The sequence below is a fragment of the Rhodnius prolixus genome, unplaced genomic scaffold (genome assembly GCF_049639745.1).
Source record: "Rhodnius prolixus isolate KJV_2025 unplaced genomic scaffold, Rpr scaffold_5, whole genome shotgun sequence".
NCBI classification, from domain to species: domain Eukaryota; kingdom Metazoa; phylum Arthropoda; class Insecta; order Hemiptera; family Reduviidae; genus Rhodnius; species Rhodnius prolixus.
Genome location: NW_027411624.1, coordinates 39,662,654 through 39,806,832, shown reverse-complemented (window position 1 = coordinate 39,806,832; position 144,179 = coordinate 39,662,654). Strand labels below are relative to the sequence as shown.

Here is a 144,179-nt window from a genome sequence, read left to right as displayed (position 1 = left end):
TAAAGAAGTTAAGGAAATCTAATTACCACTCTCCCTTAGTAGGACTGTTCTTCAGGTAATCTTATCTTTTATTTTATACGTTGTAATATTACAATATAAACTAAAACCTTTTTTCTGATAATTACTTTCCCTTTGCCTAATTCATTTGCTTTCCCTTTTAATCTGAGTCAGTCATGTTTTAATTTTTGTAAAGTTTGATTGAAATATTGATGAATGCTGTATATTTGATTTATTTTATTTTTTGAATTTTAAGTTAATTTGGTGGTTATGTAAATCCCAGCTGAAAAAAATAGGTATTACTATTCTTCTAAGTACAGCGATAAGAAAATTACACTTGATTAGTGAAGGTTTTTCCATTCGTAGTTTTCCTTTTTCTTCTCCTTACTAGCTTTTTGTAGTAATGCAAATTACATTATGCATGAATGCATATGCATTCATTTTATAATCTTGAAAAAAGTTAATCATCTTAACAAAGAGTACATTATCTTCAAGAAAACTGAATATTCAGTGGTTGTCGCGGTCTGGAACTGCGTGATAAGTGATTTAGTTTAACAGAAAAATGCTCCGATTTTCATAATCTTATCCTAGGTGTGAATTAAATAATAATTATTGATGTAATATAATTTTCCATTATCCAGTGCTTTCATCCATGGGTCTTCCAATGCTGGACCATGTTGAGCACAGTAACACTCATCTTTCATCTGAAATGATTACCTCTATTCATTTCATGCAGCAGCATTTCGATTTTCATCCATCCTATTTCGGAATATAATGAAGTCAAGGATATCTACCTACCATTCTGCCTGTGGAACTGTTCTTCGGGTTTTCCTACCTATCATTTCTTATCTAACTATATTACAAAATATTTATCAGGTAAGTAATTTTTTCACATTGAATCTGAAAAAGATATTTTAATTTTTGTTGGAAGTAGGGTTTAATTTGATTAAATCTAAACTCCACTTCTAACGTGCATGTGAATTCTGGATATTTTTCCAATCAAATCGCCCTATTTTTAACTAATGGAGCTAAACATATTTCAATTCATTTTCATGAAAAAGTTAGAAGATAATAGAATTAGAAATTAGAATGATAATACTAGAAGATTATAAATGTGGCGCTAATTTTTCAATGAAATTAATCTTAATGATCATCGTTTTGCGTATTTTTTGGAAATATGTGTATTTTATTTCCATTGAAACAACAGATTTAGGTTCTTTAAACATTTCTTTTAATGTACTGATCAAAAGCTTTAGTTAAATAGTCAGTCACATTTATTTATAAATAATACTTCATCAATAGTTTGTCATAAACATCTCTGCAGCTTTTATTATTAAAGCCCAAATGATTTTGGACAAAATTGAAACTTTTCTCATGGAAATGAAATTAAAAGTTGTTTATTTTGTTGGTAACTTAACTAGAAATGTAAATTGAAACTTAAAAGCAATTGAGGTTTAAATAATTTACTATCACAATATTCTATAATGCTAACAGTTTATTCTAAAAGTCTGATTCGTTTAAAAGATTTAAACTTATTTTTTATTTCGATTTTTCAAATTTATTCTTTGAATTCCTGTAGGATAAAAATAAATCTTTAGAAACGTTGAGTTTAAATTGTATATCATTGAATAGAACGCTTTTCTATTCAAGATTGGCTCTTATAAACACTATTCCATTAAATAATGATGTTTTACAGATTGAAATCAGCCAGTACTGGGAGAACTTCCTGCGTAACTGTCCATCAAATCAAGATAAAATGAAACTGACGTTGAGAAAACATCCAATGTGAATATACAAACAACTAAAAAATGTATTATTTAGTTGTAATATGTAATGTGCATGCTGTTAATATCACAATCTAAATAATTACTCGAATTTTGTACTGCTGTAAAAATGTATTATTTAGGAGCAGAATAAAGAAAAACCATTAATTAGTTTAAAAAAGTCTTTTTATTGGCATACCTGTTATACATACATTAACATTCTATTATAGGATACATAAATCCATATATTATTTAATAAAATGCAAAAAAAAAGTGCTACAAAATGTTTAAAACAAGGAAAAACAACAAAAATTAAAGAAATTAGGAAGAAAAACGTAAAAATGAAAATTAGTTCCAATAAAATCCGTTAGAGAGCGCCACTTAACAGATAAGTAAAAATCTAGTTTCAAGATTCGTCAATAGATAGCACTGCTGTCTGTATGTAAACAAATTGCAGCTGTCACTTGACAGGTAAACAAAGAATTAGTTCCAAAATTCGCCACCAGGTAGCACTGCTAGTCCTCTATATATACGTAAACATAAACAAATTCTCTTCAGTACGACTTGAGTGATGCAGGGGGGTATATCGCTCGTCGCTCCAAACATATATATCTCGTCTAGTTTTACATCTGTCACTTCGCTCCCAAAAAATCATAATGTAGTGTAATGGTTATGGAGATGTTGTCGCTTCGACGGTCGGAAGGCAAATATTCGCCCCACCCGGCCCGGCCCGCGCAGCGAACTTTCTTATATACCCTCTGGAGGCAAGATGGCGGCGCGTCGTATCTCCATGACAACGACCACAGTACAATGCCACTCCCATATCACTATGACAACGGCAAATGCCACTCCCACTAGATGGCAAACGTTGCTGTTCGTGCACACTCTCATGACTCTGCCGACAATTTTGACTTATTTTTAATCTTCTACTTGCACACTCACATGACTCTGCCGACCATTTTTACTTATTTCTTTCACAAGCACACTCTCATGACTCTGCCGACCATTTTTACTTATTTTTAATCTTTTACTTGCACACTCTCATGACTACTCTGCCGACTATTTTTACTCATTTCTTTCACATGCACACTCTCATGACTCTGCTGACCATGTATACATATTTCATCCACTTGCACACTCTCATGACTCTGCCGACCATTTTTACGGATAATTAATCTTTTACATGCACACTCTCATGACTCTTGCAACATTTTTACTTATTTTTAATCTTTCACACGCACACTCTCATGACTCTGCTGACCATTTTTACTGAATTTTAATCTTTCATATGCACACTCTCATGACTCTCGCGACCATTTTTACTGAGTTTCAATCTTTCACACGCACACTCTCATGACTATGCTGACCATTTTTACTCATTTCTTCTACAAGCACACTCTCACGACTTTGCCGACCATTTTTTACTTGATAGTGCAACAATTATGCATATTACATACAACAAATAAATACTTGTTTTATTAATTGATTCCTATGAATGGTACATTTTCACTGGATAAACGATTGAACGTCTATTTCACTTGGGCTTGCATTGATGAACTGTTTTGTGGCCTGTATTCTAGTATTTGCGGAATTTATTCTGGAAATCAATATTTTTTAATGTAATTAAAATATAATGTTGACTGAGATTTATCTTGAATTTAGAAAATCAAAGAAAAACATCTATAACTGTTTAATGTGACGGCAATTAAACTAAAGTATTATATTAATATGTTAATTTAAATATTTTTTTCAGAACTTAAAACTTTTTATTAATGAAAATAATATATATTTTCAATAATAACACTTATTATTTATCAGTGAGACAATAAACACATAAATTATTAATCTCTTTTAATTACTTTTATGAAAAAGAATTAAAAAATTATTAGCTCGACTAAAAATAGTTTTATGTGATTAGAAAATTATAGAGTATTCATTTGCACGTTTGATGTTAAATTTTTAATACAAATGAAAACCTTCAGTCAATAAAAATATAGAACTTTTCTTTTTCAGATACAAAAGTATAAATTATATTCAAAAAATTTTAGTTTTTTGTTTCATTACTTTGAAAGCATTAAATGTATAAGAATACCTGAAGAACAGTTCCACAAACAGCGTATTGGTAGATTCCTTGGTTTAGTTTACTATCAGAATTAGAATGGATGCGTATCACCTCATATTTACGGTCGTGTTGCTGGAAGTATAGATGGACCCTTAAAAATAATCCTTCCAGATGAAAGCTGAGCTTAACGGGACTGTAAGTTGACAAAAGATCGAAAAAGCCTAAGATCGGAGGCGCTGGATAAAAATAAATAAATAAAAATAAAAAATACTACATCAGTAAAACATCAATAGAACATCAGTAAATAATTCGAATTTAATTCACACTTTTATAATACTAATATGAACGTAGGATTTTTTTGTTCAACTAAACTTTTTTTTCAATAAAAATTAATCATTACACTTTCAACATATGTTGTTTAACTTTTTTGGGGATGATTTTGACAAACTGCCTAGACGCAGCTAAACCACTGCAGATTGAGGGGATCTTAAATTGTTATAGGTATCAATTCCTATCAATTTGGGCATTAAAAAAGCTTTCTTTACGTAGAACAAAACATGAACTTTCACAATAAATACAAGCAATACAGAAACCATAAGAGTAAAAAGATTATATACCCTCGAATTCCAAACCTAATCACATTATTAAATTATGTACACTTCAAGAAAAAACAAGAATTACGTATTGCTAATTTCTGGAGCAACTAGTCTTGCAAATGTATGGTATGCTCGTGGAGGCTTTCAGTTTGAATCTATAGAAATTTCTACAGACTGAATAATCATGGCCAATCTAACATAAAAAAGAGGGTTTTTTTTCACATTTTAATTAAAACCAAAATTGATAATCACTATCAGACTAAAGCATGTACCAATTCTTTTAAATAAAACCTTGACACTATTTTTCCCTAAATGCCTTCTTAAGCCGGGTCTATAAGAACACGAACTTACGCGGAATACGGAACGGAAGATCGTAGTACGGCATAAGCGATTTTGTTACTGGCAGCCTTTATGTTTTTTGGAACGTACGATCGACGCGCTTGCGTTTGATTTACAAACAAACCGACGGTAATCGTATTCGACAGTATTTCAAGCGTCTCGACGATATCGAAACCAACAGAAACTATTCGGACTTTAGGAAACCGCCGTTTTCCCTGAAGACCCAGTTTTAGAGAGACCTCTTAGTTTCATTCTTTTATCTTCAATCACAGACAAGGTTATCCAGACTTATCAGGAGTTATAAAATCATGACTTCTTTTTTGTAAACATATCATTACTGTTAACGCTTCATTCTTAACCCACCTTTGAGAGAAGTCAAAGTTAATCAAAAGATCAAAAGAACCCAGTTTACTTCATTTCTCAAATAGAGTCTACATAAATCCAATTTCTCATTTTTACTCAGCATTGAAGCAAGATGATTAATCTCTCAACATATTTCTCAATAAAGCTCGTAAAACTTATTTAGTATACCACCCACTAACACGTAACAAAAGCACGCGAATATACAATTATCTATATTTTGGTGAAATTACAATAGATTCTATTAAATTCCTGGTTAAATCTATAATTGTTTGGGCATCAGCGCATGATTGAGCTAAAGTAACCGCATATAATTAAATCATTTAAACCTCCTTGAAAAATGAATACACCTTACAGTATTCCGAAAAGAGTTGAATAAAAATAAAATTAAGAAAAGTGACTATAACTTCTCATAGATTCCAGTTATCCGATTATCAGATAATTTTCGGAGAACGCAGACAGCAAAAAAAAAAAAAGCACAGATATTTTCAATTATATTTTGCTCTCACCACCAAACTGGATCAATTAGTTCTGGAATTCGGATTCAAAATCTTCCACTAAATCAACAAATACGATTCCAAATTTAATTTCTTGAGGTCTTGAATCGAATACATAATCTTTTTTCTAAATTCGAAACAACCTGTAATGAGGTGATTCAGGCTCCACGCAAAAAGATAAAATAAAAATGGAATCATATTTTCGAATTAATGGTTTAAAAAGTGTACTGTCTCTGTTAGCCTACTCCCGGGAGTAGTTGCCCGGGGAGCACCTCGAGGAGGTAGAGATCAGTTTTCGCTCCCCAAAGAACGCCTTTCTACCCACATCCGCATTCTACATGGTCTATTAAGCAGACACAGGTTTACATAGAACTCCAAACAATGGAGTTTGGGGAAAATTGGGGCCAAGGGAATAGGGTAAATAAATGATTTAGGGAAATACAGGGAGATCTGTCTGCGTAGACCAAAAACTAGAATGATGTAAACCTAGATTTCTAGGTTATGTGTAGGATAGGGCAATTAGGGAAAAAGGGGGATAATCAGAAAGGCGTTCGGAAAAGAAGGGTTTTATGGCTAGTGGGAAATTGGCCTTACAAAAAGATACAGACTGGAAGAAAAAGAAGTCTGCAAAACAAATAAAGAAAACGAAATTCAAGAAACAACTGGAAGACAAATAACAACAAAAACCACAGCCTGAAATTAAACAAATAAACATAGAAACGACAAATTAAAAAAACCTAATCGAGTAATGTGTAAAATCGGAGCGAGTGTTTTTTTGTCGCGAGGTGTTGTGCAAAATGTGTATATGAAATAAATCTTATACAATATTATATTAGTCTGTATAATTGATTCACAGTTGGTCTTAAAAAGCCGAAGAAAAACATTAATAGTCACCACTAAAATGTTTTAAATAATTATAATTCCAAGTATTCATTTAAGTGATTACAGTACATGCAATTAGTGAAATGATTGAATTTTTTCATGCATCATGCTGTTAATTACACCATATTAATAGAATATTAATTGAATTTTTTCATGCATCATGCTGTTAATTACACCATATTAATAGAATATGAAAATGTAAAATAAGTGGAATTATAATTATTATTGAAACGCAAGATTATGATAGAAGTTTGTAAAAGTAAGTGAATCAATTATTAATAATAAAACCCCAAAAGAGTTCCTACAGACTACGAAGCAAATTATTGCAGAAACAATCAGATTCCCGAGAACTACTTGTTGCTAGGGAAAGCTATGCTCTCTAAAGAATCAGGGCCTGAAGGATAAAAAGAAAATATCCTGTCATTAGAATGGCAGGGGCATACTGTCCAACTAAATACTTAAGGCATCCATTGAGATTCCTAAGATATGGTTTCATCTGATATTTCATAGGCATACTGCACTTCTAATTACTTAAGGCATCCAGTAAAATTCCTATGATATGGTTTCTTCTGCTGTAGCAAGGGCACACTGCCCAACTTATAACTAAGCTAACTTATAACCTAAGTACTTAAATACTAAATACTTTAACCCTAAATACTTAAGCGATCCATTGTGATTCCTAAGACATGGTTTCTTCTTATATAGCGGATGCACTCTGCCAAACTAATTACTTAAAGCATCCATTGAGATTCCAAAGATGTGGTTCGTCTTAATAATTATTATTGTTCTATTTACACGCAAGGTCAATGTTAACACGAAAAGAAAATATTACATTTCTTTATGCATTGTTGTCGACTAACTGTCTGTACAAGTACATGAGCTTCTAAATATTTGATTAGTAATTGATTTGAAATTTACATAAAACAGAAAAAAAAAATACTTTTATCTTATTTCACACGTTTTGAATTTAAAAAAAAGGTTTTATCTATTGAGAGATTAACCCCTATGGATTGTTAATCTACTGCAGCGAAAACAAGTTCATGAACATTAAACTCTCAACAGAAAGAAAATATATCCCAAAATATTAAGTTCAAAAACGTTGAACATAATAAATAAAAGTACAAAGTAAATTTAGAAATTATGTAAAATTTAAATTCATTTCTCATAAAGAATATAAGAACATATAACGTTTCTATTTTGCATTGGAACTTACGACATAAGAAAGCCTATCTGACCAATCATGAATAAAGTGCAAGGTGTACTGCTCAAAAATTACCACGCTATTTCTTATTGTCAACATAAACTGTAAAATATAGCAAGAATTCGAAGCAAGACAAGCAATTTCACTAAATTAGAACTCTTTACTTGCTCTGCGCCCAGTTCTGCTTAGCACATTAATAACAGCTAACTAATTGTTCGGTCATATGTCGTATCTAATTGTTCTAGAGATCACATACTATCGAAAAACACCGGTAACCGATTTAGTTCCGTTTGCCACACCGTATTACTTCCCAAAATTGCTCCGCGCCGAATTTTCTTTTAAGCTCATTAAAATAAAACATTAACTGGGACGGAGGATATTTAATACCGAATTATTTTAACGTTCTCGGATTATAAAAATACACGGATATCTGTTATTATCGTTGACTAAAAGTCCCGCCAATACTAATATCACCAGTACGCCCTCCGTTTTATTCTTCACAGACATTTCTTAAATTATCTAGTTGCCCGGATGTTAGTAGTATGGTACCATACTGTTAAAATATACCGTATTAGTGAACCCTAGAAGAATTAAGTCTCACATATAAGCTAGCAAATATTTTTTTATTAACATGCAAAGAAGCGTAAGGCGCAGATAGTTTTAGAGCAATAAAAGACTAAAATTGCATGTCTGGAAGTTAGCATCGAATTCACTTATCTGAGATATTAATTTGTTATAAGACTATTATAATGTCAATCTCATGACGGAAACCAAATTTAAGACACCCCTTTATTATTTGCATAAGAGAGCTATGCTCTCTAAAGAATAAGGGCCTATCCTGAAGCTTAAAAAGAAAATATCCCGTCATTAGAATAGCAGGGGCATACTGTCCTAACAAATACTTAAGGCATCCAGTAAAATTCCTATGATATAGTTTCTTCTAATGTAACAAGGGCACATAGCCGAACTTAAAACTATGCTAACTTATAAACTAAATACTTAATACTAAATACCTAAATACTAAATACTTGAGGCATCCATTGAGATTCCTAAAATAGGTTTCTTCTGATGTAGCAGGAACAAACCGCCCAACTTAAAACTAAGCTAACTTATAAACTAAATACTTAATACTAAATACTTAAATACTAAATACTGAAGCGATCCATTGAGATTCCTAAGATAAGTTTCTTCTGATGTAGCAGGGGTATACTGCCCAACTTACAACTATGCTACCTTATAAACTAAATACTTACATACCTAATACTAAATACCTAAATGCTAAATACTTAAGGCATCCATTGAGATTCCCAAGATAGCTTTCTTCTGATGTAGCAGCGGCAAACTGCCCAACTTAAAACTAAGCTAACCATTAAACTAAATACTTATATTCTAAATACTTAAATACTAAATGCTGAAGCGATCCATTGAGATTCCTAAGAGATGGTTTCTTCTGATGTAGCGGGGCATACTGCCCAACTTACAACTATGCTAACTTATAAACTAAATACTTACATACCTAATACTAAATACCTAAATGCTAAATACTTAAGGCATCCATTGAGATTCCCAAGATAGCTTTCTTCTGATGTAGCAGCGGCAAACTGCCCAACTTAAAACTAAGCTAACCATTAAACTAAATACTTATATTCTAAATACTTAAATACTAAATGCTGAAGCGATCCATTGAGATTCCTAAGAGATGGTTTCTTCTGATGTAGCGGGGGCATACTGCCAAACTTACAACTATGTTAACGTATAAATTAAATGCTTACACACTTAATACTAAATACCTAAATAATAAATACTAAAGGCATCCATACATAAGTACTAAATACTGAAGCGATCCATTGTGATTCCTAAGATAGGTTTCTTCTGTTGTAGCAGGGGCAAACTGCCCAACTTACAACTATGCTAACTTACAAACTAAATACTTATATACTAAATACTGAAGCGATCCATTGTGATTCCTAAGATAGGTTTCTTATGATGTAGCAGGGGCATACTGCCCAACTTACAACTATGCTAACTTATAAACTAAATACTTATGTACTTAATACTAAATACTTAAATACTAAATACTGAAGCGATCCATTGAGATTCCTAAGATAAGTTTCTTCTGATGTAGCAGGGGCATACTGCCCAACATACAACTATGCTAACTTATAAACTAAATACTTATATACTAAATACTTAAATACTAAATACTGAAACGATCCATTGAGATTCCTAAAACATGGTTTCTTCTTATATCTCAGATGCATCCTGCCGAACTAACTACTTAAGGCATATATTGTGATTCCTATGATATGGTTTCCTTTGATATGACTGGTGTATATTTCCCATCCAAATACTTAAGGCATCCAGTAAGATTCATAAGATAAGTTTCTTCTGATGTTGCAGAGGCATATTGCCCAACTTACAACTATGCTAACTTATAAACTAAATACTTATATACTTAATACTAAATACTTAAATACTAAATACTGAAGCGATCCATTGAGATTCCCAAGATAGGTTTCTTCTGATGTAGCAGGGGCATACAGCCCAACTTACAACTATCCTAAGGTATAAATTAAATACTTACACACATAATACTAAATACCTAAATAATAAATACTAAAGGCATCCATACTTAAATACTAAATACTGAAGCGATCCATTGTGATTCCTAAGATAGGTTTCTTCTGTTGTAGCAGGGGCAAACTGCCCATCTTACAACTACGCTAACTTACAAACTAAATACTTATATACTAAATACTGAAGCGATCCATTGAGATTCCTAAGATAAGTTTCTTTTGATATAGCAGGGGCACACTGCCGAACTTACAACTATGCTAACTTATAAACTAATTACTTACACACTTAATACTAAAAACCTCAATTATAAATAGTAAAGACATCCATACTAAATAATGAAGCGATCCATTGTGATTCCAAAGATAGGTTTCTCCTGATGTAGCAGGGGCAAACTGCCCAACTTACAACTAAGCTAACTTATAAACTAAATACTTATATACTAAATACTGAAGCGAACCATTGAGATTCCTAAGATAAGTTTCTTCTGATATAGCAGGGGCATACTGCCCAACATAAAACTATGCTAACTTATAAACTAAATACTTATGTACTTAATACTAAATACTTAAATACTAAATACTGAAGCGATCCATTGAGATTGCTAAGATAGGCTTCTTCTGATGTAGCAGGGGCAAACTTCCCAACTTAAAACTAAGCTAATTTATAAACTAAATACTTATATACTAAATGCCGACGTAATCCATTGAAATTCCTAAGATTAGATTCGTCTGATGTAGCAGAGGCATACTGTACACCATACAACTATGCTAACTTATAAACTAAATACTTATATACTAAATACTTAAATACTGAATACTGAAGCAATCCATTGAAATTCCTAAGATAAGTTTCTTCTGATGTAGCAGGGGCATACTGCCCAACTTATAACTAAGCTAACTTATAAACTAAATACTTAAATACTTAATACTGATGCGATCCATTGAGATTCCTAAGATAGGTTAGTTCTGATGTAGCAGGGGCAAACTGCCCAACTTAAAACTAAGCTAACTTATAAAGTAAATACTTTTATACTAAATAATTAATTACTAAATACTGAAGAGATCCATTGAGATTCCTAAGATAAGTTTTGTCTGATTTAGTAAAGGCATACTGGCAAACTTGCAACTATGCTACATTATAAACTAAATACTTACATACTTAATACTAAATACCTAAATACTAAATACTTGAGGCATCCATTGAGATTCCTAAGATAGGTTTCTTCTGATGTAGCCGAAGCAAACTGCACAACTTAAAACTAAGCTAACTTATAAACTAAATACTTATACTAAACACTTAAATACTAAATACTGAAGCGATCCATTTAGATTCCAAAGATAAGTTTCTTCTGATGTAGCAGGGGCAAACTGCCCAACTTAAAACTAAGCTAACCACTAAACTAAATACTTATATTCTAAATACTAAAATACTAAATGCTGAAGCGATCCATTTAGATTCCAAAGATAAGTTTCTTCTGATGTAGCAGGGGCAAACTGCCCAACTTAAAACTATGCTAACGTATAAATTAAATGCCTACACACTTAATACTAAATACCTAAATAATAAATACTAAAGGCATCCACACTTAAATACTAAATACTGAAGCGATCCATTGTGATTCCTAAAATAGGTTTCTTCTGATGAAGCAGGGGCATACTGCCCAACTTACAACTATGCTAACTTATAAACTAAATACTTATATACTAAATACTAAATACAGAAGCAATCCATTGAAGTTTCTAAGTTAAGTTTCTTCTGATGTGGCAGGGGCATACTGCCTAACTTACAACTATGCTAACTTATAAACTAAATACTTACATACTAAATACTTAAATACTAAATACTGAAGCGATCCATTGTGATTCCTAAGATAGGTTTCTTCTGTTGTAGCAGGGGCAAACTGCCCAACTTACAACTATGCTAACTTACAAACTAAATACTTATATACTAAATACTGAAGCGATCCATTGTGATTCCTAAGATAGGTTTCTTATGATGTAGCAGGGGCATACTGCCCAACTTACAACTATGCTAACTTATAAACTAAATACTTATGTACTTAATACTAAATACTTAAATACTAAATACTGAAGCGATCCATTGAGATTCCTAAGATAAGTTTCTTCTGATGTAGCAGGGGCATACAGCCCAACTTACAACTATCCTAAGGTATAAATTAAATACTTACACACATAATACTAAATACCTAAATAATAAATACTAAAGGCATCCATACTTAAATACTAAATACTGAAGCGATCCATTGTGATTCCTAAGATAGGTTTCTTCTGTTGTAGCAGGGGCAAACTGCCCATCTTACAACTACGCTAACTTACAAACTAAATACTTATATACTAAATACTGAAGCGATCCATTGAGATTCCTAAGATAAGTTTCTTTTGATATAGCAGGGGCACACTGCCGAACTTACAACTATGCTAACTTATAAACTAATTACTTACACACTTAATACTGAAAACCTCAATTATAAATACTAAACACATCCATACTAAATAATGAAGCGATCCATTGTGATTCCAAAGATAGGTTTCTCCTGATGTAGCAGGGGCAAACTGCCCAACTTACAACTAAGCTAACTTATAAACTAAATACTTATATACTAAATACTGAAGCGAACCATTGAGATTCCTAAGATAAGTTTCTTCTGATATAGCAGGGGCATACTGCCCAACATAAAACTATGCTAACTTATAAACTAAATACTTATGTACTTAATACTAAATACTTAAATACTAAATACTGAAGCGATCCATTGAGATTGCTAAGATAGGTTTCTTCTGATGTAGCAGGGGCAAACTTCCCAACTTAAAACTAAGCTAATTTATAAACTAAATACTTATATACTAAATGCCGACGTAATCCATTGAAATTCCTAAGATTAGATTCGTCTGATGTAGCAGAGGCATACTGTACACCATACAACTATGCTAACTTATAAACTAAATACTTATATACTAAATACTTAAATACTAAATACTGAAGCAATCCATTGAAATTCCTAAGATAAGTTTCTTCTGATGTAGCAGGGGCATACTGCCCAACTTATAACTAAGCTAACTTATAAAGTATATACTTTTATACTAAATAATTAATTACTAAATACTGAAGAGATCCATTGAGATTCCTAAGATAAGTTTTGTCTGATTTAGTAAAGGCATACTGGCAAACTTGCAACTATGCTACATTATAAACTAAATACTTACATACTTAATACTAAATACCTAAATACTAAATACTTGAGGCATCCATTGAGATTCCTAAGATAGGTTTCTTCTGATGTAGCCGAAGCAAACTGCACAACTTAAAACTAAGCTAACTTATAAACTAAATACTTATACTAAACACTTAAATACTAAATACTGAAGCGATCCATTTAGATTCCAAAGATAAGTTTCTTCTGATGTAGCAGGGGCAAACTGCCCAACTTAAAACTAAGCTAACCACTAAACTAAATACTTATATTCTAAATACTAAAATACTAAATGCTGAAGCGATCCATTTAGATTCCAAAGATAAGTTTCTTCTGATGTAGCAGGGGCAAACTGCCCAACTTAAAACTATGCTAACGTATAAATTAAATGCCTACACACTTAATACTAAATACCTAAATAATAAATACTAAAGGCATCCACACTTAAATACTAAATACTGAAGCGATCCATTGTGATTCCTAAAATAGGTTTCTTCTGATGAAGCAGGGGCATACTGCCCAACTTACAACTATGCTAACTTATAAACTAAATACTTATATACTAAATACTAAATACAGAAGCAATCCATTGAAGTTTCAAAGTTAAGTTTCTTCTGATGTGGCAGGGGCATACTGCCTAACTTACAACTATGCTAACTTATAAACTAAATACTTACATACTAAATACTTAAATACTAAATACTGAAGCGATCCATTGTGATTCCTAAGATAGGTTTCTTCTGTTGTAGCAGGGGCAAACTGCCCAACTTACAACTATGCTAACTTACAAACTAAATACTTATATACTAAATACTGAAGCGATCCATTGTGATTCCTAAGATAGGTTTCTTATGATGTAGCAGGGGCATACTGCCCAACTTACAACTATGCTAACTTATAAACTAAATACTTATGTACTTAATACTAAATACTTAAATACTAAATACTGAAGCGATCCATTGAGATTCCTAAGATAAGTTTCTTCTGATGTAGCAGGGGCATACAGCCCAACTTACAACTATCCTAAGGTATAAATTAAATACTTACACACATAATACTAAATACCTAAATAATAAATACTAAAGGCATCCATACTTAAATACTAAATACTGAAGCGATCCATTGTGATTCCTAAGATAGGTTTCTTCTGTTGTAGCAGAGGCAAACTGCCCATCTTACAACTACGCTAACTTACAAACTAAATACTTATATACTAAATACTGAAGCGATCCATTGAGATTCCTAAGATAAGTTTCTTTTGATATAGCAGGGGCACACTGCCGAACTTACAACTATGCTAACTTATAAACTAATTACTTACACACTTAATACTGAAAACCTCAATTATAAATACTAAACACATCCATACTAAATAATGAAGCGATCCATTGTGATTCCAAAGATAGGTTTCTCCTGATGTAGCAGGGGCAAACTGCCCAACTTACAACTAAGCTAACTTATAAACTAAATACTTATATACTAAATACTGAAGCGAACCATTGAGATTCCTAAGATAAGTTTCTTCTGATATAGCAGGGGCATACTGCCCAACATAAAACTATGCTAACTTATAAACTAAATACTTATGTACTTAATACTAAATACTTAAATACTAAATACTGAAGCGATCCATTGAGATTGCTAAGATAGGTTTCTTCTGATGTAGCAGGGGCAAACTTCCCAACTTAAAACTAAGCTAATTTATAAACTAAATACTTATATACTAAATGCCGACGTAATCCATTGAAATTCCTAAGATTAGATTCGTCTGATGTAGCAGAGGCATACTGTACACCATACAACTATGCTAACTTATAAACTAAATACTTATATACTAAATACTTAAATACTAAATACTGAAGCAATCCATTGAAATTCCTAAGATAAGTTTCTTCTGATGTAGCAGGGGCATACTGCCCAACTTATAACTATGCTAACTTATAAACTAAATACTTAAATACTTAATACTGATGCGATCCATTGAGATTCCTAAGATAGGTTAGTTCTGATGTAGCAGGGGCAAACTGCCCAACTTAAAACTAAGCTAACTTATAAAGTAAATACTTTTATACTAAATAATTAATTACTAAATACTGAAGAGATCCATTGAGATTCCTAAGATAAGTTTTGTCTGATTTAGTAAAGGCATACTGGCAAACTTGCAACTATGCTACATTATAAACTAAATACTTACATACTTAATACTAAATACCTAAATACTAAATACTTGAGGCATCCATTGAGATTCATAAGATAGGTTTCTTCTGATGTAGCCGAAGCAAACTGCACAACTTAAAACTAAGCTAACTTATAAACTAAATACTTATACTAAACACTTAAATACTAAATACTGAAGCGATCCATTTAGATTCCAAAGATAAGTTTCTTCTGATGTAGCAGGGGCAACCTGCCCAACTTAAAACTATGCTAACGTATAAATTAAATGCCTACACACTTAATACTAAATACCTAAATAATAAATACTAAAGGCATCCACACTTAAATACTAAATACTGAAGCGATCCATTGTGATTCCTAAAATAGGTTTCTTCTGATGAAGCAGGGGCATACTGCCCAACTTACAACTATGCTAACTTATAAACTAAATACTTATATACTAAATACTAAATACAGAAGCAATCCATTGAAGTTTCTAAGTTAAGTTTCTTCTGATGTGGCAGGGGCATACTGCCCAACTTACAACTATGCTTACTTATAAACTAAATACTTATATACTTAATTTTATATACTTAAATAATAAATACTGAAGCGATCCATTGAGATTCCTAAGATAAGTTTCTTCTGATGTAGCAGGGGCATACTGCCCAACTTACAACTATGCTAACTTATAAACTAAATACTTAAATACTAAATACTGAAGCGATCCATTGAGATTCCTAAGATAGGTTTCTTCTAATGTAGCAGGGGCAAACTGCCCAACTTAAAACTAAGCTAACTTATAAAGTATATACTTTTATACTAAATAATTAAATACTAAATACTGAAGAGATCCATTGAGATTCGTAAGATAAGTTTTGTCTGATTTAGTAAAGGCATACTGCCAAACTTGCAACTATGCTACATTATAAACTAAATACTTACATACTTAATACTAAATACCTAAATACTAAATACTTGAGGCATCCATTGAGATTCCTAAGATAGGTTTCTTCTGATGTAACAGAAACAAACTGCAAAACTTAAAACTAAGCTAACTTATAAACTAAATACTTATACTAAATACTTAAATACTAAATACTGAAGCGATCCATTTAGATTCCAAAGATAAGTTTCTTCTGATGTAGCAGGGGCAAACTGCCCAACTTAAAACTAAGCTAACCACTAAACTAAATACTTATATTCTAAATTCTTAAATACTAAATGCTGAAGCGATCCATTGAGATTCCTAATAGATGGTTTCTTCTGATGTAGCGGGGGCATACAGCCCAACTTACAACTATGCTAACGTATAAATTAAATGCGTACACACTTAATACTAAATACCTAAATAATAAATACTAAAGGCATCCATACTTAAATACTAAATAGTGAAGCGATCCATTGTGATTCCTAAGATAGGTTTCTTCTGATGTAGCAGGGGCATACTGCCCAACTTAGAACAATGCTAACTTATAAACTAAATACTTATATACTAAATACTTAAATACTAAATACTGAAGCGATCCATTGAGATTCCTAAGATAAGTTTCTTCCGATGTAGCAGGGGTATACTGCCCAACCTACAACTATGCTAACTTATAAACTTAATACTTATATACTTAATAATAAATACTTAAAGACTAAATACTGAAGCGATCTATTGAGATTCCTAAGATAAGTTTTTTCTCATGTAGCAGGGGCATACTGCCCAATTTAGAACTATGCTACCTTATAAACTAAATACTTACATACTTAATACTAAATACCTAAATACAAAATACTTAAGGCATCCATTGAGATTCCTAAGATAGGTTTCTTCTGATGTTGCAGGAACAAACTGCCCAACTTAAAACTAAGCTAACTTATAAACTAAATACTTAATTACTAAATGCTGAAGCGATCAATTGTGATTCCTACAACATGGTTTCTTCTTATATGGCGGATGCATTCTGCGAAACTGATTACATAAATCATCCATTGAGATTCCAAAGACGTGGTACTTCTTACTAAATATTAATAGTGTTCTATTTACACGCAAGGCCAATGTTAACACGAAAAAAAAATATTACATTTCTATATGCATTGTTGTCGACTAACTGTTTGCAGTAGTACAAGTGCTTATAATATTTGATTAGTAATTCATATAAATTTTACATAAACTATTAGAAAAGTAATAAAAGAAAATCCTTTTATTCTATTTCAATTTAAAAATAAGGATTTCATCTATTGATAGATTAACCTCTCTGGATTGTTAATCTACTGCAGAGAAAACAAGTCCATGAACATTAAACTTTCAACAGAGAAAATATAACCCAAAACATTAAATTCATTAACGTTGGTGATACCATAATTTTTTTGAATGTAACTGGCTTAAGCCTACTATTTATAATGCAATTATTTATTAAAACTTAATCTCACAACACCTGAGCTTATTCAGTGAATCTAAACTGATATGATGTCGTTAAAATGTGCTTAAAACTATACCTACTTCTACAACTAATTCTAAAAACTATACCTACTTCTAAATTTAATTCATAAAACTACACCTACTTCTATAACTAATTCTTAAAAGTATACCTACTTCTATATCTAATTCTTAAAACTATACCTACTTCTAAATTTAATTTTTAACACTACGCCCATTTCTACAACTAATTCTTAAAACTATACCTACTTCTATATTTAATTCTTAAAACTATACCTACTTCTATAACTAATTCTTAAAAGTATACCTACTTCTATATCTAATTCTTAAAACTATACCTACTTCTAAATTTAATTTTTAACACTACGCCCATTTCTACAACTAATTCTTAAAACTATACCTACTTCTATATTTAATTCTTAAAACTATACCTACTTCTATAACTAATTCTTAAAAGTATACCTACTTCTATATCTAATTCTTAAAACTATACCTACTTCTAAATTTAATTTTTAACACTACGCCCATTTCTACAACTAATTCTTAAAACTATACCTACTTCTATATTTAATTCTTAAAACTATACCTACTTCTATAACTAATTCTTAAAAGTATACCTACTTCTATATCTAATTCTTAAAACTATACCTACTTCTAAATTTAATTCTTAACACTACGCCCATTTCTACAACTAATTCTTAAAACTATACCTACTTCTATAACTAATTCTTAAAAGTATACCTACTTCTATATCTAATTCTTAAAACTACACCTATTTTTTTATATCTACTTCTTAAAACTATGCCTATTTCTACAAGTAACTCTTAAAACTATACATATTTCTATATCTAATTCTTAAAACTATACCTATTTCTACAACTAATTCTTAAAATTTTACGTACTTCTATATCTAATTCTTAAAACTATACCTACTTTTATAATTAATTCTTAAAACTATACCTACTTCTATATCTAATTCTTAAAACTATACCTATGTTGAAACTAATTCTTAAATCTACCTACTATTATAACTAACTCTTAAAAGTATACCTACTTCTATATCTAAGTCTTAAAACAATACCTATGTTGACCACTAATTCTTAAAACTACCTACTTTTAAAACTAATTCCTAAAACTATACTTACTTCTATATCTAATACTCAAAACTATACGTATTTCTACAACTAATTCTTAAAACTATACCTATTTCTACCATACTACTTCTATAACTAATTCTTGAAACTATACGTACTTCTAAATCTAATTCTTAAAACTATACCTACTTATGTAGCAAATTCTTAAAACTATACTTATTAATATATCTAATTCTTAAAACTATACCTACTTCTATAACTAATTCTTAAAATTATACCTACTTCTATATCTAATTCTTAAAACTACACCTATTTTTTTATATCTACTTCTTAAAACTATGCCTATTTCTACAAGTAACTCTTAAAACTATACATATTTCTATATCTAATTCTTAAAACTATACCTATTTCTACAACTAATTCTTAAAATTTTACGTACTTCTATATCTAATTCTTAAAACTATACCTACTTTTATAATTAATTCTTAAAACTATACCTACTTCTATATCTAATTCTTAAAACTATACCTATGTTGAAACTAATTCTTAAATCTACCTACTATTATAACTAACTCTTAAAAGTATACCTACTTCTATATCTAAGTCTTAAAACAATACCTATGTTGACCACTAATTCTTAAAACTACCTACTTTTAAAACTAATTCCTAAAACTATACTTACTTCTATATCTAATACTCAAAACTATACGTATTTCTACAACTAATTCTTAAAACTATACCTATTTCTACCATACTACTTCTATAACTAATTCTTGAAACTATACGTACTTCTAAATCTAATTCTTAAAACTATACCTACTTATGTAGCAAATTCTTAAAACTATACTTATTAATATATCTAATTCTTAAAACTATACCTATTTCTACAACTAATTCTTAAAACTATACATATTTCTAAATCTAATTCTTAACACTACACCTATTTCTACAACTAATTCTTAAAACTATACCTATGTTGACAACTAATTCTTAAAACTACCTACTTTTACAACTAATTCTTAAATCTATAATTACTTCTATATCAAATACTTATAACTATACCTACTTTTATAACTAATTCTTAAAACTATACCTTTTTCTACTATACTACTTGTATAACTAATTCTTAAAACTATACGTACTTCTAAATCTAATTCTTAAAACTATACCTACTTATGTAGCAAATTCTTAAAACTATACTTATTAATATATCTAATTCTTAAAACTATACCTATTTCTACAACTAATTCTTAAAACTATACCTATTTCTAAATCTAATTCTTAACACTACACCTATTTCTACAACTAATTCTTAAAACTATACCTATGTTGACAACTAATTCTTAAAACTACCTACTTTTACAACTAATTCTTAAATCTATAATTACTTCTATATCAAATACTTATAACTATACCTACTTTTATAACTAATTCTTAAAACTATACCTTTTTCTACTATACTACTTCTATAACTAATTCTTAAAACTATACCTAATTCTTAAAACTACCTACTATTATAACTAATTCTTAAAAGTATACCTACTTTTATATCTAATTCTTAAAACTATACCTATTTCTACAACTAATTCTTAAAACTATACCTACTTCTATATCTAATTCTTAAAGCTATACCTACTTCTATATGTAATTCTTAAAACTTTATCTACTTCTGTATCTAATTCTTAAAACTACCTACTATTATAACTAATTCTTAAAAGTATACCTACTTTTATATCTGATTCTTAAAACTATAACTACTTATATAACTAATCCTTAAAACTATACCTATTTCTATATCTAATTTTTAAAATTATTCCTATTTCTACAACTAATTCTTAAAACTATACCTATTTCTATATCTAATTCTTAAAACTATACCCACCTTTATAACTAATTCTTAAAACTATACCTACTTCTATATCTAATACTTAAATCTATAGCTACCTTTATAACTAATTCTTAAAACTATACCTATTGTGACAACTAATAATTCTTTAGCTACTCTAAAAGTAATGCATTACTTAAACTAAACTACAATTAATTCTGTAACTAAAACTAGGGCCATCTATCAGTTTGTATAGCCACTTATGATAGAGTCAATTCTTAAAACTAAGTTGTTTACAAGGATGACAATTAGTTAATTAAAAATATCAGTGTTTAGTTTGTATAGTTTTGATATATATTTCTCAAACGTTCGCGATACTGCACCAGATAACACTTTTATATTCTACAACTTTTAATTAAATTTGGAAAAAAAATTATTTTATTAGGTTGGAAAAGTGTACTGTCTCTGTTAGCCTACTCCCGTGAGTAGTTGCCCAGGGAGCACCTCGAGGAGGTAGAGATCAGATTTCGCTCCCCAAAAACCTCTATCTACTGAATTTCGTAATAACAATAAGTTATAGGAATAACTTTCAATGTACTATCTGAAAACCTCGATATTGTTTTTAAACATTTAATTTAAAGATGGTTGTTTTGTATCAACTTTTGGAAGTAATTAATTTACCGATTTCTCATATAAATCTTATAAATTCACTTAGTGTATTTTAAATCAAAGATATTTTTATCTTTCTTTTCATTCAATGCATAGGTAAATTTTAAATACTTATCAGATAATATCTAACTTTATGTTATGGCTTCATAATTCCGTAAAATTTCGTGTAAAATCTAAATTGAAACTTCCCACACTAAAAAATTCTACAAAAGATTGTAGCCATGTATCACTTGAATTCTTAAATCATTTCATTAATTATTTTAGTTTAAACTAATTGAATTTCTATTAAAACTTTTAACTTGGCAGTTCTTATTCAATAATATAATGAGTATTAATACTTACTTGTTTTTGTCTAAAATTTAGTTCTGGGTGACTCCTTACTCCATAATTTGGACTATTGATAGTTGTTTTAGTAAAGCTGTAAAGAAATGTCCCAAGGTACAAAGCTATTTCAATAATTAAGTTGCAAAAAAAAAAGCTCAAATTAATTCAAAAATATTAATTTAAATGTACTTATTTAAAATGAATTTTAGAAATAACCACAGATTTAAAAAAAAAAAAAAATCAATTAAAAAAATTAATTATAATAATAATAAAAATTAATTTAAAGTTAAAATGTAAAAATTGATAAAGTGAATTATAAAAGTAATAAAAGAAATAAGAATCAATGCTTGGCCAGGCATGCAAGATTCATTGGTCGACCACGTGCTAATTCAATTTTGTTAATTTTTTAGTAAAAAAATATCTAAAACTCTTTAAATTTAATATAGTTGTATCACTAATTTAATTTTCTACTAATTTTAATAAAAATTTCATTGAAATTAATTTAAAAAAGAATAAAATCTTACTTACGTGAACAACATCGATGTTCACTGCTCGGGAGCACAATGGCAACTGACTGCAAAAATCCGTTAGTCGCCATATTTGAACTTGGATTTTTTATAAAATCAAATTTAAGCATAATTACGTTTAAAATGGATTAATAACAAGTTAATTTAGATAAAAAAATGATTTTCCCACAGTAATAATTGTTTTAAAGTCTTTTTTTAAATAATTATTTTGGGACTACTTTATGACGTCACTCGTAAGCACGTGGTGCTGCGGAAGAATACAAAAAGTAGTTCCAATTAAAAATTAATAATACTAATTATTTTCTTTTAAAAAATGAGAGAATATTAAATTATTAAATTGAATTAAATTGTTAAAAATTTATTTTCCACAAGGAATTGTTTTTTAGGGCAAAAATGGGCACCTGTACTTCTGACCTTCTTTTGCTAATTCTTGAAAATCTGCTCGATAGATTTTCTTGAAATTTGGAATTTTAACAAAATAATAGGTAACGTTTAAAAATAAATTAGTGGTAAAACTTAATATTTTATTTAAATGCTAGTTTACGAGTTAGACCTAGGGCTGAAGGTGTACTCCAAAAGTGGTCTCAAAATTAGATTTCAGAATACGGTTTTCAATACAATTTATGTAATATTGCCTTAATAAGAAGTACACAAAGTTTGAACAAAATCTTTGAAGCCGTTTTTAAGAAAATCCGTAATAAGTACTTAACCTATAACCTACCCATATAGCTGGCGAATTTCCACGAACCTACGAAATAATTTCATCTTTTATGTCAATATTTGTATAAAATCTTAATTGCCTGTAATTCTACATTAGTGGTAAGATCTTAATCTTGCACTGAAATTGTTTCATATGTAAGCCTTAGAGTGGAAAACCTAGTTACGTCAATGTTCTTTCATAATGAAATTTTAGCTCGCAATTACTGATCGTTTACGCATTATAATTGAATTTTACATCATATTAAAGAATAATGGTTAAGTTTAGGCGGAAACTTTTACCTGTGAGCCATTTTTTAAATAACTAGATCAGCCTTTTGCCCATTCTTCCTTTTACCTGCAAGTGCACTCAGTCAGTTCCTTTTCTATTGGTTAATATTAATTAAAAAACTAAATTTATGTTTTACTTTTGGGATGTGCATGGTTAATACATCTAGTTTACAATATTTTACCACCTTGTTTATTTACAGATATTTTAAGGGCAACAAAAGCTTTAATAAAACTTCTGAGTTATCAAGAAGATTTGCCTTACCTTCTTTCTCTAATTTCTTTTAATATCTCATCCCATACTAGACGACATTCTTCTCCATTCAATGTACCGTACTGCAAACATAATTACGTTTTTTACTCCTCTATCTTTGGTATGGTGCGGACAGCCAATCATTTTAACTTAGATTTCTTTGGCACTGATACACAAAATTTTCTAAATAAAGGCAGGTGTCAACTATTTCTATTATAAAAACCTCTAAAAGGGAAAATAAAATGCTAATGCCTAATTATAAACCTAAATTATAGACTGAAAACTATTTTTATTATTTATCTTATTATTATTGTTTCTGTAAATTAGATTATTGATCCGTTTTTTATTTAAAATAAAATAAAAATACAACTAGTGGCAAGGTTCGCTTCCTGGTATAGGGAAAATGCACTGAACGAACAACAAAAGGCATTTATCACGGTCTTTCCAGTCAATTGAAATATAATATTAATTACCTGAGTACAAATTCAAAATTAAATAAATATTTCCTTTAGATACTGGTGCAAACTTTCATTATCACTTGTGAGGCTGTTCTTTCAGTTAGATGTTAATCACTTAATTCGCAAAGCATTTAAACAGAAAATAAAGCCCTTTCTCCAAATGATTTAGATCTTTTCCTTTATGAATAAGTTTTAATTTTATTGAAAGAAGGTTATATTTAGATTGAAAATACAACATAAATATTCATGCGATTGCTTTAGGATTTGGAATCCTATAACACTGTTTAATAATTTATTATGTAATATTTTCTAATATTTAATTTATATAATTCATTATAATGTATATTACAGAAAAAATGGCCAATTTCCGTCTTATTTTTTTGTATTTTTTGTCAACCTTTCGTCCTAGGACTAGGTCCATCTTCAGGGCTCATGCAATTATATGTGTTGATATATTGTTCCATCTAAGATTATTGTGTCTTCAGTCCTGACTGTTTAGATACTGGGATTAATTACTGGGAATCAGTTTAGTTTAGATACCGGGAATATTGGGCAATTCGGTGCTGTTTAGAATTAATTCATAAAGAAGTAAAAATTTATTATTAACTACGTTTGTTTTTAATTTGTATAAAAGTAAATAACATTTATAGTAAGGAAAGCTTCTTAAGACTAGAAATTAGACAATTTTTTTATTGAATAATGTTGATTTTCAGAATTAAAACAGTAAATATTGGAGTAGTGCCTACAAAACGTCTCATTCAATTTGGCCAAAATTAAAAATACATTGAAGTACATCTATCCAATAGAAAAATACAAAACGTTTATTTAATAAATGAGTAATAAAAACAAATACACAACTGTAAAATGTAATTGTATTGTAATTTTGAATCTAATCTAATTAGTTTTATATGTTATTTTAAGTTTGCTAACAATAAAATGAAAACTCATTAATTCAGAAAAGTCTTTATTTATTTACCTATTTTTTCTTAATCTTAGTGTTGTAAATTATATTTATATAGAAAAATAAATTAAAAATATTAAAAGTGTTTAAAATGCCGAAATAGAAATAACAAAAATCAACTATGAAGCTGGAAAGAATATAAATAGAATTTATAAAAAAAAATGAATTAAAGTTTCAAAAATAGCCACTAGGTAGCAACACTTACTGGAAAAAGTAATAATAGTACTTTCAAAAAGCGTCACTAGGTAACAGTACTTGCCGGACCTCTATATAGGGTGCACTTGCTTGTGAGCGTTGCGATCGAAAACCCAAGTGGAACGGACTGTGGGCGTTTTAACCGTTCATGTAAACATTACATATGGCGGCCTCGAAAATAAGTTAAAAGCTTGAAGAGGTTGTTTTTTAATTTAAACCCCATTTATAAGCAGTTATAATAAACTTTATTAATTATTGGTAAAGTTGACTTATATTAAAAGAATATATATAATTCAATTTTTTATATTACATTTTAGTGGAGTATTTATAAAATTTACGTTTAAATAAAATTAAAATGTCTTTTGTGGCAACAGTTGGATATTTATTAATAATGCTTTAGAAAGTTCTTTATCTAGTTCCGATTAGAGTGGAATGTAATTTTACAAAATCGCAATGATAAAAAGCGAAAACTTAGGCCACGTATTATTAGCTATCAGAGTAATTGATCTTTATTCAAATGAAGAATTTAAAAGTTATTTCAGGTAAATGATTTTGTGTTATTCAGTGATTTAGTATGTAAAGGGATAAGTAATTATTTATTTATTTATTTTTTGGAGACTTTCGAGAAACACATTCTATTATTTACATGAAATAATACTTTCATTTACATGAGATAATTTTTTCGGTCGCCATATTTTGTTTTAAAAATTGCGCCAACTCTGAAAGCCCACTTCGACCCAGCTCTATAGATGGGGCGTTGTGGTCGTTGTGTGGGCGAAAATAATGACGTCATTAGTGACGTTTTCGCCACGACCACAACGACCGCGGTCGCCAAGTGGAACGCCTAAAAGTATGTTTTGGTCGTTGTGGTCGCCAAGTGGAACGCACCCATAGAGAGCTATATTAAAAATTTTATTAAGTATCATCGAGATCAGTGGTTCCCAAACTTTTTTGACCCATGGACCCCTTTTTATAGTCAAAACTTGCCCATGGGCCCCTTTTTATAGTCAAAACTTGCCCATGGGCCCCTTTTTATAGTCAAAACTTGCCCACGGACCCCCCAAGTGAAAAAGCTACATAAATGCATAGTATAAAAATTACAAATTTAAAAAAACATTTTGTTGAAGAAGTATTTATTGAAATTATAACTTTTGTTTAAAATAAAATTTTAAAAAAAATTAATAATTGTGATGAACGTGATGAGATGTTATGAGTGTATTTATATCCGGCTCAATGTTTGTGAGTAGCAACCGCAAATCCCCACGAGTAATCTCTTTGGTTCAGATCTGCATGAAGAGCCGTTAAGTGTTCGATAGTGAGCAAGCAAATCTTCATCTCTATTTTGCAATTTCGAAAGATTTGGAAACTGGAAACATTCTCCTCTTCCCAAGTTTTGTTTTTACAGAAAAAGTTTCGCAACAAACACAGATATTACGCTTTTGGTTTTGATTAAATTTAATTGGTCACCTTGTTAGTCTCTAATTTCCATAACAATAAAAATGGATCACAGTTTTATTATTTTATATTGAACCTCGCGCGGACCCCCTGACGTTGTTCAGGGACCCCCAAATCAATTTTAATTTTCCACGGACCCCCTGAATGATACCGGGGACCCTTGGGGGTCCGTAGGGACCACTTTAGGAACCACTGATCTAGATGTTCAAGGGGAGAGGACACTCCGTCGGTCTCCAAAAATAATAGTTTTAAGAAGCACCACCAGAGAGCAACACTAACTAGACTTTTGCTAACTAGACTTCGCAGAATTTTGCTCGACCCATAGTTTAAGAAGCCCTGATCTAGAAGATAGAGGAGACAGGAGACCGCACAGTGGAACTCTCCAAATATGTCAAACTTATTTGAAATTATGATAAATGCTGTGTTGAAGAGTTATAAATAATGTGTAATGTGTAATAAAGGAATCTCCTAAAATGACCAAAATTACAGTTTACGTTGGTTAAGGTGTGAAATAATGAGCAAGTAAAATGTAATAAATAAAAATAACCAGAGTGGCAGTGAGCGGATGGTATAAATTTCGTGAAATGCACTAATTTGGCGATTATTCTAAATCAAATATTTTATATAATAGAATTTAACGAAATTATAGAAATCAATTATAATAGGAAGAAAAACTATTACCAATGTCAGACATATTACCAGTGTACAGTTTTTAAAAATAGTTTTTCTTGCTTTTGTATCATTTCAGTCTCCAAAAACTATGAGCCATATTTCAACTTCAATGATAATTTAACGAATAATCTTTTGACAAATGAGTTTGGAATAAAGATACAAGAATTACATGTATAATTTATGAAATGACTCCTTCAAAATAATGAAATGGGTTATAATAGCGGATTTAACCATATTAAAAAAGTAATGAACAGTCTAAATATGGAAACTGTGCTTTCACTTAGTAATGTTTCTGAGTGGGATGGTATATTCCAGAATATTCGAATATGTTTAGAGACACGGTTCAAAAACAAGTTCGTTGACGATTTAATTAATTAATAGTGAATATTATAGTCATTATAGAGTGCTTGAATTCAATTTGGATGATAATTTGAACGTAATTATTGTATATGAGTTCATTTACCTACTCTGTAACGGTTGCACAACCAACACAGTGACTTTATGTACATTCATTATACCAAGAAGTAATTTTTGTCTAATTTATGTAATTATAAATAAAGATTTATTATTATAATAGCGGAAGACAACTCGCCCGATCTGTCTACTTCAGATACTTCGACTTAATTGTTGCAAAAACTTCAGTTTTGAAGAAGTAAAAAAATTAAGTATATAATTAAATATTATGAAAGTTCAATCTGTACAACACTAATGTTTATAAGTTAATAATTCACTTCAGTAAACCAATTTGATCACTGAACAGCCCTAAGCTGATAGAGAATCATTAAAAGTGGAAGCACATGCACTTTTTTTTTTAAAAAAAAAACGTAAATCTTAGTTCATGTACCTTCTGGATAGTTTGAATTTAGGCAAATCATTGCACTTACTAGGTATCTAATCTATTACTTTGTACTTATTATTTATCTTTGGATAATACAACATAATATCTTAACTGAGAAACAACATGCTGTAAGCTGAAAACATGTACTTACTGTTTGCTATAGAAGTTAAAATGTGTTTCACATCAACCCAGCCATTTTGTTTGTATTGAACTAGTTCAGAATTACCATTAGAATGTCGAAAGAACGCTAGAACAAAAATAAAAATTATATAAACTATTATTTATACAATTGTTTTCATTGTAATTTACAAATATTTAGAAAAAAAAATCAATTTTCAATAATTTAGAATTGAAAACTACTGGTGCGAACTTTGCAAAATCCAAGGTCCATAATACTAGGGTGTTATTAAACTTAACATTATTAATTTAAATTTCATGGAGATTACTCACCTCTTTAAATGAGAGAAATGTGAATATTTACGTGGAAGTTCATAATTCTCAAATACATAATCGTAATTAGCGATTTACTTATGCAGTAATAAAGACGACCAAAAATTAGTAACATGTTACGAACTAAATCTACCTACTTATGACTAATGAAACATTTTTATGAAACAAAATAGTGAAGTCTAAAATCAACTTTTTAAAATTACATGCGTACACTTAAAATGCATCTGTCTTGAAAACATGTCAATTTCATAAACACTTCTAATCACATCAACTCGCAATTAAAAATAAAAGTATACACAAAAAATGCAGCTTACCTGCAAGAAGTCCTTAACGCAGAAATGATGCAAAAACAAGTTTTGTACTTTCTTAAGAAGTTATCGCTTAATGCATATAGATAATATAATCAGTTTTCTAAGGTATGTAAAGTTTTCACTGACTTAGTTACAGCAGCATCAACTTAAAACTATCAATCATAAATAAAAAAAACATCAAACTGTGAGGTAAACAGTGAATTTTAAACACGGAATTTTTTTTTAGAGGAAAACTTCTTTTTAAAATACTGACGATATAAAATGTTTATCAACGTGGGTGAAGAACATTTAATAAATAAAGCGAATTAATACTTTTGCTAAATGTTAAAGAGAATATTTGGACAAAACCGAATAACCTTTACACCCCACAATCTTACCGGACAGTCGTTTCGTTAGGAGGTTATTTAATGTTTATTTTAATTGTGTTAAAGTACATGTTCATGCTACCTAGCGGTGATCACTGGAACTAGTTCCTATGTAATTACATCTTTCTAGTTTAAACTATTGCCGCTAGATAACACTGACATGAACTTAATACGTCTATTTTTTTTTCATTCTTAATTTTAAAGTAAGAACAGAATGTTAAGAATTTCTAATAAGTTGCCCAATTTCTTTAATTAAATAGGGAACTTCAATTTCTGATTTATTCTTTGATTTAAATAGAGCAAATACCAAAATAATATATTTATAAATTCCATTCTGTTCACGAGCTATGTATAATAGAAGCACCAATCTTATGAAACTATTTTAATAATTATGATACAATAATATTAGTACAACAAGCGAGGAAAATACTTAATAAATCTCCATAAGATGTTTTGATATTGCACTATTTGCAAGTAATGTAACTAAAATTTCCATAAAGTATATCATTAAAAACTAACAATTTTTATAAGAAGTTGAAGATGTGGAGTAAAAGGTTGTCAACAAATCTAACGTTGTTCCTCAGCCATGCTGCTAATCCATTGTATCCATTAATCAACAGTAATACTTCAATCTTCTGCAATTACTGTATGCTTATAAGAAAATACATTGAAGGTGGTAATAGATTGGCTCAAAGATGACTTCATAATTAAATGCACTGCTAACAAACTTTTATCGGATGACAATATCACTTACTACTTACTTAAAACTTCACTCAGCTCGATACCGAAAATTTAGGTTTTACTATTAATTTTGTCTTATCATTTGAAGACTTCGCGATCCTTTCTAGTACAAAGCGTCTCAACCTAACTTTTAGATTGTTCAACATAGCATTTTACACTTATTCATTTTTTAAATATGTCCAATATTCAATCAAAACCAGCTGTAATTAAAGTAAACAAATGAGAATTCCCAAACTTTATTTTGTTACGCTTTTTCGTGCACTTTCTGGCGATCAACCCTGAATAAAGTAATAAATGTACTTACTTTAATTTCTAAAAGACAGTGCCTTTAATTGTTCAGAATGATTCCAACATGTGAAACAATATTCATGCGATTCTCGTTCACCCGTTTGAGATGTGTTTTAACAAACCACATCACTAGCAACAGTGAAATTCATTGAGTAATTAGACCCTGTAAATACCTTAGAGATGTCTAATAGAGAGGCAGAAGGTGGTCAATTTTACCAACTCGGAACTTTGTGAGCAAATTTTGTAATTTCCCGTTCAAAAGAAATTTTTGATAAACGCAAACAATCTTGAGAACAATAATAAATGCTACTCACTCAGAAAGTTTTTCAAATCCAAATCTAGTTTTTACAAATGATTCAATTTTTCTGCGAAAGAGGTTATAAAACATATTATGGTATCAGATTCATTTCATTTTTATTTACAATTTCATGTACCTATTTTAACATTGTAAAGAGCATTAAGCTGGGAAGACTACGCTGGTTGGGGCCCCTCCACAGAATGGACCAAGGTAGAGCACCTCGCATCGCCTATGAAGGGCATCCCGGAAGCAGAAGGCCTAGAGGGAAGCCAAGACTGAGATGGTTGAACAAGGTGGAAGAGGACCTCTCCAAGTTAAATGCGGGAAGATGGAGAAGGAAAGCGAATGATAGAACGGCTTGGAGTGAATTGTTGAAGGAGGCCAAGGCCCTACAAGGGCTGTAGAGCCATGGAGTAAGTAAGTAAGTAAGTATGTACCTATTTATCAATTAAATTCTACAAAGTAAAGGAAATAAGAAGTAACTTGCATGCCAGTACTTTTTGTACTTTGGCACATTATTCCACATTAAAAACTTACTATCTCTTGTTCTTAGTTTATTTTTTGTTTTTATAAAAAAAACAAAAACTTGATCTTGATTAAAAATGGCAAATGTAATAAAAAAATTATAGTATCCTCACAAAAAAAAAAATAATTGTTTGTATGCGATCATTTAAAATTAATTTATTAGAGCAAAATAAGCTATATTCATTTTTTAAACGCTTTGAAAGGAGCTTAAAAACAAATTCGATTTTTCAAATAACTTTTTTATTTAAAAACAAACAAAAAGTATGTTAGTTTAAGAAAAATACCTCTAATTACATAAAGTTAACTCAAAGGATACATGAATGTTAGCTCATTTTACATCTTTAGGACCCACCTTTGGATATCCAAACTCTAGTGTAAAAAAAAAAATTGTAACTTTCCTTTGATTAAAAATTTAACATTTAAGCACTAAAAAACAGTATCTAAATCGAATCATTTATTCAATGGTTGTTAAAACAATAAAAGGAAAGTACTTCTCAAAATAACAGGAAAACCTAAATGTTCATTAACTGCACAACACATCGTTTTAAGTAAAAAAAAATGATTAGAACAGCTCATTTTAATATAGAACTAGATAATTTTCTTAGACCTTTAACAAAGCCAGATAAAAGTTTTAAATTAAAAAATATAAATGATAACTAAAAACAAAGATATTATTATTATAAATATACATTTATGTTTTATAATTATTTTTGTAGCGGCCCCACAAGAATCAACATCAACGGAAAGAGGTACATTTACAATTCTACATGCCTCTCTAAAATCCTAGATTCAATATCAAGATGTATTTTTGCAACTTTTCTTGTATGTTTCTTTATAAGATCATCCATTAATTCAGCATTATCAATTTTATCTAAACCTTTTGATTTTCTCTGTTCTTCTTCCATTGCAGCGTCTACATGCATTCTTCTTAATTTCAATAGACGTTTTTCATAATGAAATAATTCCGCCTAAAAAATATAAATACATACTTACATACTATAACTCTAGACTAAGTTAACATTTCATCTACGAAAAACCAAAATATCAATGTAAAAATTTTAATGAATACTTTTTCTTGTAAGCCATTAGAATTCTTGGCTACTCGGCTTTACGTTTTCATTCACTAAACCGATGGGCTTAAAAGTTACGCCCCTGGAAGATCATTACTGAATTATACCAGATCGCTTTTACCGAAGTAAATAGTAGAAACCAAAAAAATTGCATTCCTTGTTGTTCCATCATTTCTGAAAAGCTCAGATGTGATATCAAGAGACTAGTTAAAAGGCTTAAAGCACCCATCCCAACTAAACAGGGTAGATTCTCGAGATGGGAAGATCACTTAACTTTTTCTATCTCTTTCTATGGCTACAGTTTTATATGAGCAAGTCAATTAAGGGTAGGCCTATTGTCTGGCCGTACGCTCAGCTCAACGCGTGTGCTGGAGACTGGCCGCGGGCACGACACTCCTGTTTTCGTCTCAGTGCCCGTCTCATGGTTTCTTAGACATCCAAAATGGTTTGGAATCTACTTCAATTTTCCTGGTCGAATATATGTGATTTACGAGCCATTCATTTTTAATCAGGATCTACATACATCGTTAAAACTAAAATTACTACAATCCAAAACTTTAAATGTATCATTGTAACATTAAAATATTCATTTATTACTCCTAAAAATATTACTGTACCTTTAATTATCAAAAATTACTCTAAATATACTACAAGTCAGAAGTGGTTACGAAGAGGACCTCAAAAAGAATGTTCTGACAAAGTACAAAAGCCAAAATGATTTTTTTTTATCATTAAAAGAAAATAAAGTACATGTTTCAACAAGTAACTTTTGCCATCTCTACTTCCACCGATACCAGAATTAAGAAAATCTTAGGCTGAAGATAATGAATTTATTATCGGAATGATAAGTGTAGACGTCATCATTCAAATACAATGGTCCTGTATCATTCCCACTGGTCTAGAAAAGCAACAGTTTGGAGATTTTTAAAAACATGGAGAAATCTCTTGTTAGGAGGCTTTATCGAAGTCAATGGAATTTTTGGGAATAATCATTCCTTCTGGTTACCTAAAACTACTTGTTAGTCAGGGAAGTCCATAAAATGTCTTGACTGATTAGACGTGTTTAAAGAAAATCCGTGGCAAAACCCAATAAAGTATATGTAGCTATCTTAGTTTCTCATATTTTAAATCCCTAAATCTTAAAATCACACTTAAAAATAAAACTTAATTACCTTAATTGACTCCAATTCATCTGACGAGAAGTTTGCTTTAGTGGCTAGTTTCCATAAACCTTGCACTTTTGGTTCCACAAATTCTTGATTATTAGGTCCGCTCATAGATATTCTATACAGCCGGTCATAATCGTCCCTTATTTCTCGGTGTTTATCTCTAAAACAATTATGAGATTGTCAAGAAAAAGTATTGCTCTTAATGTTTGCATTTAATGCTGTTAAATCATGGTTTCTCGACAAATCAATACTACCTCAACTGATTCACTTTGGCCAAATAATCTTTCGCTACTTGATCATCCTCTTCTAATTGAGTTATTTCATTAAAGCGATCTAATTTTTCATCCAAAGAATCTGTAAATAGTAAAATAGAAGCAAATATATTCTTAAATATATTTACAACAAAAGTAATAATCAACTACATATCTAATTCTGTATCACTAATAGCACTTCTTAATTGAGGTAACAGCAATTCTAAAGATTTATGGAAGTAAATATTATAACTTCTTTACTAACTTTTTGCAATGTTTGGATCACCATGTTCAACATCATTTAATATATTATAATATTGATCTACTTTTTCCTGGTGATGCATGAATTCCTCTTTCAGTAATTGCAATTCTTCCGCTGCAACGTTGTATGAAAATTAATAAATACAAATACTTTAATTAGTAGCTTAATGTCAGCAAGAACAATCATTTTTAAATTAAATCAAGAGATTCTAGAGCAATAAGCAGCCGTCAAAAACAGCCAGTAACAACCTCGCATTTATTTTGTAAACTTAAGTGTGATTTACGACTGCACTATTTCAATAGAAAAAATTAAGTGGCTTGGCTCAAGCGTTAACTAAATTGGGAAAGATCTAAGGCCATCACTTTCGATCGTATATGACTTCAAATAACTAAGAAATGAATACGTTCAACACTATACGACATGGTACAGAAAGAAAAGAAGGAGCTCTTTTTTATTGATATTTCTCAAGTAATGAAGTTTTGTAAACTTCGACAAAGTGCCAGAGTCTTAGAAAATTGATAAGACCAGTACAGCAAGTCTAGGCTCTCACAGGACAACGCGAATAAGTGATTTAATAATATTGCTAGATTTTGAAAAAATATACAGAACTTATTGGATTAAAGAAGAGAATAGAATAACACGAACGCTGACCAAAGAGAAATGGTCAACTAGGATAAGTAAGTCTCGGGCCCAGTGTTAACCGGAATTCCAAGCGAAGGTTGTGACTATTATTTGTTGGATGAAAATAATTTAATAGAATTGTCCACGTCAGGAAGATTATTATTTAAGGCGGCAATTCAAACTGCCCATTAACACTAAGTAGGTGTAATTTTGTAAACCAGGATGTTCAAAAAGAGGAAAGTATCCGCGAGAAAGATGGTTAAAAATGTTTAGTTCAAAGAATAAACTTAAAGGAAAACTTTCTAATGATCTAGATTTTTATGATGCAAATCAATAAATAGAAAAAAGAAAATTAATAACTATTAAATTAATTATAAATATAGAAATTACCAGTAAATCCAGAATTTTCTGCTTTATCCCAGAGTTTATTAAGTTTTTTATCTTTAAAAAGGCTCTTATTTAAATATCTATCCGAGACAGTACCTGTCAAAGGTTCATAATCTTTAAGCTTCATTTGATCGTGAGCTTCATCGAAATGTTCCAATAAACCGTATGTACTCATTATACCTAAAAAAGAAAAACTTATAGTTTATGGAAGAAACTAGAATATTGGCATAAAAAACTTTAGAATTTGATGTGGATAATTAGCAAATTAAATCAAGATGTTATTAGATTTTTGACAATTAATGACTTCCAACAACAAATTTGGCAACACATTGCCAGAATTGCAAATGATGTAGCATCATCTGAAATGCTTCTGGCTTTCAGAACGAGTTATTAGATAACTCTGGTACCGAACTAGACTTTGGTTTGCTGTCCAAATGTGGAACTTTGTAAATTTTTGGAATTTAATAACTTAAACAGGTACCATTATTTATTAGTGCTAATGAGTTAGAAGACATTTTTTGACGTGTTGTGTATTTTTGACAATTAATGACTTCCAATAATACGTCCTTACATAATGGAACACCAGTGAAAGGGATTAGGTTAGATTTTTATAGTTTATGGCTACAGACTAAATCCACTGCGACCTAAAAACCGTATTGTGACTTCTTATGGGTCAGGGCAGTGATTATGTGTCTATTACATTTGTAAGTATAATCCAAGGGTAATGACGACTTAGATTTGCATGTGGGATAGCTAAATCCAAGTAGTTATGTAAGTAGTTAAGGGGAAACTCACAAGATCTGGATATCCATTCCACATAGCACTCCACCACTGGAGGAGGTGTCATAGGGGGCTGCTTATCTTGGATTAATATTAAACTTATTTACCTCTGATCTGTCACGTTAAAGCACCTTAAAGTAAGCACGTAAAAGTAAATGTATGAAAAGCTTAAACTGCATACCAACCAATTAATTTTCTTCTCATATCTGCTTCCTTTAACCCTTCCTTGTCTTTCCCTTCAGCCCTAAGCCTTTTCCATGCTATTTCTTCTTTATCATGTACTTTAAGCTCAGAAAAAAGTGACTTCAGTTTTGGTTCTGTCAATCTCTATAAAAAAAAAATTAATAAAGAACAAAACACGTGAACTGTCTAATAAAAAAAAAATAACTTGACTTACTGACTGCGCTTTCGTCCAAACTAGATTTAATTTAGCCATTCTAAAAGGTTTATTTATCCTTCTAATATCTGCTTCTGGTTCATCGAAAAATTCGGTTTTTTGATGTTCATGTTTATTTGGTTGTGATGATTTATAGGGTTCATTATATTTTTTGGGTTCTTCGTAAGACTTAGATTTATATTTATCTGGTTTCTTATATTCATCATGTTTCTTATAACCATCATGTTTTTTATAATCATCATATTTCTTATAAGGTTCATTAGCCTGTTTTGAATATTTGCTAGCTAACACCACGGAACCACTGATGAAAATTAAACATAATAAGTATAATTTATACCTAAACATAATTTTAACTTACTTAAAATAAAGATTTTTACAATAAAATACGAATAATAACGTTCTACGTAACCTTAACACTAACTAAGAGAAAAGCTAGGACCATAACATTGGTTCCAACTTAGCAGATGAGTTGACTACATAATTTTTAAAAATAAAACAGAAGGTTACACCATTTAGGAAGTTACAATCCCTACGAATTTAAGGTCAAAGAATAAATAATCCTTATGGACTGCAAGATAGTTATTAACAAAAACAAATTAGTTTTTTTTTTTGTTTAAGAAAGGTTATAAAAGTAATTATTGTGATACTTAAGAGATGTATGTTATGATTTAAACTAAGGAAATCATCACTATGGTGTTCGGGAAAGACACTCTTCGAGGGTATTAAATATTATTTCTTATTGCTTCTAAATAAAGTGTGCTGTACAGTGAGTACGTTCATTTGACGGGTGGGGGTTGTACTTATTAACTAGGATCACACTTACGTCTTAGAACGCTGAAAAGAAGTTAATACCTTTGGAATAACTTTTTTAGCTTTGGTGTCTAGAAAATACAGGCAAAATCTTAAAGAATTTCTTGCATTAAATTACTTTTCCTACAGTCCAAATAGTAAACGCTTTCGAAGAATGTTTTCTTTGAAAACGTTAAGCAGAATCTTACCTTTAATTACTACAAGGGAATATTCACTATCCGTTGGTTTGTAACTGAATACTGTTTTTGTTCTTATAGTTGCCAAAAATATACTTTTTATTATTATAAATTTCGTTAAGATTTAATTACAATTTTGTAATTTTTGAGAAACTTAAGTTAAAACTAATCATCAATCAAGTTACAACTTTCCACCTCGATGAAAGTACTTAAATAATAATTATTTACTTTGATTTTTTTTAGATAATGTTAAAATAACTAAAATAGGCAGAGTTACATGTTTAGGTCTAAACAGACCTCAAAATAAAAATTGTTTAAATGTAGAACTTCTGAAACAGCTTACATTCACTTTAGAGGCTTTTCAAAACGATCAAAACTCTTTAGCAGGAGTGTTGTATGGTGAGCAGGGAAATTTTTCTTATGGATTTGATCATAGTGAAATAAAAGAAAACTTACAAAATGTACAACTCTTATTACAAGTAAGTCTACGTATTTTTCATCATTATCTGAAAGATTAAAAGATTAATATAACCATCATAAATTACTTTTTAGGATATTACCAGTCAATATTCTAAAAAACCACTGATTGCGGCTGTAAGTGGATTTGCTGTTGGTGCTGGCTTTGATTTGGCATTATGGTGTGATTTTAGAATTGTCGAAGAAACAGCTGTAATTGCTACTTACTCCAGGAATTTTGGTAATATATCCTTTTATGCAAATTACTCTTACGGTAGTTTAGTGCAGTTCCGACGGAGATATATGTATATTTCTAGTTCTGCTCCCATGTAAAATACATATATATTAGCGTAAGTAATGAATTCAAAGAAAGTAGGTTGTACTTTAATGCAACTTTATTGAATTTATTTATTCTTAGGTAGGAAGTTCCAACTGTACTTAAAAAGTTTCCTAAGCGTTTTGTTTGTTTGGTACTTGAATCTCGAGTGTATAAAAGTCAGAGAGCGTTTTCTCAGTTAATAATTTGAGTGTTAACCACCCGGTTGAGTTAATTTTACGAATTATAGAAAATCCTTTTCTAAAACTTACTCGTCTGCGAGCTACCAATCTGTCTTCTGTTTAGTTATTATGTAGCAAAAAACTCTTCAAAAAGATTACGTTTTCATAAGTAGTCTTCCTCTAATTGCTCTGAACAAATCTATGGTTTGACCTGAAGAAACCAGATACTGTCCCTCCTAATTTCCACATCATTCTTCCGAAACCAAAAGACTGCATTTTACGTCCAACTCTTTTACTTGATGAGCCAGGTGTGGATGGAAATTTGACAATATTGATTCCTAATATTATATTTTGATTTTCCTCATTTAAGACTTACATTAATTTCATTTTTCTTTTGTTACAAATATTTTGTATGCTTCATTTTAGCAGAGTATTAATTTATTATTGTAAATTTGTATGTTAAATATTTATATAGTCACTTTATATTTAAAAGGTATTTTGATTTATGTATTTCCTTTTATCTCTTTTAGTAAATAAATAAATTACAAATATTTTATCTCCTAGGTGTACCAGTAAGTGATGCAGCTGCAAAACGACTTTGCTTGTTGGTCGGCACTCATCGAGCACTTGACTGGGTACTTACAGGTCGTATCGTCAAGGCAAAAGAAGCTCTAGATTGTGGAATTGCCACTCGTGTAGTCGCGTGCGGAACAGGTATAGCTTTAACAATTGTTCTTTTTTAAAAAACATCATTCCCTTAATAATTAAAAGAACATTTTGAGTTTTTTTATCATTTTAATTTTTCTAAGCAAATATTTTGTAGGATTAGGTCAAGCGGTGAATTTTGCCAGCTCACTATGCAATATGCCTCAAGCATGTCTTAAAGCTGATAGGGCATCCATCCTTTCTATTTCTCATCGGTTCTTAACCGAGCAGGTTAAAACAGAAATAATTCGAGAACAAGAGGAAAACATGAAAATTGCTTTAATGGTAAAATTTGTTATTGGTGGGGGGGGGGGAGTTTAAAGAAATATTTCATTTTTTTTTTTTTTTTTTTTTTTTTTTTTTTTTTTTTTTTTTTTTTTTTTTTTTTTTTTTTTTTTTTTTTTTTTTTTTTTAGGAGGCCATGCAAGGTATTCATCAAACGGAATCTGGAGATGTGAGGCGGAAAGACAATACTTCATAAGATTTTTCATGATAGAATGAAAAATAATATATTGTTTAATCGGAGTTTATGTTAAAACCTAGAAATTTCAAAGTTTTATAATTTTGGGGGGCAAAACTTTAATCTAAAATAAAAATAAACACGCTACTTTGATGTGTGAAAGACTATTAAAACATGTAATTCATTTTAAACAATAAACTTGTGTGTAAAAACTTTTTAGCATGTGGCAACTATTTCGTAAACAGGAGATTCAATTGAAGCATGTTCAATTGTCTCAATAACCCGTTCTGCTTCTCTAATTCCCGAAATCATAGCACCTTTTACAGTGCCTTTCAGTTCATCTGGGCATGTATGTTCACCAGCAAAATACAATACGGGTGGTAAATCTGAACATCCTTGGGGTAATGGTGCTTTGATTGCTTCTGTCAAATTTGCTTCTGATCCACTACCTGCAATTCGTTTATTATTATAATTTATTTAATTCTATATTTATCAACAAGCTTTAGAAGAAAGCAAATAAACAATTTGATGTGAACCCTTTACTACTTTCCCCACTTAATTATGGTTCAAATAAATACACTTTCTTTGTAGGCACTTCTCTCCAGATTTGCAAGTCAACCAAAGTGAGTAGTGAAAAGCGCCGCGATAGCCAATGTGGGGCATTGGTTATTTTGAAATAATATATTTAAGAAAAGAAAATATTTTAAAGTTTACCAGATTTTGTATAGAATCCTTTGAAATTTGGGTTATTGGCCCAATTCGATTTAATCACTGTTTTTGGCTTCGGAATGGTAGAATCTCCTGTCCATTCCTTGAGAAAAGCTGTCAAATAATCTGATACTTCTGCATCAGTTAATCTGAAAAATTTAAGCCATAAAAAGGTGCATGCAAATAATTTGCAATTTTTTTAAAACTTAAAACGGCAGGAGAATGCTACTATTATACCATAAATGCACAATGACGGGGGATGGTACTTACTAGTTTTCTAATTAATATGTATTATTTTGTAATTAATATTATATTATGGCAGGAACTACTACTTTCAGTCTTTGAAACATAACAGAAACTTAATTCAAACTGTTCATAAATAATTTATCAGGGAAAATGTTCAAATGAAAGCGATTTAAATCTCTGCAGATAGTTATTACAATCTTGAGAAAAAAGACAAATAAATAAAAACAAGAAAATCTGTTCGATTAAATCTTTCTCTTTACTCAATTCTAATTCTAGCCTTGTTCTTAATGTTTCATAATATTATTCAACCGGCAGAAATGTTTTAAGTTTTAAATTATACTAATTCATACACTACCGCCGCTATATTTTGTGCTGTATTTAGCTGACCTTAAAACACGTATTCACAGTGACACTACAATGTGAAAAATTTACGACGATCGTTTTTGCTTCCTCTAACTTGGAACAGGAGATAGAAACTTTTTCTGCTAGAAAGAAACTCTTAACATTTTGGGCAACCCAATTTGACTTTGACTATATACCTAACAATAAAGTAATTTTTCAGTACTCTCTTACTTTTCCATTTCTTCCACTGAAGAGCCATTTATTTTTGCAAGCAGAACATGTTCCGATCCTGGTAATTCTTCTAAAGATGTCATTCCTCTAGTAAAATCATGCCTTTTACTTAATTCATCGTCCAACCAACGTTTATGAATTTTTTTCTCTCGCCACACCCAAAAAGGTTGTTCATATTCCAAAAATATTTTGCCAACATTACATACTCGCAAAGAATTAATTGCTTCACTTTTAGCCGGGTTCAATGGCGGACAAAATAATGTCTTCATATTGTTCTTTAGCACACCCAACGGACATGTTATGACCACATAATCTCCGGTAAAAACACTGCCATCCCGACATTTTACAACTGCTCGTGGATGTTGCTCAGGCATTACAGTTCCCCATCGTATGTTTAGTACCTTAAAATATTTACTATAATTAAAAATGTTGAGCGAGTGATTTTTAATTTAAAATAGAGGTAGTTTTTAAAATTTTCATATCTTTATTGCTCTCTGAACTCTATTTACTAGAACATGATTTTTTCATCCTATTGAAATTATGAATCAGTCAACAAAAATAATGTACAGTAATCATATCGATATGGTTACGATTTGATCACTCTGGTTTTGGAGATTACTTGCTTTCGTGAATTAATGTTTGATTATGAAAGGCCGGTAGTAGTTGGCCACTTTTTTCATTCAGACATTAATTAAACCATGTACGAAAGAATTTCGCAACCAACATCATTAAATTCGCAATACTAAATATTGAGAAGGTCCGCTAAAAACATTGCTATAGAATGCAGCTGTAGTGGGATCTGAAAATACTTTTGAGAAGGAATCAATAAAATTGAATCGCGCAGTTAAAACCACAAATATAAAGAAAAAAAAAGAGTAAAACTGAATAAAAAGATACCTTACCTGTTTTGAGTAAAATATTCGTGACGGAGAAATATCAGTAATTATTGGAGCTAGCGCACCTAATGATCCCAGAGGAATTCTAAAGCTGGCACCCGAAGCAAAAGCTCCAAAACTGTCTGTTGCAACTTGGCGCATTGATGGAGATAGATAAGATTTCAAACCCAATAATATTCTGGCAGCAATTACTGCCATATCAGGTGGAAGTTTTTTTAACAATTGATGCAATCTTACTCCAATGTATGATTCAGCCAGATCTGATTGTGTCGGTGGAACTTTTGATCTGCAAGAGTATTCTATTTTATTTAAGATATCTAACAAGTTGTAAAACAGAAAGAGGAAAGTACAAAATTTACCTTAAACATTCGGCTTGTTTGATTATCTCAGAAAGGTGATTAAATGCCATAAAACTAACAGGGAGCGGTAGTGGATTACAATCACTTCCTGAAAGTAAACCTTGACTTGGATCAACCCCAGATAGGGGTACATTGAATAGTCGACTCCTTACCCCTAATTGTACTAGATGATTTCTAAAGACATTAGTCATTTCATCGCACCAATCCCTTCCTTTTTCTATAACTGTATCACCTAGCCAACCACTGCATATTCGTCCTCCAGGCCTGCTTATAATTATTAGATTATTTCTACGTGTAATTAATTAATAATGATATGAAATATAAAATAAATACTTGCCGATCTTCTGCTTCTAAAACAACTGTTCTTCTAAAACCAGCTGATACCAAACGTTGTGCACAACTTAATCCTGCAATGCCGGCCCCAATTACAATTATTGATACATCTTTCTTTCCTGGAACACCTTCTTCAGGACCTACTGATCCTGTCGAAATATCTGGCACACAAGGCTGAAAAGAAAATCATTAACGCAATATGAACAAAACAACATACCAATGAAGAAGAAACCCCACTTATATAACATTCATAATTCCACTTGGGTAATTTACCCAATAAGTTTACTTAGACTGGCAACATTAAACCACTTGGTATCCAAGACATTTATGTTTATACTAACGGGGCACTTGCAGCAGAAGTGACCCGACTTTGCTAGGGGACTATCTGCAATTGTATTTGCAATGGATAAATAGAATTTCAAGAAGTAATATAAATCTTGCTGATTTCTACATAGTGTCTTAGCTCTTGGAACACACAGTAACGCGACTAGGAATTAAAATGTTATTAAGTGCAATCTTATCTTATTTAAAGGCTAATTAGGCTCCCAGGGGTTTCTAATGAAATTTGAACTTCCTACGAATTTCCATTTTTTGAGCTGCGCACATATAGTGTAAGGCGAATACACAAACACACCAATTATTAAAAAATACTCTTTTAGCACAGTGAACGTAGTTATTTGTGCTAGATGTGCCCCATTCTTTATTCCTGCAAAAGCCTTGCATCAGCAACTCATCGTTCTTAATTGAAATTTAAATATTCAAAACATTTATGCTTACACTTTGTGATGTGGTGTCAGTCCTTAAGTCAATAAATTAAACTTCCAAACATACTTTAGAAAATTGACTAGAGATTTACAATTAACTATTTTGTGAAAAGTAAGAAAAAAGTAAAATCTTTGCTGTTTGGAAGTTCAATACCTTACCTTGAAGATTTGTTTTCAATTTATTTTACCTCTATAGGACATGGATCTTTAGGGCAAGGTGTATAAACGCATATATCTTTCTTCTCTTTTATCACAGTGTCTGTTTCAATATTTGGCTTTACACAGGGTTTCGTCTTTTCACAATATTCATTTTTTTCTTTCTTCTTCCCTCCACTTTCTTTACTAGCATACCTTGCAATTAATCTAATGAAAAATTGCAATATAAATAAATATATAAATTTTGTGCATAAACTAACAGAATGGGTTAAAATAATGAAATTTTCAATTTTAACCAATTATAAACTCACTTTAGATGTTTATTAAAAACCAAATGTAATTTAAATTCGTTTATAGACATTTTAAACTTAACTTGTACATACCTAATTTTTCAATTGTTTTATTTTAAATGTGATTAAATAAATGGAAGTTACCGACTGTTACATCGTTAAAATTTTAAAAAATTATAAAATGTTTGAATAATTTTTGCAATTAGAATGTCATTTATTAAGTTAATATAATCACTAAACTAAAGGCTTAAATCACTTAAGAGCTGTTATTGGGCAGTGTGCTTGCAAATGCAAAGCACCAAAGCAGTAATGGCAGAAGACAGCTGACTTTAAAGGTGAAATAACATTTACTATTATTTTATGTTTCGTGTAATTCCTAGTCTTCGAAGTTTCCAGTATAAATATTTTTTTAATTTATTCTTTAATTAATTTCATTTTTTTTTTGCACAATACGAAATGCCAAACTAATGGATGTAAGAGAAAACAGGAGTGGTTATTAAAAAAAAGTTTTCAAAAAATTCAACTCTTGTTTAAATATATTTCTTCTTTAAAAAATAAAAATGAGAAAAAAATACTACAGCAGGTACAACTTTTAAAGGGAAATTATGTTTTCTGTAGCTTTATATTTACAATGATTAACTGTATATATTTTGAACAGTATATATTTTTATTTTAATTATACAAAAAAGAAAAAATACAATTAAAATTTACATTTAGCTTCTGTACACTATATACAAAATTTAAAAGATACTTGTTTTTGAAGAAGGAGAAGGAAAAATAGAGATCATTTTAAAGACATGATGTCTGCTATTTACACATAGCAAGAGATGAATTCCTTAAAGACATCTCTAATTAAAAAGAAAAAAGAATGAAAAGAAAAAATGAAAAAAAACCTGGGCGTTGTACCTGGAATGTTAACCAGGTGAGAGAGTTGCGAATGGCAGCTTTTTAAAGAAAAGTATACTGGCTAAAAGAAAATGACCTCTTGATGTATAAAAAGCACCACACAATTCTCCGTGGAATGACAATATTTATAAGGCTGGGACAACATTTGTCCACAATTTGGGTTGTCAAACCTTGAGTTATATTTTGTTTTTTAAATAATGATAATGAAAATAATTTTATCTACGAATTATTTTTAGCTACTGCCGGACGAAGCTCTCCTCATCCTATGTCTACCAGATTTATGCCGACTGGGCGATCGGCTTGCCCTTCGCTTTCTATCTCTTCGGTCTCGATCTCCAAAATCTCTGTTTTCATCCCTATTGAAATCTCGGCTACTTTTTCGCTGTTCGAAATTGTCTCGATCACTGAAATCTCTACTTTCTTCGCTTCTATTATTAAACTCTCGTGCTTTTCTCTGTTCAAAGTTTCTAATCTCTTCATCCCACTCACTGACAACTCTATGTGGGGGTACATAATCTGAGTCTGAACCTCTGTACATATTGCCACCTCTAATTCTGTTATATCCACCACTTCCAGGGTTGCCACCCCGACCTCCTCTGAACATGCGCGCAGAAGAAGGATCAAAATTTCCGCTTCTGAAGCCTGGTCTATGTCCACCTTGTCCTCCGCCACCACCTCGGTGATGTCTACCTCTGTTTATATTGTGGCCCATGTCACGATGTTCCCATTTCCGTCTATGCGGCGGCGGCCCTTCGCGCCTGTCTTCATAATCATCCTTCCTTTTCTTAGGCGGTGGGGGTAACGGATGTGGCGTCATGATTGGTGGCGGTGGCTTTGGATAGACTTGTTGAGGATATGGTGGTGGAGGAAGAGGAGGTGGATATGGGAAATAGTTGGGATCAGGAGTAGGCAGTGGTGGTAGAGGTGCTGGAGGCATAACCTTAGGCACTTGTGGGGGTGGCAGTGTTGGCGGCATTGACGGTGGAATGTTTGGCGGCGGTATTGCTGTTGTCATCGTTGGTGCCAGCGAAACTGGCGGTGGTATGGTAGCCGAAACTACTGGTCGTACAGGCCTCTCCATTTCCGCAGCCTTTCTTATTAAATCTGCATCAGACAACTGGCTCAAAGAGGTTTTATGCTGTTGCTTATCCATTTCTCGTATCCTAGATTGTCGTGGATCTCTTCTCGGCTGTTTTTCTTGGGAAACATCACTTTTGGCATCAGCAAGCGATGTAGATGATGATCTGCTATAATCATCATCTTCAGTGTACTGATTATTGCCGTATGCTTGTACTATTGGATCAGGTTTGGCACCATTATTACTATTGGTGTCAGTATTTTGTCCTTTGATACTAGCCAAAATTTCTTGTAAATTTGATGGCAGTTTAATATCAGGCAGTGACTTTGAATCAAAAAATGGAATAGATTCAGTTGCTGGAGGTGGTGTAAAGGATGAAGATGGACTGTACGCTTCTTCCTCATCATCTCCTGTCGTCTGGAAGTGAAATAATTTTATTATTAGTACTATGTTGTTCTCCTGCTTTAGGAACAAGTAAATTTATGTTTTTTCATTTTTCCAGAGGAATCTTTTTTTTTAATTAAGATCTCAAAAATTTATACAAAAGGTTAGCGAGCCTCTGACTGAGCAGGGCCTTGAAAATAACAATAAATAAGGATTTTTTCATCATCGTACGCTTCGAGATCTGCAAAAAGTCGGCAAGAGCTTTTGGTTTTATACTGAGTCTACTTGGGCTTTGCTAACCCCAGAAAAGCTGTGCTGATGTTTATCAATTAAAAAAAATAAATTAAAAACTCAACACTATTAAAATTACCTGATAGTTATTTCTGGGTGCAGTAGTGGAAGCGGAGGGTACACTTGGTGCTGTAGAAGTTGTTAAAGGTGGGGCTGAAGAAGGCGGAATCGGTGCAGAAGTTGGATGTACTACAGCTGATACCATTGATTCTATTTGCTGCCGTTTCTCTTCAATCATCCTGTTCACTTCATCTAAATTCCTTTGTATATCTGGATTTGGTTTAACAATAATTGCTTCCGTCATAGTATCTTCTGGTGAATAAGGATCATCTTCACCAGGACTGTATGGCTCTTCTTCAGGATCTAGTAAAAAAAAAATAAACCTACTGTTAGCTTTTATTATAATAGAAAGCAAGGCAAGCACAGAAGTTTGCCTTAGATGTGGAAAATAATTTTACATATTACCTACCTGGTAATGGAGGTGTAAGGCCTCTAGGTACCGTTGGAGGTTTCGACGATAATGGTGGAGTTGTGCTACCATCTGTTGGCAAAGGGGGTGTATAAGATCTCTCAGTAGCTTTACTCGATGTGGTTTTAACAACTTCCACTATTTTCTTCTGCCTGAAAAAATTATTACGATTCACAAAAATGTACGTACTTATGAAATCAAACATTATAATGTAAAAATATTAATAATTACAAATAATACCTTGTACTCAAAACAGAACTAGACGATATTGAATTTGATGGCCCCCTGCAAAAGAAATCATACACTTAACTGAACACTCAAATTTCCTACTCAGGAATTTTTTTTTTTTTTTTCAAGTAACATTTTTGAGATAAGCACTTTTGGTGCATCTATGCAATGTTATGTTCAAGTTTTGTAAGAAAGCGATGAACGAGCCTTTCTCAAAAGTTACAAAACTTCAAAAATCTATTCACTAATGTCGTATTAATGAGTGGTGGTTGGATATGGAATTGGACAAAATTAGTGAATTCAGCCGTCTTAGCAAACCTTTATTTTCTTTCATTTCGTTCTCTAAATTTTGATCTTTGGAATAATCGTTAGTGTAAAATGAATTTAGTTTTCACTAATCAAGCTTTGTGCCATTCACTAAGAAAGAGATCAATTTTGTCACTGCAAAAGACGTGAGAGAAACTCCACTAAAATTTCTCTACTATAACAAGATTTGACCCTGAAGATCTGAATGAAAGAATAACAAGCATCTGCGTCAGAAAACATTACTGACATTAACCAAATGTTTCAACTATAATCTCCACATGTTTATTATAAAGTTACCCATTATCAAGAATGTTACTTTTTTTTATAAAATTAAAAAAGGAAACACTATGATTACTAAGAAAAAATTCTCGAACTAAATTTAACTTACCTTCTATTTCGAATAATAATGCCAAGTAACAAATGTGGCCGATAATCGTCAAAGCCAGGACCATCCAATGGCAGCAATATCTGTGGTATTGGGCTGTGGGAGGCTAAAGGAAGCACGTAGAAGTCTTTAACGGTTCTGGATATTTGTCCAACAACAGCCATTCTGTTTCTACTATTCAAATAACTATACAGGCTTAAATAACTCATTTTTTCTTCTTCAGAATCAGCCTGAAATCTAATAACTACTATATCTTTTGTGCCTGCTTTCTTCATTCTAGAAACGTAATCCCACACAGAGTCCGGCTGGATCCTTCCAACACAATCTAATTGAGACGACAATTCTGCTCCTAAATCTTCGCAACTACCAGAAACTTCATAGGCTGATGTATAAAGTTTAGTTACTTCACTCATATTCAGTACACCTGTCCATACTGCAGGTTTCTCTTCAGGTGGTGGTGGTGTTTGTATAGTGACAGTTGAAGAAGGTTCCCTATCAGACAGATCTTCTTCCTTAGGTACTTTAAGATTTGATACCGTCGAGGTGGTTGGAGGTGGAGGTGTCAATGGTTCGTCTGTACTTTCCTGTTTTATAGCTTCTTCTTTGATTTCATCTTTAACAAAACTAGTTTCTGGTGGTAGGCAGTTATCGATGGAGATTTTCCTCTCCTCAGAGTGTTTTCTCTCCGATGACTTCCTTCTCTCAGAAGAATGTTTTCTATCAGAGGAATGCTTTCTTTCAGAAGAATGCTTCCTCTCAGAGGAATGTTTTCTCTCAGAAGAATGCCTTCTTTCTGAACCTTTTCTATCAGATCTACTTTTATCTCTGTGGTGTCTAGATCTACTCCTGCTTCTATGATGCGATCTACTTCGTCTTTTCTTTTCATCTTTTTTCTTATCTCGTCTTTTCTCTTTCTTTCTTTCGTCTCTTTTCTCTCGCAATTCTTTCTTTAACTTTTCTAAAATTGCTTCCTCTTCTTCTTTTTTAGCATCTGTCACTGTAGACCCAGTTTTTTCATACACATCTTCATCGTCGGCTGTCCTATTTAATGCTGACTCTAATTCGGAAATATTGGCTTCATGATTTTTCGATTCAATAACTTCTTCTCCTTTTCTACTTTTAAGAACTACAGTTTTTGCTTGATGAATTAAATCTAATTCATTCTTTTTAATAATTTCTATCTGATGTTTAGCTTCTTTTTCTCTCCATTGGGCTAGTTCTTGATTGGCCAGCTCTTCGGGACTTAGCCGTACTAACTGGCTTGGACTTATCGCCTTGTCTACAATCTTTCTATATAACGTCATATTCTTCGGGTCCTTTATATTAAAAACAAGACTGCGATACTTTGATTTGTATTTTGTTCCAGTGTCTTTAAACAAATTGAACAATTCTTCTTCTATCGACTGAACCAATTCTTTGACCTAAAAATGAAAAAAATCTCATTTAAAATATTTGTTAAAAAAAAAAAAATCATTTTGAATCATTAAAATAGATTTTTGTCACAAAGCGTTCAAATCACTGAATGAATGTAGCAATAGCTAATGACAATGTGAATATTGGGAACGAAGTATAATTTTTCTCCGTAATCTTGTATTGTTCATTTTGATTTTCACGTATACCATGCGGGAGGCCAAACAGAACTCTAAAACCCAAGGGTTAGCCAAGCATAAAGTTTAAGGGTGACAATATAATCGGAATTTCAGGTTTATTTGGGAATTCGATTTTTCATTTGTGCCTCAATCTGTGGCACAAAACCGTAGGTGGGACTAATCCCATCTTTAGAACTCTAAAGTAGTTCTCAATTTTACCATCTGCCCTTTGTGGCTGAGAGGTCAGCAAAGACAGCCATTCTCAGAACATCTAGATGAGAATTTTAAAGAAAAGAGAAAATTGGCGCTACGGAGTACTTATTCGTGACATTACCACTTCGGAAATTCCTTATTGAGTTCTATAGATATCAAGAATAATAAGTGGTTATACCCTCATAGAACCAACCCATATTGTTTTCGGAATATTTAGTTTGGAAGGAGCACAAAAACCGACAATAGAAAAAAGATTTTATCACATTACTCGTAGAATTCTATGAGCTATCAAAATAAAACAGTTCCGATGGGTTCTAATATTCAAAAACTAAGTGAAAACAAACAAAATTAAAAATGCTATATTAGGATAATTCTTCTCTAAGTATGTAATATGTAAACGTAATTTAAAACCTGTCTGTTCAAACCAGCAATGTTTACGAAAAAAAAAGAACATCTTCGTTCCGTTAAAGAATGAATTCTAATCCAACAACAAATTAACCAAATCCAATTATTAACATAAATACTCACATCTTCGTTAGTGTTATTGAGTTCTGGATCAGCTTTAATCCGCTGATTCAATAGTTCTTGCAAAGTCCTTTTTACATTAGCTCTTATCGGTTCCGGCTGTGGTTTAGCAGAAGTGGCCGGCGATTCCTCAGGTAATTTAGACTGATTTGATGCAGTATTATTGGTGTTCACGGTTTTCGCAGATTCTGATCCGCTTGTACTATCTCGACTTTTTCTTTCTTTTTTCGGTTTTATTACCTCGGCTGTAACTTTTTCTTCTTTGCTTATCGTCTTATTACTCACAACTAATTTGCTATTTTTTTCTTCCTTGGGTATGGACTTGACTTTCTCTTCTTTAAAGAAAGATTTATTTTTCTCTTGAGTAGGACTGAGCACTGTAGGATTTATTTGACTCACTTGCGGATTAGTTTTACTCATTCGGCGTACCGGTTTCTCTTCTTCTTTAACAGCTACTTGCTAAAATAAAGAAATAAATACACGAATTAACAATATGTTTATGGAAAATATGCAAAACAAATCTTCAGTAAGTAGAAGAAAGTAAAGTTAATTAAACAAATGTATACCTGAACCACTGCCTTTTGTTGAATCTGTCCAGTTTGTTGTATGATAGGTTTCTGTGTTACGATAGGTTTCTGTGTTACTGCAGGTTTCATCGCATAACTAACTGTCTTTACACCGGCCCCTGTCACTTTGCTAGTTAATACTGCTTGCTTCATGGCTACAGGCTTTTCAACATTCTACATCAACATACAAGAAAATTAAGTGCTAAGAACATCTAAAAATTACCATACAGAATTCTAAATAGCTTGTATGAAACTACTTGTACGAAATATTATTAGGTACTTCTTATTTCAAAAATCTTCTGTGTTTATTTGTTTGAAATGGCTAATCTACTTTTATTACTTTTTATTTACAATAATTATTTAAAAAAAAAAAAGAAAAAAAAAAGCATTTCCTGGTACGAATTCGGTCATTACTCGTATTGAAATGTATATCACTTGTAATGAAATGTATATCAAAATGGGAACAAAAATTTCTGGAATAAGCGACCGTAGTAAAGAAAATAACAGAGAACACAAAATAAATTTCTTCGTTTTAGAAAACTAACCGGTTTATTAGGTGGATCCTTTGCTTTGATGTAATACTTATTTACTGGTAATATGCTGGGTCTGACGACCTCAAAAGTTGGATGTGTCATGAGCCATTCTGCCAAACCTTGCACAGTAGGGGCTTTCTCGCCTGCAATTAATACGACAAATTTTCATTAAAATATTAAGTAAATTAATATTTACAAAGAATTATGAATTTTAAAGAATAATGAAAGAATAAAAAGTGTCCTTACCTGTAAGAAGCCTTCCAGTTTTCTTTTCATAAACCACTACCCTTGTGGCAGTATTCAAACCTTCTGTCTCTCGTTTTAGAGTGGCTAACATGGTTAACGTATGTTTCTTGATACATACGTCGCTGCAGTAATTGCTTTGAACTTTAGCAGGCTTTTTGCACACTATACATTCCAAGGATGATATGGTGCTGAAATTGAAAACAACATATTTATGAATTTAAAAATGTGGAAGCTTTTTTTTTTTTAAGGGCAAATATTGTTTTAATTATAAATTTTGAAGAGTAAAATTAAGAAAAGTACTTACTGCTGTCCAGCAGGCGTTCTTGCGACTATTGGAGTAATTCTGGGAGTTTCCTGTATAACTTTTGGAGGCGTAACTTTATTTTGATTTTTAGCTTCAACACAATTTGGACAAGACCATTCAACACCCTGTTGTTCCATTTGTTGGCCTTAAGTTTAAAAGTTAATTGTTTTCAACCGTTTTCAAGGATTTAAAAATAGAAAAATGAATCTAAAGTTTACAAATCAAAAAAATACAAAAAATTACCTAGTGACTTGGTAATTCCAACACATTTACCATGGAACCATTCCTCACATCCATCACAGCAAATCATGAACCTATAATTATACCAGTTAATTAAGAAAAATTCAATTTTTTTTACCCCAAAATTTTTCATTAACTCTTTATTTTTTCAATTCATGACTCGTTATAAGCACCTTTGAAGAGAAAATCTAAGGGTGGGTAGGAATCGAATATGGGATTTCCGCGAGGGAGTACACAGCACTAACCACAGAGGTTTCTTCTTACAACACTTTTTTCGCAAAAATTCTGGAGCAGGATGCCAGATTTTCTGAGAATAGCCCAAAAATCTATTTTTTTTCAGGGAAGATATTCGAATAAAAGTGATGGGAAAAATAATCGCTAATTGTTTCGGAGAAAATAAAAAAAAACTTTAAAATCTGTCCCCAATCTGGGTTGACAGTTTCTGACTGAAACTTTGGATTTGGAAATCCGGAAAAAATAATACATAAAATCTACTTGCAGTTTTTTTAAAGTTTTAGAATTTTTCAAGGTTCTAAAACATAAGTTACCTATTATTATGAGGTTTCTTGCAAATGCACCACAGCCTGTCTGGGTCATCTTCAGAATTCCAGCTCTCGTCATCACTGTCTAATTCATCATCATCAACATCTGAATCCTTTTGATGAATACTGCCTATTTGTTTTCTAAGATGAAGGTAAAAAATAAATTAATAGTCTCAGTACAATAAGCAAAAAATAAATTTAATTAATAAAGATTGAGATGTATAATAAGCTGGAGCTTCAGATTAATGGATGAATACAGGGAGCGACTCTTGATCTTGCAGGACATGCCGGTATAGTAACAAAACCAAGACACAGGCGAATTGGCTGTGATGAGACATCAACATTTTTGGACGTGAGACTGTCCTAGTGTTGCGTCAGAAAGTTAAGAAATGCAGAAGACGGCAGAGTTGTATAAAGAACCTTAGAATATCTCTCAATTGGAAAGGTTATTAGAAGCACTAATATGGAGGAGGAGTATCATAGTATCTTCTAGAAGGATATGATTAACAATTGCTTCAACTGAAAACACTCGAGTAGCCAGCAATTTATGTTACATAAAGCAGGAAAGCCAATAGCACTCCAGAATCTGAATTTGTGAAGAAGGAGTAGGGTATATTGTATTCGTCAATGTCCCACTTGTTCATTAATTCTGGGTTAATACTTTTTGTTTTTTATTCATCTACACATACTACCAAAAAGACAGGCCTAGATGCACTTAGGCTGTAAGTCTTAAAAAGTGGCAGTCCATGTTTAGGATAGGTACAATATCCAAGGGAATGTTTGGGCAAATTCGGGTTTGAACGATATCTTTGAAATTATAAACCGAGAGAGGAACGGTCTACTTTGAGCGCTGAAGGCTCAAGACCAAATATTGCTCACATCATACATAACACTTATTTAGTAAAATATGTATAAACTAGACTTACTTTTCTATTATGCTCTTTCTATTTTCTGAAGATATCCTTTTCTCTTTTATTGCTCCTGCTTGCTTTTTGTCCTTTGGGCTAATTATTATACTTGGTGTTTCCTAAAATAAAAACATTGTGAATTGAGAAACTAAATATACATTAAAAGGCAATTTTTAATCAGCAGAGAAATAAAAGAAGTTCTAAGAAGTAAGCCGAAGGCAAAAACCAGTGTTAAGACTAATTTTGTTAAGAAGCGCTTACAGATTTAGGAATAGTCGGAGTGCTAGGGTTGCTAGTTGTGGTAGAAGTAGCTGCTAAAGACGCAGCAGCAGCTTTCTTTGTAGCAGACCTTGTAGCAGGTAATTCTATTGGCGGCAATTTTCTTACATAAGGAGCTGCTGGTTGTGGCGGTGGAGTAGGATTTGTAGCCGGCTGAGGTGTTGGAGGTTTTTGTATTTTCTGTTGTTGTTGTGGTGGTGGTGTTGTAACAGTACTACTACCACCTAATTCCATCCTTTCTAAAGTCTGCTCTATCTGATTGTCTGAACTCTTCATGTGAGCCTAATAAGAATTTGTCAATATATTTAATGCTAACAGGAGCTAACGGCATTATTAGATAGAAAAGTGGAAAGCCATCACAAAAAAAAAAGAAGAATAATAAAAACTATTATACTCACAACAGCATCATTTCCACAAGTGAGGTCATCAAGAAGAAGAGATTCGGCTAGAAATCTAGAATCCTCCTTAGCAGTATCAGCATTCATATCTAAAAGATTTTCAGAATTATCTCCACCTAAAAAGATGTAATAAGATTATGTGAATCCATGTATCCTCTGATTGAAAATATTATTGTACCTAGTACGAATTCTACACATGTTATGCAAAATATACTGCAAACCAAGTATTGATGTATTAATGATAACAATACGTTTGATCATTTTAGGTACAATTTAGGTTATAATCGAAATAAATTATCGACTAATAATGAATGCAGCACTTAACATCAAAACTAATGCATTAAATGTTTACGTTTTTTGGTTTTTACGTTAATACTGTTTATTTGTTGTGACTATTTGGTTGTTTTTTTATATAATTGTGCAATTTGGGAACAGATTTCAATCGATAGTTAAGTCGTGCCTGAATTCACATAAATATAAAAATCAGAAAATTAAAAAAAAAAATACGTCGTACTTCTCGAATTTTATTCTTTCGACAAAAAAGGTCAGTCACTCTTTTTAGTATTCTTACACAAACCATTTCATTTTATACTGTTGATGCGGTATTATGGCGGAAGTTAAAGTTACGTAGGCAGAAAAATATTGCTCTTACAGGAAGAATTTGGAAAAAGAAAGGCAGTCAAAAGAGAAAAATTACTAACTACTAGAAAATTATAAAATTGTCTTTACGTTAAGATTTGTTTTTTATTGAGCTTATACTGCTTTTCACTTGTTTTCTTTTTGACAAGTTCTTGAGCCGTCAATATCAATAATAAAGGAAATTAGGTCTAATACTAACACTTAGCTGGTATTATTGGCGGATGAAGTGGTTGTACTTGAACTCTAGGCCCTTCTTTTGTTGGTGAAGTTACCTCTTTATCCGTACTCACTCTTCTGATTATGTCTGGTGTGGAGAACAATTCTGGTCCAAGAATTACAGGAGGTGCTGACTTATTACTGGCACTGCCAGACGAACCTCCACCACCGCTATTTCTTTCTCCTTTCTTTTTCTTATTTTCTTCAGCAACACTAGTGTCAGTTGGCGATGTCTTAGTAACAGGGGTGACTGGTGGAGTTTTTATGGATGGATGGCTACCATTTGGAGACGTCACACTTCTAACGGCTGTGAAGAGAGACCTCAATTTTTAAAATATGTACAATAGGATAATCCTTCAAAAAATTAAATATTTTTAGAGAACAAATCATTTTTTCGCCATTTCCGACGGATTTAAAGATATAAAATGTTCGTCAGATTGTAAAGTATATTCTATCATTCAACATTGTACATATGCAAGTTGTAGACTCGCTCTTCTTTTAATAGCATATAAAAGAATTATACAGAATATTTAAGATTGTAATTATTATGTTGAGCGACCATACTGAATAATAAAATAAGCGAAATGTTATCAAAGATGAAATGAACTATAGGGCAGAAAAGTGCTACACCCCTGAGAAAATAGTGGAATGTTTCCGCAACAAATAACCAAGGAAAATATTAGGCTCATTTGTGTTCCATATTTAGAATAGCAAACTATATAGTGTTTATAAAATAGACAACTATAATAATAAAATACTCACCAACTTGTTGGGTTGTAGGCGTTTCATTAGCACCTGCTGACTTCATCAATGATTTCGTAGCGTCCTGTACCATTTTAATCTCCTTCACTTTAGTTGATTTTACAGCTATTGCCATTTGAGATGATGCCTGTAAATTCTGTGAAGGTTTTGAAGCGTTACTTTCATCATTGCCTGAATGTTCAGGTTGACTTTTTGGTATAACTTTTTTTATGAAAACTGTAGACACTTTCTTTTTAGGACCAAGTGCAATTAACTAGAAAAGAAGAGAAAAATTGTTCAAAATGAGAAACAAGCACAAATTTATAAAACACAAGATATTCATTTCCTAATTTTTCTGAACAGTTTTTATGTTTTTTCACACCTCAGATGGAGGAGTAGCTTCAACCGCTTTAAGTGTCATAGCTAACTCTTCTTCTAGCTTTTTATTCCGCTCCAAACTTTGTTCTGAAGCTCCGAACGATAGTTTTCCTCCCCTGCTGACTGTAATTGTGCGCCGTCCTCCTCTAGAACGACCTCCTCGTCCTCTACTAATGATTTGCTACAGAAAAAGGTACTTATTAATTTTTGTTATTTTTAACAAAATTCTAGAACATTTAAGAAAAGTGCAGCATTTAAATTTGGAAAAAGAAAAAAGGTTTGCCTTGAAAAGCCAAATAAATTATTGAGTGGAAGCTGCCACATACAATTCTGACCTAATTTCTCATTAAGGGATATAATAATTAAAAATATTAATATTAATAATTCCTATATTAGATCCATTTACAGATAGATTACAACTTACAAGTTGAGACTGTTGGGAAAAAAGGAAGGAGGTTACGTTACACATTGTAATGTTAAATACATATTTAAGTAATTTCTTTTATACACAAAATGAAATTCGAAGAAATTTGCGAAGAAACCAACCTTCTTCTGATTTCCCAAAGAAGTCGTCCGTACGATAACGGCATTTGATCCACTCACAGTTGTTGGCCCAGCTAAAAATATAATTCAATATCGTAATTTTGAATCCTCAAATTTTCTTTGTTTCAAAACAATGAATGATTTTTATATATATGATTTACCTATAGTAGCAACACGAGCAGCAGCTCCAGTTACTGCTGTTTTTACAGGAGTTTCAACTTTCTTCTGAATAACTTTTGCCTCACCTGATGTGGTTACTGAGAGGCATAAAACTTTTGGTTAGGAGAATTTCTTTAATTCGAATTATATTTCTTTATTTAAAAAAAAAAATGGAATCATTTTACACACCTGAAGATTGTGTGATCAATCTACCGCCTTGTGATACGATATAACTCTTTGTTGTAACCGGCTTTGTAGGCACTGTAGTTACCTGTGGAATATCAAGAAAATAAAAATATTTGTTTACATAATCATTTTTTCCTAAAATGTGTTATGTAATATGCTGGGGATTTTGGATTTAATAAAAAAAAAATCAATAAAATTATTGTTACAAAAATTAAAATTCTTGAAGATTATAAGCAAGAACTCTAGTTGCTTTGTTTCTTTTTATTCATAGGTTGAAAACAAAATGTTAAAAAAATAAAATAAAAATAAAATAAACTTATATTTATACACATGTACAGAAGTTACCATAAACAAAAATCTTTACACCTTCCCCACAATTAGTAACATGAGTTTCCCCTTTATATGATGCATTCAATTTAGAGTCATTAAAAAAAAAAATTATATAAATAATTCAAAGTTACAAGTAATACAGCAACGTACACAGCCTCCAGGCCACATTCCAATACTAACACTATAAAAATTAAGGCAAAAATACAAAGGAAATAATAAGTTTTAGAGGGGCAAGTTATAATGGAGGCGAAGACACTTGCCATTGTATGATGCTGTTGCTGTTGTGATTGAGGTGTTTGTTGTTGCTGTTGCATGGGTTGTGATTGTTGTTGTTGCACAATACCAGAATGAATGGAAGCTCTGGGTGCTGTTCCTCCACGGGTCAACACTCTTCCAGATCCTCGGGTACGCCCCCGACCACCCTGAAAATGAAAAGAATCCAAAACAAAATTAGACCATACTCTAACAAAAATAACCTAAATCAGTGCTATGTATTCATAGAATTAAGGTCAATACAACCAATGATTTGAGAAAAAAGTTAATAAAAGATTTATGTTCCACATATTAATCGTTCTCATTTGATGTTTATTATATGTTTTGCATGGATTACGTGACAATAATATTAAAATACCAGAATATTAATGAAATTTCATTACCTTCCTCAAAAATGAAAATAAAATCACATCTAAACTTACTAGCAAGTCCAATATTATATTTAAAATGTAATTTCATTAAATCATCTGAGATATAAGAGATCTGTCAGCACATTAGGTGTCTAGGAAACAGAAAGCATTTGCATTTCTCCTACTCTTTAATTTTTTTTTAAAAAAAAAACAAACTGTATCATCACTTCCTAGACATTAAAAAAGAAAACATAAGCAGTTCTGCGCTACTTTGATGTCTGTTTTTCCTACTTTGATGTTAAAACAATAAAACCTTTTCAGTAAAATGGCGCGCTTTCGACCGGATGTTTTTCTTCAACTTTGGAATATTAACAACAAATTTAATTCGTATTAATAATTTATTAGCATAGATTACTCCGAGAAAGCACTTTAGAAGAAAGAGACACATACCCTATTTTAAAAAGAACTTTTTTATAAATAATTCAATGGCAAAAGATAAAATAAAAGTTTTAGGTACACACATAAGCCATTAGTAAATCAAGTTAGAAACAATGTTAAGTCATTTCAAGTAAATAAAAAAAATCTGAGAATCGATTCAATAAATTATAAAATCTTAAGTTAGAGCCGAAGGTTTCATCTAAAATAAATATAAAATTTGAATTTTTAGCGACACACATTTACAAGCAATTAGAGAGACTGAATTGAAAAAACACTCTTTGGATCTTAAAACACCTTTTAACGGATACTAAGGATTTTTTTGTTTTAATACTAGTATAGTGAGGGTAGCACACTTAAAGTAAGTAAACAAATGGTTGGCTAAGAAAGAAAACAATAAATTTATGGAATCTTCATTTTTTATTCCCATCAATCTAAAAAAATATTTAGCATGTTTGAAAATTGTTGCCACAGCCCTATGTTTCGACGTCTTGAAAAATCTGCATTACGTATGCCGTCACCCTACTGGGTTAAAATAAAACTGGAACCGTTATTTTATTAATATACTTATTTCTTTTTTTTTAAAAAAAAAAAAAAAAAAAGAAGCTTACCCTAGTTAAAGGCCTTCCGACGGTAACTGGTGCAGAGCCAATATTCGCTGTGGCTGTATGATAAGATGGTGGAGGTTGATGTGCAGAAGGAGCGATCGTAGTAGCCGTATAGCTGTGATCATTGTGTACTACATGTTGTTCACTTGGCGTGATCTCCTGCTCTTGCAACGACAGACGTTGTAATGATAATTGCTGTTGTGCTGTAGGAACATCTTCTGTACCAGTTGATGGTGGAGTTTCATCGTTTCCTTCCAATATGTCTGCAGGCATTTTGGAAAAAGTATATTTTATCGATAGAAACTAAATTATAAGCAATTTTACAACAATAAGTCTTTGAAGAAGTGACTGGTGTGGAATAATATAATGTAATCATAAGTGGTACCTAAAAACATTCTATAAAAATTGTGTTACTTATAGAACATTGAATTTATAGTAGTCTTTCGTCACAACTAATGAAATTAAAAAGAAATAGATCGGCAAGAGCTAGACAGTCTTTCCTGCTGCTCTAAACATTAGGTGCTATTGGTGACCTTCATCAGAACCTAGGGGGTTTTTAAAGTGGATACGATACAAAATAATTATAATGTGCATGCTCTGCAAAATCCGAAGCTCCTGATGAAGAGGAACAGGAGTATTTAAATCTTAGAGCAACAATAAATGTTTTTTAAAAAGATAATTCTGGCCATTGTCTTACAAAAACATTACAACTTTCTCTTCACGACTTAAGATCTAACGAATTACGAACCAGTTCATATAATATTTAGTTTAATTACAGAGCTGATATAATAAATAAGCATGTACTCCAGTATTAGAATATACTTACCAAGCATTTCTGTGAGATTATCTCCAAGATTGGTGCCAAGAATTTCTTTTGCTTGTTCAGACTGGAGGGCCGATTCCAGTCGTGCGAGATGTTCTGGTTCCATCTGTGAAAACGGATCAACAACCACATCTCCTCCGACTCCATCTGGTTCTGCAAAAAAATTAAAAAAATAAATATAAAAATTAAGAAATATATTTAGAATAAGCTATCACTTTTTGCCCTAAAATTTCAATAAAAGTACCCTGAAAGAATTTAATGATCGATAGAAATTTACAAAATTATATATGTTCTGACTGGTTTCTGCTTTATAAAATCTGAATCCTCAGACTACACTGATCATACAAGAGAGTGTTTATTTGATATACTGAAACTTGCTGTTGAAACTACGCTGTTTTTTTAAAGATTAGAGGAAGCCTATATTTGAATTTTCGACTTCAGGTATTCAGAAGTCCAAATAATGAAACAAGTTATCTTCGCAATAACATTGTGGTGAGGATCCATACCACTTTTTTGGGGTAGTTGTCCTTATTTGGTTGAGCTCCGCCTTCTCCACTTAGGCAAGAATATCATTTCAGAAGTGAAATTGGTTTACTTGACTGGACAAGTGAGCTTGTTCGTTTGATTTGCTCATTTGTGCGGTTAGATGAACACGAAACTCTACCAGTTAGTTGGCATCCAATCTCTTTTGAGACTAATTTTGTAATTATTTTAAATCAAGTATTTTTCTTTTTCCTTTGTTTAATGCGCGTCAACATCTGAAGTTTTCATTGCAATGAAAGCTTCCAGACAGGATTCTCAAGTGACAAACAACAATGTTCAACACTAGACAGGAAGCTTCAGAAAGCACCCAGGAAGAGAAAATCTAAGAGTCAGCAGCTGGATTCGAACCCGAATCTCCGCGGTGGAACCACTGAGCTAATAATCCCCTCCCTCAGGTATTATTATTGAATTGTAATTATTAACTCTTAATTAGAACGTACACTTCATATATCATATCACAGTAGGTCATATATCCTATTTTTAAATGCAATTTGGAAAACTTCTAGTAAGAAAAACGTAGTAAATTTATTTTTGGATTTTTAAAATACTTAATAATTTATTTAAACATTTTTCTTAGTTGGTTTTTTATTGGCTATTATTACCTTCCAAACTACCTATTGTTTGTTGACAAAATAAATTAATAGATTCATAAAAATAATTAAAACCAATTGTAATACAAAAACTTTGATGGAAAGAATGAAAGTTAAATAAACTTAAAGATTTCAACAAAATTTAATTTAAAACAAACAAGAACAACGCCGGAAACTAGCCGTGGGTCTTCACCAGGACCTGAGAACTTACTGACTTAAGTCTTAATCGAACCCTTTTTTTTTAAAGAGCTTAAAGGACTCAGAAAACATTTCCTTCAGAAGGGGACCAACCTCCAAAGCAGACTGCATCAGAAGAAGAGGGGTGAGTGGTACACGATACACCACTTTTGGTACAACCATCAATGCAACCGAATCCGTCCTTATAGTAATCTAGATAAGCTACTTCATCAAGGAATTTAGTAGCTTCCTGAAGTAACCAGCCTACTAACTAGCACATTTTAAAGTGATACTCGTAACAAAATCTACCACGAAGGGATAGTTGATGTATAATGATTTCACAATTTTAGTGAATCTTTGAGTAAAGTGTAGAGCTAGCTAATCCACCAAGAAAATTCTATTCACAATTCATAGCTCTTCAAATTCTATGTATAAATAGGTTTACTTGACTTCGCAGCTCTTTCCCATCTGTTCATCCATCAAGCAAAGCAACAAGATATAAATCTTTATTTTTATTACCTACAATGTCAGCCAAAAGTAAAATCAACAACGTTTACTGACCTAAAATTATAAGCCAGAAATACGTATGTAAATAAATAGATATAAATTACCAGTAAAATTAAATTAAAATATTGCTACACTGCTAACCCATTCATTGACAGCTTTTACGTATCATATTTCCCATTAGAAACAAAAAAAAATGTTATCTCTATCACACTGCTTTTAACTAGCAACTTCCTCTTTCTTTCTCTTTTCTAATTTAAGTTTATAACAAAAGAAAAAAATAAACGTATATAATGTTAGAACAAAATAAACTTCTTCTAAAAAGTCCAGGAATTTAAAAAGCTAAAATGAATTTAAAAAAATAATAAAATAAAATTAGCAATTAATCAGTCTGCAAAAAAAACAGAATTTCTTGATTGAGATAATTTTCTTTGTTGAGGTAAGAAGGAATTTGTGAAAATATTTCGACTGACAAATCTCACCTTTAAAGTAAGTACCAGGGTGAAAGGGGCCAACCATTGTTAAGTAAGCACATTTCTCCTTCATATTTTATTCAAATGGTCTCAAAATAATTCAGAATTCTAAAAGCTTTCTCACACTAAACCAACTCCATTACTTTATGCTTTAAATCACGGCAAATGAAAAATAAATAGCTTTAGCTCTACAAGTTATGTATTTATTATGAATATTTGCGAGTTATTACATTTTATAAATGTGTACTGGCAAAATAAATAAATATTAAATCTTTAGTTGTCCTGAAAATTATTTGATAAATGTACAATACTTAGAACTAGATGATTGGAAGTTTGCTTAACAATACAGCTACCTTAGACAGAAATCATTAACTGCCCCCTTGAATTTTCCAAAAAGTATGCAAAAAAAGCACCATGTACGAGTAATATCGCTACATTAGACGTAGTGCAGGTTTTCCTATGCAGAGTAACAAGTATATAGAGTATACAACGACCCACTAACCCTCTCTCTCTTAAGCGCTCTCGCACACAGGGTGAATAACTAACCAACCTACGCCTAGAAGTGCTCTTAATAGAATGTTTTTGCAGCATGTTTGAAATAAATAATGAATAACTATCTGAGCGCAATAAACATTCTAAGTTTAGTCATTTTCTGTCAAAATCTCAACAAAATTAAAAGATAGATTTAGTAAAGTGCTGATACTTTAGTCAGTTGTTGCAGTAAGTGCTACCAGTTGACCGATTCCCAAACCTTATTGTCGCGTCCAATGGTTATCCAATATGGTTAATCTAATGGCCTATAGGTTAGATTAAATTTGGCAAGGTTTAGCCAAAAAGCCTATCGCTCAAAAGAGAACCCTCTCCACAGTCCTTCTATGAGGCTAAGAGGAGAAGAGTTCTCGGGTAAAGTATTTTTCTTCTCCAAAGAGATGAACTCTAATCCAAATCAGACCTACACAGAAATCTAAGCGAAATTTCAAATTTTATTAAAATTTGAATCCAATTTTTTAAAAAATTAACAATTCTCATAATCAGGGGACGCCAAAACAGATTTTTTCCGGTTAAAACAAAGTCTGCACGATTTCTATACTTATCTTAATTCCACAATGTCACCAGCAACGTTTGATTTTCTCCAAGAGTCCGTAGTGAAAATTTCAATGCATTAGAATTTTCATGTTTATGTTTTAAAGATCTAGAGGCTATTATGACTTTACATTATGGAAAACAACAATCATCGATTTTTCGATACCCACTGCAAAAAACAGAATTGAAAACTGGGAATGACTATGAAAAAATATGAAAGGAGACCTTTATATAACGTTTAATTTCATATCGGTTACCCAGGAAACACTAGCAAAACACCTACTTGGATACACACCTAGCTATTTAACTTTGTAACGACTTTCTCTCGTAAAGGGAGAAAAAAAAGGGTTGAACAAAATAATAATTCCTTCCATCTTCAAAATACACTTTTTTACGATAAAATTTGCAGTAACGCAATCAAAATTATTAAAGGAAATATATGTTCTACGAAAATTAACACGTAAAGAACCAAAACATTTAGGCGCGTTTTTTGAACAGTTAAGAGACTAGACTGCCCTTGGAAATGAATAAACTGCAATTACGTTTTTTTTAAAAAAAACTACAAGATATAAATTTACCTTGATTAATATCTTGCAGCATTTGCGACGGTTGCTCGTTAGTCTGTTGAGCGAAAAATCCCTCAACTGTAAGGTTAATATGAGATGCATCATCGTTACTATCCGATTGATCTTCAGCTGAAGCACCACCTTCCCCATCTACACGGACAACGCTAACGTTCCCTCCATGCTGATTCGCTTAAAATAATATTTAGATTATAACTATAACTGCCATCAATAAAAATATCATATATTTAAATATTAAACTTAACAAGATAATAAGCAAATTCAACATTATTTATAATTAAGATTACCTATTAATTTTTGTAAAGTTTCTGGATCAACTGTAAGGGTTCCATCAGCATTCACAATTATTATTAAAGAGTCATCTTTATCTTCCTTACTGTCCGCCACAAATGTACTCGACATTTTGAAAATAGAACTTGAGTTCAAATCATTTAATAACTTCACTAACAAATAATTAAGGTTTGCACTTCGTTATATGTTTATAATTATTATAGTTATTAACCACTACTTTACCATCCCATTTTGACGGGAGTCTAAACAGAAAAACAATATATCTATGTTTAGATACTTTAGAAAAAAAAAAAGTTGACTGTTAAAAGCTCTGGCGTTCTATAATCCTTGAAACGGAAAGATATTTGCAAACAATTAACAAAACAACAACTCAGAAGGAGGTGTTATCATAAAAAGGAGGGATATTGTGTCTCAAGATTGACCGCCATTTTGTATCAAATAGCAAACAATTGTTTAAAAAAGTATAATAAAGCTGTATCTAACCTGAATCTTGATTGAATAAAGACCAGCAAATCGCATCTAAAAATAAACTAAAACAAATAACTAAGGAATAGTACAGTCCGTAACCGTAACATTCATACTTCCACAGTGTCGTACACCAATGAACACTTGCATAGCCATTTTGTTTTACCGATTGCAGGATTGCCATTTAATGCAGGGCATTCACTATTAAGAGTTGGCAACATAAAACAAACATGCATATACAGTCGATATTTTATATTCTGAAAATATCAATTTTCTCTAATTTTTTACTATGCGAAAATATTTAAAAAAATTCAAAAGCAAAGAAATAAATAATATTTTTTTTAATTTATATTTTATATAACATAACAGTACTAGTGAAAAACACCTCGTTGGCCAAAACCTTCCGGGAACAACTATCAGTACTTAGGAGTATTAGGGTTTACGTGGATATGTTATTAATGAAATAAGACCATGTTACATTTTATAGGTTCCTTATCTAGAATTGGAGGTAAAAAGTTATATATTCTCATTAATTTTTCACCTTTTCCCGCTTATGTAGATTAAATTCTCCGAAATTAAATTTTAATAGTTTAGGTTACCGGCAAAGATTTGTTTTTTATTTATGTATATAAACTGATTTTTTATCAAGCATAATTTAATTGATGGCACTTGTTTTAAACTAAACCAAAATTTGTCCTTAATTTGGGCAGAAATATTTCTTGACTGTTTCAGAATACAAAACATATTTTCATTGTGTTTCAGCGGTTGTGAGTATTCTGCTGGTGGTTGTTTTATATTTTTCACCATGCAATGCAGCTTCAAATTATTTAACAGATACTGATAGGCAAAGGTTACAACAAGTATTCAAAAGTGTGTGGCCCCCTAAGGACCTTCCAAGTGTTCACTATGCGGTGCTTGGTTCCCAACTTTTAGGAGAAGCTGTCCCTAATGAACAAGTGAGAATATTAAATTTATTTTGTTTATTTATTTTCAGGCGTATGTGCAATAAAGCGATTGGATAAATTGCTTATTTCCGTACTTTTGTTTAATAATTTTGTGATTAAATTCTTTGTTTTAGGACGTGTGTAAGTTTCTGCTCCAATCAGCACAGACGAATCCAACTGCTGAAACTTATTTCTATGTTACATTAGCCTGGAATTCAATTGGCAACTGCCAGCCATCGTTACCTAACAGCAAAATCATAAAAGTAATTTAATGGCGCTCTTAAATAGCTAACACTAAACATTTATTAATTGGGAATGAATTTCTAATCCTTAGAATATTTGTGTGATTTACTTTTTAGACCTTCACAGAAATAATTCTAAAAGAGGTTCCAAGTATTTCTGATTTATATTATGCTGTCTTGGGATTGAAAACGTTGAATCAATCACTTACGGCCCATCTTCCTAAGGTTAAGAAAGCTGTACAGGCAGCTTTGAAGAAAGATGACAGCATTTCAAAGTAAGTTTTATTCTGAGGATTTTTAAATGGCAAAGAATTCTTTAATGAATGTATCATGCTTCATTTTCATTTAGTTTATTTCGTTAGTATACTTTTTTGTTTAAGTCATAAAGGTAAAGATTTTTCTTCTTAACAAGAGCCGTATTGAAGGCCTATGGTACTAATTCTTGGACCTCTCCTTCTGACGCTCAATTTCGATACGTTTCATTCTTAACCTTAGGAATAATTTCAATATTGTAAACCAGCGTTCCTACTGATGGAAAATAATAATCCAATTCCTGATACAATCTACCTTATTAGCTTGTGAAATTAATTCTAGATGATTCCTTTTTTTACTTATTCTTATCATGAATCGTATTTAGACTTTCGAAAGTGTTTTTAATGATGGTAGCAGTTCTTAAGTTCCCCTTAGTGCTCACAGGATGGGATGTGCAAATATGAGTTGAGCACGCAGTTTACGCATTGCCAGGAGTCAAACAGGTTTCGATGCTAGAATCTAGACCTCTTCAAAGTATCTTTAAAAATGAAGTTCTTGTTATTGGGACTATACTTAACAAAAATTTGATACTTAGAACTGAAGAGGGTAAGAAATGGAAAGAAATTAGGATGTTGCAAATTGTAGTTTCTTTTGTTTTAGTATTGGCTATTCACTACATATAGCATCCCAGTTTGATGCGAACGGAGTTTTTGCTTATGATAGAATAGAAGATGCTGTTGTTCAGGCAGATGAAATCGATGGAAAATACCTTCAATTTGAAGGTGGCCTTAGCATTACAGGTAGTAAATGGGTAAAAGTACAATTTTACAATGTATTTCTTATTTGTTTGTTTTTATTCATTCTTCTGTTATTTTTTAGCATTGTTGGTGAGCGGTGCTTTGAAGTTATGTGAAGCTGTGAAAGAATCCCAACTTCCGTTAACTTCAGATCAAACTGTCAAATTTTCTAATTATTTCTTATCAAGAAGATCTGTGCAATCTGTAAAAGGAGCATACAGTCTGCTCAATGTTATAGGACTTCTTTCATCAAACAAAGTAATTTGTATTTCAAACTCATCAGGCTTAACTATAACTAAAAGAATCAACTATGTTGATAATATTAACAATATTGGTTTGTAGTTTCAGAATCCTATTGTTGTCGGACTTGAAGGAACTGGAGCTGTGTCTCTTGATAACTCAAAGATTTCTGTAAGAGTATGTGATTTACTAGGTCAACCATTACCATTTCCTTTAACTGTGACTTTAGAATCGGCAACAAGAGTTTCAGACGGCGTCGTAATACTAAGTAAAAAGAAGTTTCAACCAGTCGCTAGTGATAAGTACGTAAATGTTAGATGAACTTTAAATTAATGTTATTATTTAATAAAATAGTATTTTATTCTTGTTCTTAGAATGCTCTATACGGTGTTCTTATTGGAAGGAAAGACCAGCGAAACTCCTGGTCCTTATAGATTATCAGTTAGCGCAGTACCTACTTCTACCCAAGTACCCAGTACAAGATTTGTAGGAAATGTAAATGTACCACTTGATGTGCGCATTATGGCTACAGTGGTTTTGGCTGAACCACTGTTAGTGGGAGTTGCTGATTCTGATCAATTAACACAACCAAAATTCCATAAGTTAGTACCCTTTGTTTGCAATATTTATGTATAGCAATTATATTTATTTATTTAAGGCGCGTCAACATGAGGTTACGCTACCGGTGCATTGCCGGTCCCCAGACAGTATTCTTTCGTTACAGACAACTGACCATCACTTGACATATGTTTATAGCAATTATTATATGATATATTTAGTGTTAACTATTCTTTTCCCACTTGCCCAACTTGCCACTTTCGTTTGAACGCATGAAACAAAAGTATTTCTATATATATTTAAAAGCGTGTTTGAAAATGTATTTCTTATTTCTGAATGAGTTCAGGAATACGAAGTCAGTTTCTGTATGTTTCCTATGTCCTTGTAACAAAATGTGTTCCTCACTTAGTAAGAAGGTTGAAATGTATTATACGAGTACATAGAGTATAATCGTACATTATACTTCTGTATTTATTTTATGTATTTATGTTTATGGAAATAAATATTCATTCATTAAGTAAATGAATAATACTGATGAGTTAGAATTTCCTGGTGGGTTAGCTAAACCCAAATAATTGCACTCATAAACTGTCTCTGCCAGCATAAACAACTATCTGGTAGGTATTGAGGAGTGTTAAGAGTGTCAGTTATTATGAATTCCTGGAGTTGTTCAGATACTCGCAAGGATTCAGCATATTTTTGTGCTCTTGCAAAAGAATTCCTTAGCTTTTTTTTTTTTTTTCTTCTTTTAGAGTTTCCATGCCAAATAAACTTAAAGAAACATTAGAGGTTGATTCACTTCAGAAATTAGCCGTCAGGTTCAGTTTAAAGGAAAAGACGACTGGAAAACCTATCAAAGTACATCAAGCATTTGTCAGACTTTTACATCATAATACCAATCAAGAAGTGATCTTTGTTACTGATGTAGACGTTAATCATAATTACAAATTGGATCTTGTAAGTAGATAGTTGAGAATTAATGATTTTTATTATTAACTGATATTAGAGCGCTATACTAGCTTGTAACTATTGAATATTTACTTATTTATTTAAGGACATCGGTGCAAAATCACATGAACTTGGACATCTATCAGGCCTTTATAAAGTTGAACTTATTGTCGGAGATAATTATGTAGCTAATTCATTTCGTTGGTTAATTGCTGATGTCAAATTGAACTTTGGCGTAGAACATCCAGCAAAATCTCAAACCCAATCAATTTTTAAAACAAAACCGGAAATTAAGGTTTATTTTTTGTCATATTATAATTATGTACAAGGATATTAACTAAAACGATTTCACTGAGCAAATTTTTTTTTGTTCATAGCATTTGTTTAGAGAGCCCGAAAGAAGACCTCCCATACTTGTATCCAATTTGTTTACGGGTCTCGTACTGTTACCATTGATAATTCTATTAATATTGGTACGTATTTTAATTCCATTTGCTGAATTGTTATATTTATGTCATTAAATTATTATCAACTTTTTGTTGAACATAATTTTTATTAAGTTTAAATTAACCTGTTTTTTGTTTGTTACTTTTTATTAGTGGTTTCAACTTGGAATTAACTTATCCAATTTTTCTTTCTCTTTGAGTACAATTGGATTTCATCTAGGACTAGGAGGTAAGTATTTTTTTAAAAGGCAGTAATGTGGAGCTAAAGTATCGTTTAAATCAGTTGTGTCAAATAGAAGTGAGTTGGTTTTATTAATGATAAGAGCACTTGTAGCCTTACATAAAAGTTTTTTTTTTTTTTTTTGACGGAGCAAATGCCATTGTCTGGTCTAAAATTTTCAATAAGCAAGGCTTACAACTTAGTTAACATAAGGCGTAAGAGTGGCATCTTTTATGAGGCTGAAAAAGTATGCATTACTTTACTTAAAGGGTTTGTGTGAGTTGCTTTATACAATTTAAAGAACTACCTTTAGAAGATTCTGACGGAAGCTGTTTAAATGTTGGCTCTCTTCTGAAAGTTATCGTAATTTGTATGTTCATTTAAACTTACCATTACAGTGTACTTTCCATTCTCACTATTAATTTTGGCACCTTGATTTAAATGATAGAAACCAAAGTTATTGAAATATTTAGATTATAGAGCAATTATTATAACATGTTCAATAATACAAATTTTTCTTTCCAGCTATTTTCACATTGTTCGGCTTATTCTGGTTACAACTGAACATGTTTGAAACGCTCAAATACCTGCTAGGTTTGGGAGTTGTTACATTCCTTTGTGGTAACAAGCTATTGGCTAAAGTAGCAGCCCAACAAAAACGATGACGAGTCATCTAGTTGTTCATTTTACTATATCATTTCTTTTTTTTTTTTTTTTGTTTAATTTTACAAAGCGCACTTTCAGACTGAATTTGATAATATATGTTCTTTGTTTTCTATAATTCTGAGTATTTATTTTACTAGACTATACCTTTCACTATTCTGAAACCGTGATTGTCTATTCTGCATCCTGCATTATCCGTTATTTTAGGCTTAGGTTCTAGTTTAATCGAAAAATTTGTTTTTTTTTTTTTTTTCTGGATCCAAATATTTCGAATGAATCTTTCAGAAATAGTAAAGAAGTCATTTCTATTCCTGAATTTTTCAAAACACCTTTAATTAACATAAAGTTTTAAATCAGTGAGATTACTATTGAAAATATTTTTCGTACATTTATTTACAAAACGTAACCATCACATTATTAAAGTGACAATTATCTTGGTAGTTAATATTCAGCAAGAAAATAAAATTTAATAAAAACTCAACTTTATAAAATGTAAAAAATTAAAAATAAAGAAACCGTTTTTAAAATATCATCAAGAAAGTATTAAACTTCCTAATAACAACAAACAAAAGCTCAATACAACAAACACTGCAAAATGCTGTATAAATTAACTTTTCACTGTATAGTAACCGGGTTTAATGAAAGGCATTTTAGCCACCTTAACAGGCACTTCTAAACCTCTAACGGTTGCTGTGAGTGAAGTATTGGGTTTAGATAAATCAACATTAACGTACGCCATTGCAATATTTGTGTTAAGACTTGGCGATGGACAGCCAGAAGTAATCCTACCAATTAAATTTCCATCACAGTCATGTACAAGACAGCCTTGCCTGGCTGGAGGTGATCTACCAGTAGCAATCAGTCCAACTCTTTTCGTCTTCGGCCCTTCTTTTTGCTCTGCCATTATAGCCTGTGCACCAGGGAAATCCATTAATTCTTTTCTTCGTTTTCCTGTAAAATTTGTAACAGTAAACAAACATTTCAACATCATTATTAGGAGGCATTGCATGTGAATTAAATTCTTGGAATCATTAAATATACAAATGACTAACCAATTGTCCACATAAGCACAGCCGAGACTGGCGTTGTAGTTTTGTCAATGTCATTACCGTAAAGACATAAACCTGCCTCCAGCCTGGAAGATTATGAAGGAATAATAATTAATATTGGAATATCCCTTTTCGATAATATAATTAAATTTTACCAAAAATATTATTGCATTTTTGTTATATTGATTGATTTTATTCGTCACAGCACAAAATTGAAAATTAATTATTCTGAAAAGTCATTTTTATTACAGAAATTTAAAGTAAGACCAACCAAGAATTGTAAGAGAAACTCGTATTAGTATTTATCGACAATTAATATTAATAATAAGATTAATAATTCTTTAAAGAAATTTGTTAGAAGCAATGACAAAAAACAAATCTATTCTTGTTCAAATGAAGACCGATATTTTAGAATTTCATAAATCATTTACCAACCTTAGAGTATCTCTTGCGCCTAATCCGGCTAGTTTTACATCTGGTTGACTAGTTAGCAGACTAGCGAATTCTACAACATTTTCTGATGAAAGTGAGATCTCGAATCCGTCTTCTCCTGTGTATCCACACCTGGTTATTCTTGTAGGAATACCTTTTATTTTCGCTAAGGTAGTTGTCATGAATGACATATTTGCGAGATTCAATTCATTACCAAGAAGATCTTGAAGTGTTTTTGCACTGCTTGGACCTTGAAGTGCAACTAGTGATTTCTCTTCTGGTTCATAAAATTTTATATTAATTTCATAACCTTTTTCCTGCAATTCTTCCTGGAACAAAAAAATTATTTGGTACTTATTTGTTTGTTTGAAATAATATATATAAGTTAGAACTTCGATAAGTGTTCACGCCAGATTTTTTTATTTTTTTTTTTTGTAAATAAATAATGTTTGTAAATTTTACATTTAAAAAAAATAGACAAAAAAAAAGTACTACAAACATAAGTAGACACAAGAATTTCATAACAGATTCTAATTACTTGACGTTTGAGCATTAGATTCGAGTCGTGTTCTCTTCTAGAAGCGTTAGATACAATATAAAGATGATCTTCACATTTGGTAACAATTAAATCATCTAAAATTCCACCAGATGTTTTATCAGTGAAGAGGCTAAGTGATGAAGTATTGTCTTTCATTCCTGGAAAAAAAAAAAAAATCAAGAATATAGAACCAAAGAAAAAAGTCTGAATTACTGATTTAATTGAATAAAATTTAATTAATTATTAAGATTTAACACAGTAACAAACCTGTTAATATCTCTAAAAAATGTATAGAACCGCATTCTATAATACATAAATAAAACCACTTTACTTGAAATTTACAAAATGATACCCAACCATGAACACTGGCATAGTTTTACAGCAAAATAATACATCTGTTTATAAATTTCAGCATTATTTTTTTAAATCTAGTGATTGAAAACTGGACGTCCAGTTATAATCAGCTCGTTTTTTATTCTAGAGACGAAGTTAGAAACGTTTTCAAAAAAAAAAGTTTGTATATGAATATGGGTCAAGAAATTTCTTAGGAAACCAAGTATTGTTGGAGAATAGAATAAAAAAAAAAGGAAATCAAGAAAAACAAAGTTTTTTAAAAAAATCTAAGAAATGAAAGAACAATGCAACGAAATGATGCAACGACTTTAAGCTTTATTTTATTGCAAACATATAGTAGAGACAGAAAAAACCGGAGTGAACCAGTTCGCATTGAATTTTTGGGCACTTTTCAAATTTAAGTAAAATGCCATCCAATCCGGCAGCATTGTCCTTCTACCTTCAGTAAAAATAATTGCACTGAATGCCGTTTTGATGTTGAACGAATGAATACAATTTGCATTGAATGTAGCTAGACTGATAAGAGTCTAATGCTTTTAATGTGCAAGGTGTTGCAAGTTGGAGCTTTTAAAAAATTGAAATCGTATTAAACTGTTCAATCAAAATTTCAACTTTTAAGATAGTGGAGGAATTTTCAAATAGTAAACGCAACAATGCATACTAATTTCGTCCAAACTTAATAAAAATGTTTAGGATTTAAAGTTTAGGTAAACTGAAAATAAGGTATACTACCGTTTATCGAGTAAAACTTGAAATAATTTTAAAGTCATTATTCATTAAAACTACTGAAATAGATTCAATAAAACATAAACAAACATACCAACAATATCTGCAGTACATAGACTTTCAAAAAATTGAACCCTATCCTTCCCTGTGACCTCTGTTTGCAGCATGTGGGAAACATCGAACAATGAACATTTTTTACGTGTGTGCAGATGTGATTCTGAAATGTTCTCGGCTCCATATTGTACAGGAAGTAAAAATCCACCAAAGTTAACCATTTTTCCTTTATTTTGTATATGAAATTCAAAAAGAGACGTTTTTTTAGGTGGTTCAGTTGAATAATTCTTTAGCAAAGTAATGCTACATCCTACAAGAGAAAAAGAAAAAAAATTAAATGTATATAAAATAGCTTTCTAGTTTTTTTCTTCCTTCTCCTACAACAAGCAATAAATACTGTAAATACTGTAATCGGAATTACATGTATGTGAACGGTGAAATTTCCTTTTCATCTTGAAGTTGTTTTCGGTACCACAAACTATTTTTACAAGTCGATCGGCTTTAGAAACTTCCCCAAGTCTTATGTTCTTGATATTACGCAACCAAATAAATAAATTTGTATGTTGCCATAAAAAAATTTGTTCACACATGTAGAGCTTTTAACTATGTATGTAAATAGCTGTCAGAATCAAAGCAATTTAGTATTGAAATAGTAAGGTGCGTTAAAGATACTTACAATATTATAAATAAATAAAAAGTAACGCTTTTTTTGGCAGTCAGGTTTTAGGTCTAAAAACCGAACAGATACCTAGACGGATAATAAACTTACTTTACTGAAACTTACAATATTATTCTTTCTTTTTTCATGTTAATGAACTTCGTGATAAATAGTCTTTTCATGGTACGAGTATATGTAATTTAGCTTTAATTAATTTCATTACAGTCATTTTGAATAATAAAACTAAGTACCTACAATAAAAAATCAGATTTGACTACAAGTATTAGTAGTAACTAATACTTGTAATAATCAGAATTTATTTAAACTTTATGCAGGTTCCATCTATTTTTCGTAAGTTCTGTGATGGTTTAGTTAATTGGTAAAGAAAAGATTTCTTTGATTTATTAATAATAAACACAACTAGTACTTCAAATTTTATTAGAAACATTTTTGCCGAAGTATGTTGTCATTTCGGCGAGATTCTACGTTTAAGATTGATTCATAACGTAGAACATTGATTTTGAAGAACATGTTTAGGCCGTCACGTTCCTTTTGAAGTAGGAAGTAAGGGAAGAGAGTTGTTGTGTGTGTTTCGAAGAAATTGATTTTAGAATTCTGCCGGCAGTTCGCTGAGGAGATTATGTCTAATTCACTATCTGTATTAGATTATATCTAAAAGTTTTCTAGTATATATGTTCAAAGAACCGCTTCCCTCTGCTTCAGAAGTGCTGAATTTAAAGATGGAAGTTGCCTTAGCGAAGCTAACTTTGCACCAGCCTCGCAACCCTCTTTCTCAAAATTTTGGAACCAGTCCTGGTGCAGTCTTTGAGTTTGTTTTTCCGTTTTGAGTCATTGATGTCGAAATAGATTTTTTAAAACCTTTTTTCTTTAAAATGGTGATGGAAAAATCGCCTAGTTCAATACGCCAAAAAATCACTCATACTTTAATTATTAATTAAATAATATTACATAAATAATATATTTTACATTTCGCTGCAGATATGTTTTGTTCTCTGTAAATATTTTGTGTCTTTTCTTCTGTTGACTGACTGCACCTTATCTTGTGTTGACTGTAGTTATGTTTGGTAGTTCAGAATTTTTGTGGATTTCTGTCGAAACAATCGCCATGTTTCCTAATAAAGAAGTTTTTCAACAAAGTTAAACTCCTTTAATTAAATTTTTGACAATTTAATTTTGTAATTGTAGGAAAGTTATTTGCAATCACGCTTGAAGCTGTAAGCAAATGTAGCTTCTATTTACAATTATTCCCAGCTAATATTGAATTTAAATGTTACATTAACATATTTATTACTAATATATACTCTGGTTGTGTTCATATTTTTAAAAGAGTTTAAAAATCTTAATTTGTTTCAAAACTTGTGCCGATCCTCCTTAAGTGAACCCCATCACAGAAAATTGTTAATAAAGGCAAGTGAGATTTGCCGAAATAGTAGACTGAGAGATCTGTATCAGGCTTTTTTTAAAATTGCAATCTTATTAAAAAGGGTTAAAGGTTGCCCCCCAAGGATGCCTACTATACTACGTCAGTATGATCAGTATTTATTTCCTGCAAAGAAAAATCCTGGATCGTGTTATTGCAACTTATTCGACAGAAAACTAGTTTTTTCGGTTTGTTAAAGACTCTTACATGAATTCTTGTACCTGTAATTTCTATAATTATAACAGTCAGAGATCTGATTAATTATTTTCGAAGATATTTTACTTTGAATTTTTTTTCTACTCTTCTTACATATTTTTTCATTGGCGTCTGTTGCCATTGCCGACCACTGGACAGAGTTCTCTAGACTCTAATTGTACTTACTTCACTACCCGTCTTCGAACTGAGAGAAAAAAGAGCTTCTAGGAATAGAAAATCGAAGGGATTTACTCGTATTACACTTATCTCACGAACATTTTTATACAGATATGAAAAAAAAAAATTAAAAATATTTAATCAATAATCTACACTTTAAATAAAATTAAGTGAATATTTATTTGTCTACGCTGTCATTTTTCATTTTGTTAGCCTTTTTTTAATCAAGTTTATAATTGTAACAAAATTATTATTATTATTTTGAGACTAGAAAAAAAAAATTGTTAAATTAAGAATTCATTATTCAGTGAAAATTAAAAAAATCAGTTCATATAGTCCTTTTCAATCATTAAATAACATTCAACAGACGTAAGCATCGCAGGGGGTCACTCTTTAACCTTTCATATTATGTAATTTGGTAAATTAAGAAAAAAAAACAAAAAATAGCTGATATCAATCTTTTTCTCATACGACTTCTTTACTTGCTAAATACAAACTCGTTCACTAATTTTATCCAGATTTTCCACAAAATTTTGTTTTAAGTAAATGTTTATATTTGTTTTTATTAATGAAAAAGGTTAATAGACTCTAAAGTAAGATGGGAGCCTTTTAAGGAAAGGCTCTACTCCTCATTGAATCTATAAAATCAATTTTAGTACAAAAACCTTTAATAAAAAAAATTAGGTCACACATGCACATTTGTACTAATACGAAATATGTATACTAGTAAAGAAGCGAAATCTTTTACTGTACAAAATCAAGAGGGAGTAAATTTAACGTAATTAAAAGGGGCTAGATAAGTTTTTTGGATGGAAGCAAGTATGAAACTGGTTCCCTAAGTTCTCCTATGCTTAGAACTTGTTCTTGACCACTTTAAAATCTGTATTTCCATGAAATATTAAGTTCAAAAATTTGAAAAATTAAAGCAACTCTTTTTCTTACTTAGGATTAAAGATAAAAAGAAAAAAAAGTTTATCATTATTTAAAAAGCCCAATAATAATGTACTTTTTTTTAATGCATTAAGTTTTGTTCTAACTACGAACTAGTATTTTATGAAAGTTACCGGCAATTCAGAAAATTCGAAAGAACGGTAAAAAGTTGCTATAGAAAGTCTTTTGTGAGAATCTCCTCTGTTGCTTTAAATTTTAATTAACATTAGTGCCCTTCATCAAGAACATGTTTTGATCTAGAGTTGTATATTTAGTAGAGCTAGAGTGCCAATAATTAATTATAATAATTATTATATTAATAGTGACAATGAAGTTTCCTAAATAAACTTCGCATTTAGATCACCAATTTGTACACTGAAACTTAGCTCCAGCGATTTGACCTAATCAAATTTATTTATTTCTTCATAAAAACATAATTTTCATCAAAAATAATTTAGCCGCTACTACGTTAAATATTCGAATGGGTGGATCCACGTTGTAAAACAATACCGTTTAATTTTGAAATCACTATAGCTCGTTTTACACTTTAATTCTGCCTATTTTCGAATTTTAATCTACTTTGTGAGATTGGTACATGAACTTAAAGAGAATTTGCTGTTAAATTAATAAAAAAGCATCTCGTCAAACTAAAGTTTTTCTTTAAAAAAAAATATCACATTAAACATGATGTCTCGAATCAACAATCTTGTCTACCCTCTTGACAGACTAAGATATCTTATCTTTATACTAAAGCAGATTAATGTAATTGTATGTTTTTTTTATTTATAGTTCTATTAAACAAATATTACTTTTTACTTACTGTAAACTTTGTTTAATCTCTTCAACATTTTTAATTAAAAAATTCACTTAATCCACACTGTCTCACTCAAATCAAATGACCTGTGTTATCATTTTTTTTTATCTGAAACACTGTTATATCATAAGAAAAATAAGATAAAACTTTTAATAGATAGAAACCAAAAAAAAAGACCGTTGTTTACTCGCAATGTGGTATAATGGAGGCATAATAGTGTAAATAATAATCAGGAAATTTGAGATGTTTACTGTCCAGTAAAACAGGTTTTAAGGTTACAAGTATGAGCATACAATTGGTAAAAATAGAATTTAAAACAAAAATAAAAAATCTATTTGGTTTTATTAATTTATTAAAATGTTTCAACATATATACAAATGTTTATTTTTATTATTCATTTTAATTTACTAAAATCGATTGATTTTTATTTTTTTTTTTAAAGAACTGTTCTGATATTTGGAATAATGATTTACATACATACATAAATCTACTATGTACAAAGAAAATACATTTTTATATGTAACTTTTTTTTGCTGGTTCAAAAAATATTCTCTATTTGAAATAATGAACTAAATTCAAGAAGTAGATATTTCTTTTTTTTTTTTAAATATATTAAAATCTTTTTTAAGTAAGTACAGAGAGGAATGTATCAGGTAATTTTTAAATAATTTATATTTTGGTTGATGTCAAACAAATTGTGCGTAATATTCCCTCTGTACTAAAAATATTTGACTGTTTAAGCATTTGAAGGGTGAAATAACTTCTTTTTAGAGGAAAAATCAATCCGGATGCAGTACTAGAAGTGATTGAGAATGCAATATGAAGATAAGAAGCGAAATTAGAGTTCATTAGCGGACTACAAGAAGCATATCTTTAGAAATGAAAAAAAAAAAATCTTGTTTAATAAGAGTGATGAGAGAGTAACTCTTTTTTTGGAGTTTTAAGAAGGCGTTTAAAGACACGTAAAGGTTTAAAGCAGAGGAGCACTAAATACTAATAGTAGTCAAGCTTAATAAATAAGATAGTAAGTTGGGCATAAGATCAGAAAGAAAGATAGGTGGTTTGGGTGGAGTTGGGCAGAATCTACTTCACATAGTCCCACTACGTATACTTGGGTATTAAGACTATTCTTACCTGGCCTGTCTGTTTAGAGATCTGAAGAGAAGTTTTAGGCTAAAGCATCAAGGCATTACTTTCCTTCTCCAAAGAGGCCAAACTCTCAGTCAGAAAAGTCATTCACACCTACACAAAATTGTCTGTGGTGTATACTCTTCTTCCAAAAAAATATGCATAAGTTGTGCAGTCCCTGGCCCAAGGTATGCAATAGATTCTTCAGATTATGCTTTTGCCAGAAGTGGCAGCGCCCAAATTTCTTGGAGTAATTGTATAGTAATGGAAATGGGTAGCTTTTCCATAATTTTTGCCAATTCATTTTGACATTTACCTCACTCAATTAGCTACACTATATGACAACTTAATAAATTGAAAATGGATTCAGATCTGATGAGTAGTAGGAAACTGTGAACTAAGAAGCACGTACTAAGGCAGTGATAGGAGAAAGAAGAGAAGAAAACGACCTCCTACTTGAATGAAGTTTCAATCGAAAGTTAGTTAAGTGAGATCTTCTACATTTAGAATCAACAAGCACGAAACGACTTGAGGATGGGCTCTAGAATAAGTGGAAATTTTGTCGGCAGGATCGGAAATTTCGCACAATAATCCTCTTTTGGCCGCGTTGCCTGGAGGGCAGAGACCTTCTCACGTCATCTCTACATCCGGTTCTAGAGAACGAACATCAGAGAACATCCCAGTATCTTCTTTCTACAATTGCAGCTAACATATTCGTTTGCAATTAGTACCGTGCACCTAAAACGTGTACCATGATAAAATAAATACATAATGTACAAAGTAGAAGTAGACCTGGTTGTTTGGATTAGATAACTAAGAAACCAAAAGAATAGGATAAGGAATAAGAGAGAGATGACGCGTAGAAGAAAATTTTTTGTAGAAGGAAATAACGAATTTACGGACAAGTAAAGGAAAAGAAGGAAGTAAAATGGACCAGCAAATTAAAAGAAAAATCGACACTTAGACTAGAGAAAGTAGTAAACTCACAAAATCCATAACTTTAAAGACCAATAATAATAAATGAACAAACAACAGAAAAAATTTCAAACATTCTTAGAAATTCGATTAACATGCACAATTAATTTACGAGTTTTTTAAATTCCTATAAGAATGGGACGTTGCACTAGGAAATGGTCAACTCTAACTACCGACTCTCCACTCTTTCTGGAGCTTCACTGAGGAGTCTGGGCGTAACAAGAGTTTTTCTCAGGGGATATACCCTCTTTAGAAATAGAGGTTTTTCTTCGGCACCAATGAGTGATTATCTATGAATGTTAGCTCCTCGCTTGTTCTAGAAACTTGTCCGCTTATCTTTAGAGAACCTAGCAAGTGAAGTAGGGTAACTGACTTTATACGGTACCAGAGAAAGGGCATACTATACATCAGTACAGATGCCCGTTCAAAAAAAAAGAAAAGTAAAATCATTTGCTTCCCAATTAACAAGTAATTTTTTACTTATTACCATTATTACTTAAGTTAGCCATTAATCAGACGTTTGAACTACACTTAAGTACTGCTTTAGGCAGAGTCAATGCATTTATTTAAATAAATAAATAAATGAATAAAAACAATAATAAAATAATGCCATTACAGAATTTTGAAGGAAAAGTAATTTTAGACTGTATTCCAGAAAGATATCCTATATTAAAAGAAGTTACCCCACCATATTGTACAAAATGTACTCTAAATTGTTTGCAATTTATAAAGTCATGGTAATTACCTTTTTATTTTTTATAATATATTTCTTTGATTCATCTTTCTATGTACATACGCTCGAACAAAAAAACAAAACAAACAGAACTCTCTAAATTATCACAATAACTACTCATCCTTAAACCAAAGGAGTATTTTCTCCCTTTTTATTTTGGTTACATGTCAGTCTCTGTTACAAAAACAAAAAGAAAATGAAAATGTACGGTCAAAAAATAAATTAATCAAAAATAATAATAACCATACATTCCAAACAAAGGAAAAACCATCTTTCAATGTTTCAAAAAAATAATCAATATTAACTATAATAACTCAAAGATTATAACTTAATTTTCTCAAAAAAAGGAACAACTTATTAAAATTCCTTGTAAAAAAACAGTTTTTGAAAATAAATAAATAAATAAAAGTTGTTGAAATAAAAATAAAAGGAAATGAAATTGTGTGAAAAAAGAAAAAGTAGTCAACTGTTATTGATTGTCGATGATAGCTCCATAGTCAAAGTGGATTATTGGTTTTAACTTCATTATTATTGATCAACGGTGCTGTAAGTCCTTGTTGGATAGGCTGTTGGCCCGGTAAATTACCCGCATTAGAATCTTCTATTGCTTTTCTCAACTATACAAATAAACATTTTTATGTTTTTTACATTAACAAATAAATAAAAATCTTTACATAATTTATAATGTAATAAGATTTTCTCACTCTCAACCCGATACGTTTCAATTAGTTTTAAAAAGATTGAGAGTTCGGGTTGCATCCTTATGTTATAAAAAATTTTAAAAAAACTGTGGCAATTCCCGCATACGGATGCAATAAACATGTATAATCAGCTCGCAAGGCAAGAGTGAACTTTCTCTTAACTATAATTTTTCGAAAATAAAACCAAATCATGAATGTATATTGTGGGAAAAATAAAACTTAAGTTCAGATTCTACGTTGGTGTTAATAAAAAGAAAAAGCATACGCACCTCTTTGAGAGCAACAACTCCCACTAATTTTCCAATATTTGTAACATAAGCATGATTTATTCCAACTAAAGAGAAAATGGAATGAGCTTTCAATAGAGATGTTCGTCCCACAAGTTGGAAAGGTGATGGATCAATATGTGAATCTGAGAAACTAACACCTCTTGATAGTTCCTCGTCTTCCCATTGTTTTTGATCTTCAGGCGACATATCAATAACACGTTCTCGGGGCTAAAACGAGTATTATTAGCTAAAATTTATTAGCAAGCGGGGGCAAAAGAAATACTAATTTAACAAGATTAACTTATATACTTACTAATTGCACTTTCTTGTTTGGGCCAGGACTTGGAGGTAAGGAAGGACAAGGTGTAACATTTGGTGTAAGGCTCGCTCTTTCAGATTTATCATCATTAATTCCTCCACTTGGTTCTACATCTTGCAGTGTTGTTGACTTGTGAAATATAGCTTCGAAAGCAAGTCGAATCCTACCGAAAGAAGAAACAATTACAACGAATACTTTGGTAAAAATATCATACATGAAATAAATATGTGGAAATAATGATATACTGATTATTACTATTATCAAATAAGGCGGATAATCTAATAGGGACTTATCGACAATGTCCAAAGTGTGTCTTTTAAAACATTTTCCAACAAAGAATACTGCTAGTTGTCAGAAACACTGGCTAACTTTAACAGTTAACCGTGAGTTAAGTCCTAATTCAGGCGAAGAGGTGTTCAAATTGACAGAGCAAGAGGCCTAGAGATGATCTACTGTTTGGCAGAAATATTTTATATGGAAATCAAATCCTTAATCCTTCAACTCTTGAAATGAATGAAAAGAACTTTGATAAAATTAAAGAAAACGACTTGGTAAAACATTAAAACCATAAATTTAACTTTGTCAAGATAATGCTAACCTGCTCTCAGCTCCGGTGACGGTAGTGTATGGTGTGATTGAAGGAGTTAGTAGTAAAGGACTGGCATGTCGCAAATTGAATGAATTCGTCTTCTTTAATATAGATTTCTTTGGCTGGGTACCAAATACTGGATTATATTGGGGCTACAACAAAATTAGAAATTTGTTAGGAAGAAATAATAGCAATAACAACTACCAATTAGGGGTGAATGGAGGTAACTAACGCTCGTTAACTTTACTATGAATTTCTTCTATTAATCATCAAATAAAATCTAAGGCTTCGACCGGGAATCTAACCCAGTACCACAATACATCTTAGCTTTGCGAGCCTCGTCCGTAAGCGCTCAGTTATCTGGTGTCGTTAAAGATTAAATGTCCATTTCTACACTATAATTTATAAACTAGAGATGAATTCTATTTCAAAATTATTCACCCTATCAGAGAGCATATTAAGATTGCTGGCTGACTGTTGTTTCAATTTTAATATATCTGGAGCTGGAACTACTTCAAATCTGGAAGGTCGCCTAAGTTTCTCTTCTTTACGTCTTTTTTCACATTCTTCTCTTGCCCTAATAAATTTAAAATTATTATTTATTTTCTGTAAAAAAAACTAAAAATAAATAAATAAAAGCTAGAAATACCTTTCTTGGGCTTCCTTCTGCCATTGAGCCACAACTTGCAACCTTCTTTCCCTTCCGATATGTTTTTCTATAATTTTTATTAGTTCTAGTCTTTGAATTGAACCTAATAAAATCATATTCGCTGAAAAAAATAAAAAATAAGTTCAACTAGAGATACATTTGAAGCTTAAAAATAAATAAAAAAACTGACTGAAGGACTTTTTCTCACGACAGCATAAGTATTTTAACTTATACATATTCGCGAACTCCGAATTATAAAACATATTTAATTATTTCTAGTATTATCTGGATTATATAACTGCACATTACTTCCCAAATGTCATTTTAGGTGGCGAAGAAATTTTCTTCTAACACAAAGTTTAAAGAATATTTTTGCGATCATTCGAAAAAAATCTTGAAAAAATGAAAAATTCCGGTCACGGTGTTAGATCACTAAGCAAGCTGCCCTTGATGGGACGAAATCAATATATAAGTTGATGGCAATTACTTTAAAAAAATATATCTTCAAATGATTTACCTGGATTGTCAACTAGTGGAAAACTCCTTAAATTCCTATTTTCCTTCAGTACTGCTTTCAATTCATGATAACTCATATTATTCCAAATAAATTTAGTATCTCGCACCATGAAATCTTCTACATAAACACTATAAATTCCTAAAAAAGAAACAATAATGTTTCTTTAAAGTTTCTGAAAATAAGTAATATATATAATATGAACTTGTAATAATATCTGATGCAATCGCTCACAGGACTTCCTCTAACCACAACGTATGCAATTAAATTTTCTTAAAATTTACAAGGAAAACATTTCTAAGGACCACAAAATTTATGCAACGAAGTGGAAGTTCAGCTCAACAAAATTTTATCAAATTATTTTCTATTAAAATTAACAATTCGCCCAAGACATTTTAAACGCAAATATAATCAATCCCCTCTCCTTAAGATGGATTTTCCTGCTTCAAACTCCCAAAAATCTATTCAGAAACACCAACGGATCAATTCGTAAAAAAAATACTTAAAAATCGTTCTGGTGAGAACTCCAGATAAAAAAAATCTGCACGATCCCAATTTCTGCCCTTACGAAAATAAAAAATAGAAAATTATGTCAGTACCTGAACTAGAGGGAAGAAGATCCGGTAGGTAGGGTAGTTTCTTTATTAAGATTATGCTGTCATACAACGATGGTTGTAATAATGAGGCAATAGCATTTGCAATTAACACAGCTATCTGTAATAATTAAATCCTTCATTAATAAACAGAATTAATAATTGGATATTAAGCAAAGAAAAACTGAGTGTCATTCTTGTGGTGGTCAAGAGATTGAAATACTTCAGAAGATGCTATCTTCTCGTATTTGTTCAGGCAGGAACCATGAAGGCAAACCAAGTGCAACTTACGTAAAAGATCTCAACGATTTAGCGAAATGACAATAAATGTCGACGAATAGCCGAGAAGAAGACGAAATGTTTGCTGTGATAGTCACTAGTTTAAGACAGCTAGAGTATAAATAATTGGTAGGACAAGTCATTGAGAAATTAATACAGAAAATAGATATTACTTTGCTCTCCGAAAGCTATTGAAATTCTGGAGCCTACTAAATTGAGAAAAAGGTCGTTTTAAAAGTATAATATTATCATTAAACCCGTGGTAAACTGCGGTAGAGAAACCTGGGTACTTGGGAAAGAAAAAGAGAAATTACTAAATGTATTGGAATAAAAGTAAGCTTTTATGGAATCTTTGTGCGAAAAGACGTGATGTATAGATTTAACGTGATGCAATAGTTGTAAGAATCAACGCAGAACTCAGGGAATCGTTTTTAACGAGCCGGATTTAGTATCTTTAATAATAAAGCTCCGCTAAGGTAGTTGGGTATGGGGAGAGTAAGTCTGAAGAAAACTACTCAATAAACATTCTTGAATGGACAGACCTGGAGAGTACAGGATGGAGGGTTAGTTTGGTAGAATAAATTGAGAATGACATCATTGCTACTTTGGAGGAGACTCGCACGAATAGGAATGAGTGATAAAAGGACTGTCGAGGAGGCCCTGGTCCTTGTAGAGTACCAAGACGTTAGTAGATAGCTATAACAAATCGCGTTAGTAAAAAGAAAGGAATTTATTTTTAGGGCACTTTGGGTTGTTAGGAGATTCAAGGTTCTTAAGGAAGAGCTTAGAAAGGAGATTTGTTATTGTTCCGATTTATTTGAATGCAGAGAATCTTGATTCAAATAAAAATTTCTCTTTAAAATCCAGCGTTATTTTTTTTCGGGATATCTTATTGGACACATGATGAATTTTGGAATGGTAGTGTATGTTCTAATTCCACAGAAGCACAATTAATATGATGAACATATTTCATGAGATTTCTTGTTCTTTCATTACAATTAAGTTTTTTTTATTACTTACCATTATAGGTATAATATGGGTAATCTGTCCTGTCATTTCAAAAACAATGACAGATACGGAAATAGTATGTGTGACAGCGCCAGAAAAAGCAGCCGCTCCAACTGCAGCATATCCACCTTTGGCAAAATATTGTTATTTTTTCAGTAATCTAAAAGCATCACATAACTGAAGCAACTAACAAAATCCATCTTTAAAATTTGCATATTTGTACCATTCCAAAATTGCAGTTACATGAATTTTCAAGAGAATTTATTTATGGCAAGCAGTTTATATTAAAAAAAACTTTTGAATTATGCAAGTTTTATTTTATTTAAACTGGTAATTAATTAATTAATAAAAGAAAATGAAATACTGTACCTGGAATGATTGGGGTGATGAATTCCTTATGGTATATACCTTTAGGAAATGCTATGTGCATTAGTTCTCCTGCTACCCTACCTAGCGCAGCGCCAATCTTAAATACTGGTATAAAACTACCGCTTGGTACTGGTATTGTTGATGCAATAATAGAGAAAACAAACTGTAAAAATTAAGTAAGCAAAATTAAGCACATCTTCAAGGTTGGTGAGAAAATAATTGTGGATTTTATTTTGTTTGGCAGAAGGCCTTTAAGACATGTCATCCTCACATAATAAGGCCACTCAAAAATAATCATAGAATTCTGGTAAGATTCCATTAGTTGTGCTCGAGATAATGAACAATAGGTCGGTGAATCCGCAACATTATTTGCTGTGGAGTATAGCAGCAAAAACAACTGCAGAGGCTCTCGTTTAACTTGTAAATTTTCTTCAAATTATTTGTATAATATTTTACTAATATATATTTAACCAATTTTTAAATCCCAACATTACACTGAAATAATCCTTAGAGAGAAGCCTTTCCATCACAAACCCACCACGAAAACTGCCCTTAACACGAATTTTCATATGAAAATTGATAAAATTTCACGGAAATTAAGATCAACAGTACAGGGCTTTAGAATAATACACTCACAGTGAAAATAATGAAACCAGTAAGGCTAACAAAAGCATCTGTATGATCAGTTGTCCAATGCCTCAGTACTTCTGATTCTTCTACCGTGAATTCTCCTTTTGTCCAAGTGAAATTACTGAAAAGGCCGGCTACCTAACAAGTAAATTTTCCAATAATTTTATTAGTTTAAATGACAGATTTCAATAAATATATAATATTTTTATATCATTTTTCTATTATTTTCTCACCTGATCATGGGTGTTAAGATCACCGGCCATATATCTTCCTAGACCAAGTGGAAATGACACTGAAGAAGAGATAAGAACAACAATTCCTGGATATAAGAAACGGCTGTAAAAAAAATATATATAGTTACTTATTACTAACATTTCACTATTTATTAAAGTTATTTATTATTAAGAGAAAATAAAATTGGATCAATGTTTCTCTATAGCAGTACGAATAGATTTTATCTGTATGTAGAAATTTGTTTTGAAAGGTATTTTCAGTTTTCTCGAAAACCATTCCTGGTGATATCTAAAAATCTGATGCATAATAACTAATTTTATTGAAGGCTGATGTAATTTTTATTGAATAGTTTTTGTAAACATTTACTTTAAATTTGGAATTTGAAAAACGACTTGTCCATATGTAGTTTATTCTTGCCTGCTCAAAGAGGCGGCTCATGAAAATTGATTTAAGAAATCTAATCTCAGCGTAGTATTTATTGCAGCAGAAATTATCCAGTTATGGTAAGATAATATATAATTTAATTATTAAAAAATAAAATTGTTAAAAAGTTGAATACTCACGTACTTCTTCTGTAGAAACGCGTTCATCTTTTTATTTCTTCTCATGAACAGAACATACTGTCTGTGCGACCACACATATAGGGCTCCTCCGAGTCCACAAACTAATCTGAAATATTGACAAAAGTTAGTTAAACAAATAAGAAATATTTGTTTATTACTATACTTTTATCTCATATAAAAATAAATTATTTTTGAGATCGTCCTTTACATACCCCATCAGTGAAAAGACTAGAAGCTCCTGAGGATCAAATGGAAACTCCATTGTAAAATTAGTTTGAAAATAAGCTTTCACTGTGTCTGCAATAGAACGAATTATTATATATAGGATATTTCTCTGAATTGATTCATATAAATTAAAGTGTTCATAAAATGTGTTTTAATATTAACGGGGGCAACTTTTTTATGCTAAGTGGAAGGAAACTCAAGAGATTATTGAATTTTGATCTCCCTCTGTGCGGGCAGATAAACTCTCCATTTATAAGAAATCTTGAAGGTCCTGATCCTTGAAACCTTCGACGATCGTAAGATTTATCATGAAAAAGAAAAGTCTAATTCTCTTGTTCCGAACAAAATAAATATCACTATCACTCTCCATAACCCCTATGATTAGCTCTGATCTAATTATAAGTTGTTCTTTTGTCATTTTTGATAAAAAGATTTAAAAGTCTTATTTCATCCCTCTTCATCTCTTCTAAATCTGAACTTTAAGAATTACAAGAAACTTGAGGGAATGATTCTAATGAGAGTTTTTTGTTTTGTTGTTCACATCACTTAAATAAAAATAAAGCAATGTTTACACTAAATAATATTTTGTGTATCGTCGACTTTTATTTAAAAGTATTTCCCAGCTTAAAATTTACAAATAAATTAAGTAATAACCATACAGGCTTACCTTCTTTTTGAAACCAGACTGCAAGAAGTTTAAATACTGTTGCACCACAAACTGCAGTAAAAAAGCCCCTCCAATAGTTTCTTATAGCGAAGTAGACTGTTGTTACTTCGATACTAAATAAAACACCTTTTGAAAATGTAACAATCAGAACAATAATGAATCAGAAATAACTTAAGATATTTTAATAAGATGTTATAAGATATTTAAGAAGGCACGAGTGCAACACCTCTTTTCAATAAAACAAAGTGGAATCCATGGATTCCACAAATGGTTTGCCAGACAGAATGAAACAAAGAATTTGGTGAGGCGCGTATGGAAAAAGTTGCATAGTACACTATGCAATACGGAACAGAAAAAACGAAAAACCTCAGTATTCAAACAATAATTTAAATTTTGCTGAAAAAAAAATCAACTCACCTCCAATTGGTGCTCCAAAACAGCTGGCCACGCCTACTGCACAAGCAGCTGCTAACATTTCAGTATTTCTAGATTCATTTTCATAAATACTTTGAAAAGAAGTGACTAGTTTTGATAGGAGAGTGGCCGCGATACTAGCTATATGTACAAATGGGCCCTAAAAAAGAATTATTAGACATACTATACTTTATTTAGAAAAATTTAGTTCTCTTTAGAAAAAAAAGTATATATATATAAAATATTGAAAGATACAAACCTCCTTGCCAAGTGGTAGACCACTGCCTAAAGTGGCTGTCAGTCCTATAACCTTGGCAACCAATGTTCTAAATGTCAGGTACTCTTTTAGCGCTACACCTCGTAAAATTGTCTTCATCTCCGGTATACCAGACCCTAATAACATCAGTCATCTTTTTTAGATTACATCTTCAAGTTATCAGAAAAGAAAAATGATTATCAGCTCAAGTTTGACAAATTAAGAGTTGTCTTAAAAGTATAGTTACAGTTATGCTGGCCAAAATTATTTTTTATTCTTACCTATTGACTGAGGAGCAACTATGTGAACAAATCCAGCGGAGAATAAGATGAGACATAGGGGAAGTGAAACCCAAGCAAAATACTGAGCGACTGGATGAGTTGTTAGGTCCCGGTACAACCATATTCTTCCTTGAATTAATGAAATTCATTAATTAATTCATTTTCACAAAGAAAATAGTTATTTAAGTTGATAAGCTAATGGTGATTATGGTATTAATGGTAATGGTACAGTGGATGAGTAGCAGTAGCAGCATGAAACAAACGATTATAAGATCCAAGTTTAAAAATAATAAAAAATAATATCTGGTATACAACTTTACAAGTCTTTAGCTTTCTGTTGACATTTCTCACAGATTTCATTGACGAATAATCCATTACACTAAAATTAATCACACTAAAAAACTAAATTTTTACTTTTGTTTCAAGCTGTTATTTTTAAAAGATGCTATAAATACAACATAAATTACCTTTATTGCACATACTAATGCCATGATCCATAAAAAAACTAAGAAACGCCATTATAAGACCAAGTAAGGCTAAGAATACCCAGTCTTCTCCAAGTCTTGCAAACGTATGCTTCCAAAACCAGGTGACAATTTTTAAGAATCTCCCACGACATCTACCTTTATACCTGGATCTCATTAATTCATCGCTAGTCTCTAAATCTATGTCTTCTTTCTTCTTCTTTTTGTGTTTCTTCGCTTCTTCTTTCGCATACGCACCGAGCTCCTTCGTATACCTGCCATACATCTGTGAAATAAGGAAAAAAAGAAAATTAAATTAGAAAAAGTTTATTATAAAGGACAATCAAATAGCTAAAATACAAAGTTTCTCTGAAAGCATTTAGAAAAAAATAAAACTACAAACAAAAATCTTACCCATTCAACATTTTATATATCTTGAAGGTTCAAGTCTGGCATATCTCGAAATGATTGGAATGTGAGACCAGATGCGAGAAGAGACCTGATCGAACGGCCTTCCTTTCAAAAAAATATTTTACGCTATTGCTTCAAATGAATTTATCCAAATTTATTATGAGTACTTAAAACAGAAATAGTAAGTCTATTCTTTTGTCTCTAGAGTTTAGGTTTAATCATTTTCATGTTCAGCGTTCGACCGATGATCCTTCCTTTAGAAACCAATTAATCTATTACGACCTGTATCATGCCTGTACCGACGTCTTCCACACACCATAGACTTCTTCAATCTACTTTCAAACTTCAGGATGAATTCAACCATTACAAACACTGGGTTAATCTCTTGATTTATGATTCTAAAGGTCTGTAAGTGCTACAATAGACCAACCCTCTGATTGGTTGTCTAGTGAATTTAAGAGCCTAAATGTTGAGTTCCACATCTTTGGAACAATCCCTTGATCATCTCATCTAATTTGGTTCTTCCCTTGCGTCAATAATGTTAAATCTAACTTCTAGCAAGAGCCAAAAACACATCACAAAACGTATTACATCAAATACAATCGAAACACTATAACCTGAAAATTCTATTCATTCAATTCTAGTCTATACTTTTTGTACAGGAAACAATGTGACTATTTCACTTTCCGAAACTGAGTCTTAGCCAGAAATTCTTGTTTTGGAGTCCGTTGAAACCGAAAAAGAGATTTGTGTGTGACAATGATATGAAAACACCAGCCAAAAAAAATGAAAATCGAACATGGCCACCCGCTGCGTTCTACTTGAACTACCCAACTGAGAGTTAACAGTCAAATTACCTCCATTAGGAGTACCATTTAACCAAAAATTTCCCTTTTCTGAGATTATCTGAAAATTATTTCAGTAAAATAATGCCTGTATTCTATTTGATGGATAAACTCAGAAAAATATGGAAAAAAACATATTGTCACCATTAAAACTCTTGAAATATTTGAAAAACTAAAAATATTTAGAGCAGAAATAAACCTAAAAAAATTATTTGGTTTTCAGACTTTCTTATGTAACAAATATGATAATCAGAAACATGTACTAAGAAATTGGAAATTCTATTCTCCTATCGGTAGTGAAATATCTAATAAATTTGTCTATTTACCACTAATAATGAGTACATTTAATTTTAGAAGAATACATTACTTTGTAAAAGAATTTTTACTACACAATTTTACTTTACAAGAACATTCCTAACATTAGTTTTAAGTCGTTCAAACCTCACACAAAGCATCAAATTGAAAAAGCGAGTGGAGGTAACGATATACTGCTAATAATAGAAGGGTGAGTGAGTAAGTTCGTTGGAAATCGTAGAAAGTAAATATTTGATATTTCAACTTGGAGTTACCAAAAGTTATTAAGACAGATCTGGAAAAAAGAAGAGATGAAGCTTGTCTAAAGTGCCTTAGAAAAGTACGGACTCATTTTATAGGTTTTTCAACTTAAAACTAAGTTGAAACTTAAAAGGGGAGCAGCAATATCACACGACAAAAGTTCGGGGACAACCACAATAAAACAAATGATTAAGTAACTGTATGGGCCCTGATTAAAAATACAATTTCTTCAGAAATTTTAATTAAATTTTTATCAGATTTTAATCGGTGAAATTAATTGTACTTTTAATTAGTGTTCATACGAGATTCTTTCCATGAGAAAGTAAAGTAAAACAGTCTAATATTGGCAAGAACTATTCCAAAACGATCTTAACATACATATGAAAAATTTCTTGAAAATTAAGAATGATTTTTTAAAAAATAATTTTGTAAGCAGCATTTATTCTCAATATCTTCGTGAGATTAATATTATTTCTAAAATCACAAATATAGTTAATAAAATATGAGAAAATAATGAAAGATTTTGAAAAATAAGAGAAAGTTATTGAACTACCATTGTTAAATATGCTGTGACCAGCCATGGATTGGTTTCATTGGACGGGGCGTGATTATCATAGAGATGGGCGTGACCCGCCCACAGTCTGCAACCGTACTGCACTGTGATTGGCCAATACTTTAAACTTGATAAATTCAATGAAATATTTAATTTAAAAAATTTTTCTCAACATTTCTCCCATAGGTATTTGATAAACTTTTGATTTAAGCAAGAAAAAAAAATTCCTTTAAATATGCGATAAATAAATTTTTTTTTGGTACAATACTTCATGTTTTACACTATTATAGTCAACAGTTACAAAAAAGTCGAGAATTTTTAATGTTTAATCGTGAAATGGATAAAAGAGAATTGGGCACATTGTAGACTAGTAAGCCGCCATTACATAGGCTGTAAGCTTAATTTATACTCCATCCGGTGGAGAACTCTCGTGGCAATTTTTGTAAACTCATATGCAATTTCTACATTCATATTTAACCGTTTTGACGACTCACTAGACTTATGTAGGACCACCTTACACTCATATTGAACCATGTTGACCACTCTCTAGACTTATATAGGACTATCTTACACTCATATTCAACAATGTTAACGTCTCACTGGACTTATATAAGATCACTCATATTTAAACTAATTTATACTATATACATCTCACGTAAGGATATAGGAAATACAGATTTCAATGACAAAAACGCTACTGATCATGTTGCCCCCCACCAAACAATTGTGGTCAGAAATTATTCCAGAGGCTGGTAAATTTCAATAACAGTAACACTGCAACAGAAACACCACTGATCAAATTTCTACCCACGAATGAAGACCTGATTTTCTACTCACTGTGGAAAATAAAAGAAAACTTCTAAGACATTTCCATTTCAGTAAATAGATTGATTTGATTGTAACAGTCATTCTAAAGATGTAAAGATTGATAAACTGTCTGCAGGAACAGAATGAAAATTTAAACTATAACGCCTGAGTTAGTTGTTAAAGGGAAAATAGTTGTTTTAATAGGAAATCATTAATTAAGAAAATCGGTTGAGCGGAAGTAACATTTTACTGGATACATTAATCAATAAATTAATTTTAAAAAAATAAATTAACAAAACCTACCAAAAATTGTGACCAACATAATGGGAAGTATATGATATCCGATCTTATTGGTATTTGACGACAGTGCATCACTGGTTACGGTCCGTTTGCGACTGTGTCGGGATAAGAAGGAAAACTAAATAATCACCATGATTGGGAATAGTGGAGGAACTTGATAGTTTCTTACAATTCCAGCTGTATAATTACAAAAGCTATAACTACAAAGACATGGAACAAATAAAATAATTACAAAGCGTGACTGATGATATAGTTTCTTTCCACTCTTCTGTCTCTACCCCCTGTAAATTTTTGTGTAAAAACAAATATAAAAAAAATATATCAGTATTATTTGCATAATTATTAAACTGTTTCAAATAAACGCTGTTAATTGAAGTTTTTTTTTTTTTTTTTTTACAAATAATTTGTTTTCTGTCGGTAAGAGAGGAAGTTCTGCGTTCATGATCCAGCATCTCCCTTGAGTACGAAAAAAGGGTCCATCAATTCTCTTTAAATCAGTATACTATTGCAGGAGGATTTTTTTTGCAGGTTTGGACTGGTTTAGACAACGAAATATTTTATATAATGCGATTAGTTAGTTGACGAAATACGAAATGTGCGATTTTTTACCAAATTGTACAGGAAATTAAGAAAATAACTGGCAGAATCAGTGAACAGAAATAATCGTATGGACCTCGTTTCTTTTTGGCAGTGGTACTGTGCTGAATCATTGGGTGCGTGTTACGATTTAATTGAATGGTGTTGATTAGAGCTACACAGTTGTTTATGTACATACGTATAACCTCTGAGACCCACAAATTTCTCATTATATCAATTTCCCGCATTTTTAAGAATGAGCTTTTGTTTACACGACCTCTAATGAGGGACTTAGCACAACCAATAGGAGAGTCCAGCTTACCATAAATAATAACTGAATGTCCTAATCCCTTATAAGTCATTGGAATCGTTCTGTATCAGTTTGATTCAGTAAAAAAAAGAGGATAACCAAGCTGAAATATAAAATGCCACCTAAACAGATTTTCTGTAGTCACGTATAGTTCCCAAATTATTTAATAACTTCTATAATAAAAAAATGAAAATTAATTTATTCTATTAATAGCATTTATTACTTAATAAACGCCAAATAAAATGGGTTAACACATTTTACTAAATTCTTTTCCATAATTTATATACTAAATACATTAAATTAATGTAAATGCTCTAGATTACCCTGGACTACATATCTTTATTAACAATTTAAACATACCAATAATAATGAAATGAGCATTTGCAGCAATTATCCTTGAAAAGTATTTCGAAAATTATTTCATGGCTAATGGTCAAAATTCCTGGAATATTTCGTACTAATATGCAACTTATTTGCGGAGTTTACAAGAAAATTTCAGGGATAGAAGCTTGAGAAGATGAATGAGAGAAGGTCGTTTGTGTTCAGATAAGTAGCTGCGGAACTTTGTTCAAGTGCAGCTAAATTTACAACACTTTTAAATCTTTAGCCAGCAGTCCCCCAAATACAAGTCTCGTCGCAGGACTCCCAAATAAACTTGCAGCACTGCCTAGGAATCTAAAGTAGCATAAACAGGCGCCAGTCCAACGAGGGCTTCTCATCTAAGTCCATCCATCTATCTATCGCAGCAATCCGATTGGTCAGCAAATGAAATGTAAGGACGAAAAACATAAATGAAGTTGAATTCTCAAAATGATTAATCTAAAGCTGATGGATAAGAATCCGAAACCGGTCAGGGTTACCAATTAAACATGCTTGCTAAAACGGATAAATGAAAACTATATTATCCTATACTATGACTTTACTATAAAGTAAAGTAATTGCCTACTTTTTCAGACAGGCTTTTACGTCCAACAACCAATTAGGTGCCGCGGACGGAGACAACTATCAAACATACTTTACTGTACATTTCTCATATTAACCACTAAATAAAATCCAAGACCTAAAGACCGAGAATCGAACCCACTAAACCAACAATACATCTTAGCATTGCGGGTCGTCTTTTAACCGCTCGGCTACCGTGGCGCCTGACTTTACTATATATTTATACTCCTGTTAAACTAAAAGGACATAGCAATAGAAACCCCCCCCCCCATTACAGTACAGCTTTGCAAATAGCATAATACGAAGTTTAGAAGGAGATTGTAGATAATTTAGACAACTTTGACTAAAACGACCCAAATTTTAGACACTTTGGTTCATAAGATCATCTACAAATTAGAAAAAAAAAAAATCTATTATTTCCTAATTCTAAAAACATAACAACTTAGAATATTTTTTTTAGACGCACACTTTGTGTTGCCCATTATAAAAAAAATCTGTTTTAACAAATTTTATCCACAATTTTGAAAGAATCGTCCCAGTTTAAGGAGTGAATATATCAAAATATTAAAATATAATATATTTCAAGTTAAAACAATCAACCATAACACATATTCTTTAAAAAAAAAAAAAAGTTAAAAAAAAATGCGTATGTCTAAACAAAGTAATTTAAACTGTTGTCGTCATCTGGAGTGTCTGGAAGATTTTTAATTCCATTAGCGACAGTTAAATTTCTCACATTTCTGCCCCGTTCAGCTGCACAACATACAGATATACCAGTGAGTCAGCCAGTTGATCTTATAATTTAGCCTTGATTCATCTCCGAGCTTTGGTCAGTTTCTTTATTTTAAACGCGTGTTTCAATAGAACGCAAATTGATTAAAACCATTTTTATTCCTTGCAGAATATTTTGGTGGAATTGCAAAAAATAATTTTTTTTTTTTTTTGGTTACTACATTACAAGTATTACATAAATAGTGTAGCCATAAAGAACCTCAGCATCCTTCCTAAACTATTCTTTACTTCCAATAATATCAGATGGGTAGATAAAATGGATACATTATAAGAGAAAAAACAAAATTACCCAAAAAAGGTATCAACACTGACTTGAACCACTTTATAGGTGAACATAATAAATGGTAGAATTCTCATTACCACCTGCGACAATGTCTTCTAAAATACCTCAATCTCTTTGGCTTAGAAATAGGTGAACGACCCAGCAAGTGTAACGTATCTTTGAATTTAAATTGCAAAAAAAAATAGACGAATTTTATCTATAATAAAGGGCTTAGCTGGGGGTGAAGTAGACCGCTTCCACGTAGTGCCCCTGGAAACGCAATGTATTGCGGCTAAACGGTTTACAATCTACGCTGACGGCTGCAGGTCACGTAGTATGGATGATGGCGAAAGAACTCTCACGTTTGGGTCAACGGCAACGTCCAAAGGTCTAGTTAGAAGATATACCGCGAATTGGTGGAAGAGACTCATTAGCTAAGGTGACGGCAACTCTTCTAAGAATAGAGCACTCCGAATTCAAGGTTCCTGGTCCTCCAGGTTAGAGGTTGGGCGCAGGGCTAACGACCCTGTCCCGGAAAAATTAATTTGTTACAAATCCTCAAGAAGAAAGGCAGCATGTTGAGGAGGTCCAGGTCCTACTTTAAGGGCTGTTGCACCAGATAGTAAGTAAGTAAGTAAAGGGCTTAGCTATAATAAAGGTTTACCAAGCTCACTGCTTTATTTTATTATTAAGCTCTCATAGTGACGTCTACTTGAATTGAAAATTGTTTATAAAACAGGTGATTATTGCTCCTTCAAGTGACACTGACATTTCTAAAGCCCAGAATTCTCCTGAACTAGTATTTCTCATTAAAGAAATTACAACTTCCCCCTCTTTTTTTTTTTGAGAGAGAGCGAGATATTAAAAAACAAAAACTAATCTACTAACCTCCGTACTGACATATCCAAAAGCTTCCGGCGGATATGGATAAAAAGCTTGAACTTCCACGACTGGAGTACGCGTTTTTGCACGATATTCGGACAACAATCGATCGAAATCGTCCCATTCTGGATCATCCCATTCTGATTCTTCCCAACTCATATTTTCTTTTGCTTTTTTAAAATTGTCTAGAGCGTTTTATTTTTAAAAAAACAAAACAAAAAATGATTTGATAAGATAAGATAGTTATTTGGAAGATTCCTCTTATATTTAAGTGTTGCTCCAATTTACTATTTACACTAAATAAATATAATTAAATAAGCCCTTGAATTAAAATGATTACATTTGCTCATTTTTTTTAGAAAATAACAGTCTGACGATTCATTTTGTTTATTAGTAAAAGTGAAGTAATTGCCTATTATTTCAGGCCGGCTTACGTCCAACTACCAAATTAGGTGTCGTGGACGGAGGCGATTAGCAAACATACTTTATCAATAATATCTCATATTAAACATCAAATAAAATCCAAGGCCTCCAGACCGGGAATCGAACCTACTAACCACCAACACAACTTAGCTTTGTGGGTCTAGCCTATAACCACTCGGCTAGCGTGGCGCCTTTGTTTATTATTACATTTACAGTTTAAATTAAATATTTATACTCTTACTCTCTATCTAATAATCAATTGTTCCTAAAATGTTATTTTGAATAATAAAAAATATAAATATTAATTATTTAAAAAAAAAAAATTGACCATAGACAATATTTTCTGCAAGAAGTTAACTAAATTAATTCCTTAAAGCGGATTAACCCGGCTAAATCGATTTAGAATCCTACGAGGTTGCTCCACTATACGCAGTAACTAGGGTTAGCATTTGAGTCTGCTGGATTCAATCAATAGTGATCATTAGCAGTTTCTGGTTGAATGTAGAAGGGTTCAATGTCAAGAGCGCATCTTAGACAGTTTTTAAATCTGCTTGAAAGCCACAGCTACTCGCCAGGTGCCATAATCGATCCTTGTGCATTGCCTTGACTTTAATGCTGTTCCCATTTCTATGTATCCCACTTTAAATCGGGCATTCTCTTTTTCAAATGCATTGATTTCTCAAATTGTATAAACAGAGTAATCATATGATCCAAATATTGAACTTTGTAAAAACTATGCTAAGCTATTAAAGGAAAAGAAAATAGTTTTACCAACCGCCGTATGGACATATCCAAATGGATCTGGTGGACATGGATAGAAAGCTTGAACTTCCACATCTGGTTTACTCGATCTCGCACGATATTCAGACAATAATCGATCGAAATCTTCCCATTCTGAATCTTCCCAACTCATTTTTGTCTCTTTCTCTCTCACTTTATAATCGCTTCAATTTATATCGATTTCAACTTTTCGAATTTAATAAATTTTTTTTTGAAAATTCCAACCACGGTTAAAAACTATCCGTTCTATTAGCCACAAACACTATAAACTATATACTGGTGGAGAAACATAACAAGCGCAAAAACTACAACAGTTGTTATAACTTCCGCTCATCAAAACGAGAGAGAGGGTGAGAGAGGGTGAGCGATAAAGAAGGCTTGTGTCTTTTAATCCCCCTCCGGATCGTCACTAACACTGATCTAGAAACATAGCCACAATTGAATAATGGGCTGTTGGTTACAATATCTCTTAATGTTCAAGATGGTAAATTCTCTCTTTAAAGTTAACGGCTGGCATTTAACTATCTTACATAATATTTTGATAATTTTATTTATTATTTAGTAATTTTTACTTTCATTTATATTCTCTACTACAGCAAGAGAAGGTAGTAAGGCAATCGTGCAGATTTTCTCTTCTGGAATTTTTACAGGAAATATCCGTTTTGTGACGTACCTAAGTATGGAAAAGTGGTTCACAAAATGACGTGTCTGTCATGGTTGACGCTTTGGGTACGGGAAATCTCCACGCTAAACGATAGGAAAATCAAATTCGACCATGAGCCTAAATAAATTGAATGAAAAGAAAAAGCTCCTTGCAGCGAGGAGAATTCTAAAGATTGTTGCGTCACTTAGGATTAACAGATTTTTTTTTGATAATTAAATAAATAAGGTAATGACAGCAATAAAATAATAAATTAAATACAAAAAAGAAAAGAAAGAAGTTCAAATTAGAAAAGAAACAAAGAGATCTTTACTCACATATTTACATTAGACATCATTGTAAAGATGTGTTTACAGTGTGTAAAAACACTAGGGTAAAAAAACAAAAAAACTGTCCCGCATTTCATACGCAAATCTCGTATCTAATTATAAGAAATGTGTTTTTCTAGAGATTAGAGAAGAAGGGCAATATTGCTGTATTCGGCAACGTTCGTTTTTGAAGGCCGATGATATTGTAACGAAGTTGACCTGGGCATAGAAGAAAGGCCTAGATTGTTCTAGGGGTTGAGCGAACAAAGTCAGTAACAGGCCGCCACTGCATAAACAAAAGGGCGGTATCTACCTGTGGCAGAGAAGAAAGGCCTAGATTGTTCTAGGGGTTAAGCGACCAAAGTCGGTATCAGGCCACCACTGTGTAGACAAAAGGGCCGGTCTCTACCTGAACTAGAAAGGAAAGGGCTAGATTGTTCAAGGAGTTAGTGACCTGTGTAAAAGCCAGTGTAGGGGTAGTGAACCCCCCACAACTCATCCACCCTAGCGTAGGGGTAGTGAAACCCCACCACTCATCCACTCTAGCCAGAGGGAGAGGTTCAGCCCCCTTGGCACACAGAGAAGGGAGGCTCGACGAAGGTATATAAGAAGAAGAGGAAAGTCAAAGAAGAATAATATATTCGAGATTCAATTCGAGATTCAACTGGGATTCAATTCAGTGATAGATCATATTGATATTGCGTTACATATTCAATTCGAGATTCAGCTCAAAGTCTTACACTTCAGTTGTACACATCGTTTAGCCACGTCAGTCAGTCTGTTCGGTTCTTGTGTAAAGTATACAGTCCTTGGCAGTCAGTCACATACAAATATAATATCTTATACCGATACTAAAAGTGTTATCAATCAACAACATCAACAACCAACAACTCTCTCCAAAACCATTACACCAGCTAAGAGAAAGGCCTCAGTTGGGGTGGTGGCATATGTGTTTTCCCAGCCAGTGATTGACAGGTAGGAGCGAGACAGAGAGTAGGAGGAGAGCGGCCCCAGCTGAGGTGGTGGCAGTATGTTTTCTCCAGCCAATGAACATCAGGAGGGCGTGGAAACTTATGCTCAGAGAGTTGGAGGAGGGCAGTCCCAGTTGGAGGGAGGCACGCAGTTAAAAGGAGGCAGACACAGCTGGAGAAGTTCAGTTTTAATCGAGTTTTAAGGAGTTATTAGAGTTGTTAATCAGTTTTAATCAGTTAGTTTTGAGTGAGTCTTGGAGAGACGTTAGTTTGGAGAGACACTTTGGAAGTGACAGTTTGAGAGAGTCAGTGTTGCGGAGTGCTTCAGAGATAGCTAGTCAGGCGGTTAGTCAGTTAGTGAGTAGAGCTTTGTTTGTGTAGCAGAGACTAGTGCAATTCGGTGCAGTGCGGACCAGTGGTCAGTCGGGGAACAGTTTTGTGGCGTTACGTAGTGAGTAAGTAACAGTAAACTGTTGTGACTGTTGTAAATGGTGACTGTAATGAATAGCGTTAGTTGCTAGTAAATGTTAATGTGAGTAAAGGTAATGTGTTAATAAATCAGGTTATTACTTACAAATTAGGCGAGTTTTATTATTTATCAAACCCACATATTATTAACGTAACTAGTGGCAGGCATTAGTTGTGTAAGTAAAGTTCTTTCTTAGTAAAAGGACAAGAAAAACTTTACAATATTTTGGAAGTACATAGACCGTGGTTATTTACTATTGTATACAGAGCCAATCCTGTTCTCTAGAACATCAACGTACAGATAAATTTCTATCTAACATCATTTCTATCCATTGGAGGAGATCCGCAAAGATTTCCAAGTATGATACAGTAAAGACAAGGATCATTTTATCAAAAAAAACAAAAAAAAACTATCCTAGAATCATTATTCTCTGAGAAAAATTTCAAATCAAAGTTGTAGGTCAAAGTTTTGTCCAATTCAAAAAAAAAAACGTGTTTATTCTGAAGACAGTAACGGAAAACATTAGTAAATCCGTCACAATTACTTCTGGTAGCCTGATATTCTTTCAATTCTAATATTAGGATAAAACTTTGATACTTTCTTATCCTGAAGAGGTATTCATTTAACTCATTGCGGCTAGGTGGGTTAAAAACTGTCCCACCTTTTGCTGCATGGTGGGGATATTTTAACTCACCTCGAAAAGTTGGAAGTTACTCATACATCCAGCTTAATATGTTATTTAAAGTTTTTCATTCAGTTGGCAGTGCTATGCACCAATGGGAAATGCGTAAATAAGTGAAATAATTTTTATATTTATTATAAACTTGACCGATAGTAAAAAATGGTGGCACCGCATACTGTTATTTGGATGCAGCTGTTGGTTAATTCATATATTGTTTACAAACAATTGGGTCAAAACATGGAACTTAAACATTTCAAGGAACAGTGCGCTGAAGGACAGTGCTGTACTATCTGCAAAGTGTTTTGGTAAAAAGTTGTGATTGAATGACCATCATACGAGGGTCGTTTGAAAAGTCCGTGCAAAGTCAGAGAGATAGCACCACTGGCGCGTATCGCGGTTATGTTTAGTTAGTAGCATCTCTTGGAAGAACACACACCAAGTTTCAGCCAGATCGGTCTATTTCTTTGTGTTTGGCATTCGTTTGAATCGAGGAAGTCGAGTGATTTTCAAAAAATGGACGAAAAAGAATTTCGTGTGTTGATTAAACACTACTTTATGAAAGGCAAAACGCCTCAGGAGACTAAAGAGAAGCTTGATAAACATTATGGTGACTCTGCACCTTCGATTAGAACAGTTTATAAGTGGTTTCAAAATTTTCGGAGTGGCCATATGGGCACAAGTGACGCTGAACGTTCTGGACGCCCTGTTGAGGTTACTACTCCAGAAATCATTGATAAAATCTATGATATGGTGATGGATGACAGAAGAGTGAAGGTGCGTGAGATTGCTAGTGCTGTGGGCATCTCGAATGAACGGGTACATAATATTTTGCATCAACATTTGGACATGACAAAGCTATCCGCAAGATGGGTGCCGCAATTGCTCACGCTTGACCAAAAACGAAATCGTGTGAAGTGTTGCAAGGACGGTTTGCAGCTGTTCCAGAAGAATCCGCAGGACTTTAAGCGTCGTTTCGTCACTGTGGATGAAACATGGATACATCACTACACTCCTGAGACCAAAGAACAATCTAAACAATGGGTTACCAAGGGGGAATCTGCGCCAAAAAAGGCGAAGACCGTTCCTTCGGCCGGAAAGATTATGGCGACTGTCTTTTGGGATTCGCAAGGAATAATCCTCATCGACTATCTGGAAAAGGGTAAAACTATTACAGGTGCATATTATTCATCGTTATTGGACCGTTTGAAAACCGAGCTGCAAGAAAAACGCCCACGATTGGTCCACAAAAAAGTCCTTTTCCATCACGACAACGCACCAGCTCACACCTCAGCAGTTGTGGTCGTAAAATTAATGGAAATAGGGTTCCAACTCGATTCACATCCCCCCTATTCTCCAGACTTGGCTCCCTCGGACTACTATTTGTTCCCCAATATGAAGAAATGGCTGGCGGGAAAAAGATTTTATTCAAACGAGGAGGTGATTGCCGAAACGAATGGCTATTTTTCAGACTTGGACAAATCCTATTATTCGGAAGGGATCAACAAACTAGAGCAGCGTTGGACGAAGTGTATAAGCCTAAAAGGAGACTATGTTAAAAAATAAAAAAGTTTTACCCCAAAAAATTAAGTAGTTTTTATTTTTGCACGGACTTTTCAAACGACCCTCGTATAAAGCATTAGTTGCATAGTGGTATTATACAATACCAGTGTACCACACTAAAAAAGGACTATTGAAATGGTATTAATTTTTTCTTTTCTTTTTTTCGCATTTTGAGAGTGATGATTATTTGAGAGGGATGATTACATATGTAAGATAATGAAAATGAATGTTTATTTCCATTTTATTTTTATAATAAAAGAAATTCTGTGCAACTAGGGCTTTTCTTTTCTTTAAAATCGTGCGCCTCAAAGAGTTAAAAAGTATAGCTCTTTGCCTCCAAGTAAAGAACAAATCTAGAATGATCTTTACCATGACGTAATCCATGATAGCAATTGAATTAAACTTTCTTGTAAACCTAGAACCTTCACGGCTGACGTCAATGAAATATGTGTTTTTCGCAATAAAGTGGTTGAAGGAAGCGTAATGTCATCACAGCTTCTCTAGAACTCTTAGCTGTGTGTAAAAAAAAGTCCAGCCTAACGAAACCTATTAATACACTGTGTCTAAAGTTCGAATTTTACCCTAAGGAAGTACCATACGAGAAAATTTGGCACCTTTTCTATAAACGATTAAATGATTTTGCATTAACTTAGGTGTAGACATGAGTTCTCGAAACATTTATTTGAATGATTTTTTGCCCGTTTTGATTCTGACGAGGCGTAAAAGTGATGAATGACTTTACAAGCACAAGGAATTGGAAGAAAAGTTAGAACCTTGAGAACGGTAAGAAGAAGAAGGTCTTGTGAGTGTCTTCACTAAATGTTTTCCAAAATCAAACCACGATCATACCAGAGGCAGAGAGTCAAGATCAAGGACCACAAATCTGGAGGAGAAAAAACACGACAAACTATAGATTTTTTAAGAACTAACTCAAAAATAGATTTAAACTACTTAGAAGTAAAAGTAATTGAAAAATTATTGAACTTACAGTAATGATAAAATTGGGTAAATATTCCACATTCCATATTGACATTAATTATTCTCAGAGTTTGTACAACTAAATTTTGGAAAAACTAAATTAGATGAAGAAAAACACTGAGAAGCAAATATAATATAAAGGAAAAAGTAGTGAAACTAAATATGACTCAGAGGGGATAATAGGTACAGTATAGCGAGTAAAAATTGCTGATGTAAAAAAAGAATTCTGAACAGCCAAAATGTTCTTCTGAACACTCAACATAAAAATGTCTTAGCTCCTTCTAAATCATAATTTAGAGAGAGGGGACGATAGAGAGTGAATGAAGCATTAAAAACAAAAAAGGTTACAAAATTAACAAAGGTTAAAATAATTTTTGTCCCTTAATTAATAAAGAAAATAATTAATTTTCATTTAGTTTTTACTTCAATTAATTTTCAATTTTTGCTTTCTTAGTAAAGCTGTCCAAATTTATATTAAAAATTTATTAAATTTAGAACAATTATTGTTAATTAACTCTATTCTTATCATAAGAGCTTTAAAAAAAAACAAACATGAATTTGTGTTTCTGAGCGGTTTAATTTCTTGAAAAGCTTCACTTCATTTCAGAGACAGACAGTATACTAGTATTGAATTAAAATTAAGAACCACCATAAATAAAAAATAAGTGGATAATTTGGGAAAGTAATTTGAATATATTGAATATTATTATTCCAAGTATATTAAGTAATACAGGTTATTCCACAATCAGGTAACCAGTTATTGGTTTAGGAATTAAAAATTTAAGTAAACTGCACAGACCACAATCACCCAATAATTATAGAAGTTTTTTCCTATCCACAGAAAGAGCTGTTTGTATAAAAATGACACTAATTTAAAGAATATATTAAGAATTATTATTTTAAACAACAGTAAATAATTTAAAAGTTAATGGTTGAAAAATGAACAAATATTCTTTCTATAATTCCAGAAGTGAAGAGTAGTATAGTTCCACTGTACGATACTAGAATGCGCACAAGTCTTCAAATAGAGTTACACTACTTGAAATGTCTTTATTGACATAATTAAAAAAAATATTATTTTTTGGAATAGAATAGAATAGAAAAGAAATTTATTATTCTGGGACAATTGTCCCCTAAGAATAAAAACAGGTACAAATAGAGGCCTTAACAGTTTGGCCTGTGATTAAACAGAAAATAAATAAATAAATAGGTATTTACAAAAAGTGAAAATAAAAATAACAGCAGAAATTAAGGAAATAAATTAAAACAATTAGAATTTCGGAGGAAGCTGAATAGAAAGGAGATAACTGCATAGACGGGATTTAAAGATAGATAGGGTAGGAGCATGGCGGACAGATGATGGCAAGGAGTTCCAGAGAGAGGTAGCACGTATTAGGAAGGACTTGTCAAAGGATGAGGTACGGTGAGAGGGAATATAGAGATCAGAGGGGACGAGATCTAGTATTACGGGAATGGATTACGAGGATTTAAACTTAAGGAGTTGAAAAATATAGGAAGGCCTTTGAGACTGGGATGACTTGAAAAAGGAAAGAAGCCAAAAAATATTGGCGGCGATAGACAGAGGAGAAGCCACTTACAACTCATCGTAGCAGTGCGAAATGCGCGAGTCTCTGGGGAATGCTGAAAATAAATCTTATGAAGCAGTTCATGAGAGGCGCTTGAGCTTCAATATCACCAGAAAGACCGCGCCATACACTGGAGCAACCATAGTCGAAATGGGGGGAATATAAGAGAAGAAACTAGGAGTTGCCGGAGTCTTAATTGGGAAAAAGGTGTCAGGGAACTATTAAAACTGATTTAGCATATGGATGGAACGACGAGAGATTTTGGGAAACATTGGGTTTTTCCAGGATAGGTTTTTGGTCAAATTTTACTTCCATTCGTTACTCAATTAATTGATATTTTAGTTTTCCCCGGAAATAGCCTCAATTCAAGCTCCCTTTAGAATACGGAAAAAAGCTATGAGCGCTAAAAAAAAAAATCGGTGCCATCATTAAATATAATAAAAAGCTGTTTGACAAAAAAATCAGTCAATCTGAAAGTGCAATCAAATCAACTGTATCGATTTATTTATTTTTTACTGCAAAAAGGACTTTTTTTTTAAACTTCGATATTCACCGCTGCTCAATCGATTCTCTTCAAATTAGGCATTTTATTTACATATTGAATTTCTATGGATTAAAAGGCCCATTCTTGACACTTTACTTAACCCCCACCACAGCCACCCAATAGTTTTTTTTTTCTTTCAAACCTAAGTATTGTATATATAAGAAAATTATTGCAACAAAAATTGTATGTTTGTTTCTTTGTTATATCATACTACACACATAATATTACTGATTATCACCGACTACTTTAGAAAACCAATTATCACCACACCGAAGGTAAACTAAACGATAATGGAGTAGAAAATGAATGTTGATAATTAGATGGTAGACGAGGTAAACAAGTTTCATGAATGGGAATATTTTTTTAAGCATTTATTCTGAAAAAAAAGGAGCTCAATTTCCTTATATGATTTTTTTTTTAAAAAATATATAATATATTCTCCTAACCAGTATACACCTGTTGAATAATTTCTAAGTGGGATTTATTGAGGAAAGGTTCAACGCGGTTCCTGTGAGTCAATGGGATTACCAGCCGAGCAAGACTGGAATTGATGGAGCAAGAATTCGTCATCAGAATTATTGATCTGATACCATAACATATCTGTTTAAATAGTAGCCTAATTTTGGAAAATGGTTCTAAAGATTCCCTTTTCACTATTAACATGTCATTATATTATCTTATTTGAATTATACCCCCAACTCCGGAAATTGTATGGAAAGGAAGAAAGATGTCTCTTTTGATGGAACAGTCCAAGAGAGAGCTCACCATGAGATGCATGATTTAACGGAAATCTTGGGAGCAATTTGAGAATCTCAAGAACGGTGAAGAATCCATCCAGCGCGAAATACTTTCGGTTAAAAAGATTTTGATAGCTAAACTTATTGCAAAGCGGAAGTCAATGATTTTATTAAACACTAAAGTAAAGTAATTGCCTATTTTTTCAGGGGTAGAAGCTTGAGAAGATGAATGAGAGAAGGTCGTTTGTGTTCAGATAAGTAGCTGCGGAACTTTATTCAAGTGCAGCTAAATTTACAAGACTATTAGATCTTTAGTCCAAAGGACAAGGCTCGTCGCAGGACTCTCAAATAAACTTGCAGCACTGCCCAAGAATCTAAAGTAGCATAACCAGGCGCCAGTCCAACCTGGGCTTCTCATCTAAGTCCATCCATCTATCCATCGCAGCAATCCAATTGGTCAGCAAATGAAATGTAAGGCGAAAAACATAAATGAAGTTGAATTCTCAAAAAGATTAATCTAACGCTAACGGATAAGAATCCGAAACCCGTCAGGGTTAACAATTAAACATGCTTGCTAAAACGGATAAATGAAAACTATATTATCCTACACTACGACTTTACTATAAAGTAAAGTAATTGCCTATTTTTTTCACACAGGCTTTTACGTCTAACTGCCAATTAGGTGTCGTGGACGGAGGCGACTAGCAAACATACCTTACTGATAAATTTCTTTCATTAAACATTCAATAAAATCCAAGGCCTAGAGACTGGGAATCGAACCCACTAAACCAACAATACATCTTAGCCTAGCGGGTCTAGCCTATAACCGCCTAAGATACTTTACTAAAAATTTCTCATATTAACCATTAAATAAAATCCAAGGCCTAGAGACCGGGAATCGAACCCACTAAACCAACAATACATCTTAGCGTAGCGGGTCTAGCCTATAACTGCCTAACATACTTTACTATAAATTTCTCATATTAACCATTAAATAAAATCCAAGGCCTAGAGACCGGGAATCTAACCCACTAAACCAACAATACATCTTAGCGTAGCGGGTCTAGCCTATAACTGCCTAACATACTTTACTATAAATTTCTCATATTAACCATTAAATAAAATCCAAGGCCTAGAGACTGGGAATCGAACCCACTAAACCAACAATACATCTTAGCCTAGCGGGTCTAGCCTATAACCGCCTAAGATACTTTACTAAAAATTTCTCATATTAACCATTAAATAAAATCCAAGGCCTAGAGACCGGGAATCGAACCCACTAAACCAACAATACATCTTAGCGTAGCGGGTCTAGCCTATAACTGCCTAACATACTTTACTATAAATTTCTCATATTAACCATTAAATAAAATCCAAGGCCTAGAGACCGGGAATCTAACCCACTAAACCAACAATACATCTTAGCGTAGCGGGTCTAGCCTATAACTGCCTAACATACTTTACTATAAATTTCTCATATTAACCATTAAATAAAATCCAAGGCCTAGAGACCGGGAATCGAACCCACTAAACCAACAATACATCTTAGCTTTATATAATTAAATAATTTATATAATTAAGATTGTGCCACTACTTTACTTGCAAATAAATAGATTATAAAACAAAATGAAACCAAGTGAAACTAATAGCAGGTGTAAAAAAATTATAATGACAAAGAAGTCCTGTAGCCAATATTATATTATTTTACGGTGATATTGACGCGATGTCTACATAACTCTTGGCCGTCATAGTTGTCAAGGTTACTAGCATTTCATTAAACAACTATCTCTAATATTTCTTTTTTGTCGTTTAAGGTTATTGGGCTCATTTATTATATTATAATTAATATTCTTCTCCTTTTAAAATTTGCATTTTAAAAGTTTAGGCTAATTGAATCTCATATTTTACCAATTTTTCTAAGACTCCCTAATACGTTTATCTCTAAATTTTATTTATTTATACTTTTTGGTGGCTATAGAAAAGTTTCCGTCTAGATCGTTCTTTGTTTGCACAGCTCCGTTACTGGTAAAAATGGAATGTCCATGTGAAATGATTAGAGAAGGAGTTGTTGATCACAAAGTGTCACTCCAACAACCAGACTCAGGTCATCTAGAGAAGTTCCTCCAAGAGTGTGGAAACCGGAATTTGCAGTAACCACTCTCACTCTGGCGTAACCTGATCTCTCTCTCTCTCTCTCTCTCTTTCAATCCGGTTATCGTGAGTGTCACAGTACACAGAGTGTGTTACTAAAAGTTACAGATGATATTCGTTTTGCTATTGATAAGCGCATGTGAACCATTTTAGTGTTGTTTGATTTTACAAAGGCTTTCGAATCAGTTAATCACACTCTTCTTCTAAAAAAATTAAAATTATTGGAATTTTCTGATGCAACTCTTAGATGGTTTCAATCATATTTGTGTAATAGAAAACAGTCCGTTGTCTCTGGGCATGGAGATTATTCATCATGGGAACCAGTTTATTCGGGTGTACCCCAAGGTTCTGTTCTAGGTCCTCTTCTATTCTCTCTGTATATCAATGATATCTCATCATCTATCAAGCATTGCAAATATAGTCTATATGCAGATGATTTACAGATATACCTTCATTGCCCATTGTCTGAATTAGAACAGGGTATAGCCCAAGTCAATTCCGATGTTTATTTAATTAATGAATGGGTGAAACAAAATTGTATTGAGTTTAATGTTTCCAAAACCAAAGCCATGATTGTTGGAAGTGCCAGATATGTCAACGATATTGATGTGAGTTCTATTTCAAAAATAACAATAGATCAGGCTTCTATTCCTTATGTAGATTCTGCTAAATGTTTGGGTGTCACTATTACTAGTACTCTATCATGGAATAATCATGTTGGTGACATATCTAACAAAATTTCTAAAACTTTGTGCCAGCTTAAATACAATAGGAATATTCTGCCTATTTCGCTAAGAAAACAGCTGATTACTACACTTATATTTCCGCATTTAGATTACTGTTCGCTAGTGTACAATGATTTAACAGCTGAATTGAACATAAAATTACAAAGGTCAATAAATTCCTGTGTTCGTTTTATTCTAAATGTAAGAAGAGATGAGCATATCACTCCTCATTTTATTTTTCTTAATTGGTTGAATGTCAAGTATAGAAGGAAGTATTTATTGGGAAGGTTTCTGTTTATGCTTCTAAAAAATAAACGTCCTGAATATTTATTTAATCTGTTTATTAGGAAGGCCCAATTAGATTTAAAAAATACCAGAACTGCTAATTTCAAATTTTATATTTCTCCATATCGAACAGTTACCTATAAAAATTCATTTCTTGTGCAATCTTCTCTTTTCTGGAATTCTTTACCTCTTACATTAATTCATAAAAGTACAATAGCTTCATTTAAAAATGCATTGTATGATTTCTTAATGCGGTCCTTCATAGAAGACGCTTCTCATTAGAGAATTTATTATTTAGTTTTATATCTATAAATTAAGTGCATTTCAATGTAATTTTTGTTATAATAATTTTACTTTTATATTGCTTTTACTTATAGAGAACTTATTGTAATTAATTTTGTAATTTAAATTTTGTTTGTTGTCCTTAAGGGATATTGTCCCAGGACAAAATAAAAGTTTCTTTCTTTCTTTCTTTCTCTCTCTCTCTCTTTCTCTCTCTCTCTCTCTCTCTCATAAATACGAGTTCTGGTAGTTTGTAATCCAATTACAAGCAACATTTAGAGTACCACGTGCTTAAAATGTAAATACGAATTTAGGGAAAAAAGAAGATATTAACCAGGAAAACTCGAAAAAACGGAAAAGTAATTGGGAACATCCGCTGTTATTTTACATCCGTAATTAATTACTGTCCTAGCCCTTAGGATTTGTTTTTTTTTTTTTTTCTTTATTTCCACCATATTTGTTCCAATCCTTGGCTGCCCCCCCCCTGCTTTCTAAACCTCAAAAAGGTTTCGCTGGAATATAGATTATATACTGCAATATAATTAATAACCTAATGGACAAATAAGTAACATTTGAAATGATCCAGAATCACGTACTCTTCAACAATCAAATCTAAATTACACTGTTTAACATTCAAATACGGTTAATTAAGAACAGTCTAATTAGGTAACTCGAGATATTTCATTCATGACAGTAGGCATGCAGATTGAAGTAGGAGTTTGAATGTTAAAAATTCTATTCTTACCAGACCTGGCAAGAAATTTATGAACTTAAAAATAATTTAGATAATATTTTGAACTATTATTTTTGCACATTTAATTTTTTAAAAAAATGCATTGAATACCAAGTAAATACGATGTATATAAGTAAGTGAGTATCTTTAATTTCCTTGAATCGTATTTATCAAAAGGATGCTGTAATCATCTTAGTGGATTTCCGAGGAGATTATGAGAAGAGTATGTCAGTGCTTAAGGATTAAACTGAGACTGGAGACAGGATTTTTTTTTATGACGTCATTTTTAAAATTCTATTCCATGAAAAAAAAATCTACCTTAATTTCTGGATAAAAAATTTATTCTTACGTTAATATCCCTGGTGGCACGCTGTGGGATAATAATGAAAATCAGTTTATTAATTTTAATGAGCTCCATTGTTTACTTTACTTATTACGTAATGCTTTCATCATAGGCGGGGAATCGCTTGATGAATCATTGGTTTTACAAACTTTGTCTCGTATCGATAATGAAGACTTGAAGGACAAAAAGCAATTTGTACTCGGGTCATTTACATGCCCGTAACCATTTTAAAATATTTAATAATATTCGATCGATTTTTTTTGTGATAATCGCTTCAAACTGAATTAAAAATCATCAGAAAAAGATTGGCAATCCCCGTTCGCAGACAGACAGACAATATTCTCAGTGAATCTCGAAACAACTAGTTCCGGTGAAGAAAACTTACACATTTCGAAATAATTTTTTTTAATGAGCAATAAAGAGGGGGGACAAATTAATTTATCCACCCCCCCTGGAGGGTAAATTGAATTAAATGGATACCACGTAGTGAATAGCGTTTAAAAAAATACCGTTACGAGGTATCCAACAACAAAATGGTCTACTAAGTATGTCATCCCTTTAAAGGCAATTGGTAATCATTAATTTATTCCCTTAATTACCATCACCATCTTTGGTTACCGATTACATGGTTACCAGTAACTTTACAATATAATAGCCTTTAATCACGAATTATACATACTTGAGGTTTAAAAATTACAAAGGCATGATTACTTTTGATTACCTTCAAGTACTTCATCTAGGTCTAGGTAGGTAAATCTAGGTGACTTGATCAACTAAGTACTTATTAATTTACCGTTATAATACTTATTCATGGTACTATAACACCAGTAACTATAATTACCTGTAATTATTATTGATATTAAGTTAGGTTCCATTAATGGTAGAAAATTAGACGATTTATCTGAATGTTAGTAACCGTCTCATTGACTGAACTGTCTATCTAGCTCAACTCCCTATAAAATAACGGTATTTTGTACTTAAGTATTCTTACTCCTAGAATTTGAGTTGTCACCGATAATATGTGTCAAAAGGTCCCCTGAAACTGAAAATGTTCTAACCCCCCAAAAAACCAGAGTTCAAAAAGAAAAAAGAAAAAGAAACAAGTAAGATGTTAACTTTTAATGTTAATTTTAAGAGAAGAACCTGGCTCAGTTGCCGGCCAAGTAACTGTTAATCTTATCTTTGTAGCAGCAGGATTTGGAGCAGATCTCTCACTTGGGATACGATCTTCTTTCTTCTTCCTAAAGGGTAAGCCTCAGTGGTTTGTGAAACCTTACAGAGAGTTTTTTGCTCTTAGAGCGATGGTGGGTGAAGGCACAGGAGTTTGCGTGTAGCCATGATTGCAAAAAAGCTGGGTGATGACCAGAAATGTCAGCAGAAGAAGGACATGAAAAGAGGTTCCAGGGAAGATTTTTCCAAGGAGGATCGACAATGACAATATCTTTAATATATTTAGGGAGTTATCACCCTGAAATCAACAGGTTACCAAAAAATACATCAGTTTTCTGTTTCGTACCACCATCAATAGCTGGCAAACCTCCTCATGTCAACCTTGCCTTGTACGCTGATGACGTGGCTTTATACAAGTCATCTTGGATAATGGACACTATCACCAACAGACTTACTCTTGCAATAGACAGACTAACCAAACCCAATTCTGCACTAAGTGGAGAATCAAAATAAACTAACGATAGGACTAACGCTATACTCTTCACCAAACGTTAGACCCTCTTTTAAATCGACAAATTAGACATAGTAATTCTCTGATCCCGTGGTCTATCCACGTTAAGTACCTAGACCTAACTTTGGACAACAAACTGATTTTCACTACGCATGTGCAGGACAAAGTAAACGCAGGTAAACTGGACTATAAGACTATTATTTCCTCTAGTCTCACGTCATTCCAAAATGACTGTGACCAACAAACTCCTCCTCTACAGAGTGGTCATTAGGCCGATATTGCTCTACGCCTGGAGCCTGGACTTGTAGTAGCAACATCAAGAAACTCCAGGACAACGCTAGGAGAAATTTCTGAGACTAGCAACAGACTCTCCACGACGCACTAGAATCTACTCACTCCTCGGAGACTGCGTCCATTATCCCCGTATACTCCAATATCCAGAAATCGTCTGCTGAAACTCCTTTTCCCTACTCTAGACAGTCATCCTAATCCTCTCAACAAAAGACTAAAACAGATACTCCTCTAACTCTCTACACTACCTGAAGGTTTTTCCTTCCTTTTTCTCTACATTCTTATCCCTACACCTTAACCTTTCTTGTTATCCTCACTTGTTATGAAGGTTAAAATGTTTTGTACATTGATACTTAGAATATTTATTGATTTTTTTTGGACTTATTTAGTGTAATAAAGATTTATTATATTCTATTCTTTTCATCAATAGCTTGCATTAGGATCTTAAACAATATAAATACCTTTTTCTTTACAGTTCGTGCATAATAATGCACAAAGAACCGAGCATAAAGTCATCTAAGATAGGGCCACCACAAAGTCATTAACTGGACAATGCAGTTGACCTTTCACGGCTACTAACGCGCTATAACCACATCTTCTAGACGTTGTATTCTCTTTTTTCTTCAACACAAGCTTTTACAAGGAAAGAATTCAAGGTCTAAAAAGATTTTGTTTTTTCTGTTCTTGCTTCACTCACTGTTTACAGTCTATTATAATGACAAGAATTTCTTACCCTCGAAGATGAACTGTATAGAGGAAATTAAGGTCATTTTAGAAGGAAGAAATATTCTTTTTCTTTAAGATCTATTTCTACAGGAAAGAGAGACGTATTACGTTCGAGTTTTTCTACCGGAAGTAGGACTTCAATACACGGATTTTGCAGATTTTTTCTCGCGTTTTCCCCCAAAACGGCTGAAATTATTTTCTTGACTTGTCTTGGTCATTTTCGATCATTCATTTTTCGGGTCATCTATTCATCCTTAAAATAAGAATATTATAGATCAATTTCATCATTTTTTGAGCAGAAAACAACTCAAGAAATATCTCCCTCCCATTCATGCCTCGGAGATGAAATTAACCGTCAGAAAATCTACTTTTTCTTTGCTGAATAATTTAAAATCACATGAAAATGGTAAATTCTCTAATTTTCGAAATCCTCCGCAAAGAGAAATAACTGGATTACGTAACATGCAAAAAGGAATACTTTTTACCATTTATTCATCGATCAAGAAGGCTACTGTAAATATTTAAGCCATGCAAACTGGTGTATCGTATCACTTATTGCGTATCATCCGGACAGGGAAATCAGGTGCGTTTCAAAAACAGGGTTTTGTAAGTTCTGAACATACAACAGATTAGATCTACATTCTATAAGATTTGGTTAGAAAATGAAACCTACCCGAGGATCTACTTCGTCACCAAAAATCAACTAATTACCACTAAAATAGTAATTATTTGACGAAAACACAAATCTGGGCACAGCTGTTCTAGAGACAATCACAGCTGATTGCTAATCTTCAGTTAGGCGCCACAGTAGCCGAGCGGTTATAGGCTAGACCCGCAAAGCTAAGATGTATTGTTGGTTTAGTGGGTTCGATTCCCCGGTCTCTAGGCCTTGGATTTTATTTAATGTTTAATATGAGAAATTTATAGTAAAGTATGTTAGGCGGTTATAGGCTAGACCCGCACAGCTAAGATGTATTGTTGGTTTAGTGGGTTCGATTCCCCTGGTCTTAGGCCTTGGATTTTATTTAATGGTTAATATGAGAAATTAACATTTAAGTATGTTTGCTAGTCGCCTCCGTCCACGACACCTAATTTGGTAGTTGGACCTGAAAAAATAGGCGATTACTTTACTTAATCTTCAGTTTTTTTTTAAATTTAAGAATAAATACTAATAATAATTTATATGCTATACCAGACAAGTAAATTCATTAAGATATAGAAAATATCATGGCAGAAAACAGGTATCAATATTTGGTAGCGAGCCAATCACGTGTTCCCATCTAGAGTTACGTCTACGTCGGGGCCAAATAAGCTCTATGGCATCGTAGCTAAGAAGCTACATAGTTCCTTTAGTTTTGCTGGTAATTTTATACTTCCCTTACAAATATATAAAATAAATAAATAAAGCTTATTGTTTAATTGGTTTACATGTTTTTGTAAGTTAAATTTAGAAATCTTACGAAATAAAATTCTATTTATCTGATAAAGATGTAAAGACACTTAAATTGAAGAATTTAATTAAAAAACCAGCTACTTGTTATATGTAATATATGCATCTATATATAATGTTGAAATAAAAATGAAGAGTCTGTTAATTATAAAAATAATAACTGTAAATTATCAATTTCAAAAACGGCTCGCAAATATTTCTCGAACTGTAAAGGAGAAGGGAAAAGTGATGAATTGCAAATATCCACCATCTCGCAGCACCAAGATCAATGGCGGAAGTGTAAAAATGCACTATTGGAAAACCTTATATGAAAGTGCTCATATCTGGTGAGCGCGCAGGCCATTCCACGTCACCCCTCAAAGAGACGAGGCGCTTGGGGAATTGAGTGAAGCAACTAATCTGGGAGACATCTGGTTCCAACAGGACGGGGCTACATCCCACACTGCTAGGATTTCAATGGCGAGATTGAGGCAAGTGTTCCCCCAGCGCCTCGTCTCTTTGAGGGGTGACGTGGAGTGGCCTGCACGCTCACCAGATTTGAGCATTTGTGTTTTTTTTTCTTTGGGGGTACATAAAGGAAAAAGTTTTTAAACATCGTCCACATACCCAGGAAGGAACTTAAGGACAGAATCACTGAGGAAGTTACGGCAATAGCCATCGAAATGTTGTCAGAAGAGCAGTTGAAAACTTCAGAATTCGCCTTCAAGAGTGCATCGCGGCTGACGGCCGCCACCTACTTGATATCATCTTTCAAACATAATGTAAAAAACTAGATTCTGTACTGAATTAAACAATATAAACATAATTTCTGTGAGTTGAATTGTTTTTGCTTTACATCCCTTTAAAACCGGTTCATACCTTTTGCCCCACCCTGTAGAAGTAAAGAAAGGTATTTTGGTCATTCAAAATGGAGTTTCATTCCACTGGAAGCGGTGCTCTGAGTCAGAAAAAGTGAATTTTTTTTAAAGAATGGTCTCTCTATCTCTCTTCTCTTCTTTCACACGCGCTCTCCTTTCTGTAGGGATAGAATATTCAAAAAGCCAGTAAGCAGCAGGAAGTTAACATACAACGTTATATTTCGATCTACTTACTGACGGTAACTTAGAGATCAAAAGCTCTCCCACTTTTACCAAATCTTATTTTTTCTGTGAGTTGAATTGTTTTTGTTTTACATCCCTTTAAAACCGGTCAGACACTGGACCCACGCAAGCTTTTTCACTGACCCACAATTGCTAGGCAACCATTTGTTTGTTTACGCGGGTTGATTTAGATTTTCTAATTGTGGTGGATAATTTATATTCTATCTGTATTTTTTTTCAATCACGCATTGACACAAAAGCAATTTAAATGCTATTGTGATGTGATAACAGAAGAAAAAAATATAATTTTTAATTATAAAAATTATAACTAGTGGTGCCAGTCAGACGCTAGTGCCGCGGTCAGTGCACGGGCAAAAAGGGACCGCCCGCCAAAGACACACCGCTTTCAAAAGGGTCATTATACGGTCAGTATACAGTGACTACCTAGCTACAGCCCTTTGACAACATCCAACACCTTTCACCGGCCTATTCAAGACTAGGGTCAACACACGGCAAGAGATGTTTGAGTGTGACCCGTAATTACAAGACTTGTCAATGTGTGGTGAGGGCTATATATGGTCTCTCTACAGGAAGTGGGGCATCAGTCGATGATTATTCTTCAGATTTTTACCACCGTAACCTCAAGATTCTACCAGCGAGTTACACCGCGAGCGCGTCCCTATCTAAGTGTTTAAACATATATCTATTCAACGTCGTTATAGTTGAGCATTCTAGTTAAAATTTAAATCATTCTAAATTATTGTTAAAATATATATTTATTTTCCGAATATCAACTCTTTATCTATCTATCAAATCTCTAACTAATTCCCGCATCCTCTTCAAGACATCAGGAACCCATTACACTATCTATAACCTTTAGTTTGGATCATTACAGTTCTAAAACGCAAATGACGACAAATGCTTTTGTAGTTATATTTGAAATAAAGCAAAAGTGTTTACAAAATATCAAATAAAATGTATAATTTTACTCATATTTTGTTTGTTAAAAAAAAATCGACAACCCAAAGCAAATAACCATATTTAGATTTTTCTTCAGATAAAACTCACTAATGTTCAGGTTTTGTTCAGTTATGTTTTTTTGTAAAAAAGAGACTTCCATTGCCACTTGTTTCGTCCCGTTTTACCCCGTCAAGCCAACTTTGAATTTTAAAGATGTTTAGTTTTTGAAAATATTCAGTTTAAAATTTTTAAACTTAACTCTTTGTGCAAATGGCCATTAGTGACCCAAGAGCTAGTACTGAAAAAAAATGAACAAAATTTGACCCACGTCTCAAAAAAGTTCGCCATCCCTGCTCCAGGAGAAGGTAATAAATTTTTAGTAACTGAAGCCAAGCAACTGAAAACATTCCTTTTTTTAGAACAAATAGGAATATATTGACAAGCATACCTAATGGATAGCGGAAATCAATCTTTTAAACGGAAATTGAAAAAAAAAATACATACTCGAGTCTTAGATAAACACATATTGTACAAAATACACTCGCTAGTTTAGATAAACCTGCCCCTCAATGTCAACAATTCAGTACTAGTATAGCTATATTTTTAGACAGTAAACTTAGGTGCTATTCTTAGACACAGATAATAAACAAGCAGTATTTTGTTTTTCCTAACACAGTATATAACCCAAATCAGATAAATAAACACAATCTAACGGATTTTATGATTTAGTTACTCTCGCAAATCATTAAAATTGGCCGTGAAAAACTGACCAAAATTTCCTCCAACTACATCATTCTTAAGTTTTTTTTTACTTTGAATTTTTACCAAGTAATTTAACTTAATATTCAACGAAATGCGACAGATAATATTGTCTGAGTAAATGGTATTCGCAATCACCAAAGTACCGAGTGTTCAGTCGAACTCATCATTTCTTGGCGGCCCCACTTTTTAAATTTCCCGCCATGCTTTTCCCGCGTTTTGGTTCCCGCCAAAATTTCTGTAGCCTCGCATCTTATAACCTTTGCTGTGTTCTCATTTCTCTTCTTTCCAGGCTACCAGTGCACCAGCGTTCATCGGCAAGAAGAAGGAGCAACAACCGCGCCTTCCTGTATCCTTTACATTACATTTCTCTGCAGCATCAGTTTTTCTCTCCATCTTCCATCTGCAGGGGTTATCTCGGTGTCTTTTGTTTGTGCCCTCTTTATGGCCCTGGCCCTTCTCGGTCTTGACCCCACTTGGTGTCCAATCTTGTCGAGGTGGTGGTGGGGCTTACGCACTAAGGGCAACTGGAGATTAACCCTCTCTCTAAAACTCTCGCGTTTTTCCGCTTCTACGTGTAGGCGTCTTCGCGCGCCTACACCGAGATTACTCAATAGTTGATCATGCTTCTTTGCAGCTGTTCTTTTTAATCATAGACTGTATCTTTTCCTTTATTTTATTTTATTTTTCGTTTATTTCAAAACCTTCAGACATTCTTCTTACCTTATTTGAAAGTACATGCATCGATCATGCGTATCATGCCTTCATGGACATTACGGTACTTCGATCTAAACGTTCATCTACAGAAAACGCCATTAAAGGTTGGCTGGGACCACGGTAAAGAGAAGACAAAGTGACGCCACATTTTTCCTGAGCCCCAGGGGAACAGTGATCACAAAATAAATTAATAAAAAAATAATGACGTAATATATAATGACGTAAACTCGTGATCTTAGATCATTATTTATTTGATTATCAAATAAGTCACACATTTATTTGATGGTATTTACATTATTTACTGCATTATAAGAGCTCAATGACCTTTACAGAAACTATTATACAGGTCAAAAGTGCAGGTATTTTTTATTTTATTTACCCATTTATTGTTGGTTAAAAAATTATTATGTATTTTGTGCACGCTATACTGATCAGTATATAAGTTCTACTTAAAGGAGGCCTTCCATGTAAAATACATATAAATATCGTTAAAAAATTGTTTGCCAATTTCTAAACTCAAGCACGTAAAGAGGACAGATTTATCAGTTCGATGGAGGCCATCATGATTAAGAATTTATTTTATATATTAAGTGTAAGTGAAATGGGGTGGGGGAAAATGGCTCTGCTAAAAGTGATGAAGACATTTCTCGTGTAGATTTTAAGGTAATCAAGAGAACTGGTTTCATTTCTGGATTCCCCAGCTTAAGAAATTGTCCAATCTAACGGAATTATGGTAAGATGAGATGATTTCCGAACAGGTCAGTCTAGTGTATATAAAAAAATTATACGATATTTATAATAATGCTCTATGTAGGTAAATTTAAGCGTATTGTGAGTGCGAGTGGCAACACTGTTGGAGGGTGTATGAGAAGGGTTGACCGTTTTGGGGTAGTAAGTGGCATTCGTTTAGGTTATGTTATTGTGTGTTACGCCATATGTCAGCGTTAGCGTTTATGTTTTAAGTGAATAAACTAAACTTATGTTAGATTGATGTTTATTTCAACCCTTAAGTATTGAACGTATATAATTTTCAGTGTTATGTATTAATTTTTTTCTCTCATTTTTACACATAAAATTTTCTTAGGTGGAATAACCTATGAAAAGTTGAAACTATGAAAACTTGGAAAATGATAAAAAATATTTATATCACAAAATTAAATATGTACTATTTTGTTACGTAAATTTTGAAAAAATTTAATAGATAATTTTAAAACGAACAGAAAAAAGAATGTGTCTAGTTTCAAGGCTTCAGCCTTGAAATTGGACTAGAAAAGTAATTTTTTCCCTCTACGAGCATAAACCACAAGTTGATAAAAAAACAACAAAAATGAACAATTTACATTATTCGATGAAAAATAATTTATTACCAGCTGTAATAAACTTTTTTATTATTACCATATCTACGAGTAATGGTCGTAATATTAAATTTAATGGTAATAAAAATTCATCTTAGATTTTCATTCTGATGTAAACTTGCACGCAAACTTAATCTATTCGCTAGCATTACATTAATGGAGGTTAATATGTTAATATCATTGAACGGCTTTAAAGAACTCCCTTCTTTCGAATTCAGCATGAAAGAAATGATGTAATCGATGCATCAAGTTATTAATCTTACAATGGAGGAAGAAACATATATAACGAAAATAACCAGAATAGAGTTGATTGGATAATTATTTCGAGTCTAAGAGATCTATTGCACAGAACAGAGGGACAAGATTGCAGAATCACTAAAAAAAAAAAATACCGGATTGAAAGCAGGGACTTGCTTATCAGTTCCTCCCCGGAGGAGGATCAGATTAGCAACTTCTGTGAATCTGGCTAACAGGACATACTTTGGTTTGCAAAATCATTTTAAAAGTCAGTTATTTTCCAGGTTGAGTAAGATAAGACTTTACAAGACCCTTAACTGACCCGTCTTAACGTACGCCTCAGAGTGCTGGGTCACCACCAGAAATGGACAAGCTTGTTCTCCTTAGGTTCGAAAGAAAAAATTATTTGAAGGATCTACGGAGCCATTTTGGATGACGAAGAAACATGGAGACGAAGAAGTAACGCAGTAAGGAGTGTGTACAGGGATCTCCCTTGTCCCTCCTGGAGACTGACATGTCGATCCAATATCGCGCCTCGCTGTAGATCATCCAAAATAAATTCCTCAGACTGGTCACAACTTCTCCCCGCTACACCCGTATTATATTCTTACACTCTAACACCAACATGGACTATGTAGAACACTACATCAAGTACCTCGCTACTGGTCTCTTCAGTAAGTGTGAATCAAGTCACAACCACCTATGCAGACTAATAGGGGACTATAGTTTGGACACGGAGCACTGGCACAGAAGAGTTAAGGACTCCCTGAAGTAGAACTTTCCTTAGAGGCTGAGGGTTTTTCATTGTTTTTCCCCTCATTATTTACTTTTATACTATAGTAACAATTTATGTAATTAGCTGGAGGTTATAGTATTTATACTGGAACTCCTTATATATATGAATATACCTTCAATTGTTAAATAAAAGTTTATTCATTCATTCATACAAGGACGTCGACTACTGGTGAGATTGGTGAAGCTTGGACGCCTCCTTCTTTGGGCAGGACACAGGAATGAATCCCGAGGAAATACCATATAAGATAATTGAAGAAAATATGTATGGTATGGCGACGAGTGGGCAGAAACGAGGTCACCATGCAGTGATGGTGTTTCGAAGGATGCAAGAACTCTCCTTGGTGTTACGAAACTGCATGGACTGGAAAAAGAAGCTTTCTCTGAATTCTTCTACTTTTAACGTTTATGCTCAAAAGATTTTTTTTGTTTAAAGTACATCCACACAAAGGTGCACATCTCGCAAAGGAAAGACAAACTTCCGGAAGGAGATGGATCAAAGCGGACAAACAGAGCGTGCAGGTCATTACAGTAAAAATAAATTAGATAGAACAAGAAGTAGAAACAAGAAAACACTCATCCTAATTGATGATTCGATATTAACAAGGATAAACTAGAACTAATGGGAAATTGATACGAATATAGGATGTTCCTGTGGAGATGGACTTAGCAGGAGTTGTAGTTAGATTGATCAGCAAGAGAATGAAAAGAAAATGATAAAATTTCTCTTGTTCCCCCCCCCCATTCACACATTATTTCAATCAATCAAGCAATCACTAGTTCTTAATTAGTCAGCAATCAATCAATCTCCATAATTTTAAATAGAAATCTAAAAAAAAAAAACTTTGAATGGTACGTATTAAAATACGTACTAAAATTACGTCAGATGTGGCAATCACATGATTCTTACGCAATACAACCGTTTTGAAACTATTTAGCGCTAAAACAATCATTGGATCCGTTCCAAATTTGAACTTACTGCGGACTTCCTGTTCTTAAATTATGAGATTCACACTCATCAATTTATAATTTAAAAAAAAAAAAACATTTTTTTGAATTCAATATTCTTTAAAAACTAGTACTTCCGGTGTAAAGGCGGAAATCTACGCGAAAAGATCAACAATCTTCTCGTCAATGCTGCAGCAAGCCCAAAATAATTACGGATCTAATAATTGAATACAACAATGATGTCTAGATCTAGAATTCTATTATAACTATATACTGTGTATGGTAAATAGCTCGCTGAATAATAAATAGTATATAATTTAAGATGTAATCAGGTCAACCAATTTTTTGAAGCTGTAAAAAAATTGTAGCGTATAATAAGTAGCATGATCTTTACGCGTGAATGAATCCACATTTATCTGTAGCAATGATTCTTTTTTAATTTTTATTGAAGAAATTATAATTATGTATAATTATTGATAGTATGGCCGTTAAAATTTTTTATTACGCTTAATAAATATCCATAATAATTTTTTGTTTATTGCGATGTTTTTGTTGCTGACGAAGTTGATTATTTAATTGGAATGTTAAAGCGATAATTACTGATTAAAAATTGCATTATTAAAGAAAGAACAGAAAAATCGAATATCCTAATCGATGATGTGATAACCAGATTCTCAATGTACGCGGAAAATAAATAACAGGGTTATTATTTCCGTTTCCTCCCCCTTCCCATCCTGAAATAAGATAGAAAAGTAAGCTGGATCACATCAAAATTGAAGCTTTCAAATGATGAGTTTTAACTTAAGCTCTCCAAACTTTCAAAGTTTGGAAACTATCGGAAAATCTGGGACAGATTAACATCGTCTGATGATAGTTCATGGTAAGCTCAGAAATAATGATGATTAATATCCTTTTAAAAGAAAACTGGACCCTCAAGAATCTTTGCTGATGAATTCAAGTTTTCTTGATGTTTACGTTTGCACATAAGTTTTTCTCCTTTCATTCATGAAATCAAGTATAGGGAGAGGGGGGCACCTTTGAACAGTTTTTAATTTTCCGCTAAATATTTAAAACATTTATGATTGGTAAATTTTCTCCATATGTTGTGGTAGACCTGTTGTATAATTGACTGAGTTTCCCTTCCGTTTTCATGGTTTTGTAGAGTCAGAATTGAGGAATTTTTATATTTTTATAAGCTGGAAGTAAAACTTTCTTGTTACAGCTTTAGGAAGAGTATTGTGGACAAGGTGTGAAGTATTGTTAGTCCATATTACCCATTTGGAATTCGTATTTTCAAAATCTAGTATTTACAAAAAGTCTATTTGCTTGCAAAAAAGTGTTTGGATGTTATATTTTCTTTTATGGAAGGAGAGGGGCACCATATTTCTACGTCACCAGTTAAAATGTGCCGCCCTACCGACCTCTGCAAGTTTGTGACTTTTTTTTTGCTTAATCGCAGAGAAGGGGAAAGTGGTCCGAAGCTACATTAAGAAGTGCAACAAACCGAATATTTTGTTCAAACTTCCCTAAACCCATCACCACTTCGGGTACAACATCCCGAAATGAGTCATTCTTGATTTTTGAACTAGATTTCAGAGTGGTTTAAAAGAGAAAGTAATGTAGTAGTGAGAGAAATAACTGATAGAAGGTAGATTCAGAGTAAAGTAATATCATTTCTTTCTATTTTATATTGTGTTCAAAGCTACCCCACCAGTGGGGCAGATATTAACATTTGACACAAAATTTTTAAATTAAAAAAATATAGATATGTATGTAAAGTACCAACTGTTTATTGATATAGATCTGTTAAGAAGACTTGAAAGTTGTAGAAAACAAAATAAAAAGGTTCAATAATACGATTCTGTGCACTCTGTAACAGAAAATGTAAATTCTGTTCAAATGTGCCTCCTCTCTCCACTCAATGATACTTGATGACAATCTCACAACACACTTAAGGCTAGCGGAAATAGTTGATTTTGCAACGATTTAAGCTTTACGACCACATCTACACGCTAAAGGTGATTCTATATTCAAAGTTTGAACTTCAACATTGAAAGAAGTTCCCAAAAAAGATAATTTAGGACGCAACAGTTTTGGGTGTTCACAGCGTCTTTTTCTTCAATCTATAACCATCTTTTTTAGGACTCCCAACTCCTCTAGACACAATTCTGTCACTCAGGTTAACAGTGGTTAGCGGTTAGAGTTCCTACTTACTTTACGTAAACGATATGTCAACTAAGGCGAACAGTACAACTATTAAACCTGGGAGAGTGGTTACAGCCATTTCCTTTTTCCTGAACTCAAAATGTGGGGTTTCCGGGAAAACCCTAATTAAAAACAAATTAAATACCACAATTGGAACAATCCCTTCTATACCAGCCAATAAGTAAAACATGCAAATCCACTCAAAATACTTACTTCTCCGTTTAATTCCATAAGTTGACTGATTTCCTCTACGGAGAACTAACACAAACGAACCTACATTTTACACTTATTACAAGCCATAGTTTATAAATTAATCTATCTATTCAAAAATAAAATAAAAAAGTCTAACTATCTGAATAGAAAATCACAAATAGAGGAAAAACACATTGAAGATAATGGCTCCTGGCTATTCTTACATACGAGTAAGTTAGCCAGACTAATAAAGGGAGTATAATAGCGCGAATTCTGTGGGATACATCCTTGGGGAACGTAAGCCAAATAATATTGGCAAAAAATAGAACACATTTTACATTATTAGACAATCAAGATATTTTTAATTATACGTATTCAAATCTAGTGAATGAACTTTTTATTTCTCATTTGGCGCAAAACAGTGCCGGGGTAAAAATGGGTATTCAATAAAATAAAATTTAGGAAGTTAATGCTGCAAGCTTCTAATTTTATTTATTTAATGACTTCATTCATGTTCAATCATGTCTTGTGCTTGTTTATTCCTGTCTAAACAAAATTCAATTTTAGAACTTTACGCGATTTTCCGTTTCACGTTTTACTGACCAATCATAGTTGTAGAACGTGTCTTTTCCCGTGAAAACTCAATGCACGATTGCAATGCTTTCCCATAGAACCGGAAATAGAGATAAAAAACAGACGAGTAGCTCCATAAATATGCCTGAAATTAATATGACGAACAATACTAACACCAAGATAACATCTAATAAGGATCATTTTCCTTGGCACACTATTCTAATAGTTTTTTATTATTTTTTTTTAAACTAATAATAGTTTTAATAAAATTATATTAGATAGTTTAATGTACTGGGTATTAACTGGGTAGCTAACAGTGGTTAAAACCAAATTAAGCCTTGTTATTGGAAGTAAAATGGATTACGAAAAGGCCAATCAAATTATTTACAGAAATTAACATAAACGCTTTTAATTGATATTCAAAAACAAATTACTCCCTCTTTTTAAAGTTAAAACAATACTTTAGTATGTAGGGCAACTATTAAGGTTTATGGCGTTTTTTCGTAATCATTTAAAAACACATAAACTTAAGGTTATAGTGATTACTCGATCCTGTATAACCCAGTGGTTATCAATAAATAACCAAGGTGGTCTATGTGATTGATTTTATAGAATAAGTCTACATGAACCGGTTAGTTATTAAATAATATCCGGTTTGCAACGGAAATTATTAAAACGCTTCAATAAGTTTGGTTCGAAGCTTCCGCTAGCATTGTTTGTGTAATTAACCCCTTCGAACGACAAGGCTGTGTTGTCATAAATGACACCTACGTTCTTAGTTTCAGCACGTGTGAAGGTAGAAATGGTAGGACAGCCCTTTCGCGTTCAGTACCCTTCTTATTCAGTCAGTAACTTAAATGGGAAGGTAATTTTACTGCGCTTTCCATTACGCGGTTTTGAAGTTACGAGGGTCGTTTGAAAAGTCAGAGAGATAGCACTACTGGCACGTATCGAGGTTATGTTTAGTTAGTAGCATCTCTTGGAAGAACACACACCAAGTTTCAGCCAAATCGGTCTATTTCTTTGTGTTTGGCATTCGTTTGAATCGAGGAAGTCGAGTGATTTTCAAAAAATGGACCAAAAACGAAATCGTGTGAAGTGTTGCAAGGATGGTTTGCAGTTGTTCCAGAAGAATCCGCAGGACTTTAAGCGTCGTTTCGTCACTGTGGATGAAACATGGATACATCACTACACTCCTGAGACCAAAGAAAAATCTAAACAATGGGTTACCAAGGGGGAATCTGCGCCAAAAAAGGCGAAGACCGTTCCTTCGGCCGGAAAGATTATGGCGACTGTCTTTTGGGATTCGCAAGGAATAATCCTCATCGACTACCTGGAAAAGGGTAAAACTATTACAGGTGCATGTTATTAATCGTTATTGGACCGTTTGAAAACCGAGCTGCAAGAAAAACGCCCACGATTGGCCTACAAAAAAGTCCTTTTCCATCACGACAACGCACCACAGCTTACACCTCAGCAGTTGTGGTCGCAAAATTAATGGAAATAGGGTTCCAACTCGTTTCACATCCCCCCTATTCTCCAGACTTGGCTCCCTCGGACTACTATTTGTTCCCCAATATGAAGAAATGGCTGGCGAGAAAAAGATTTTATTCAAACGAGGAGGTGATTGCAGAAACGAATGGCTATTTTTCAGACTTGGACAAATCCTATTATTCGGAAGGGATCAACAAACTAGAGCAGCGTTGGACGAAGTGTATAAGCCTAAAAGGAGACTATTTTGAAAAATAAAAAAGGTTTACCCCAAAAAATTAAGTAGTTTTTATTTTTGCAAGGACTTTTCAAACGACCCTCATATTTTTCGTTTCTCCTGGTAGGTGTCAATACTTGGCACTGCCTTGTTGACTGGCTTGATGATTGTGTGGTTGATAGATGATTTTTCTCATACAGTGATTCCATTTTTTCATTCTAATTTGGCTACTTTTTTTGATTGTAGTACATTTTTATCTGCTTTTTTATTTGCGACTGGCAAACAAATTTTATTAAAAATCACATCTTTTTGGTTTGTCATATCATTTACTCATATCACATTTATTTATTCACATGAGATGTACAGTGGAGTCTCGGTTATCCGTCACCCTTTTATCTGTCTATTCCAATTAACCGTCACTGTCCTCAGTATTTAAAGTGTGGGGTTTTTTGCCCTAAAAAGATCAAACACAAACAAACCCGCCCACAAAACCGATTAGATGTCGCAGACATTGTATTCATTAATTTTAATACACAATAGAATGAATTGAATAATGAAAGATAGCTGAACTCTAAGGCTTAAGCGTATAAACGTATAAAATATGTATACCAGTTAATACAAAGTTTTATACACGTTAAACAAAAGAATCTGGAAATTTTCCTGTTTTTTTCCATTATCCGTCCATTCGACTATCCGTCACGTGTCCGGTCATGACGGATAACCAAGACTCCACTGTATTTCTAAACCCAATAAATGGTTGATTTAAGTCATAAGTGTTGAACAAAAAAAAAATGAAAAAGTAGCGGTAGGTGTCATGTATGACCTTACCTTGTCGTTCTAGGGTTAGTCCTACTGACTTGGGGATACGGAATCTGGGGCTAAAAACACCTTTTTTTGGAGAGGAGGGGGCGATGTTCTTTAAATCTATGTTGTTAATCTGAATACAGGTTTCTAGCGGTAGTTATAAACAACCAGGAAATTATAAAGAGTAAGGAGCTCAGTTTCAGATAACCCTGTGGAACTACTCAATGTTTATTGGTTGGAAAAAATGTTTAAAGTGAATTATGTGCTTTCACCACGTCCTCAACGCCAAATTTGGCTAGGGAAAAAAATGGCTGTTAATTTCGCTGAACGCCTAAGATGAAAACTTCTATACACCCAATTACAACTGTTTTAGCAATCATCGAGTATAACTGGGTTTGAATTTGGCGGTTTCTGGTTGAAGAAGTACCAAAAAGGAAGTGAATACAGCGCTTCGAACTCCTTCTAAGCACTGTTCAGCCCGTTGCGGTAAGGATATCGCCGCGTTTTCTCCCCTCTCGTCTCCTCTTTCTATACGCCAGACGGTGGTATGTTTTCTCGTTAATACTTCTATTCTCTCTTCTAACTCAGACGCCACTACAGCTGCCTCTCATCTACAATCTCATCTACACAAACTAGAACCCTGGGCCAAAAAGTGGAGAGTCAAATTCAATACTCAAAAAAAGTGCGAACAGATAACTTTTACTCTGCGTCGTAATTCTTGTCCCTCTATAAGTTTCAACTCAATTCCTCTTCCTTCTGCTAATTTAGTTCGCCACCTTGGGATGTACGAGGTGTGTTCAAAAAGTAACGGGAATTTTCGTTTTTTGAAAAAAATATTTATTTATTCATCTACATTAATATTGTCGCCTTCAAAGTAGTCCCCTTCGCATACAATACACTTGTGCCAGCGCTTTTTCCAATCCTCAAAACACTTCTGAAACTCGATCTTTGTGATAGCTTTCAGCTCTTTCAGCGATTCGCTTTTAATGTCATCTATGCTTGTAAAACGACGGCCTTTTAATGTTCTCTTTATGTTTGGAAATAGAAAAAAGTCACATGGAGCCATGTCTGGCGAACATGGAGGCTGGGGCATCGTTAAAGTTTTGTTTTTGGCCAAAAATTCACGAACAAGCAATGAAGTGTGAGCAGGTGCATTATCGTGGTGCAAAATCCATGAATTGTTTTGCCACAAATCCGGGCGTTTTTTTCGGCTTGCTTCACGCAAACGGCGTTGAACTTGTAGGTAGTACTCCTTATTGATTGTTTGACCTTGTGGCAAGAATTCATGATGCACTATGCCATTAAAATCGAAGAACACAGTGAGCATAACCTTCACATTCGACCGCACTTGTCGAGCCTTTTTCGGTCTTGGCGATCCAGAATGCCTCCACTGGGACGATTGAGCCTTAGTTTCGACATCATATCCGTAAACCCATGTTTCGTCACCTGTTATAACACGTTTCAGTAGATCCGCATCGTTGTCGACTTCATTGAGTGACTCTTGAGCAACTTCCATTCTCCGCTGTTTTTGTTCGAAATTCAACAATTTTGGAACAAATTTTGCTGCCACACGTTTCATACCCAAAACATCCGAAAAAATGTCATGGCATGAGCCAATTGATATGGCAACATCATCAGTGACTTCTCTGATTGTGATTCGGCGATCGTTCATAACCATTTCTTTCACTTTTTTCACGTTTTCATCGGTTGTTGATGTGCTTGGACGTCCAGGTCGTTCGTCATCTTCAACGTTTTCGCGGCCATCTTGGAAACGCTTATACCACTCGTAAATCCTTGTTTTACTCATAGCAGACTCACCATATGCCTTTATTAACATTTCACACACTTTATTACACTTTATTTCATTTTTTACGCAAAATTTAATACAAATTCTTTGATCCATTTTTTTTAACAAACAAAAATCGCCAAGCTCGAAAAACACGTCTAACCTTAACGGCTGCCACTTAAGAAGTAAACAATGAATATTACTGAAAATTTTATCGTACTTCAGGGGCATGTGTACCAACATAATAAAAAAAAAAATTTTACAATCAGACTCTCCAAGCCCGCGAAATTTAAAAATTCCCGTTACTTTTTGAACACACCTCGTACATCGAAAAAAGATTTACATGGAATCCGCACACTAAACAGAAAAGACTTGAACTCAACCGACGAAACAAATTACTACTGCGACTATTTGGCAGACAATCCAAACTACCACTGGAACATAAAAGACTAATATACAACTGCGTACTCAAACCGATCTGGACTTACTGACTCGAACTGTTCAGCCAAACTTTCTAATTCACAAAAGATCTCCAGTCCTTCCAATCCAAAATACTCCGTCAGATGAACGAATTATCCATTTTATGTCTCTAACTCCCACCCTCCATAACGACCTCAAAATCTCATACGTAACTGACGAATCTAAATCTAAAAATATAGAAAATTCTTTGAATCTCTTCCATTCTCTACAAATCCTCTTGTTCTAAATCTCGCCTCCAAAACGATTCCAGATCGTCCTCCACGACGATTGAAACGCTGTTGGCCTCGTTACCATCTTCAGTAATGTAAGAAACTCCAGCGAGAGTGATGCCGGTGGGCAGCTTCTCTCCTCCAGCTGATCCAGCCATAAAGTCTTCTTTTATCGTATTCACTTATTACATTTTATTCTTTGTAGATTGTGAATAGCAAATAAATTTTTAAAAAAATACTTGTTGCTGATCTAATTTTTGATTTAAAAAAAAAAATATATTTACAGCGAATTTACTACAATCACCTGATCCATGTTGGAATCCTTGGCCTCCTAAATTAGAAATTCCCGCGAATAAACTCTCGTTAAAGTTCTTTCCATATCTAGAACTTTGTTTTTTTTTGTGAACATTACTGTTTTTTCGAGCTGGTTTTTGGTGATCAATTCTTATTTTGACTTTCCTACCGATTTAGTTAAATATATATATATATATATTTTGTGACGTACATAACTCTTCTTACAATTTCATCGTAAATTTCTCTTAAGTTTGGTTACTTAAGTAAACTTTATGTTGAGCATTTATTTTTTGCGATAACAACAAAACGAACAAAACAAAATGCTATAAGTAGAACAGTCCAGATTCTTTGGGATGCTGGCTATGACATTAGTCTGCTAATCAGTCCCAAGGACATTTACGAGTCAAACAGGTAAAAACAGGTAAACTATTTATTTAAAAAAAAAGAAGTAGAAAGCACTTTTAAGAAAAGCTTTAAAACGGAAGGGAAAAAATTAATAAATAAAAGACCGGCAGGAAACAATATTTTCAACAGTACTGACACCTCCTCAAAAATACGTCACAATTTTTTTTTTTATTATATTCTAATATTACTTAAGTTCCAAGATTTTTTTTGTGTTCTTGTTTGTATTTATCTCCAAATAAGGCGCATTTAGACATTTAATTCTCATAAATAATAAAATAAATTCAACAACCAGCTGGCAGATATTTATTATAAATGTTACCTGCATTAGAAATATTTATTTACCTTCAAATCTATCCATGTGTTATGGACAATTTAACTTCTTTTTTTCTTTTTTTTTGTAATAAATACATTTGTTAGAATGTATTTGATAATTATTAATGTTATTCCCATAGCTGTGGTAAAGGACAGACAGTTAACATGTTAATGTAAACCTTGTACACGCAAAATAAACAAATTGCTCTTAACATACTACCATTTTACGAATTAATAAATATAAAATGTACTCTGTTCAGTTTTTCTATCAGCGAAGATCCGTTTTGAAGTCCTCCGTAAGTCCGAAAATGTAATTTTTACAAAATTGGTCTATGCTTTGAGAAAATGTTTTGAAATACTGAATCGCTTTCCGGTCAACAACAATTCTGAATAAAATTTTTTAGCCCGCTACCTGGATTATGAGAAAGTCATGTGATTGTTACACATCCGGTTTCTGATTTAGAGGTGGTAAAAAATAATTATTATACGCAAAAAGAAGAAAGTTTCACCAAAATAAAGTATACTGATGTTGGACATCCAAATTAATTTCAGAAGCCCATTTTGCCCTATTCTCTTAAGGCAATTTTCTTAAGGTAAGTACATCCTCTCGCCCTAGGATGGGGACCCCTATCCCCCGCACTCCCCTTTTTATTATCAAGAAATACTTCCATTTCTCCTTATTCGCGGCATCGGCCTCCCGTCAAATCGTATCCCGCACCAGGGATTCTAATACGGAGTCTTTCCACCTGGTCTTAGGTCTTCCACACCTTCTTCTTCTTCTTCCCTCAACCGTGTCATGTCATACACTGCCTTTACGATTCTGTCTCCACCAATCCTTAACAAATGCCCCAACCATTTTGGCTGCTTAAGCTCTCTCCATTGATTGAAGCATATTTTGTTGCGACATTCAAAGCTGTTCTAATGTCCGCATTTCTTATTTTTTCCCCCTTTCGGATCTACCTGCTGATCTCCTCCCAGTAGTCCAGCGGTTCCCAATCTTTTTTCATTAGTGTACCCCTTTACCTGATTTTTTCCTTAGTGTGTACCCCTAATATATATATACATTTATATATAAATAATAAATATGTAATCGTATTCTTGATTTTACGTATTGCAACTTCAAATTAACAATAAACCATGGTATCGATATCGGTATCGAATCATTCGATATATTGGTATCGAGAAAATACTGCAGTATCGAATGAGTACTTATTAATTCTTGTCAATTTATATGTTATTCAGTTTTATTATAATAATTTTGTAATTAAGTTGTAGGAATCATTTATTATATAATTTTTTTCTCATTAATAATATATCTGTATAATTTTTATATCTTCCGCCATAATAACTTTTTTTTCGCGTACCCCAGGTTGGGAACCGCTGCAGTAGTCCATTTCGGATGGATACCCAATCTATTTCTTTCATTTTTTTTATTTAGAGTCCAGGTCTCTACTCCATAATAGCACAATACTTTCAAATGGTGGGTGCTGCAGGAAATATTTTTATTCCACAGCACTGGATTGAGGAGCATTCCTAAGACCTTTCCCTTCTCTGATTCTTCTTCTAAGTATCAAGAAATACTTAAAAAACATTTTTCTTTGTTTTTGTCTTTGCAATTTCCTTTTGACGTCACCAATGTTCGGTCAGTGTTCTGCCGAGCAAAAAAAGAAAATACTATTTTTTTTTTGTACGTGTAATTGATTAGAAACAATTACAGATGTAAATTAATCAAATACATTTACAAACACCAAGTCAAATAATTTTTTTTTTTTAGACCAATCAGACAATTTGTTTCAAACAAATAAGACAATAAAATTATTAACTAGCCATAATAATTAAACCTCTGTAATACATAATGACCTTGTATTTTATATTATTTAAATTTTTTGTAATTACTTTACGATAAGATTAGCTTATTTCAAATTTCAAATTGTCAACATGTAAGCTAACATGTTAATATCAAAAAGGAGATATGATTTTTCAATTTAGTTTATTCATTAATAATAAAAGAACTTTTATTTAATTAATATGGTTGAATTAATTAAGACTTTATTCATTTACCCACACAAATTTTTAGAAAATTTGCCAAATAATTATAAAGTAAAGTAATCGCCTATTTTTTCAGGCGGGGCTTAACCTCCAACTACCATTTACTAGGTGTCGTGGACGGAGGCGAATAGCAAACGTATTTTACTATTTCTCATTTAACCATTAAATAAAATCCAAGGCCTAAGACACCGGGAATCGAACCTACTAAACCAACAATACATCTAAGCATTGCGGGACTAGCCTCTTAACCCGCTCGGCTACCATGGTGCTTGCCAAATAATTATATTGAACATTTATTTTCAATGTTAAATTTAAGAATCGTCAGCTACTGTTTATCAATTACACTACTCTCGCACAATGCACGTTACAATAATAGATGTACCTGCTATCAATGTGATAAAGTACACTTTAAAGTACGATAACAAAGTTTTTTTTAATTTTGTTTTGCCTCAGAAACATTTTTATCATTTTCCAAAGTTAATTTACAATGATAACGGTCCTAGCTTGAGTGATAACGTGATTTACTTCAAATATTTAGTAGAGATAGGAGTAAAAATTACGGGAGCAGTCAAAATTTTAGTGATAAAAGGTAACAAATTTGGAGCTGGAAAAAAAGAAGTTTTACGTAGAAGATTCACGAGACTATCTCTTTTTCTATTCATAAAATTCTGCTCTCTCAGAATGAGAATTGAGTCAGGGAGATACATTATGGGAATTTCCAGCATCTTCCAACAGAACCAGCAGGTGCTATCTCGCGTACCAAACTTTAGTAGCTTCTTCAGATGCAGATCTGTGTGTCGGTCGGCAATATCCTGTGAGGAAACCCATACGCGCTGCACGAAATGCACGTCTTATATCACTTCCGGTTATCGTGATAGATCTTCCATCTTTCTCGGATCAGGAAAACTGGACTTCCTCTACAGGCCCCTCCTACTTCCTCTTCAAACCTAACCCTAAAATGAGAAGTGTTCAGTCTTCAATATCTCATTTTATGTTTAATTTTCTACTGCCCAACCCCAAGCCTTCGTCCTAAATCGGAAATCTGTTTTATCTCTATCGAGTTTGCCAAGGTAGTTTGCTAAAGAAGGTGTGAAAACGGCAGACGTTCATCGTGAGAAGTTTATGGAGAAAACATTATAAGCCGTTAAAAATGGGCTAAAACTTAAAAAAAAAAAATGGCCTCACGAATTGGGGCGACCTTCAAGGTCATTTACTGAAGATTTGGTGCAAGAAAGTTGACGTAAAAGTGGAAAGAGAACAAAACGCTTTACGATTTCAAAAAGTTATCAAAGAAATATATAGGCTTCGTGACCGTAAACTAAGAATTCAAGATTGGCGAGGAATCGGTCAAATAAAAAAACAACTCGTCTTTTTTGCCAACGTTTCGACAAATACGTATATTGTCTTCTTCAGGGCCTGGATATTACAAATACACAAATACAAACATCATTTAGAGAATCAGCAACACAGAAAATTAGTAAAAAAACAGTAATATAAAAATAAAGTAAAATACAATAAATTATTTATAATTATTAAAAACTTACTTAAAAACTTAAACCCGCCTAGCCACTAAGTTTTTTATAGTTATAAAGAATTTATTGTATTATATTACTGTTTTTTTTTACTGATTTTCAGTGTTACTGATTCTCTAAATTGTTTGTATTTGTGTATTTGTAATATCCAGGCCCTGAAGAAGACAATATATTTGTCGAAACGTTGGCAAAAAGACGAGTTTGTTTTTTTATTTGACCGATTCCTCGCCATTCTTGAATCCTTAGTTATCAAAGGAGTTTACTCATGTGACAAGAACTGTTATCTTTTGTGACCGGACGCTTAAATTATATCAAAAGTTGTGTTCTTCAAGCTGGATACCGGAAATGTTGATACAGATGCACAAAAACAAACTTCCTGTACAAGTGCCAATTTAAAGACCAGTGGCTACCTTTTGTTTTTGCATTTAAAGATGCATCTGGGTGGGACGATGATGAGGTGCAAACGATCGTGTTGTAATGGTTGCCAAATCAGACGGTAGACGGTTATACAATACGATAAGTGCCTTAACATCAGTGGCAATTAGTGTACAAAAGTTGATTAAGGTACCAGGCTTTGGTACAAATAAAATTGGTAAGAAAAGTATTCTTGTTTTTCTTTCATTTCAAAACGGAAGTTACTTAAAAACACGCCTCGTAGGTCGAACACCTGGCCACGATATAAATTCATAAACAGACAAACGTACAGCCTTCAATTATTATATTATCCAATGACTATCAATCAATAAATCTCATTCAATTGGTATTACCATTATTATTATTCATACTACTATTATATAATTAAATTGAAATATAAAATAAAGCTCACGACCTACAAACCTAATTAAACGACTTTCATTGATTAAAAAATTAGATAAAGTTATTGTAATCTATTACGAAATCAAAATTATCAGAAACATAATCAATGTACAATATCAGCCTTCAAATAACACCTGTCGCTCGTGACAATATTATTGAATAATATTAGGTTCGTATTATTTTATTCAGGGCGCCTGAACGGAATATTTTCTTACAATAGTCAGCTGACTGTTTAGTTTATTTATCTATGGGTAAAAAAATAACGATTCTTTATCCTGCAACCGTAAAATAATGTGATAATCATTTAATCAAAAGTAGAGACCAAATCGTTTGTTTCTCCAATGGCTAACAACAAAAAAAATGTAAGCTGCTGTAGTTACTTTAAATATCTAGTGAATTTATGTCAGGTTATTTAATGTACTTTGTACGAGTAAGAGGATCAAAACGTAATGCTGTCTGTGACGGCTCTGTTTACCAGCAATGCTTTTACTGGAAGTGAAATACAATCCTCACTGAAAATCCTGTAGGCTTTTCGTGGACTTCGCGAAAAAAACGAGAATAATAACTTTGTACTCGTTTCCGGTGAAGAAGTTTCAGCCGGAATCGGAAGCGTTAGAAATGAAGTAAAAGATGACATATTAACTGTGAGGCTGCTTGCAATGTTGCTGTCTCTGAGGTATTATCGCTAAAGCCGTAAAAATTTGCTCAGAGCGTAAAACTTTGATGGTGAAGTTATATCTGTAGCGTTAGAATAGATTAATAATAAAAATTGATTATAATGGAGAGCCATCCTTACCGATCTTATAGAGTTTTTGGCGATTATAGTGATCATACATGCAGCTAGTAAGCTCATCTCCAATGGTCCATAAAGGTACAAGGAGCTTTAGTGTGACTTAGAGGGATTGCTGACATGAACAAGTCGGACAGATCAAAGGCGTTACTGCATCCAAAATTACCACAGCCAAGAAATAAATTTTAAAAAAAGCTTGCGTACAGAAATGCTACAAACTTTGCAAAGAAACGTAAGGAATTAAAGAAATGAACCAGAGGAAAGCGAGCACGGAATGCTGGATAACTTCCAATGGATGGCCTACAATCCAGATAACCCAGAGATGATTCGAACTGAAGCTGTGAACTCTCCACTTTGTACGTGGACAAGAGGGGAGAGATGATTTCTGATCTTTTAGCTCTCTAGGTGAAGCTTTACGTACACATTTCCTTGGCGGGTCATAAACAAATACAAATTTTCTTGAGATCAACTCTTAAATTCATCGGCTGATCGTAAATGCTGAAGTCCTACTACAATGTCTGGGGTTTGGCCAAGAAAATATACAGACGATAAGTTAATTGGTTTCGTTGGGGCGCCACGGTAGCCGAGCTGTTTGAGGCGAGACCTGCAAAGCTAATAGGTATTGTGGTATTGATTCCCGGTCTTAGGCCTTGGATTTTATTTAATGGTTAATAAAAGAAATTTACAGTAAAGTATGTTTGCTAGTCGCCTCCGTCCACGGCACCTAATTGGTAGTTGGACGTTAAGCCCCACCTGAAAAAATAGGCGATTACTTTACTTTTTGGTTTCGTTGAGAGCGCAAGCAACAAGCAATTACAATTCTACTGGGAAAACTTTGCTAAATAATAGAAAAGCTCAACACAATTTCGACAAAAAAATGTTACAAATCTATTGGAAAAATGAAACAACTCGAGGAAAACTCATAAAATTATAAAAATCATAAATTAGGATTAATTCCACAACATATTTGTATGTGATATTAAGTTATTTTGAAAGAATGATATTTAGTTTAATTGTTTCTTTGATAACAGCTCTGTGATAAAAACATGAGATGTAATATAATATTATCGCTTGGAATTATTAAGAGCAGGACGCTGTAAACAAGCCAACCATGTCCGCGTTTTTATTTTTTATTCGTTTTCTATGTTTTGGTTTGGTTTTTACTTTCTCTTACCGGGGGAAGAAAGCCGGAGGAATCACGCTCAATTTTCGGGTTCTACTTTTTCATCTAATTCTCCTAGGAAGGATATTCAAAATAATAGTGATGATCATGAGATATCGGTGAATATACGGAGCTTTGTTTAAAAGGAAGTTTAAAAGAAGTGAATAATCCACGCAGTAAGCGGAAGAGGTTTCCCTCTAACTCGGGATCTTAGCCGTTCCCATGATCCTTATTACTCAAATACAAGAAGTAGGAACACAAATTCTACTGAAATAGCAATATCAAGTAAAACCTAACCCACTGATCCTGTAAATAAATACTACAAATTTACTTGGGTACAATAAAAATGCCTTGTTTAAAGGAAATTATTTTTAGAGTCACTTCATCCAAGAGAAGGAAAAATTGGGAAAACAAAAAATAAGATTTGGTAAAAGTGGGAGAGCTTTTGATCTCTAAGTTACCGTCAGTAAGTAGATCGAAATATAACGTTGTATGTTAACTTCCTGCTGCTTACTGGCTTTTTGAATATTCTATCCCTACAGAAAGGAGAGCGCGTGTGAAAGAAGAGAAGAGAGATAGAGAGACCATTCTTTAAAAAAAATCACTTTTTCTGACTCAGAGCACCGCTTCCAGTGGAATGAAACTCCATTGTGAATGACCAAAATACCTTTCTTTACTTCTACAGGGTGGGGCAAAAGGTATGAACCGGTTTTAAAGGGATGTAAAACAAAAACAATTCAACTCACAGAAATTATGTTTATATTGTTTAATTCAGTACAGAATCTAGTTTTTTACATTAAGTTTGAAAGATGATATCACGTAGGTGGCGGCCGTCAGCCGCGATGCACTCTTGAAGGCGAATTCAGAAGTTTTCAACCGCTCTTCTGCCCAATTTCGATGGGTATTGCCGTAACTTCCTCTCTGATTCTGTCCATAAGTTCGTCCTGGGTATGTGGACGATGTTTAAAAACTTTTTCCTTTATGTACCCCCAAAGAAAAAAATCACAAATGCTCAAATCTGGTGAGCGTGCAGGCCACTCCACGTCACCCCTCAAAGAGACGAGGAGAGAGAGAGTGCATCGCGGCCATCTATGTGATATCATCTTTCAAACTTAATGTAAAAAACTAGATTCTGTACTGAATTAAACAATATAAACATAATTTCTGTAAGTTGAATTGTTTTTGTTTTACATCCCTTTAAAACCGGTTCATACCTTTTGCCCCACCCTGTAGTATGAAATAACCTTTATATAACATAAACATGGTAATATCGTAATAATTAGTAATACCACAATGTGATATCACGCAGACCTCCGAAGCTAATATGTATTGTGGTACTGGGTTCGATTCCCTGTCTTAGGCCTTGCATTTTTTTTTTAATGATTAATATGTTAAAAGGAATTTACAGTAAAGTATATTTGCTAGTCGCCTCCCGTCCACGGCACCTAATTTGATATTTGGACGTTAAACCCCGCCTGAAAAAATAGGCGATTACTTTACTTTCTTTACTTCTAGTACGAGAAATCCATCATAAATTAGACGTATAATAACATCAAGAGAGAGAAAACAGTAGGAGAGAATAACATCAAGAGAGAGAAAACAGTAAGAGAGAGAAAACAGTAACAGAGAATAACAGCAAGCGAGATCAACAGCAAGAAAAAATTCGGGTGAATATTTACTCAACTCAATTTACAGAAAGTAACTTATCTAATTGATATATCTGGCTATTATATTCATAAGTGTAAATTGGCTCCTTAACGAGTATAGATGGCGCTAAAGATAGCATAAATTAGATGTTACTAATCTTAATTAACTATAATTATGCATAAAATTGAATTAACTGAACTATGTTGAAACAAACACGTTTATATAATCAAGTATGTAATTAAAATAAATCTAATTTATGTATGTATAAATATATTTACACGTTCTGGACATTAGAAGCGCATTCATTGCATAACAAAAAATGACAAGTGCATAATAAAACCCTACAGCTCCAAGAAAAACCCTAATAAAGAAGAAAGGGCTTATGTGTAAGGGACCTACGAAAGGGATGGTGACAAATAAGGCCTAATTCTTATTTTTCCATATGGAAAATGGAAAATTCGCAGGCTACAGTATCGGAGAAAAACATTAATACATCCAGATTTTCACGTTGTTGCGGCTGTCCGTTGATTACCTAGCTTTTAGTTTGTTAAGAAATAAAAGCTAATCTCCTTAAGACTAGAATATAAAATAAATTTTTACATAAATAAATTGAAATGTATATAAAAAACATTTAGCTACATAATAACGTTGTTATAACAAACAGTGTCAGGGTAAATGCGAACATAACAGCCATTACGGGGATCTGGTTAGATATTTAAAAGCGAGTAGAATAATAATGATTTTCAATAACAGCCAGTTTTATCTTTTTAAATGTGTTTTGGGCTCATTTAAATTGAGTTTAATGTTATAATTTTTGTTTTCAAGCCACAACTAAGGTGATAGATGAAGGTACACATAGTGTTATAAATTTACCTTGAATTTCTTTAACCACAACACTATTCTAAAAAAAAATATTTCAAATGAAAAAAGAGTTCAGCGGTACAGTAATATGTTCAATAATTTACTAACGAAGCTTGTAAAAGGAAGATTGTTCTGGAAAAACCATTTAGAGAAAAGTCAACCTCCAATCCGACCCCACCCCGGAATGCCCGGGAAATTCTTTATTAGGAAAATCATTCAAATAAAAGTGAAACAAAAACCACCACTTATTGCAATAAACATTTGGAGAAAAATCGTAGATGGCTTTTTTCCAAGAAAACTCAAAAATTCATTCACAAAATTGGTACTTTCGGTTGGGAAATTTTCAGGACACCCTTAAAACGGAAATTCTCAAGTGAAAACTTACAATCGAAAATGTAACACTATGGCCATACTTCCTCTTACTTACTGTCAATGTAAACATATTCTTCATATAAAGATAAAGTAATTGCCTATTTTTTCAGGCGGGGCTTAACGTCTAACTACCAAATTAAGTGTCGTGGACGGAGGCGATTAGCAAACATACTTTACTGTAAATTTCTCATCTTTACCATTAAATAAAATCCAAGGCCTAAAGACTATGGAATCGAACCCAGTACCACAATACATGTTAGTATATAAAGACAATATATGTTAGTAAAGTAATACAATGAAGAAAAACGACCAACTTTGTGCATGAGAGTGTGCATGCTTAATATTAATAAAAATGCTAAACGACGTTCAGAGAAAGTTATTATGTAAAATAAGGCAAGAGCTGTCTTAGACGGTGAACATGATGATATCTATATGGAAATGATGGCTACCAGATGTTATGAATTTTGATGACTTTTAACGGAAAATACATCATAAACTTGTATACGGAGAATAAGAAAAAAGGAAAAAAAGAAGAAGATAGTTTTTCCTTTACCAGAAGAAATTCAATTCTCTACGAAAGATGAAAAAAGGAATCCATAGTACGAGATACGTATTTGAGGTGGGTTTAAGGGAAATATAAAGTAAAACTTGCTAGATATAAGAATGTCTATTATAAGTAGAAATTATGTGAAGAGGTACGTCAGAAAACAGTAGTAAATCAGCTGGAATTAGTTAAAGCTGCCTCCCTGATCAACAGGTTATCAGATAGTTTCCATATTCTGATAATCTACGGAAGATCGTGGCGAAATTCTGACTTAAAAAAAAAATCACTAACGCAAGACTTTCTCCCTTCTTGCATTTTTCCATTCATAAATTTTCTTTAAAAAAATCAATATTTATTAAATTTAGTTGCATCTAATATTAGTAGTTGCATTCACTCTAAACGAAAGATGGTCTAACGGCAATAATACAGAAAAACAAAAACAAAAAACCTGAATGTACCTGGAAAAATAACAGTATTAAAAGTAATAGACCAACAGAGTGACGTAAATTCCGCAGTTTAAAGGAAATCGTTTTCTAAAAAATTGGAAAAAAAAAACCTACACAATCAAATGGGATTTCCCGTAATGTTCTAGACGGAAAACTTATTGTAGCGTTCCTCCCTCATAGCTCTAATTATAAATATCAAATGTGAAATATTCCAACTACCCTCATTTTTCCTTAAAAAACAACAAAATATTTTATTTTAAACTCAGAAGACCACCAAAAGTGAATTCATAATAAGGGAGAACAGTAAACACAATACTTAAAAAGATTTATAGTCGTAAATTAATAGTTATTAGTGAAATACAACTATTGACAAATAGATTACATTGAAGACTTGCGCAAACGCAAAGCTTGCATTAATTTTCAAAACTAAATAACTGATAAATATGTTCTACAATGAATCATTTGCTAGTAGCTAAGATAGCAACTAGTCATTCCTCAAGAATTAGATAAGAAAGAAATGTTTCTGTTTGGTTCAGTCAATGGGCCCTAAAAGTCAACAGAACATTTACCTCAAATTTCTTGAGGATTCCTCCTCTCTCTCAAAATAAATTTGTAGAAAAAAACACGAGGATGTACCAAGGACAATAGCAATGGATTTCGCTAGATCGTATGTTCAGAAAAACAAAACAAAAAAATCTCAAAGCTCACATCTTTCCAGATTTTAAAGCTGTACGAACAGAAAAAGAACATGGCCTACAATGGAGAAGAAATTAAATTAATAAATTCAGTAAAATTATACAAGTTACATAAAAAACCTAATGGAACCAATTAAGCTATAATTCCTCCTAATTAACCATTAACAATCATTTTATTTGTTTTTATGATGCATTTAATGACTTTATTACCTTTTATGAACCAGAAAATATTCTCAGACAGAAATTAATTATTACATTTTTTATGATCTTCATACATTATCTTTTCTTTTTTACTCTCTTTAAAACAATATACAGAAGTTTTATTACAGATTGCTAAAACATAACGAATTTTCGAGTTGATTTCAGAAATAGTAACTGAAAGATATTTTCAAAGAATTTTATTTGCAAAACAAATGAAACAATAAAGAAACTTGTAAAAGATTAGAAGAGGTACCCAGGAGGTTTACGCGGCTTAAGTTCTAACTTAAGTAGAATCTTAGCTGTCATTGCGAAAATAAAAAGTTATTAAAAACTCGTAAAACGCTAACATTAAAATGTTACAACATCTGGTTGTAGTATTTCTGTCATCTCTGTGTTTGGTCTGGATCCCACAGGAATATATAGTACATACAGGCACAAAAGCATATCATGTTTTAAATAACACTGTTTCAGCATCAAAAAGCCCATAAAACATGTACGTATTTCTGGAGGACATCTCTTTACAAAAATTAAGCTCGACTGCAATATTTCCTTTTAAAAGAAGTAAGCCAAGAAGAACAAACAACAGCAACGTCTATTATGATGTTAATAAAAAATAAACAGGTTAATAGAGAACTTTAAAAAAAAAGAACAAGCCATAACATCTGCGTCAGGCTTCAGTGACTGGATGATAACTAATTATGTTCTGTGTATTAACTATCACAAACCTTACAACGTCGGTTAGAGAGTAATTTTTTTTTTTTGAGCGGCAATAACATATGCTTTTAATTCTTAAAAATACAAGGTTGAGATTTTTACGTTAGACAAATCACATTACAGCTCGCCGGGAAATCTTAAACAATTATTTACAGTAAATTTAAAAACTTGAAAAATCTACAAACAAATTCAATACTACTAGTAATTTTCATATTGTAATCTTAATGACTCACAGTATTTACATATCAGATTTATGCAATGAGTAAAACAGACATTAAAAATAAATCTAGTTTGAAATACATTCTCTAACTCTAATTATCATAGTTGTAATATAAATTCTCTAATAATGTTATGGAGTACAACATAAAAGCGTAGAATTTCCCAAAAAAAAGCACGTTAGAGGGAAGCACCAATACCCTCCTTTACAGTATGAACACGAAAATTTTGTCAAACAAAACTGATAGTTCCCTAATGGTTATTTATTAAATCTAGTTAATAGATGAATAAAACTTGAACTTAATTGGTAATTTTGAAAAAGCTGTTTCTAACGCAGCATTTCGAAACTCATTTAAACCCGTTAATCTTATGTAAATTTGGTATCACTATCCTCTCAACCGAAAGTTTTGGTAATTCCTATTGGGAAGTTACCTTCACTAAGTTACTCGGGAAGCGATACGCAAACGAAATGTAAAAACAAGATTTTTCTAAGTTTTTTCCTTTTTTGTGGGGCTGGTGTTTTCACAATTACGTTATATATTTTACAAATTCATTATTAACACACAAGAATAACATAAAAACTTCCATAAATGCAAATAACAAAAAAATATTTTCTGTTAAGAAGAAAAAATTTAAAATAATTCACTTTGTCATACCTTTCAATAAATAAATATTGGAATCCCATCTCCATAATTTAATCACAGATAAGGCCACTACAGTAAAACACTGATGGTTTGTTTAAATGCTCTAACAAATTTCAGATACACAACTTTTGTTATTGCTTTTATAAATTGTAAATATTACGCGAGATGAGTTTTAAACAGTATTTTACATATTAATATATACATTATATAAATAGTGTATATAAACTGAATGCAATATAACTTCACAGATAACATGAAATAAACAGCAATGTCAATTCAATGTTTATTATTATTTCAATTAACTAAAGTAAAGGTAACAATAAGGTTGCAAATTGTATTGCATTCCTTTACCGGTTTATAGTTTACAATTAAACGCACGACAACTTTCTGTAATACTTTCGACATTATATACTTTCTGAACATTGAAAAGAATCTAACTGTCAATTTAAGGAACTAAAAGAGTAACTTAACTTAAAGGGTAGGAAATATCCGGGTTTATTATATGAGATCAATTAATTTACACCATAGGGGAACTAATACATAAAAAAAAGATAAGCCAAACTTAAAACCTTTTATAATATTTGGCTGACAAAAAAATATACATACATTTCGAAGATTTTTTAAAAATTATTTTAAGGTTTTGCAGTTTTCCAATAACTTTAAATTTAAAAATAATAACGTACTTACCAAAGTATGCTGGTACGCATGTTGATCCATAAAACTACAGCGATCCATGATTTGAAAACAGATATACACTATTTAACCATAACTAATTAATAATAAAAAAAATAAACTATCATCCCTCCTGTACTTAAAAAAATAAAGATCTAAATAACTTAGTGTCGTTGAAGTCACTGATACTAAATGACGCGGTCAACTCACAGTTAACAGCATTGATACCTTCTTTATAACTGCTCAACAATATCCCCACTCCTCCAATCATCGAATACTATAAAAGACATGCCGCAGAAACTAATAATTTTTCCTTCTACCAATTTTATTTACTGAATTTTTTCTCAACATTATTGGAACCCCTGAGAAACTTCCAAAAATATAGAAATTAATTCATTAAATAAATATATCTA

The 144,179-nt window shown here is 32.4% G+C and overlaps 7 protein-coding genes and 2 long non-coding RNA genes across 19 annotated transcripts; 2 read left to right on the top strand and 7 right to left on the bottom strand.

The window, feature by feature from the left end:
• Positions 1-3,214: 3,214 nt before the first annotated feature.
• LOC141458092 (uncharacterized) lies at positions 3,215-5,906 on the bottom strand. Its single transcript, XR_012460737.1, has 2 exons — positions 3,853-5,906; positions 3,215-3,357 (listed from the first exon to the last, which is right to left on the bottom strand). It is a non-coding gene; the product is annotated as an uncharacterized lncRNA (long non-coding RNA).
• A 22,410-nt stretch (positions 5,907-28,316) lies between these two features.
• Positions 28,317-29,474, bottom strand: LOC141458129 (uncharacterized). Its single transcript, XR_012460751.1, has 3 exons — positions 29,340-29,474; positions 29,090-29,238; positions 28,317-28,572 (listed from the first exon to the last, which is right to left on the bottom strand). It is a non-coding gene; the product is annotated as an uncharacterized lncRNA (long non-coding RNA).
• A 2,479-nt stretch (positions 29,475-31,953) lies between these two features.
• On the bottom strand, positions 31,954-36,974 carry LOC141458089 (alpha-2-macroglobulin receptor-associated protein). The gene is made up of 7 exons (XM_074135653.1): positions 36,241-36,974; positions 36,029-36,170; positions 35,067-35,243; positions 34,059-34,169; positions 33,797-33,896; positions 33,546-33,702; positions 31,954-32,271 (listed from the first exon to the last, which is right to left on the bottom strand). Exons 1-7 carry the CDS (start codon positions 36,583-36,585, stop codon positions 32,059-32,061), a joined length of 1,245 nt encoding a protein of 414 aa, XP_073991754.1. The 5' UTR covers positions 36,586-36,974; the 3' UTR covers positions 31,954-32,058.
• An 87-nt stretch (positions 36,975-37,061) lies between these two features.
• Positions 37,062-39,560, top strand: LOC141458091 (probable enoyl-CoA hydratase). The gene is made up of 6 exons (XM_074135659.1): positions 37,062-37,274; positions 37,470-37,705; positions 37,779-37,923; positions 38,745-38,894; positions 39,004-39,170; positions 39,301-39,560. The coding sequence occupies exons 1-6, from the start codon at positions 37,205-37,207 to the stop codon at positions 39,364-39,366; spliced, it is 834 nt and encodes a 277-aa protein (XP_073991760.1). The 5' UTR covers positions 37,062-37,204; the 3' UTR covers positions 39,367-39,560.
• On the bottom strand, positions 39,214-43,848 carry LOC141458088 (protein anon-37Cs-like). The gene is made up of 8 exons (XM_074135652.1): positions 43,692-43,848; positions 43,413-43,587; positions 42,465-42,634; positions 42,128-42,391; positions 41,775-42,054; positions 40,873-41,273; positions 40,060-40,202; positions 39,214-39,794 (listed from the first exon to the last, which is right to left on the bottom strand). The coding sequence occupies exons 1-8, from the start codon at positions 43,739-43,741 to the stop codon at positions 39,562-39,564; spliced, it is 1,716 nt and encodes a 571-aa protein (XP_073991753.1). The 5' UTR covers positions 43,742-43,848; the 3' UTR covers positions 39,214-39,561.
• Positions 43,849-44,188: 340 nt separating this feature from the next.
• pps (protein partner of snf) lies at positions 44,189-64,622 on the bottom strand. Of its 3 annotated transcripts, XM_074135641.1 has the most exons (27): positions 64,470-64,622; positions 63,983-64,228; positions 63,690-63,866; positions 59,745-59,894; positions 58,922-59,181; positions 57,513-57,674; positions 56,926-57,007; positions 56,739-56,834; positions 56,581-56,651; positions 56,039-56,215; positions 55,678-55,930; positions 54,899-55,222; positions 54,061-54,176; positions 53,645-53,944; positions 53,402-53,502; positions 52,482-52,616; positions 51,937-52,007; positions 51,694-51,838; positions 51,390-51,577; positions 51,156-51,286; positions 50,611-50,784; positions 50,048-50,503; positions 47,721-49,138; positions 47,039-47,083; positions 46,799-46,950; positions 46,409-46,692; positions 44,189-46,071 (listed from the first exon to the last, which is right to left on the bottom strand). In XM_074135641.1, the coding sequence occupies exons 2-27, from the start codon at positions 64,095-64,097 to the stop codon at positions 44,809-44,811; spliced, it is 6,846 nt and encodes a 2,281-aa protein (XP_073991742.1). In that variant the 5' UTR covers positions 64,098-64,228; positions 64,470-64,622; the 3' UTR covers positions 44,189-44,808. The 3 variants fall into 3 exon arrangements, with proteins under 3 accessions (XP_073991742.1, XP_073991743.1, XP_073991744.1); XM_074135642.1 differs by lacking the exon at positions 53,645-53,944; XM_074135643.1 differs by lacking the exons at positions 58,922-59,181; positions 59,745-59,894; positions 63,690-63,866; positions 63,983-64,228; positions 64,470-64,622 and adding an exon at positions 57,909-58,025.
• Positions 64,623-64,799: 177 nt separating this feature from the next.
• OstDelta (oligosaccharide transferase delta subunit) lies at positions 64,800-69,879 on the top strand. Its single transcript, XM_074135651.1, has 13 exons — positions 64,800-64,959; positions 65,214-65,407; positions 65,530-65,658; positions 65,755-65,912; positions 66,550-66,689; positions 66,769-66,944; positions 67,029-67,228; positions 67,301-67,528; positions 68,237-68,441; positions 68,539-68,727; positions 68,810-68,905; positions 69,032-69,107; positions 69,624-69,879. The coding sequence occupies exons 1-13, from the start codon at positions 64,923-64,925 to the stop codon at positions 69,761-69,763; spliced, it is 1,968 nt and encodes a 655-aa protein (XP_073991752.1). The 5' UTR covers positions 64,800-64,922; the 3' UTR covers positions 69,764-69,879.
• Positions 69,880-70,129: 250 nt separating this feature from the next.
• LOC141458090 (aminomethyltransferase, mitochondrial) lies at positions 70,130-77,341 on the bottom strand. 4 transcript variants are annotated; one of them, XM_074135655.1, is made up of 7 exons: positions 77,317-77,341; positions 77,136-77,245; positions 72,955-73,224; positions 71,781-71,938; positions 71,246-71,571; positions 70,814-70,896; positions 70,130-70,712 (listed from the first exon to the last, which is right to left on the bottom strand). In XM_074135655.1, exons 2-7 carry the CDS (start codon positions 77,161-77,163, stop codon positions 70,369-70,371), a joined length of 1,209 nt encoding a protein of 402 aa, XP_073991756.1. In that variant the 5' UTR covers positions 77,164-77,245; positions 77,317-77,341; the 3' UTR covers positions 70,130-70,368. The 4 variants fall into 4 exon arrangements, with proteins under 4 accessions (XP_073991756.1, XP_073991755.1, XP_073991757.1 ...); XM_074135654.1 differs by lacking the exon at positions 77,317-77,341 and having other exon boundaries at positions 77,136-77,310; XM_074135656.1 differs by lacking the exons at positions 77,136-77,245; positions 77,317-77,341 and adding an exon at positions 74,560-74,674.
• Positions 77,342-80,316: 2,975 nt separating this feature from the next.
• ClC-a (chloride channel protein 2) lies at positions 80,317-143,978 on the bottom strand. Of its 6 annotated transcripts, none has more exons than XM_074135647.1 (20): positions 143,782-143,978; positions 88,993-89,275; positions 88,526-88,654; positions 88,248-88,381; positions 87,992-88,148; positions 87,575-87,700; positions 86,895-86,979; positions 86,687-86,788; positions 86,119-86,221; positions 85,892-86,023; positions 85,256-85,418; positions 84,899-85,014; positions 83,606-83,720; positions 83,010-83,147; positions 82,493-82,613; positions 82,285-82,420; positions 81,853-81,995; positions 81,249-81,417; positions 80,936-81,163; positions 80,317-80,582 (listed from the first exon to the last, which is right to left on the bottom strand). In XM_074135647.1, the coding sequence occupies exons 1-20, from the start codon at positions 143,827-143,829 to the stop codon at positions 80,463-80,465; spliced, it is 2,748 nt and encodes a 915-aa protein (XP_073991748.1). In that variant the 5' UTR covers positions 143,830-143,978; the 3' UTR covers positions 80,317-80,462. The 6 variants fall into 6 exon arrangements, with proteins under 6 accessions (XP_073991748.1, XP_073991751.1, XP_073991746.1 ...); XM_074135650.1 differs by lacking the exon at positions 143,782-143,978 and adding an exon at positions 143,107-143,124; XM_074135645.1 differs by lacking the exon at positions 143,782-143,978 and adding an exon at positions 97,423-97,692.
• Between the last annotated feature and the right edge of the window lie 201 nt (positions 143,979-144,179).

Bases quoted from the DNA above. Each gene is read 5' to 3' on its own strand.
- LOC141458089 (XM_074135653.1), bottom strand. From the start codon at position 36,585: ATGTTTAGGTATAAATTATACTTATTATGTTTAATTTTCATCAGTGGT. The intron at 35,244-36,028 runs GTTGGTATGCAG...TTTCTTTTTTAG, and splicing joins TATGAGAAGAAAATTAATTG to GTATAATGAGTACATACGGT. The intron at 34,170-35,066 runs GTAATTTCTATA...ACAACGTTGCAG, and splicing joins AGAAAATTCTGGATTTACTG to CGGAAGAATTGCAATTACTG.
- LOC141458090 (XM_074135655.1), bottom strand. From the start codon at position 77,163: ATGTTGAAGAGATTAAACAAAGTTTACA. The intron at 73,225-77,135 runs GTAAGTAAAAAG...TTTCTCTTGTAG, and splicing joins GAGATTAAACAAAGTTTACA to GATGTAGCATTACTTTGCTA. The intron at 71,939-72,954 runs GTATGTTTGTTT...TTTTTTTTCCAG, and splicing joins ATGTACTGCAGATATTGTTG to GAATGAAAGACAATACTTCA.
- LOC141458091 (XM_074135659.1), top strand. From the start codon at position 37,205: ATGTTTTCTTTGAAAACGTTAAGCAGAATCTTACCTTTAATTACTACA. The intron at 37,275-37,469 runs GTTTGTAACTGA...GATTTTTTTTAG, and splicing joins GGAATATTCACTATCCGTTG to ATAATGTTAAAATAACTAAA. The intron at 38,895-39,003 runs GTATAGCTTTAA...AATATTTTGTAG, and splicing joins TGTAGTCGCGTGCGGAACAG to GATTAGGTCAAGCGGTGAAT.
- LOC141458088 (XM_074135652.1), bottom strand. From the start codon at position 43,741: ATGTCTATAAACGAATTTAAATTACATTTGGTTTTTAATAAACATCTA. The intron at 43,588-43,691 runs GTGAGTTTATAA...ATTTTTCATTAG, and splicing joins GTTTTTAATAAACATCTAAA to ATTAATTGCAAGGTATGCTA. The intron at 39,795-40,059 runs GTAAACTTTAAA...AACGAATTGCAG, and splicing joins AGGATTCTATACAAAATCTG to GTAGTGGATCAGAAGCAAAT.
- OstDelta (XM_074135651.1), top strand. From the start codon at position 64,923: ATGTTACATTTTATAGGTTCCTTATCTAGAATTGGAG. The intron at 65,913-66,549 runs GTAAGTTTTATT...CTTTTGTTTTAG, and splicing joins AAAGATGACAGCATTTCAAA to TATTGGCTATTCACTACATA. The intron at 66,690-66,768 runs GTAGTAAATGGG...GTTATTTTTTAG, and splicing joins AGGTGGCCTTAGCATTACAG to CATTGTTGGTGAGCGGTGCT.
- ClC-a (XM_074135644.1), bottom strand. From the start codon at position 96,383: ATGAGTTGGGAAGAATCAGAATGGGATGATCCAGAATGGGACGATTTC. The intron at 88,382-88,525 runs GTAAGAATAAAA...TGATGTTATTAG, and splicing joins AGTTGCTCCTCAGTCAATAG to GGTCTGGTATACCGGAGATG. The intron at 81,164-81,248 runs GTAAGTATATAA...TACTCGTTTTAG, and splicing joins CAAACAAGAAAGTGCAATTA to CCCCGAGAACGTGTTATTGA.
- pps (XM_074135641.1), bottom strand. From the start codon at position 64,097: ATGTCGAGTACATTTGTGGCGGACAGTAAGGAAGATAAAGATGACTCT. The intron at 56,216-56,580 runs GTTGGTTTCTTC...CTTTTTCTGTAG, and splicing joins CTTTGGGAAATCAGAAGAAG to CAAATCATTAGTAGAGGACG. The intron at 54,177-54,898 runs GTTAGTATTAGA...ACATCTTTTTAG, and splicing joins GCCAATAATACCAGCTAAGT to GTGGAGATAATTCTGAAAAT.